This window comes from Struthio camelus, chromosome 8, assembly GCF_040807025.1.
Source record: "Struthio camelus isolate bStrCam1 chromosome 8, bStrCam1.hap1, whole genome shotgun sequence".
Lineage (NCBI taxonomy): Eukaryota > Metazoa > Chordata > Aves > Struthioniformes > Struthionidae > Struthio > Struthio camelus.
The window spans coordinates 19,234,810-19,378,988 of NC_090949.1; the positions used below are offsets into that span (position 1 = coordinate 19,234,810).

At 37.8% G+C, this 144,179-nt stretch overlaps 2 protein-coding genes across 13 annotated transcripts in view; both read left to right on the forward strand.

Moving 5' to 3' along the window:
• Positions 1 to 19,213: 19,213 nt before the first annotated feature.
• On the forward strand, positions 19,214 to 60,855 carry HFM1 (helicase for meiosis 1). Its single transcript, XM_068952526.1, has 38 exons — positions 19,214 to 19,299; positions 19,700 to 19,821; positions 21,364 to 21,685; positions 22,449 to 22,693; positions 24,418 to 24,465; positions 26,287 to 26,357; positions 28,609 to 28,741; positions 31,044 to 31,195; positions 31,548 to 31,625; positions 31,775 to 31,936; positions 32,381 to 32,581; positions 32,662 to 32,750; positions 33,718 to 33,761; positions 33,859 to 33,960; positions 35,837 to 35,982; positions 37,485 to 37,579; positions 39,278 to 39,411; positions 40,381 to 40,428; positions 43,304 to 43,384; positions 44,011 to 44,102; positions 44,963 to 45,069; positions 45,160 to 45,207; positions 45,428 to 45,525; positions 45,612 to 45,743; positions 47,054 to 47,139; positions 48,168 to 48,251; positions 49,393 to 49,550; positions 50,269 to 50,372; positions 51,929 to 52,084; positions 52,499 to 52,594; positions 52,987 to 53,105; positions 53,928 to 54,010; positions 54,165 to 54,271; positions 56,455 to 56,553; positions 57,002 to 57,062; positions 57,368 to 57,473; positions 57,894 to 58,048; positions 58,336 to 60,855. The coding sequence occupies exons 1-38, from the start codon at positions 19,229 to 19,231 to the stop codon at positions 58,400 to 58,402; spliced, it is 4,302 nt and encodes a 1,433-aa protein (XP_068808627.1). The 5' UTR covers positions 19,214 to 19,228; the 3' UTR covers positions 58,403 to 60,855.
• Positions 60,856 to 100,306: 39,451 nt separating this feature from the next.
• ZNF644 (zinc finger protein 644) overlaps positions 100,307 to 144,179 on the forward strand; it is a 54,207-nt gene continuing 10,334 nt past the window's right edge. For 2 of the 12 annotated variants that reach the window (XM_068952533.1, XM_068952540.1), the window contains exons 1-6: positions 100,665 to 100,803; positions 122,270 to 122,321; positions 137,366 to 137,436; positions 138,642 to 140,802; positions 141,244 to 141,799; positions 141,975 to 142,580. In XM_068952533.1, the coding sequence (XP_068808634.1) occupies positions 138,790 to 140,802; positions 141,244 to 141,799; positions 141,975 to 142,580 (3,175 nt within the window). In that variant the 5' untranslated portion in view covers positions 100,665 to 100,803; positions 122,270 to 122,321; positions 137,366 to 137,436; positions 138,642 to 138,789. Of the gene's footprint in view, positions 100,326 to 100,656; positions 100,804 to 100,912; positions 101,084 to 101,331; positions 101,449 to 122,269; positions 122,322 to 137,365; positions 137,437 to 138,641; positions 140,803 to 141,243; positions 141,800 to 141,974; positions 142,581 to 144,179 lie in introns of those variants that run through there. The other 10 variants (XM_068952528.1, XM_068952535.1, XM_068952532.1 and 7 more) reach the window with 7 other exon arrangements.

Here is a 144,179-nt window from a genome sequence, read left to right on the forward strand (position 1 = left end):
TGGCAGTACACTATATGGCAGTACAGCAGTAGGGAAATTAATGTAACAAAGTTCAGTCTTATGGAAGGAGAAGGTAATTTTATTGCACACAATCTCTGAGCAAATTAGTTTTACATACTCTCATACTCCTGTACTCACAAGCACCAGGATGTATGCGCTCCTAAGATCTGTCCAGGATCACTTGTCTGCCAGCTGTGAATTTCTCGCTCTGTTTCTTGGTTTCCTCTTGACTGGCAACAACAAAGTAGTTTGGGACAGGTCTTTCATATCCTTTAGGAGTCATCAACTGTTATGAGGTGGTCCCTTGTCTCTGCACTTCCTTACTTCCTCTTCCATAAATTTTAGGCTAAGTTGCTGCCCGTTGTCTGTTTTACCTTGTTTGGAATATGTGTTTGAAATATACGTCCTTGGTCTGTCCTTCTGGTAGGCTAATGGGAAAAGGAATGGTACATGTTATATGCTGCAATCTGATTGTCTTCATGCTGCTGTTAGGTGCAGGATCCTCTGCTGAGTTGTCCACGCTGTGGTCTAATCAGAGTGCCAGACTTCTAGTCTTGACATAACACATTCCTCACTTTTACTCCTGGGAACACTCTCCTGGGAACAGTGCCCTTCATTTTTCAATACAAGACTTTTTTTAATTCTATGTTCTAATGCTTCTGCTGTTTGCGTGCACACCCCCCGCCACACACACACTTCCATTCATATTTCATTCATACTAACCTGTATGGATGACTGAGCGCTGGAACACGTTGCCCAGATAGGTTGTGGAGTCTCCTTCCCTGGAGATGCTCAAAACCCACCTGGATGCGATCCTGAGCAATGTGCTCTAGATGACCCTGCTTGAGCAGGAGGGTTGGACTAGATGATCTCCAGAGGTTCCTTCCAACCTTGGCCATTCCGTGATTTTGTATTTCTGTTACAAGTGTCTATACAACGTGTCATCAGTCAGGATATATAAAAATGTAGGAATAGGCAGCATATGATTAGCAAAGAAGTTGTGTGAGTATAAAGCCCTCAGATCCCTTCAGCTCAATTTTTGTTTCAGTGGAGAAGCCTACAGGAAGGGGAAAAAATTTGGAATTTTTGTCAGGCAGCATAGTATCACTTCCTTACATTTTCCACTCAGGGTGGCAGGGCTTTTAACCTGCACTTAACAGTGACTGGAAATCAGGTGGATAAACCTCAGTTCAGTACTGTGGAGAGCTATCCTTTACCATCCTTTTTGTAACAGTACCTGCGCCACAAGGGTCTAACACGGAGTAAATACATACGGGGGCTTGCATGAGCTTCTGAGCTGGAAAAATGTGAAGTGATACATACCGCCTCCATACTGCTCTTCAAATTTCTCCTTGCTTTAACTCCCTGACAGATTGACCAGCAGACAAGTCTTCTCAAGACAGATCAAGAACAGTGCAAAGTAGCATATATGGACCTATCTAGAATAGAGATAGTCAATTAAAAATGAAAAATGAACTTTTCTGAGCCCTCAAATGCCATAAATCTCTTATGTTCCTCTATGCATAGAAACTCTTCTAGAAAACTTTATGTCATACTGCCTTGCCTATTTATGCTTGCAACTGCAAAAATGTGTTGCCTGCTTTCTGTAGTAGTTTATGTTTTTTCAGGGTAGAATGTAGTGCATTTGTTTTTCCAGCAGCCCTCCCACATTTCCTCAAGTCACAACCCCATTTTTGGAGTTTGTGGATCTCTCCTATCCTCTGTGAGGAAGCATTTTAGTGCTCTAGTTTGGTGTGGCCATGTTCCAAGCAGAGGGTTTGGCTTGCACATGAGCTTTCTAGGGCAGAATTTGGATGACTGTGTTCTGATTTTTATTTTTATTCCTCACTCGGTGGTATGCAAACCACAGGACCATGTGGCACAGCTACAGAGATATGTGAACATATTATGCAACTGCTTCCTATTATAGCTACAAAATATGGAAATGATGAGTTAAGTGGATCAAAAATAATGTCACTGTTCAAGAAAGTGGCAAGCCCCAGACACTTACCTGTGAACACTGAAATACAGTTGCCCGACAGACATTTCTAAGATACCTAATGTTAAGAAGACAACTGAACAGAAGTGAACTTTTTTCATGAGTAACACAAAGAAGTACTCTTAATTATTTTACCTAACTGGAAGTGGATTTCCTACTAGCTTCTCTGAAAGGGGAATGAATCAGGCAATGGGGGCTGTTCATACTTGGGCCCTGAGAGTTGCTGGCTACCTCGTGCAAGCACATACATTGCACAGAAGTGAGGTGTTGAGATGTTACCAGTTGTGGTACAAAAGCTGTAATAACCTGACATTTATGTGAGTCCATGGCACTCTTTAGATGTTGCTTCCTGTCATGGCAATCTCTTAATCTCTCTCTTGTCCCTGTGTTAACAGGAATTTGTGGCAAAATAAAAGGGACCAGTCAAAAGCAGGTATTGTCATACAAGGTCTGAAAACAAGTAGGAAACCAGTAGGATTGGATGGAAAGGTTGAAGAAAGCCTTTTGGGAGGCAGAAGCAGCTTAGGAACAGTTTCTTACCCAATGCTAGTAAACCTATAACAAAGGACAGAATTGAGTATAGTGCTAATCAAGGGCAAAAAGCACAGGAACACTATAGCATTAATTTGGAGTTGCTGGGGCAGAACTGAGAAGCCTTCATGTTTGCCCTAGCTACAAGGATCTCTAGGCTGTGGCAGAAGTAACTAACTTACGGTGTCTTCCTTCACAGATTTAGGAGAAAGGGAAGGAAATAATTCCTTTCCCCTATGGGAACTGCCTTTCATGCCAGAAAAAAAGGCTATGAGGTTACTCCATCACAATTCCTATTCAGTCTTCTTGTAGCCACAGGTCCTAGTCAGCTCCTCTCCACTTCAACAACCCAATTTCCTTTGTTTGTTTGTTTGTTTGTGTGTGTGTATGTGTGTGTTCGTTTTTCCAAAATAGACCCTTTGTCACAGTTGGGACATTCTGTGCTGTAGAGGCTCTGTTTATCCCTGGGCACTCTTGCAATGGAATGGCCAACGGGACCTCATTTTCCTCTGTGTTTAATTGCATTTGTATATATGCAATGCAAACCAATACCAAACTCGTGTATAACACACTCTTACTTGGTAGCATTTGGTACCCACACCGCCCTGATGAAAGATAGTTCCCAAGGAAAGGTGGAATGGAAAATCAAGCCCTCAGACGATAAGGAAAGATGGAGAAAATCCATGGAGAAAAATAAGAAGAGAAATTCTGAGCAGATCCTGAAATCAATGAAAAGCTGATAGGGTTAGCTGAGGATGAAAGTCGTCATATCTTTAAATTAAAATTGGGTTGAAGTTGATTAATTTTAAGGTTTCTGTTGTGTATTTATATCAAGAAGCATTAATGTCAAAATATAAGCATTTCAAATTAGGATAGCTTAAAATATCAGATTGCTTATTTCTTAGTGGGCGATTTCAGTGAGGATGAAATTATGAGAAATTACAGAAATAGATGGATAAAGCAATGGCCGTAGTAATATGCAGCCACAGGAGATAGAGGAAGAAGAAAGTCAGGATCAAGGAAGAAGTCAACATCACAGACCATGGTCGCCACTGTTAGCTTAGAATGGAGCAGAACAAAAGAAGAGAGCAGGCAGTACATGTATAATATATGTGATGGGAAGGGCCAAATTCTGTCCTACCTTGCATCAGTGCAACTTCACTGGCTGAGTCCTCTTAACACAACTTAACACAATGTCACTTTCAATATGGTCTAACAACATACATGCAGGTGTTTATTTAAATCAATGCACAGGGCTAAATTTTCCACTCTTATACTGTTTCTGGGCAATTGTAATTTCAACAGTGAAATTACAATTTGTTGTTCATTACAAATTGTTGTTACTATGACGGTCCTTTAGACACTGCTGATTTCTTTTTCTGTGTATCTTCTGTGAATAAACATTTACCTATTTCACATTTCTGCATTTTGCTTCAGTAAAAATATTACAATCTTCAAATTAAAGATCACTTTTGGAAAACATGTTACTGTGCACTATTGCTTTAACAGGGCACTATGTTATATATTTTTTTAAACTGTATGAATTCTGGGTACATTCTACCCATAAATGCTCATTTTAAAGTATTAAGATTTTTTACAGTGTTAGAATTCACGTTTTCCATATACTGGCTTCAGTGGTGTAAAAAGGAGGGATGATAGGGAGGATCAGCTCTCAGTATCAATAAGCAGGAAAAATGACTTTGCTTAAAACATTTGTCTTCTCAGATCTCCTGTACTTCTAGCAGTTATACTATTTTCTTAAGTTGTCACTGATGTGCAAATGTTTTTTTTTAATCTAACCTCTGGATTTGCAGACAAGTAAAACTGCCCACTTAGCTGCTATTGTAGTTATGCACATGTGCACGCACACATGGCTGTTCTACTTTAAAACTAGAGGAAACTGAGAATTTGTGTTTTAAATTTCTAATCATTTTCCCTTATTTGGCAGAAAAACCCTACAGATGATTTTATAAACGGGCAAAAAAGAAGAGCAAGCCTTTTAAACCCCACCCGTCCCATGTTACACTGATTGATGTTGTTTCAGTCTTTGACTCTCCTCATTACCCACAGGAAACTGCCTCTAACCTGTGCAGAGTTAATAAGTAGATAAATAGTATTCCTCTAAACCTGCCAACTCCCTTCCCCCAAACTGCAGGCTTATGGCTCCTCTTATTTATGTATATCTTACATTAGTTTAGCATTATTGGCAGCGCTGTTTGTACTCTTTATTTATATTAGTGTAATGGAAGTAGAATTAAATTCTCTGTTCGCTGATGAACGAAGAGTAACAACAGCATTATCTGTTGTTTTCAGTTCGTCTACCATACTTTCAATTCTGAAGTGCTACCAACAAAAGAACAAAGAATTGCAGTTCATAAGAACACTGTTTCATACCCCTATACAGAAGAACAAAGAAGTATATACAAAGAAAACTGTGCCGTACCCTCAACTCCAGCAGGCCTGACTGAGGTGTGCCGAAGTCCCAGCAGGCTGCGAGAAGTGGTTACGGAGCCCCCAGCAGAAAACCGTATTTGGGCCCTGAGACCAAAGCAGTCCATCAAAGATAGACATTTTATACTGAAAGGAAAGTAATACATATATCACTTAAGGCATCTAGCTTAAAATATTAAAAAGGAGGACAGAACTATGGAAAGGAGGGTTCTTTTAGAAAATTGCCTTTGGACTGTATTTTAATGTTCTGAAGCTGTTCCCTGAAGCTATTTTATACAATACCCAGTTTTCTCGAGTTTCAGAAGTACTAATGATTCAATGGATGCAGAATCACAGAAGGCTCCTGAACTCTGCTTAGGCTCCCCTCCACTGCATTGAAGTCCTATTTTGAGCCAGTATTTTAGAATTATATAGCATTGTAAAGGGGTAAAATCCCTCTGCAGTATTAACTGTTACCTTCTTTGAAAGGAATTCATTCAAACAAGAGTAATTGCATGCATATGATTGAAATATTTTTCCTAAGAATTGATGAATTATTAACCTAAAAGTTTGGCTTAATGCATCAACTGTAGTAATAAAATGCAATATCTCTTTTTATATTTAATATCATTTATTCCTCTCTTTTCAGATATTTCTTCTAGGTTTGGATGTTTAAAATAGCAGTTACTTAAAAAGTCATGAATATTGAATAGAAATGTGTTTGTTAGCAAGCCCCTCTCCCAGTTTAATATGGGGGTAGTGCTTTCTTAATCCTGTACGAAAACATGGACAACAGTTCTTGATATAATGTAAAAATGTAACATAAAAATAATGTCTCATGCAAATTTCAACTGTATATGATGTCAGATACATGCTGCATACTATCTAGCTATATAAATCATGGTGGTAAAGATGGTTTGTTTTTATGACAGCAGCAAATAACATTGCCAAGATTCCCATTATAAAAATAAAACTAGGAAAAATGTATGTAATGCAGAAATATAACTGAAATTAAAAAGAATTCTGCACTTGCAAAATCTCGTTTCAATGTCTTACTTTTTCCACAAGCCTGTTCTGTAGGAATTAGAAATTACTGAAATGTTGCTGAAACAAAGCCATTTTCTGCTGAAATTTCATCCTAATTAGACTATGCCATTTGGACGTATGACCTTTGCCCAAATTTTTTGATGGAAAATCTTGAAACAAATAAATTCCATATTATTTTCTTTTAGCATTGTTACAACGTATAGTTTTGAGGCAGTAAAAATAATTTCTTTAGACTTTGTGGTGCTGACATTTAATTATGACTTGTATGTTACAGGAGTCTCCATATTATGATATTCTAACTTTAACCACGTGTAACATTTTGATAGTTCAAAATGACTAATTTGCATTATATTTTAAAAGGGAAATAAACTGAAGTATTAGAATTTTACCAGGATGGAAACTTTATTTTTCAACCAGCTCCAGGTGGAAATGTCCCTCTAACTTTATTCCTTCATGTCACTGTTTAATTAGTGTGTCATGTCGATGTGATCTTGGTATTTCACTAATCTACTTATCCGTCCTCTGTCAGCAATGAAAGTCTTCCTCATGGGCTGGAGAATGGACCTGATTCAGTCCTACTCCACCACATCATCTGAAATGCTTTGCAGCAGGAAGATGTCAGTATTGACAAAGTAAATCACAACGTTATTAACGTTAAAATTCTCAAGCATCACCTTGTATCTGTACCAAAATGTCAAAATACAGAGGCAAAAGTGACAGAACAGCCTAGCATTAGGATCATATATTTTAAAATCTTGTACTTAGACTGTCCATAGTTCTTCTCCTCTGATTATGTCTGTGCACTTCCTAGGAAACAACAATGTGAACGGCTAGTTATAACAGTTAAAAATAAAGCTATATTTTACTACTAGAAAAGTAGAGTGCTGGTTATTAAGAAATGAATCAGAGTCCTTGACATTTCTTTTAATTCAGTGATACATTGTAAAACTGTTTAATTCAGCAGAAAAGGAATGGCTACATAGTGGTTAAGACAATTATTTCAAGCTGGACATGTGGTAGTCTCAAAGGGGTAGTTTTGCTGCTGTCTTGTTCCCCAAAATAATTGCTGCAGATTAGTTTTTGCTCTCCAAACTAGACATACTGATGTATGTGTTTGTTTATATTTCTAGGCTTCCTATATGTTTTGGTCTGCATTTACGGTTGGAGGCGTTTCATGCTTTCCGTGTTGGATAGAGACGACCAGGTAACACACATGCTCTATCTTCAACCCTTGAAATACAGAGAGGCAAATAAATACAAATACGTGGACATACGTGTGTACTAGCGCATGCATGCGCACACACACAAATATGCCGTGAGCTAATGACAAAAGTAGGGAGACCCTGTCAAAGACCATTGTGAATTCCCATCAGTCCTCATGAAACACATGACAAAAAGCAGTAGTAGTGACCTTGTCTTAGTAGCTTGGAATCCATCTGAGGAAATAAGAGTTGTGTCTGAAATATGAAATAGCTATGACTAAATGGAACCAGAATGTTCTTTGGGAATGGACCTATGCGGGTGCTATCACGATTCAGCAAGACAGTCCAGATATCCATTTTGGGGATCTTTCAGCCACTCGCAGCACCCTGCCCTACAGTTTTTGCTTTTTTTCTTTCTTCTGTTTAGAAAACCTCCTTCACTGAACTGATATCCAGTGTTTTATTGCATGGTTATTGCTGTGATGATAGATCTCAGGTTCATCATGATAACTGTTTTGTCTCTCTCTGCTCTCCTATGGCATCTGAAAAGCTGTAGTTAGACCTGAGTGGCAGAGTTGTCGGATGCAATGTACTAACTGGGAATGCTGTAAGTCCTCTAAAATTGCGTGACTTATGCTCAACACGTTAGTGGGGCTTATGGCTCAACACGTTAGTGCATTTCTCTTGCACACCGCGTTTTTTATTACTATTATTTCTAACGAATACTGTAAATTTGTCTAAGACAATTCTAAAGATCTATATGCTGTAGCTTATCCGCCACTGATTAAGAGTCTTCCCCGTATGTTTGCAGTAGCTGGGAGGAATGGTTGGCATTGTGATTTTTTCAAAGAGATTTATCCTAACACTTTGTTTTCCCTAGTACTCCTGCTGTTGCCACTTCTATTGCCCCAGGAAATGTTTCTGTCTCAAATCCTCCCACTTCCAAAGTCTCTGCACAGACTGTGAGTATAGGCCAAAGGTCACACTTTGGAGAAAACAGAGGAGGCTGGAGAGAAAAGGAAACACTACTGGTCTCAAAAAGGTGGTGACTTGGTGAAATTTAATGGGTTTTTACATGCAGGAGTTCATGCTGGAGACTTACAGCCTCCTCAGTCTTAGACTGTGTAGCTCTATAGAGGCAAAAGACAACAGAAAAACAAGAGGGAAAAAAGGAGGATAGGATTTAAGAAGGTATAAAATGGAATTGGCTGAACATATATACAAAAAAAGAGATCAATCTGAATATCAAGAGAATGTTAGCTATCAGCAGATTTCTCAAGAAACAAAACAAACGACACTTTCCTCCTCACAAAGAAATGAAGCAGGTTTTTTTTCAAACTGTATTTCATGGTCAGTTTAAGAAGGTCAAAGGTTAAAGTCACTTGCCTAGATGTTGCAATTCTAGCATGATTTACAGGTAAATATAAGGTGCTTAAATAAATATGAAGAAGTGGTGAATGCTGATGACCACTTTTGAAACCCACACTTTCTAACATTTAGCAATGCTGCAGCAATGTTCTAGTCAGATTGAGCTGACTATGTTTTTTTTTTTTAAGCTAATACCATTTGCAAAAGCATTCTATTAAGGTAGTGGTTCTTAATGTTTAGTTTATTTCGTGTTAAACATTTTTTACAGTTACATAAAATCCACTCCTGCAATTCTGAGTTATTCCAATGTAAAAAAATTACCTTTTCCAATTTTAAATATTGATTTGAGCCTTTGGTTCTCCTTGCAAATGTGATCTAAATCTCACTGATGTCACTAGAAATACTTGAGTTGATTGCATATTTGGTTGGGCTCCTTTGCATGAATTAAATAAGAGCCTGACTGTATTCTCTTGTAGCCTAGGGGAATGCAGTGAGTTGGTTGGGGGTCTCCCAACTCTCAGGTGATTTTCCGAAGCCATACAGTCATGTTTACATATCTCTAAATAATCTTAATTATTCCATACAATTTCAAATGGTTTTAACATGAAAGAGGTGAGGCAGGCCTGGCCTACAAAACTCAGTAACTGAGCACTTGGCATTTTCACTTCATACAAAAAGAAGAGATCTTGAGTGAATGCTGTAGCTACTGTGCTGTTTGGAAAATGGGAAGGGAGAACAATACCAGTTGCAGCAGTATGCTCTGAGAAAGCATCTAATACCAAGAAAACTTGCAGAAATTGTGACTCCTGCATGACAAGAGACCCTTCCCTAACACATATGCAAAGAAAGATATCTGAGGGAACAAGATTCATGTCTCATGTTTTCTGTTGACCATACTGAAGAATGACTTGCTCATTTCTTTAAGTGCCTAAGTCTCCCCTAGAATTATGTAGGAAGCCCAGGCTCTCAATTTTAGACAGTGCATTCCAGTAGAAAACAAGGATACATAAAAATATCAGCATAGAACATATGGCATCCTGAGTTCTTTTGTAGATAGAGCCTTCAGTCCATTGTCTTTCTTAATATATTTAAACCTACATGTCCTCTTCTGAATATCTTACAAATAATTAATCAATAAATCTATCTGGGCTGTATTAAGAAGTGAAATGGTTGATTAGTGAGTAGCTGGACTGAATATGCAAATTACAAAGTTTTCTTCATGCTTCATATGAGGAAATGTTTTAAAAACTTTATCAACGTCAATGTGTCAGCCTGCATTTGTCTGTGAAATCTTGAAACTGCTCTTTCATCTATGTTGTAAACACATCAACAAGTATGTAGAATGTCTCGACTTTGAAATGCTGTCACCTACTTTCTGTATGGTTGTCAGTAGTTAGCTTGTTATAAAAGTGTTTCGTTTCTAACTCTGCTTCTTCTGGTAGTGTGTCGACATTTTTCAACTGTGTTCCTTGCTGCCTTTTCCATTTTTATCAAAAATTTAGTGTGACAGAAGTTTTTCTCTTTCTTTGCAACATGTTGATATCTCAGGTTCTCCACTGTCACCAAAGCAGTTGTGCTACTTTGAGGATAAGTTGAGAGCATGTAAACTATCTTCAGTGTTTTGTGCCAAAGTACAGCAAGAATTTGAACTTAAATGCTTCTGTGATGGTGAGAAGCCCCTAAGCTTCAGTTGTTGCCTTTACTTTTTAGCCTGGAACTTTCCCAGAACATGTTCAATCTAACACAAAGCCTGTTCCTGATGTGCTCTGCAATATGCAGTCCATTGCTGGCTTGGAAACCGATATGAGGAAGGGCAGTTTCTTAAATGTGAGTGTACTCATGCTGTTTATTCTGCTGCTTTTCATGTAATTTTCTGTTTTCTTTAGCAGAAGATTACATGTCAGGAACTGGTGTAATGGCCTCAAGCGTCCCAACAAAAAGCTGAACATCTATACAAGTTATCGCATTGCAGAGTGTAAGACGCTGGCTACTTTCGAGTTTTGAATTATACTTGTTTCACGAGGATTTTCAATCCAAAAATATAATACAAAATTTACGAAGTTTGCATGGGTGTAAGTGTGGCTAAGTTGGAGGAAATATTCTGCTCAAATGCTTTCAAAACCTGACAGCAGAATTGCATAGATACGTAGATGAAGGTCAGTGCAACTCAGTAACTGTGATGATGTTGGGTGTATTGGACACCTATTAGATATTTGTATTATTCTTGTCTGTACCATAATGACAACATCTTGTTGTATCTAGAAGAGCAGAATTTTCTAGCACCTTTCAAAGGCCCACATCATAATAACGTCTTAAATCAGTATGGTCCAAGTGCTGTAAAACACATTCATTTTTCTGGCAGCTGATATGGACTCAGGAGGGTTGGCCAAACGATGTTGTTTCCTTCATCTCAAAGGATACATATTTCTTCACTTGTATTTCCTATTGCTTATTATTTGCTTTGGAATAGTATCCTAATGCTCTACTCAGAACTAGACTACACTGTGTTAATTGTATACCAGAGACACAGTTTTTCACTGAACCATTTTATGATGTAATTGTTAAATACTATTATATTAGCAAGCGTCAAATTATTTATTAAATTTAAAACCATATAAACCTCAAGACAATGTTCTTTGTGATCATGAGAGTTAAAATTGATAAATAGTGAATGAAATACAAACTTTAAGGAATCCTATGCTTTCTATTTTAGTCCAAGAAGAAGAAACTTCATTTCTGAGAAAACATCACTGCTCTTTTCCCCTATACCAGTATAGATTACATTCCTGATAACTAACATATCATAAAGAAATACCTTCTAGTTACAGTATGTTTCAAAACCAGGATGACATGAACCAGAGATCAAACGAAATCTGTATACACGGACCTACTTTGAAAAAGCTAAGGATCTGTAGGGTGTTCTGATCATATAGTCTGCAGAAATTTAATTGGCACATTGTTGCTGTTTAACTTAAAATGCACAGCATAGCTACATTACTGAAAATTATTAGAAATAACTGATAAGTAGACTGTTGTCCTAGGAAGGACGCTTAAAAATAGTCAAAATCTAAACATATCTAAAATACATGTGTCCTGGCCTGGTTACATCAAGCCTTTAATCATATTGGCTGGACTCAATTCACCTTACATGTGGAAAAAAACACAGTTTATATGGTTCAAGAGCTTTATTCTACTTTAATCAAAATAAGCTTCGTAATGGAATAAGATGAGGGAAGGAAAAAAGGAAGTGAGTAGGAAAAGCTTTTTTATTAATGATTGGATTGGTGTTTTCAGAAGAAAATGGAGCGTGGGTGAACATCTCAGAGACGACAGTAGCTAAGATAATTGCTTCTCTTTTTTTCCTAATGAGAATGGAGCGACCACAGAATTGAGAAAATAAATTCAGTGGGGAAAGAATCATACACATAGATGCTAAGTGTGGTGTAAAGAGTCCGCGTTCCCTATCTGTAGTCGTTCCAAAATAAAGAGCATTTCAGCAGACATAAAGTCTCTTGGTGCAAAAACCACTGTGTGTAAGACAAAATATATTCTAAAACTTTTTTAAATTTCAGACGTATGTTTTCAAACCTCACAAAATTTCTTCTGTCACTTGAATATGGAAAAATATCTCAGATTTCTATCAGCATTTCTAAGATTTCTACAGCAGCAGTTTTTCTGAGATCAGAAACCCGCCCTTTGCTGAAAATTACATTTCCTATCTTATTTTGTGGATGTCTTCTTTTCATCATGGCTTTTTTTAATGGTATAATGAGCAGTAGCAGGTTAGCAGGCTTTCACAAAGAATCCTTCCTCCAACACTCAGGGTCAATTAAACTGCAAACATTATTAAGGAATATTCACAGAAACAAGGATTTGAAGATGAGCACTTTGGACTTAATTGAAATTTCATATCTACCCACTGATGCAGAGTGAGCTATGAAGATAACTAAGAGTACATTTTTAAAAATTGCTGACACTGTAGACAAAATTAAATTAATAAACAGCGCTTACAATGTCAAAGCCTGGACAAAAAGGGGAGGGTATTTGTCTCCAGAGAATTAGTTTCATAAAATTATAAATAGGTTCACAGTGCAACAAGAAAACACTATGACTTTAGTTCCCTGCTCCTGCACATAGCTCACTGCAGAATTGGGAGCCTTCAAAACAAATTATTTTTTATTAGAACTGTTTGAGTTTTTTACAAGTGAGAAAATTATTGAAGAAAAAATCTGTAGATTTTATAATACACTTAGCTAAGAGAAGAAAAAAATCTATAAATGTTTTGCATTTCAGAGGTTTCTGAATTCAGAAGATTGTCTTCTGAATCTCCTGAATGATATTATTATAGTTTTCAATCCAAAACAAGAAATTATGCTGACAGGAAATCTTGTCAAAGTGAATGAACCATCAGAGGACCTGTCATCTAGATTTTAGCCATTACATACTAGTATATATCATTGATTCATAATAATTTAGAGCAAAGAACTAATAAAACAGAAGAGAGTTTTGGTACCTTGTGCTGTTGAGATCTGACTTCAGTAAAATCGCTCTAGTTAAAAAATGTCTGTTCCCTCCCTTCCTTCTGAAAAAAAGTGCATTGACAGAACAGTTATTGTTGTATTTTCCCAAAACAGTGATTACAGGTACAACTTATCAAGGTCATTCATCATATACACAAAAGCTGACTCCACAAACACTATCAAAGGGATATCCTTTCTATTTAAGGGAAGCAGCAATGACTTGCCTCTTAGGAGATATATTCCAAAGAAACAAATGCCACCACAGTTAACAGTCTCATTGGATTTCCTTCTACATATGTCTCATTTTATCAATTGAGCCTTTGATTTAAATATCCAAAAATTAGGAAGTATCAGCTGTGTGAGTTGTCAAAATCTATACTTAATATTGTCTCTTTTGTCTATGTGCAAAAATCCTAAGGTCTGTAAATACTAAGCGACATAAAATAATGTGTTTAGACATGCTGAATTGGTTAAGGGTGAAGTGGTGAACGTCGAATGTTCTTCTTTTGTTAATCTGAAGTAAGATAATAATATAATACATAGTGAAAGTGGTCCTTGGTGGTTAGTTTATGTTTGCAGGGTTCAGTAGGAGGAGTTTATATCTTATAGGAAAAAATGTATAGATGGGAAACTGAAAAAGGAATCAATGGTAAAGAAGTAAAGAAAAGAAAAACAATTTCTCTACCCCATCATGAAACAAATAGTATTAAATATATTTTAATTTAGCTGCATAAAAAACAGTTCAAGACCCAAACTTCCTGGGGAAGTGTCAGGCACAGCAGAAGCAGCCTGCTTGCTGGGCCCCTGGGGAAGAGTGCCTTGTATCACTGCTGGCTGACAGGCAGAGCCCTGCTACCAGCTTCCAGGGGGAGCTGTCTTTAGCTCTCTAAAGACCCAGTCTTGCAAACGCTTATGCACATGAGTAATTTCAACATCCATCAGTAAACTTATTCGTGTGTTTAAGTTTTTTGCAAGGGTGGTACAATATCAGGCCCAAATTTGTGATCACTAATCAACATGATAAAGTGAAAGAAATTTGCCTTTGCTTTTCCTCCCTCACCATGTCAAAATTTATAATCTGAGCATCTAGTTTATGCTATATTTTTATTTCCCAATTTTGACTTTTAAAAGTTATGACTGTACATATTTTTGAACTCCTTGAATCTATTGTAATTTTCTTTAAATAAATGAATCATTGCCACAATCTCAAGCATATGGTAAAGATAAAACAGTTTAAGGCTTGCCTGTGATTTTAAGACCTTCTAATAAATACTTCATAGTAATTTCTGTTATGAGGCATGGTACTTTTCAGAGGCCGGTATTTTTCTTGTCATGTCTGTAAAATTGTGGAGAAGGCCAAACAAAGGAAACTGAGAGAACACACTGTCATCCCACTTACGTCTTGATACTTTTCTGCATTTAATTTGTTTGCAGTGATTTGTTCAATTTGTAACTTCTGGAGAAAAAAGAAGCTTTTAACAGATTTGTATTTAGTAAGTATGAGTGTTACTCTGTTACCCTATGGATCACTGACCAATGACTGGTGTTGGTGATTTTCTAGCTGCACTGCTCCAGAACATGCAGGTTTATGATTTAGTATGTGATCTCTATGAGCTTGAAAGACACAAAACATATGGCAGATCAGATGTTAGGCTTGGGGGAAATCAAAAATTAAACTGTCTCAGAGCTGTTGAGGGACTGCTTTGCTATATATTTTATGTTATTTGTGTGTGTGTGTTGAGGGAGATGTCACCTAGGGAAGGGAATTGAAGAAAAAATAGCTTTAAAAAAATGAACTGTTTGTATTACTGCTTTAAACTTTAAAGTCTGGTCAGCTAAAAGCAGCTGTTGCAAACTAGGATGGAAACTTGCCTGAGGCCAGAATTGAAGAAGGCATTCTCTAATAGTAAGGAAAAAAAAATGCTTTCTGGTATCAGAATTTATTACATGGATAAAATGAGTTGTCCTCAAGTTTTTCCCCATTTTTATTCAAATTACTGGTTTAAGAATTTAATTTCAGACAATGGGTTCATTAGCAATCTTGATTGTATTCTAGGTTGTTTATGGTAACATCTTTTGTTATTCTGTGCTGGCCAAGATCCTGTCATGTTAGAAGTAGGAATGAAGTGCTTCTTGCCCTGGGCTGTCAGCCCAGTAATTAGATGGGGAGGTGGATTAAAGCATCTAAACGTGGTGTAAATGTTGGCATACTGTAATATGGCACAGTTTCGATGTGAGTCTTTTTAGGGTAAGAGGTGATAAAGGGAAAACTCATCTACACAGAACTGTGAAAATGAGCGTAACCTTTACTGTATGCTTTTAGTTGACCTGGACTTGCACAGTATTAAAGACTGTATTTACATTATATAAACATGCAATGTCTAAGAATCTGAAATGGAAAGTTAAAAATTAATCAGCATTTTCAAGAAAGAAGAACAAAAAAGTTGATTAAATAAAAATTATTTATGTTAAAATCAATCAATATTTGAGAAAATCTTATGTCTCTTTTTCATCTATTTATGTATGAGGAAATAACATATTTACAGTAGCTGCCTCTATAGTATTTGTTGAATGGCATAAAGCTTTGAACCAGCTTAAAATTTAGTCTTTCTGAGACAGTTCTGCAATTTATTTTGAATTTACTAGTTCAAAAGCTATGCTCTAATGGCAAGTCCAGAATTATAAACTGTAATATTTCTATGGGGAAAAAAATAGCAACCTACTTCTGCATTGTGCAAATACTTTATGCGGTACTGTTTCAATTCAGATGAATTGTTTGAGGTGGCTCTGTTGCTCTAGTTCAGCAGCAGCAGCCGCTCTAAGAAAGTCTATGAGTGATTTTCAGAAATCCACTAGAAAATAAACATCAATATATTAAGTATATTTATTTCTTCCTAGCCCATAGGAATCCGTTTGATAACACAGTCCTATGGTACAGAAATCACCTAATTTATACCAGGGTAAAAATGAGTAAGGGCTTCTCGACACACACAGTAATTCCAGCTAAATCCGTGCTTGGACAAGCCCTAAATCTGACACCAGTGGAGTCCCCTCCACACACATGCATTTTTTCGCCGTTTTAAGGCGAATTTAGCCCCCTCCTTTCCCACCCGTTTCACTGCTCGCACCATTTGTGAGTGCGGGCGTCGCGGCCGGGCCGAGCCTCCGAGGGCCGCTGCCCGCCGCCGCCGCCGCCGCCGCCGCCGCCGCCGGGGCGCTGCGCAGCCCCAACGCCAGCCCCGGCCGGAGCTGAGGCAGGGGCGGCCCCGGCGCAGGGCGCGGCGGGAAGTGCCCTTCGCGCCCCTCGAGGCGCGGCGGAGAAGGACGGTCGCTCGGGCCTGACGGGCTGAGGCGGCATCGGTCGCTCAGCGCTCCCGAGGTGACGTCGCACGTTCTGGGGCCCGCAGCTGCCGCCATCTTGCGCTGCGGTGGTCGAGGCGCCGTGAGGAGGTGGCAGCGACTCTGCCTGGCTTTCCTTTCGCAGGCGAGGGAGGGGGGGAGCTTGCCGGGGAGGCGGCGCGAAGCACTGAAGGGGAGGCTCCGCCGGGGCTGGCAGTCGCCGGGAAGGTGCGCTGTGAGGCGGGGACCCGCTGGCTCTGCCGCTGCCGGGCACCTGCGCCGCACGGGGCAGCGAGCGGTGCCGGCGCGGTCGGGTTGGCACCTCTCGTTTGCCACCTCCGGACAAGGCGCTGTGGAGAAACACAGAGGTCTGAGGACGGGTTTGGGTTTTCGGAGAAATGCGACGCCAAAGAGCTTCAAAACAGAACAAAAATTGTGCTGTGTGGTGCCCCTTGTCTGTAGTTTGCCGTTTTTTAAAGCAAATACATTGAGAGGTTTTTGTTTATAGTGATTGTGAACCACCTCTGTGTGAGTCAATATGCATAACCTAAATCCTGAATGAGGACCATGAACTGCAAAACAGCCTGAAGATACAAACTGACCTTCCGCTGTGAATGTTTGATGCCAGTGCTACAAACATCTACTGATGTTCCTAATTTTATCATCATGAATATAAATTTTCTGTGTACTATCAAAGAGCATTGGGCATATGGAAAAGACACTTTCATTCCTGTCTGTGTGGGGGACATCTTTCGCATTTTCTTAGCTTTTAAAAGTCTGAGAGACTTCTCACACTATTTCCTAGCTGTGGCCTTTACGGGGGGTTCCCAGTTGAGAGCCAGAGAGGGGAAGGCCTCGTGCAGAACTGCGGCGCGGTGGTAGGGTTTTCCAGTCTCTTAGGATGACCGTGACATCTGTCTGTTTCCATTGAGTTTCATTTTCGTAAGTCAATTGGATTTGATGGGGCTAGTCAGACGTACAGAGAGTGGGGGCCCCTGGGGCATGGGAGATAAAATAGTGTGAATAACAAAGGCTGCTGAAGGGTAGGAATCCTAAAACCAAATTATTTAAACAGGAGTTGCATAGTGATAGTTTGAAGATTTCCAGCTTGCAGTATGCACGCCATTTCACAGTGGTGTGCAGTGTTTGCGGCTTGTTAGAGCTGGTGGGGTGGTGGTTATTTGGTTGGTGGGACAAACACTTAACACAACGTTAATTCCTACTTCAATACTTACAACTTGATAATACTCCTGAAAGGTATTTTCTGCTGCCACTACCGATACCCGAGAACTCCTGCTTTACGTTACTGGCTGACATTAAAAGCATGCTATAGAATGGTGGCCAAATTAACCAGTTTTGTTAGATTTATTAGCGTGGTCTCAGTACTAGTTCTGGTGGAGCCCAGTTTGCCTGTAGAGTTGAAGAAAAGGTGGCAAAACCTGGGGAGGAGATGGCAGAAGTTGGCAGGAGTGGTGTTGCAGACTTACTCCAAAAGGAGTGTAAAGGGACATGGACAGGTTACTTGTTAAATTCTGAAATCCATCTTTTTTGCTATATTTACAGACAACTGATTATACACAGTATATTCAGCTTATATTATGAAATGTTTTCTGTTTTAAATTAAAAACATTTCTGTGGAATGTTTGAAGCCTTACAGTTCCTGTAGAAGAAAAAAAATTTTTAATTCTGATTCATTACTGACAATACACAGTAGTTAAGTAAACCTGAATCCACTTGGAAAACACTGTAATTTTTTTTTTTCATATGTTACTAATGAAATGCTGGAGTATAAGAAAAGAAAAATCTTCCTTAGTTTATTCCTCTAAGTAGAGAAGATAGGTTTGCTTTGTCATTTTATTACCAGATTTGGCTTTTACTGGGATTTATAAACTCTGTTGAAGTTAATTTGATACTTTACCATTTATTTCAGTGAACCTAAGATTTTGCCTAATAAATTCTTTTATGTGGTATTCTTCTATTGAGAACTTAGCTTCTCACATCTGTCCTTCAGCAAAGTTAAAGGCTGTCAAACTACTCAACACAGATTCATGAAGAAAACGTATGTCTGATGCCTGGTATAAGTGCTAAAGGAAAAATACTTTAATTAAGTATTGTATTTTTAAAACTAATGTATATGAAGAATAAATTAGAAATAATCTCTAGTTCTGATGTTTCAGACCGCAGGAGTTGACTTCAGGGTATTGGGCCCATAGTCCGTTTTCCAGCTAAGCAATTTGCATATAGGTTAAGAAAAAAGATTTCTTATTTCCTTATAAATTAGCATAGTTTTTTGTCAAATAATATAATTATTTATTCTGTAAAAGTGACAGACTCAGATCCTAGGAAAGAAGGTATTTTTCTGTCAAAATGAAAAAAGTAATCTGAGAAAAGAATGTCTATAGTCTGCAGTTGTCTAAAAACATCTTAACGTCATTTTTAGAAATAAAATAATTTAACATAAACTTTATCTGGATATTTGCTGTTACTTCCTTTTTCCTTCAAAAATGACATGTAATGATAATATAGGAACTTTTAAAGTGCTGTCCTACAGGATTTTTTGGTCATAAGTAATAGGATCCATATTTTATTAAGAAAGAGATTTTATTTCTGAAGCCGCATTAAGGATGTAGGTGAAAGGTCTAAAAGAGAAAATATTTTTAGAAATGAAATATTTGCACTTACGTAGTTAATAAACTTTGTATTCCTTATACAGGTTCAATTCTAGAAATTTCAGTTTCAAAACTCCTTGTGCTGCCTTTTAGAGATTGTGAGAATTCACATTTGATATAAAAATGTTCAACTCTGCAGACATGGCCTTTTCGTTGGATAATTTCTTTTATGAAAGACCAGATAAAAAACAAGGGTAAATCTTTATTGTTATATTGTTTCCAAAGTTTCTTCACACTATGACTCCTTTTACAGCAGAATTTTTTTGTTGTTGCTCTCTCCTCCGTCTACCAACAGAAGCTTGAGAGTAGAAACTTCCAGGTTCAGAACTCGCACTGTGTAATGTTTTTCAAAGTATATTGAGGTTTGAATGATACAGCTTGTAGCTGGACTGTTTTTGGAATACCTAAGAATATGGATTAGCAGATGTTTTGCCTCTTCCGTTTGCTGTGATTAAAAAAGCATACTAATAAAAGGATATATTTGGTGGTGGAGGAAACACTGAGTAGGTTGTTTATGGTGATTAATTTTGAGCTAGATGTTGTGCAAGGTACTTAAAAAATGCTTTTAGCTTCTATCTGTGTGTTTAAAAATAGATATCTAGAAAATGAAGAGCCAAAGATGTGGTATATTGCACCTGCTCCAGCTATTACTGAAATTCCAGCTGCAGAGGAGTTACAGAAGGAACTGGAAAAAAACACAGTCTACAGTCATATGGGTAAAATATTTGACATTCATTTTGAATTTAAAGTCAAATATCTTGACAGATAATTATTTTGACAGATAATTCCTCTTCTCATTTCATGCTGTGAGGTGTGAAGTATTTTAGGTAAGCAAATGTAGACAAATAGTGTATTTTGATTCAGAATGATGGTTTAAATATGTTCTGGTTATGGAAAAGAATTGGAATATTAGCGAAGCCTGTTTGCTGAACGTATACAGATTACAAGTCTATTATGCAGAAGTGAGCCAGGTATGAGAAGCATGATCACAATTTCTCATGCTCTATATTGTGTTTTGATGCTACATAGAGGAATAGGAAGCAGCTGTAAGAGCATAATGCAGCACATTGGCCTGAAGACCCGTCCTCCAACCAAGGACCAGAGAGTTTATATGAAACTAACTTTCTTCTTCCCATTTTGGGCTTTTTTCAAACTGCTCTTCAGGAGGCAAAATTTGGAGTCTGGCCAGTGATTGATGATAAGATTCTTTCCGTCTAGACGTTTGGTATCACCTTGAGAAAAATAACTTTTAGGGAATTCCTTTGCTTTATCACTGGCAAGTAGATTTCTACATTTTCTTGGCTACTGTGCTGATTTATGATATTCTCTATTTAGAAGTTATGGTGTTAAGAATCTTTTTTTTTATATCTTATGCAAGGACAATCCCGTTAAGGACTACTCATTCAGGTGAACTTTCTTGTGTTCATGGAACTGGAACTGTTAAGGATATGTCACACATTAGCCATTGTAATTTTTGGTTTTCCAAATACATACCACTGAAATTAGTAGAGAATGGTGACAAACTGCTATTTTTGTTCATGAATTTTATGCATACTCTAGGTTGCTAGGATGTGGTTAAATGATGAGCAAATCTAAGTGAAGGCTGCTGAACGGAGCTGTTTTGTCATTTTATTGCATCCAACTGCTTATTACTACTGTTACATATCTATTGCTGACTGTCATGCTTGTGTGGTCAGCCAGATCAGGACACTGATCCCGTTGAGAATAACCCTACAAAGCAATATAATTAGCTAAACTGATCAGGAAACCAGACCATCAATAACTTCGTTAGGAAATTTTGTCTTGTTAGAATTGCACGGTTTATCTCATGGCTGTTCTTAGTAGGAACTTCAAGCCTGCTCATTTTATCATTTTTTAGAACGCCTATCTTTATTCTGGGGGCGGGGAGAAGTGTTTCCATTTTACAGGTCTCTGGGATTAAAGTGAAGGATATGTCTAGGAGAGAGTAATATTCATGTACTTTTCAGCTTTAAGGAATAGTTTGGCTCCTCTGCTTTGTATAGCAAGCATAGAAAGCGACCCTATTTTTTTAAGTTTTAATTGACAGCATGTTGTATCACATTCATCAGCATAAGTCACAAAATGTACAGTAAAATTCTTGCAAATAAGATAAGAGTATCAGTTCATATAACATTTGTGAACTTGGTTTATTTCATGTGGAAGTTATTAAATAAAATGAGTATGAATAGGAGTGTGAGTGAATATTAATAGGAATAATAATTTTTGGTTTTTTGTAGGAGAGAGACAGCATCAGAAGTTTATACAGCCGTGCAAGAGAAATACTGAGGAAGTAAATGAGAAGTCACGAGCACCTGTTCATTTTGGGATAGCTTCTAAAAAAGAAGAGCTCCAGTTAGGTTTAGGAGAAAAGGATAAAACTAATTTTCAGTGTGAAAGTCTGAAAATGGTTTCATCATTTCTCTCATCTGACCAAGATAAATATAAAACAGGAATTGGGGCTTGTCAACAACCTGGTGCAAATATGTCACAAAACAAAATATTAATTAATCTTCCAGACAACAGTGATGATGAAAGTATCCATTCAACATTAAGAAAAAGGTATGTTTCTAGGCAATTATGATAATCTGTCTATTAGCCGAATCATATTATTGTTTCAGGTGTATTTGTCAAATGCAGAGATTTGGATTCTTAAATGAAAGTGCCTTAATAGGGCTACAGGCACTCATTTTTTTGAATGTAAGGAGAAAAAGAAATTCCTTCTGGCAGTCTTTTAGTACTGTAATTGTATGTGTCCTGAGCTCAACCTGCTTTACAAGGAAGGTAAGGAGGAGGTTGGTTTGATTAATTTTAAATAAGCTATCAGATAACAAGGGTTCTTTGAAATACTGTTTTTAGTTGTTCATCTACTTGGTAAAGAGCAAGAAAACTAAGGTCACTTCCTTTTCAGAGGAGGGTTCAGGTAGCCAAGAATACCTATGTTATTTCAGTGCTCTCCGGGAGGAGGAGTTTTACAGGTAAATTCAGCTTCTATGCCCAGCTCTTCTCAGTCCTCAAAAGCTGTACGCCTCTATTCTTTTTAGTTACGCAGAGACTGACAATTAATTTGCTATAGGGATTGAGACCCCATCTGGACAAGTCGTTTATTCTTTCAGCCCTGGAATGAAAGTAAAACTAAATTTATTGTGAAAGGAGTCTTCTTCAGGTAGAAAAATGTCAGTTGAAGCATATAAAATAAGATCCAAACTTATTCTATGACTATACCTTACTAGTTTTGCCTGCAATATAAACGTGCATCTTTTTCAAATGTTAGAGAAACTGCATAATGTATAATAAATTGATGAAGATCCTGTATCCTTTGCAGATTATTTAAAATATCTGAATTTGAAGATAGTTCCATTGATATGAAAGAAATTGGTACTTTTTTGAAAACGAGTGAAAACATGGAAGAGGTTAAAAAAGAAGACTTACAGAGACATAATCATCGTATTCCAATAATTAAAGACTCAGATTTTACCCTACATAGGGTAAATGATGGGGGCTTTGCTCCTAAAAATGGAATTAAGATAAAATTATTTTCTAATGCTTCAAAGATTCTGGATATGAAAGGTAATTAGTGTTACTCAATGTAATAACAATAGCCCACTGTCTTACTTTGGTATGTAGTAACAATGGATGTTCATGATCTGAGGTAAAGAACAGTTTCGGAGTTAGATAACTGGCTGCATTAGGCAGACAGTATTACAATTGTAAAGACCTTATTTTGTATTGTTGTTTAGTATGTGCTGGGTATTGGGTGAACAATTTATGAAGACAAAGTCACATTTTTTAAAGTGCCTTAGGAGTCAGTGGAAGTTGTGTTTTTAAGTCATGTGGGCCTTTTTGAAAATGTCACTCCAAATCGGTGTCCTTGAGAATTTGAAAAGTGACAGCCTGGTCCCTTGCTGTGAATAACCTCATCTTCAGTTGAAATCAGGAATTGAAAATTGAATGTGGGGCTCACACTCGTATCTTTTTGGAACTAGATTTTAGGCAGGAAAAATCTGGAAAATGGAGGAAAGTGATGAGAATTTTGTGGAAATAGTAAAGCACTTGTTTTAGAAATTATTTTTATTTTTATTAGTATTTAAATATACATGTTTCATTTATAGATTTTAAGCTTTTTGAGACAGGGACTCATTGCATCTATGGAGTGTGCCTAATGTATCAGGCTAAGTGCAACAGAAATACAGATTAGCAAAATATTGCTAGCAGAAAATTATAAGGCAAAGGTGTGGCTTAAGGAGAGGGATGTGGAGGCATAGCAGGCTTATCAGGAGTGGAAGAGGTGATTCCTGCCTGAGTGCCTTCTGTGTTAAAGTGACTAGATTTCTGGATGAGAGGAGAGCAGTGGATGTCATTTATGTTGACTTCAGCAAGGCTTTCAGCACTGTCTCCCACAAAATCCTTGCGTCCAACTTAGGACGTTAAGGTCTGGATTGGTGCACAACTACACCCTTACAAACTAGGTTAAAAAGCTGGTTGGTTGATGGGACTCCGAGGGTAGTGATTAATGGGTTGCACTCTGCCTGCATGCCTTTTGCAGGTGGCGTACCACAGGTGGAGTACTGCAGGAGCTGTCCTGTTTTAATGTCTCTGTCAGTGACCTGGAGGAAGTGACAGTGTGCACTCTCATCAAGTCTGCACATGTCACCAAGCTGGAGGGGAACAGTCAATACACTCAAGGGCTGGGTTGCCATTCAGAGACCTAGCCAGGCTGGAGGAAGGTGCTGACAGGAACCTCATGAAATTCAAAAGGAAAAATGTAAAATCCTCCCTCCGGGAAGGAGAACCCCTGGCTGAGCCTGACTGGTGGGGGCAGCTCTGTGGAAAAGCACCAGGGGACAGCAAGGAGAACACAAGCCCACAGTGTGCCTCAGCAGCAAAGGAGGCCAAGCCCACAGTGTGCCTCAGCAGCAAAGGAGGCCAACAGCATCCTAGGCTTTATCAACAGGAGCAAAGTCAGGAAATTGAGGGAAGTGATTATCCCCTCCTACTCAGCGTGTGTTAGACCATGTCTGGAGTACTGCATCAGGTTTGGGCCTCTGACGCAGGAAATATATCCCTAAACTGGAGTGAGTTCAGTGGAGGGTCACCAAGATGTTCCTTTTCAAATGATAGGCTTGTAACCTCCCTCTTCTCACCTTCCAGCTCCTCGGTATGACCTAAACCTTGTTACAGCCTTGCAGCTCCTCACAGGATGCATAGCTTGGAGTCAGGAAGGTATTTCTTATGGTTATTGGTTGAAAACAATGATTTCTGTTTTTATAAACTTACTACTTTTATTTCTTTAGGAACTACAGAAAGAAATTTGGAAGTTTTGAGGGCTGTTACAGAAATCCGTATCCTTTTATTTGCTATATCTGATTTACTGATTTCACTGTAACCCTTTACATTTACAAAATTCTGGCATTTAATATGTAGCCACAGGAATTCATGCATTTCACTGTAATAGTTTTGATTTGTAATGTAATGCTGGGAATTGAATCATAAATAGGTGTTTACCCTTGGGACCTCCGGAGTTAGAGTGGAAATAGGGCAGTTTATAATAGATCATTCATTGCCCAGCAATTTTTTTTTTATGTCAGCTATTCACATTTTATCCTCAAAACTATTAATTTTTAAAATATGACATTAAAATTTTTTAGTTTACCTAATATCTGTTTTAGGCCAAATTATATACACAGAGATACACATACATATATCACTATATACTTTAAATGAAGAAGAAGTGAATTAGTATTTAGGTTTATCAGGAGCGCTGAATGTTATTTTTTTCCCATATTCTGAAGAGAAAGTAAACTTCACATACTCCTTACTGATCAGTATTTATGTAGTAGTATGCAATATACAGTATATTCCCATTCTTTAACTCACTGTAAGCAGATTTTACAATGATTTTCCTTGTTCTTGCCCTTGCCTTGAACCATAATATAATTAGCTATCCAGCCAAACTTGTTTTTGCTTTTTTACCTTGTCTCTTTAATACTTTGTTTCTAGTAACCTGTCAAATGGTAGGTTAAATGTCATGAGGAGTAAATGTCTAAATTTAGGCAACTAAATTTATATGAATAGCTGAAGAAGTGACCTGATTTTCAAAACTAGTAAGTGCTCAGTTGTTCTGATGTTGCCAATTACAGATAATTGGTGTTCTGCACTTTCGAAAATGAATAATTTATTTAGAGGGGTAGTTTTAGAGAAAAAAATCTTTTAAAATCCATATTTTCCTGAACTTTTTGATAGTATTTGTGCTCTTTGCTCATTTTTATGTTTTTCTTTAACTACTTTAATTCCTGGTTTTAGTCCTTTTCCTTTTTATTGAATCTTTTCAAATGAATCTAACATCCATCTAAGGCCTCAGCAGCTCATTTTTCTTGCTGCTGTCGGTGTTATGTCTGACTGGGTTTGCATCCTCAGCTTGCTCAGATGGTTGCTGTTAGTGTGCTTGTTTGACTTTAGTGCAAGTCCGGACAAGGTTCGGACTCACTTATTTAGATTTATTATGAAACAAAACTCCTTTTCTTCTATTCATTTTTAGATATGAGTGGTTTTGTTTGGAAAGCAATAGTATTTTTAAAACCACTGTTAGTATTAAGAGATTGTAGGTGGACTTTAACCTCTCTGCCCTCTCTCTGCCCCTCTTGGGCATACAATGTAATGTTAATTTATTTGAGTTACATTACAAATATAGGGTGGCAGTAGAATGTTTAGATATATTAAAAGCAGTGCTGTGCTTACTCTCACGTCTGTTTTGTGGTGCAGAAGAAACCTTCGGTCCCTTACAATTTCACGTGCCGTGTCTATATTCCATTCCACGGAGTCTCTTATAAGAGGAGGTGCTCTCCATGTCAGTTCTTGGTATATCTTGAAACATCTCTTAATGCTATTGGAGGTGGTGGTTTTGTCATGTGGAATATATGGCACACCAAGAATTTAAATAACAATACTAAACCATTTAATAAGTTACTTTTTGCTAATTGTTCGGCAACTCTGTATCAGTTAATCATTGCATACATTTAAAAATTTCATTTAAATTACAGAAAGAATGCATTTCTTGTAACATAAGTGAATGCAATGTAAGTGAAAACTGTACCTTTTACACTTCTAAAAGAAATTTTAGAATTTTCACTCAGTTGTTTTCAGCTCCTTAATGTGCTCTCAAGCAACTCAATTTAGAAGTATTTTTAAGGAGTTTCCTTATTTTAACTACATACAGTCTAAAGCTTTGGATGATGTAAGTAAAAAAAGTTAGCTACAGCTGCAAGTAGTACTTTATAGATAAATGTATAGCATAAATTAAAGCATTTATTAATTAATTTAGGCATAAATTAAATTTAACTTAAAAGGGGTTAAAAAGCTATTATATTTGTAGAACCTCTTCTTGGAGTGGTTGAAAGGTGAGCAAGACTGTGTTTATCTGGGAGAAGAGACCAGAAGAACTTTTTTGAAATGTTTTTCTCAGTTTTAAATATATTTATGTGATATTGTTAATTATATGTATACTTACACATACAGATTAGTAATATATTTTTTAATGATTTTCCTAGGGAGGAAAATTAAGCAGAATTTTAGAGAAGGCCATCCTTTTAGAAAGTTGGAATTTGTTTGTTACCTCTTCTTAGAGGCCATGCTCTTTCTTCAAAACCCCAAACTTACTTTGAAAGCAGTCAATTTGAGGAAGATTGTATTACAGAGAGACAGAATTTACAGGTCTCAACAGAATTTTCAACAGAGCGTTTAAAATTTTTTCTTCAACTCATTTGTATTCACGTGGGAGAAATCCCATTGTCATTCATGAAAATATTTTAGTATGCATTTTAATATACATTGGTGGTGCAAAAAATTTTGTTTGAATTTCTTATCCACTGGCTAATGTTTTACACAGAAAAGATGTTAAGAATTGTGCTTACATGCGCAGAAAAATCTTATATTTAAACTATCTGAGGAGCTATACTCTTATATTTTTTCCTTATATCTATACTCTTTAGACATTTGTGGTATTTTTTCTTGCTTCCAAATGTGTGTTCATTTTCTGCCGTGAGTTATACATTTTATTGCCAGTAAATAACCTTTGTGATACTGCTATTGATAATTAATACCTGTAAAATAATCTCACGTGACCTTTTTCTTACAATTTTCATGAAAGTAAGCCTTACTTATAGCTATGTTTTTCCATTAGTCTAGAAAGAGAGTCGTCACTAAGAGCAGTAGTTTTGAAAAAAAATTATTTTGAGTGGCTCATGAATTAGTACTCCTAAATATAAACTTGTTTGTAGAGTATCAGGAAGGACAATGTTTGCTCATCACTCGTGTAAGAAATGTCATGTTAGAAAACTTAAGAGAGATCAGCATTTTAAAAAGATAATGGTCTTGTATATTTTAATTGTTTGAGTTTGCAGGATTCAACATAGTAGCATTCTCTGGTTGCAAGAAATATGTTGCAAGTATTCAGCTTGGTAGAATTTCTCTGGTTGATGCACAGTGAATGGTGCATACGATTATTTAACAAAAATCAGGAAAGATTCTGTAGTCATACTTTATTGATTTTGTGTGAGCATTGGAAAACTGGAAGTGGTAGATGAGGAACAAACATAAGTCCTGCTGTTGTTCAGCAGAACTGTCAGTGCCGCTCATGGCTACAATTACTTACAAATCAAGTACTAGGTGAGGGCTGCCATTCACTCTCTCCATTCTTGTAAACTCCTAGCAGCGGTAACAGTTTTAGAGCATTAACTCTAGAAGAGAAAGAAACAAAAAATAGAATAGTAGAATCCATGAGGAGCTGGGAGGGAAGGAAGCAAATGAAGCTGCACAGAGAGCCCGTTGCATGAAGGGAGAGCAGGTGAGTGCAACTGAGGAGGAAGGAGGAGTGTAGAGAGCTAACCAGGTGAGAGGAAAATGAGGGAATGTGGGAGAGGCATACCTGGCTTCTAAGATGAGGGAAGAAGGTATGTGAGGGAAGGAAGGAGGAAAGGTCGGTCATAGAAAAACTGCTTTCGTAATTATTTTAAAACTTAACCTTCTATTAAAATTAGTGTTTTCAGCAAAGTTGGAATTTTGGATGCAGATTTGATTACAGAAGGAAAACACTTAAATTGCACTTCAAGCACAACATTAATATCTCTTTCTAGTGAGCCTACATTTGGTTGTAGCTGGGTACTGTCAGTTATTCTGCATTAATGTCATCTCAGGGTAGGTATTGTTTTTTTGTGCTTGTCACAAAATGGTGGACTTTACTAGATAATAGCTTTAGATGAGCAGTATCTCTTTCATTTATGTTTCCATGGCAGATGCCCAGAAAAAGATATACTTTCTTTAGCTATTATTTAAAGTTTGCATCTAACACAAAGTACTTTAGGGAACTACATCTATCAATGTAATAAGCATTTTCTTTGTGTCTTTTTCCCCCAGACAATTCTTTTGGAATGTATGAGTAGATATAATGGATAGCTGCATTGTATTTACTACTTTGAATTCTTTTCTAGCTTCTTTATACAGATAGGAATTTTGTGATTTGTGCTCCGACTGGCTCTGGAAAAACTGTGATGTTTGAGCTAGCTATTACCAGATTACTTATGGAAGCCCCAATGCCGTGGTTAAATATTAAAATTGTTTACAGTAAGTATTATTCAGCTTTAAATGTTTTAGTGATAACAGTAGAAAATGGCATTCTCTAAGTGTTGAGATCAAGAGTGAATGCTTTAATAATCTTGATATGAACTATGTTGAGAAGTTGAGGCTTACTTCATTCTTAAAAGAAGATGTTTCTTTTAGGGTTTGTTTATTTTCATTACCATAGTAACTTAATATTTAACAGCATCGCGTGATTGTAGTCGCCAGTGTTGCCTATAAAAATAAAAAGAGAATTCTTCTTGTAAAGACTTTGTCCTCTAAGAAGGCAAGGTGAATACTAGCGGGGGAAGAGGGAAACAAAGGAAACTATACCAAATTCTCAGTGGCAGAGCCCGAAAGCAAGCAGTATCTTTTGTATGCCTGTCTGTTGCTCTGAGAAGAGGATCGAATTTTCCACCATCCCCTTACCTGGCAAGGTTTCACATCAACAGTTGCTTTCTTTCCACTAGTACAAAGGCAGCAGAGCTGTGGTCTTCATGGTTTTTTATTGATCTACATAAAAATTAACAAAAATGCTTGAAGATGGCCACAGCTGTGACTAGGCTTATGTCTTTCCTTTCTGGAGAATTAGGTTCAAATCACGCAATTCAGATGAGATTGGTGATTTTGTACCAGTTTCAATTAATTGATACAGCGTGATATGTTTGTCAGTCTTACTGTTAATGGTTAATCTTTACACTTAGAAAGGTTTCAGCCTTATTTGTATTTTTTTCAAATTATAATGAGTCAACATTCTTATGATAATGATAGTTTTGGTTTAGAGTTGGCTGTATATTGTAAATGCAGCTTTCATAAGCAGGCATGTATTATAGCTTCTCTCTCAACAGATGGAGGAGGAGCATTTCAGTGTAATATTGTAATACTTTTGATTGCCTTGGCAGAATTGGTGCAAAACGGCCTTATGCTGGTTAGAAATTTAAGTAGAGAAGCAGTAGCCGTCTGGTGGGATTAGGTTTGCTGGCTTTTCCAGGTTGGATAATGACGGAGAAGGGGACGTGTCAATTTTTCAGAGGTTGGGACAGGGATGTTAATCAGGTTGCGTACTGCAGGAGGGTTCTACAATGCCTGATTTATCAGTAGCACAGCATACGTGAATTAGCTTGCAGTAGTCGTATAAATTATAGTTGTTTCCCATTAGCTTTAACATATGTTAGGGATTTGGTGGCTGAAGTTTAGGGAACGAATAGTGGTTTCTTGCATTCCTGACCTCACTACTAGCCAAAGATGTTACTTTCACAATTTCACGTTTACTTCCTTGTAGCTGAATCAGTTTTCTGCAGTTAGTGATTTCCTCTGTTGTGCAGGCCACTGATAGGCTTATGAGGTTTATACTTCCTATTGAAGCAGAAAGTGGTTCTTCTCAGCTTCTTTGTCTTGGGGCTCCCTTGTCAGCTGATGTTTTGATTTTTTTCCAGTGGTCTCTAACTAGGCTAAAATGCAATCACAACAAGACCTATTTTATTGCTGTTGTTTTCTGGTCAGTGATGGATCACTTCTTCTTTCACTTGAATCACTGCATTTTCCATATAGATACCCATGCAGTTTAGACTTGTATGTCTTGGTAATATCAGTCCTTGTAGAGAGTTATTTCTGATTTCTAGAAATCAGCCTCCATCTGCAAAAGTATAGTATATGTCCCCTGTGTTTTCAGGTGGGAAAAAAAAACCCCACCTTACTTTAAGAGTCTGTTCATTAGCACCAGTATCAGAACTGCTACGTGTGGTGGTAGCTGCTCTGTATGACAGACTACACTTAACTGTACATGTAGTTTAAATACATTTTGATTTCCTCTAGGATCCTATTTCCTGCTTATAAGTGGTTTTTCATTTATAACCCCCTTTTCTCTCTGAGTGCAGAGTGCTCAAAGAAATTGTATTCTGAATTGGAGCGAGGTTGGAATTTGTATGATCTTTCATTAGAAAGGATGTCTTTCCTGTGGTTTCCTGTGTCTGTGAGAAAGCCCCTGCAGATTCTCATAGCCAAGTGATTGTTTTCATGTGGGATTTAGAAAAAAATCAGGATTATGAAGGGGCATAAATACCTTTAATTCAGGGGCTCTGTTTCCAGTCGCTGGTAAGGAAGAACTGCAATCCAGAGCTCAAAGCTGATCTTTGCACAAGGGATAGAGTAATAAGCCAATTGTGAATTTTATGGTTTTAGGAGCAAAGCTGAAAATCGAAGAGTTAAATTCAAGAAAATGTCTTCAAAATGTATGCTTTTAACATCTATAGCAATGTAGTTAAAATTTGCTTTTCTTGCTATAACTCTTATAATTTTGTATTTTTAGTGGCTCCAATAAAAGCGCTATGCAGTCAGCGTTTTGATGACTGGAGAGAAAAATTTGGACCCATAGGACTCAGCTGCAAGGAACTGACAGGAGATACAGAGATGGATGATCTGTTTGAAATACAGCATGCTCACATTATTATAACTACACCTGTAGGTTTTAATCCCAGTTCTTACAGAAATCGAGACTAAACAGACATAAGTAGTCTAGAAATTGCGTGCTACCAGGTCTGCCCCTTTTTCATCATGAGTAGTGAATTTCAAAGTAATTTTATGATCTTTGTTCTTGTCTGCAAACTCCTATGCCTACTTTAGTGCACATAAAAAACAATTAGCAATATAATAATGTGCCAGATAAACCATACATGGCATTAGCTTGAATTCATGTAATTGATTTTATTTAAAGAGGTTAGTCATGTGTAGGCGTGTCTCCTTGTACTCCTACTTTTGCTGTTTGTTGGCCTTTGTAAGCATCTTTCTCCTTTTGTCATTTTTTTTCTCCTAGGAAAAATGGGACAGCATGACTAGAAGGTGGAGAGACAACTCTATAGTCCAGCTTGTACGACTGTTTCTCATTGATGAAGTAAGAAAATTAATGATTTTTATGGGCTGTTTCTGTTCTTGAAGATGAAAGAAAACCTCTTAGATATATAGCGCATCAGATATATACTTAACAAACGCGTAGATTGTAACAGAAGAAATATTTTGCAAATGTTTTAAAATTCTCAATAGGTGCATGTTATAAAGGATGAAAACCGTGGCGCAACATTAGAAGTTGTAGTCAGTCGGATGAAGACTGTTCAGTCTTCTCTTTCGCGTCTTTCAGAGAATCATGTCACTGTTCCTTCCTTGAGATTTGTAGCTGTTTCTGCAACAATCCCAAATGCTGAAGATGTAAGTTAGATTTTAACTGTATTTCAATTATTGTAGTTAGGTTTTATAAAATTTACCTGGAGTTCTGAATTCAGATTGATAGATTACAAAGTTGTCATTTTGGAGCTCTCAGCTGATGTCAGCTGTGTGATTGATATTAGTATAACAAATGACCAGCAGTCGTACAGAACTCTCAGCCAAGTACAGACATTCTTCATTTTTAGATTTCTATATGTGACTTTTGTCTCTAAGTATAAATCTCAACAGACTGAGATTTCAATCTGAATTATATTGGTCCTGTAGAAAACAGAACTTCAGCTGTGATTTTAATGATGGAATCAGTGTCAAATGTGTTAATAGTTTGTATATGACAAAAATAAGTTAGTCATTATGTGAATAATGCAGTTAGAGCAGAACATACTTAAAAGCAGAAATTTATCATTTAAATTCTGTTCTTTTTTTAAGATCGCAGAATGGCTTTCAGATGGTAAGATGCCTGCTGTATGTCTAAAAATAGATGAGGATCACCGACCTGTGAAGCTACGCAAAGTTGTTCTTGGTTTTCCATGCAATGACAATCAGACAGAATTCAAATTTGACTTAACTCTTAACTACAAGATAACTGGTATTATACAAACATATGCTGAACAAAAACCAGCACTTGTGGTACAACAGCTTTTTTTATCACATTTAAATTTGTTTCTTTCTTAAAACGGTTGATTCAAAAAATATTTTCTTATTTATAGTTTTGTGCAACAAGAAAAGGAGTACAGCAGGCTGCTTCTGTTCTTGCAAAAGATGCTAAATTTCTATTGAGTATAGAACAGAAACAAAGGTATTTTATACTTGAGTTGTTGTTAAGTGTTTACCTGTTCTACTAAACTTGCTAGTACAGTTTCTAGCAGGGGAGTATCTGCAGCAAAATCATTATCACAGTTGGCATTCTTTTTGGTAAACTGACATTCTTGGGAAATCTTACTCGATTTTCATGGTACCTTTCGCAAACATGAAGTTGCTTTTAAAACCTTCTTCCTAAACAATAAAAATACTATCTTCCATTGACTTCATAAAGGCTTACACTGCAAAGATTAAGCATATAAATACGTCCATTGGATGTGGTCTTACTAGTGCATGAAATTAAGCTGATGAAAGGTCTTTGCAGTATCAAGTACCTCAATAAATATAGCCCTGGCCCATATTATTATCTACTTCAGGGTTGTCCAGTCATGGACAGAAGCACTTCCTGATTTTTGGACCCCAACCATGGTTCCCTTTGCCTTATATGAACAAAACATCTCCATTACTTTCCTAGTTCCCACTTACATTTCTGTCAGCAGTATCTCTATCTGCCTATCTACCTTCTGCATCTAACTGAGAGAGCTGAATTGTGTTTTGTGACTTGGAAAGATGACTGGGCTGGAAAGGCTGCAGCAGCTGCTTCAGAGAATCAGTTTGTTCCCTTTGGGAAGATGGGAGGGATGGCAGTTGGAATTATCCAAAGATGGTATATTTCAAAAGTTGTTTTAATATGATGTCCTTCCGATATTCTAACATGTAGTTATGAACTAAGTACATATTTAAAAGCACAAATGCAGTAGAACTACAGGAAAATACGGAAAAAAGAAATGTACACGTCAAGGAATACTTAGAATCTTTAGTCGGGTAATTGTGTATCTAGTTTCGTGAGAAGATTTATTTTTGCCTTTTGAAAACATACTAGCTTCTTTGTATGTTCTACTTATGTTAGTGAATTTGTTTTTTGATTTTAAAGATTTATTGTTGTTTTTTTTTCCGTTGTGTAGATTACAGAGATATGCAAATTCATTGAAAGATTCCAAACTGAGAGGTAAGTACAACCTACTACTTTTCAGCTCTGTGAATTCAGCTCTGTGTTTGCTTGAGTAAACTTAATAAAATAATGGATATAATTATTTCATTATCAGATCTTTTAACGTATGGTGTGGCTTATCACCATGCGGGTATGGAGATATCTGATAGAAAAATAGTTGAAGGAGCTTTTACTTCAGGAGATTTACCAGTACTCTGTAAGTAAATTTAACTTTGAAAGTCAAAATGCTGTTAATGCGACTTGAGAAGATGAATGTTTGGAAGCGGTAATGTTTCTGATTCTATTATTTATGATTAACCTTTGAAATTACTTTGTGAAATCCAGAATGATAAAAATGTTTTTATGGTTCACATGTACTTTTACACTGTGAATGTATATGTACCCTGCTACTAAAGACCAGAGCACTTTTCTTCTTTTCAGCATAGAGGTCACCCTCCCTCATATGTTCTTACAGGGCCAGCCATGTTCATTCCCTTTAGTATCACTCTGCCAGCATGTTGAAGTGGACTGCTCTGTTACTGCTGCTTTTCTCAGCTTTCACATAGTGTTTTCCTTGCTTGTGTCCTTTGCAGCTGTGGCTTCTCTGAAAGCAGTCTTTTACTTCTATGCTTCTTGCATGGGCAGGATTCCATCTTCAAGCTCCCACACAAAGTGTTTTGACGGAGACTCTCAATAAATGTTCCATCTGCTGTTAGCTAGAATGAGAAGTTATCTGCTTGAGGCATGAAGGTCTCATCTCAGATAGGCTTTCTCTTTTCATATACAAATTCAGACCTCTTGGAGAACCACCTGCATAGTTCATGTACAATGTTGAAAAATTCATGGATTTTTCATTTCTGTACAGTGATTGTCCTGAGTCAGTATGAATTTTAAGGTAGATCCCCTTACTATGATCATGGCATACCTTGCCAGAGTTGCAGTGTCCATGATGCCATATCCATATTTCTGCAACTAAGAGAAAAGTGAGGGGGCATTGTCATATTCTACCTAATCTGTCTATGAGCCAGAAGGGGGTGGGATTTGAATACAGGTCTTCTGCAGGTATTGCAAAGGGGAAAATTCTCTGATCTTGAAAAAGAGCATTTGTATACTCACAGTGGGAATATATGCATGGATTATATATCCCTAGGACCTGATTGTACTGGTAAGTAACCTTTCTCTGCGACTTTTTATATGGCTAGGTCATTTTACTTTGACAAATATTCCCAGTATATATTCCCAGTATATATTCCCAGTTATATTCCCAGTATATAATACTATCACAATAGGGGAAAAAAAAGTTCTCTTGAGATTATACAGTTATGCCTTTAATTTGGATTGGATTCTTCTTTCCTAATGTACCCATAACTCATTAATTTCAGTTTTAATTTCAAAAAATGAATTAGAATAGAGAAACAGTTATATCAGTTGACCTGTATAGCTGGCTTTCCGTTTTCGATGCCTACCACTCCATATATTCATTAGAGAAAGTGAATTAAAAAATGTGGGAGACAGAAGTTGTACGTGAACAAATCTGGCTGGTGTTTTCCTTGTGAGAGTGTGTATCGTGAAAGCATTACGATAGTAATGGTGATGATTCTGGTTTGGTGCTGTGGGTAAAAACAATGCTAATGATTAATGACTTGGGAAAAAAATCGTAAAGATACTGATCACTACAAAGCACAATAAGGTCATGGCTATATTCAAGTATCTATCCATGATGAAATATGTATAAATGTTCCTTCAGTATGTGTTTTATAGTGAAGATGAATTGGATTCTGGATTATCTGCAAATGTTAAGAAATACTTAAATAAAAATATCTGGGAAGTGTTTGATTTTCTTAAAAAATACTTGGTAAGAAGTATATAGTGATAATCAGCTATACTGAAATTGTTTTGCAAATGTATGTTTGTATTCTGCGTCTAATTCTATGTGGTGGAAAATGCCCTTAAGTCCTACTGACTTTGTTGGAAAACAAGAGCTCTTAGCAATGAAAATTAGCCACTTATTTGCTGCTTATTTAAAGTGTTGCTAATAGGCGGACATTTTAATGCTGTTCATCTTGAAATCAATATACTTTAATTTGATGTAGTTACTACTAGTACCTTAGCTATGGGAGTCAATCTACCTGCACACCTGGTGGTTATAAAATCCACAATGCACTATGTTGGAGGAATGTTCCAGGAGTATAGTGAAACTGATATTCTGCAAATGATTGGGAGAGCAGGGAGGCCTCAAGTAAGTTAATGCTCTTTTATGCTGATGCTATGTTAAGGTAGATCAGTAAGAACAGAAGAAAGAGCAATACCAGCCATTTTATTGCAGCGTGTGGTTTTTACAGTTTTGTTATTTAGAGTTAAATTAGTTGTAGGTAATGTTATGTTCAAGAAACAAATCTATTTACTTTTGCACTGTCATTTGAAAAGGACTGCTTCACCCTTCTGTGGAAAAAATCTGAAGATGATGTTTGGGTTGCTTAAGGAATGGGGATTGGAGAAAAAGTAGGAAGCTGGCACACAAACTATATAAATTGTGTGATAAAAGTTTCTGGAATATTGAATAGTATAGAGAGTGAGCAATGTACTTTTATTCTCATGAAATCAGAACAAGAAAACGTCTAATTAAATTAGAAGGAGGGGGTTCAGAACCACTGCCTTCACAAGCTGTAAATCCTTTGACCTCCACAAGAGGTTGTTTATGCCAAGAATTCTGTAAGATTTTAAAAGGGTTTAGACATTGGTTTGATTGTTTTAAAAAAAAAAAAAAAAGTGGACCACTTAATTATTATACTTCTTGAAAGTCTCAGAATCCTTTATGTTAAATTGTAGGCTTCCAAGATTTTATTTTTAGAAATCAGGATGAAGTCAAATATGGGGGACAGATTGCCCCACATCCCTCTCATGTGGCTGCTTATATTAGCCACTGTGGTGTTTTGGGTACAAAACAGGATTTAATCTGGACCCAAGATTTAAACTAGTGTGGAAATTCATATATTCCCAATTTTGTTAACTGAAATTCTTGCTAGAGAATGTAATTCAGCAAGATTCTTTAAGTTGTGACTCAGATTCTTAAGCCACTTTAAAAATGTGTATCAACTCCTTACGGAGTCAAGACCTGAAATATTTGCCAAGAACTGCCTTTCAGTGTCACATACACCAGTTTGATTTTAAAAAACACAAAACTTGGGAAACTTCTTGTACAAAAATCAACAAATCAGTCTTAACTATTTTTTCTGTTACAAAACAAAAATAGCATAAAGTTCAGGGAGCATGTTTCATGCAGGTGAAGTGGCTTAGAATGGATGATGAAGATTTTAAGAAACGAGTATAAAAGGCTTAACTGTTCATTCAGGCCTTTCTAATGTTTGGCGATTACTATGAGAATTCATTGTCAGTAAACTAGTTTTTGTGGTTATGGTTACAAATCCTTTCCTTAGCAGTGGTCCTCATAAGGAAGTCAATACAAGTTCAAATTTGTATTTTTTCTAGAAGTGTATTTTTTCTCTGGCATATGTGTGCATGAGCGCAAATAAGCTGGCGTGGTGAGTGGCTTGCCAGCAGTGGTTGGAATGCCTGAGTCCTGCTTTCTACCCACATCAGTTAGAAATTGCCTTTAAGTATTGGATGCTTTGGCATTGAACAACGGTTTAAACAAGCATTTTAAAAAAACAGTTTTAGTGGTTTCAATAGCTATGCAATACATGTTCAACTGGAAGTTCCTCACAGCTTTTTTTTTTTCAGTTTGACACTACAGCTACAGCAGTTATCATGACTCGTTTGAGTACGAGGGAGAAGTATATACAGATGTTAAGCGGTGCAGATATAATAGAGAGCAGGTAACGAAATAATGTTCCTAAGTACACTACATTGAAGACAGCAGTATTTCATAATTTCTGCAGAATGTGTTTTTGCGGGGAGGAGTTGCTCTATTTGGGAGAAATTTAAGACTCGAAGGAAAACCATATTAAGCTATTCAGAAGTGACAACTTCTGTTTTATCAGGTCAGAGACTATTAAATAAGAAAAGCAGAGAATATTTACATATCTATACATATTTACATGTCTCTCCGTATTTACGGTAATGGAGACACAGCCCTTTCCTTAAAAATTCATTTTTAAAGAACCAAATTTTACTTGATACATGAAAAGAACAGTAGAGAAAAAGAAGAGCTTATTCCTCTGTAGGACATGCACATAGCAGAAAAAGGAAAAGATTAATTGTAGCTGCAGATGTGGAGTTTTCAGCATACTTTGCTGTCTATATTTACAAACTGTATTTTTCCATATAAGATGTTTGGAACGGTAAACCTCTTAAGATGGATTTAGATTAGCAGCTCCAGTGGTGAGAGAGAGGAAGGGGAATGCATCTTAGAGGAGGCAAAATCTGGGAGCTGAGTGGGGAATATGACTGCATGTTGCCAGTGCAGTGATGGAAAAGGAAAGAAGCTTTATATGTGAGCAGTCACTGAAGATAAAAATGAAAGAGATTAAAGGAACCATATTAGTTTTGGGTGGATAAAGCAGTAGTAGATGGTAGTAGCCAACAATACCCTATCAACCAGTTCATTTACAGTATTTTGAGAAATAAAGTTGAGCTTTAGAACATTCCCATGATATTACATAAATATTCCGATTCAGTGAATAGGTGAGATGCTTCATATCTGCTTCAGTTCCTGAAAACTTAGTATTAGAGATGAACTTGAAACAGTTTTTCTTGTGTTTAAAAAATTTCATTTGTTTGGCTTTGCTTGTAAATGAGATGTTCATTCACTTTAAAGCTTTTCTTTTTCACTTTAGAATTTCTACCTGTAAATATGCAGGTCTTTAGAAAAATTAAACTACATTTTGACAGCAATATGATGATCAATCTCCAAGTCTAGAAACTCATTTATTAATATATATTTTACATCTTTCAGTCATGATGATACATATGTTCAGAGAAGATAAAAACATTTTTAGGTCATCTTAAACTTAGCAAAGAAAGTTAGCTGTAGATCCCTGCTGCAAAACTTAAACAGAAAAACTGCATACTGCAAAGACAAAAAAAAAAGCAAGAATTGAACCCAGATCATGACTTTGAATTGGTAGACAACAGAGTTTGTAAAATACCGGGCTGCAGAATTCTTTTAATATGAACAGAATGTCAAGAGAGTCAAATATATAGGAAGGTCAAGACATGAAAAAATAAAACGGGGAATTTCTCTTATGTAATCTAGTTAAGGCTTAATTTTTCATATGTATTCAACACTGTGCTGTAACCTGTAAATGTACATAGCTTTGTTTGCTAAATAATTATGAAAGTGCATAGTTGAAAAAACTGTTTTTGATTGCTGTACATTAAGCTATAACAACAAGTTACGTTTTGATTATTTATATGTTACTCTCTGTTTTCGATTGACCTCACTGATTAAAGTGAATGATTTACAATAAAATTTAAAAAATTATTGCTTTCAAAAATAGTTTTAGCACTTTTTCTACTACTAGTTGATAAATATACTTACAATTTGTTTGTTTGTTTGTTTGTTTTCTCGCTAGCTTGCACAGGCATCTTGTTGAGCATTTAAATGCAGAAATAGTGCTGCATACCATCACAGATGTCAATGTAGCTTTGGAATGGATACGGTCAACATTTTTATACATTAGAGCTTTAAAAAATCCAACTCATTATGGTTTGTTGCTTTTGAATTGATCTAAATTATGACATTAGGCTGTAGTCTGCTATGTTAGATCCACTTTATTTGTTTCTTTTGTTTTAATGGAGTATTATTTCTTTAGGGGTTGAAGACAAGATGTCTAATGTGACCTGTAACATTTTGAGGAAAAAGAATTCCAATTGCATTAATATAAGTATTAAGTGTTTCGGCATGGTAGAACATTAAAAACATGAAGAAGGCATTTACAACTTCATAATTATCCGTTTCTTTCCACGTTAATACACTGGACCGTGTATGAATGCAGTATCAAGTTGTAGTGTGATTTTCAGCACTGAATATATAATTACTGCTGAGAAATAGCTTTTATTTAGTACTGCATATTTTTGCTAAAATGAAGTTTTAATAATCTTAACACTGGGTTCTTCAACCCAGAACAGCATCTCAGTCCCTAATGCTGGTCATATCTTTATCGCTGGCCACTTGCCATACACCCGACTATGAAGTCATTAGTAACCTGCTGGAGAGTAGTTTTTCAGAGTTTTAAGCATGGGGCTGGGACATAACACAGCTAGTACTTGAACAAATTTTACACTTTAGGTAGTCCCCTACTATATTCTGAAATAGGGAAGTTTTACATAACATCTTACAATTTTTGTAATATTTACCTTTGGAAATAATGCAGATTTACCAACAAGTTTCTTATCAGCATTTCCACAACTCTTAGGAGTCTGATGTGTTATATAGGGGAGCATCTGCAGCTTTTATCATTGCATATCTGTTCTAACAGACACTTACTATGTGCTTATGTGCTTGCACTGTATGAGGCTCTGAATTTGTTCCCAGATTACTAAATATTTACAAATATTTCACTTCTGGATACCTCTCTAGCTCCTAAAATCAGCAAATCAGTTTTCATAGGTTATGGTACTGAGGATGAAGTACATAATTGTATTAGATTAAAAAGCCATTTGTCTCTTCCTGAAGGTTTTTCATCTGGATTAGATAAAATTGGAATTGAAGGAAAATTACAAGGTGAGTGACTTTTTGCGCTTTTTTAGTAAAATGTTACATTTTAGGCCAGATTCATTAATGCTTTTTCACATTATGTATCTCTGTTAATTTCAATTGATCTGTTCACAGAACAAATTTAGTCTACTATGTTGTGCTATTGTTTTCATTTAATTATTGCTCCATACTTTTGGAACAGTATCAATGTATTTTGATTGATATAAAAATATTTGTTATATAGAGGAAAAAATGCCTCTGACTACCTCATCTCCGTATGCATACTCAGAAATAAAACTTAGCACACAGATCACTTTCAATTTGAATTCTTGTCATTCTTGCTAATTGTCCTTCTATTGTTTTATCTCATTTGCTTTCATTAATTTCTGTTTACATGCTTGCAAAAAGTCCTGTTTCAGAAATTGTCATCTTTTCTCTGTCATAAATTTAACCTTGAAAACAAATGGTGTAAAACTTTAAACATTTTCAGCTTATTTGGAAGCACTTTAAAATTGCATGATTATAGCATGTTAGACAGCAATAATAAACACCAGGTGTAGAGAGAGAACATGCTGTTTTTAAGTAATGGATATTTTCACATCCATCATTCACAAATACATACATAGCATTGAAAAGGAATCTTAGAGAAGTCCAGGGTGTGGCAGATCTTGTCCAGTGATGGATTCAGTGAAATGGAGAATTGGAACAACTCTTAATTTATGTATTTTTGGTAAGTCGCAATACACATGTTGTATGGTTTCACTTTTCAGACATCTGGACTGCTATGATACGAGAATTCCACTCCCTCAAACAATGACATCTTCACTGGAGAAATACCTCTTAGTATATTGTTTGGTTGTTACCTGAAGTTTGGCACTTAAGCCTTGAAGAACTCGTTGTGTTTAGATGCGGGGAGAGAAGGCTTGCAGTCTTTTGAACGTTTCTGTGCATGAAGTGTTCTATATAATTTCTCAGATGTTATATCTCAGATGTACTGATTTAGTAGATTCTCTTAAGAATTATTTGCGATGTTAATCCAAATTTAGTTTTAAATGTTGCATGTGGATAGCAAATATATAACAGAATAACAAGGAAGTAAAAGGATGCAATGAGGTGATCAAAAGAGATTGTATCTGCTCTTCAGGTGAGTAGCAATGTGAAAATGAAGCATTCAACTTTACAGATAGAAAAAGACCAGCTATATTTATCCCTACCATGTTTTTTTCTGTTATACTGTAAAAATTACTGGAAGATTTTTTTGTTTTGTTTTGGCTGAGGCTTGAATAAAACACCGTCATTTAATTTAAAAAAATTTTTAATACTCTTTTTTAGTTAAATACAGTTCTATCAGAAAACATGCCTCTGACTAAATAGTTTGGGGATCAGTGCCTCTCATCTTCCAATATGAAAATACCATTGAACTCTTTTTTATCTAAGTTTTATAATAAATCCAAAATAAATTGTAATCCAAAACAGAACAGTACTTACTAAGATTTTAACTGGATTTCTGCAAATCTACAGATGCAGTTTTCTACCTTCAGCAAAAGTCCTTATGTCCATCCTGTTTCTGTACATTTGTATACTAGGACGTTTGGAACTGAAATATCTGAAGGGGACCTCATGCATGAAAGCATAGTATAGATTTTGGTATACTCTGAAATTTGTAGAGCCATCGCTTGGATTCCAGTTACGCATTTACTGAATTTTTACACAAAATTTATAACATTCTACAAAAAACGTAGAAGCATCTGTGCTTAGAAGCATGTGCTGTAGAAGCATCCGTAGGCTTAGGGGATGCTGGGCTTGGTGGAACTGTGCTGAGGTGGTTGTGCATAAGGGATACACGGACCCGCCTCCATATATCTCTGACTGTATACACTGCTGCTTGAAATCTCCAAATATAAAACACGTGGACTGTAACTTGCAGATAAAAAAACAGGGTTATTTATCAGTAAGCAAAGAAACATGGTTCATGCGCTCTTTCAGTTGTTTTCTTCATTTCTGTCTCCTTTAGATCAGGACATTTCTATTTTTGGAATGTGGGTTGAAAGGAATGGAGGGAGTGAAGCATGTTCTGACCTAAATAAGCTCATATGGGATAAGGCATGGAAGGCTTCACTTCCAAATTCCACTTTTAGGTGTGGACTGTATTACCGTGAAGTGCCCTGATTTTATAAGCAACCTCTTTCTGAAGTTCTTACAGAAACTGCAGCTCGCTTTCCCCTGCACACATCAAATATTGTGTAGTAATATATATTGTTAGTTATGTTTTCATGCATTGCATTTGTGATGTGAATGATTTCTGGTTGCTATGGGAACTATGAGTGCTTTGGCAACTTATGTTTAAATTCTCAACATTGTATTAATGTCACTTTTGCCTTTTAATTTCCTTGATTTTGAAAAAGATAAAACCAAACAAAACGCTTTGATTATTCTCATGCAGATAAGCAATACCAGCAGTTATATGGGTTTACTGAAGTAAACACAAATGCAATTGGCACAATGTGAAGATACTTGGTAAAGGATTTGTCAATACTTGTGGATATTTGAAATTTCGACTATTTAGGTGTTACAACTTTAGAAATCTTTTGTGTAAATACTGTGAGTTCTCAGGTCTATCATTCAGAATTTAAATTGGCAGCCTATGTTTCTTGCATCTAGTTTCTTTTGCTTTGCTACTTTTGCTTTTCTAAAAGAGTTGTCTTATATCAGATGTCTCTGAGGATATGCGCTTTCCCCAGAGAGAAGAAATTGTTCCCAACTTAAGTAGGAGCAGGATTGTATTCCACGACCTTTATTTGAGTTCAGTGGAATTACTCTGGTATATTTTTTTTGCAGTTAGATGATGTTGTTACTGGCTTGCATGTACTAAAAATACATATTTTTTTCAAATTGTGGACAGAATTGTGTTTGAAGAACTTAAATGATTTATCATCTTTTGATTTGATCAGGATGGATAAAGCAAATAATTTCAAACCAACAGGTAACTTTTTTTTTTTATAAACTAGTTTTCAGAAGTGGTGTTGAGATAGCAGTGAACTGCAAACGGCCACAGCTTTTCTGGTGAACCACTAATGGTAACACACAGGTGTAGGAGAGGGCAGAATCTGAACAACAGTGTGCCTAGAATAGACGATAAATTTAATTTAACAAAACATGGAATTTTTATTCTCTTAACCTTGATCGCTGTACAGATCTTATCTTTTAATGTTGCTGGAAATTTTGTTGCAGATTAGGAGAAATAGGATGTTATCACAGGATAAAAGGACTGTGACACAGTGCAAAGAAGGAGAGGTTTTATCAATACCAGCTCTTCTCTACAATCCTCTGCTAGAAGTGGTTGGCTTCTCAGCAACCACAGTTCACAGTCTGATTTATTAGTGTGAATTCATCTTCATTGGAGAAAACTGTAACTGGCACATATTTCTTTCTGCCACTCTGTGATGGGGTCAGTAATATCTATCAGACAGCTAGGGGCAGTAATATCTTGAGTCAATGGTGTTAAATCTTGTAGAGCCCTGTAATAAGAAAATGAATTCAGTTTTGTGACTTAAAATATACACTGAAAAGATATTTGGCATATTTATTTTTTATATTCTTCTTTTACAGAGACTGGAAGATTAATGGCATGGTATTATATTGCGTTTGATACAGTGAAACAGTTTTTCACAATTAAAGGAACAGAGACTTTAAATGAACTGGTAATTTAATTTAACTTTTTAAAGAAAATGTGTATATATAGCTAATTTTAAATGGAATCAAAGATACGGTTCAGAAGATTTTATTTATTTAAGAGCTCAGGCCTTGTTTGTGTGAAGTATAAGATTTTAAAAAATATACCTGAATGAATTACATAGAGTATTTTTGAGGCTTTGTACTCAGAGATCTTTAGATTTCCACCTTTTTTCTACATTACTAACCTTGCTTAGGAAGATACAATGATGCTGAAGCAGTTCTGCTTATGTATAAAGTACTCTTATTGTCTTGTGTTATTAATTCAATTATATTTTATTGCAAAAAACAGCTGCATGAAAAGCAGATTTTATTTTTGAAGGAACGTGATAGTTTTAAGTCATTTTTCTCTATTCCTTACATCACAGATTATTTTTGTAACTACTATGTCACAAAAGACATTTTGATGTCAAGCAAATACTGTGATAGAATAAATTGGCCATGAAGAAATGGAATGCCTATTCTCATACAGCTATCTTTCTTTGTTACTAAAGAATGATGAAAGCCAAGTTAAATATATAACAAACAACAAAAACTGTTGCTGTTTGAATTGCATGTCATAAAGTGTTAGCAGTGCAGTTGGTTTTGGATAAGTTCAAGCTGGTTAATCATCTAACAGTTTTATGAAAAATCTTTGCTTTTTATCGTTTAATGGCCTGCATAGGAAGATGAAAGAAAGTTAGTCAGTATTAGGAAGGACTGATTGACGAGGGCCATAGTGTTGAAACAAAAAAATTTTTTGATAATGATATTTAAAAAAAAGTTGGAAGAAATAGTGGAAAAATGGCAGAGAAGAAACTAAATTAAGAAGAAAGTTATGTTGTTACAGGTTACAATGATCTCCAGCTGCACAGAATTTCTGGATGTCAAGTTAAGAACAAATGAAAAGAAAATGCTGAACTCTCTGAATAAAGATAAGAACAAGATAACTATCAGGTATAAAAGTTAAATACATTGAAAAAAGAAGGTATATTTTTAGCGGTAATTACAATGAGTGGCAGAAATTGTGTATGTTTTCATATGTAGGTTTCCAATGGAAGGGAAGATAAAAACAAGAGAAATGAAAGTAAACTGGTAAGTACTATATTGTGTTGTTACATTTTATTCAAAAGCAGTCACTTTGTGGATGTTGAAGTCCCTGCTAAATTTTCTGTCATTGTATAGCGGATCAGATCTTATATTTCATTGTTTTTATTCTGAACTTTGTTTTGTTTTCCCATAGAAACTTTTATGATGTTATGCTTTGCTTAGGAGTACTGCTTATATTACCAAGAAATAAATATTTATTTTCCAGTCTTATTCAGGCTCAGCTGGGATGCATTCCTATTCAAGACTTCACTTTGACACAGGATACTGGCAAAATATTTAGAAATGGCATAAGAGTTACTAGATGTATGGTAAAATTTAAACCTTTTTTTGTACATTTAATAATAAATTATACTTGATTTGATTAATACAGGTCTGTTTTATTTTTGCAGGGTTAACTGATTTTCTGGCTTCACGTAAAAACAACTTTTCTGCATTATTAAACTCTCTGATTTTAGCTAAATGTTTCAGGTGCAAACTTTGGGAAAATTCACTGCATGTATCTAAACAGTTGGAAAAAATTGGTAGGTTCCAAAACCACTCAGAAGCTGTAAAGCTATAATCTGAAACAGGATCGAAACTCATAATTATTACAATTTTTAACTTTTGGGGTGCATGTTCCCATAATTAAATGAGACTCCCAAGTACTCATTTGCCAGAGTTTAGTACCGAGATTGCCAGAATAGTCTATCATGGTCTTCTAGGGTAAAAGTCATCTATTTAGTAATTTTTTTCAGGCTTTGAAGGTAATTCATACAGTGTTGTTCTTTTTTCTTAATGTTTATTTCAGTATTTTGGGCATACTCCAGAGCTGTATGATTGCCTGTCTCTGACCAGGCTATGACTTCTTTTATTTCTGAGTTCACCTTTCCAAGGAGCTGTCACTGTAGGTCCTGTTACTCATGTGCATGAAAGCCCTTTAATTTGCACTGGCGTGAATAGGGAACATGAAATGAATTTACTGTGCATGAGGTTCATAAGTACATGAGGATCACAAGTTCCTAATAACGTTTTTCCTGTGACTGTGTCTTATTGCTAGATGACCTTCTGGCTGAAGTAAAGAGTTGTCATAATTATTTGAAAAGGAATTCAGAAATTCTGGACCCTTCTATATTACAAAAAACACAGTTATACTTGTTTGAGGTAATAGATAGCCTCCCACCTTGATGAGTGGTCATATCATACCTTCATGCTTTTAGAATTCACTGGGGCATTCTCTGTGTTTCTTCTTTAAAGACATACCTTTTCTGTACAAAACAGTATAGTACAGAGATCTACGAATTGGTGAAGGCCTAAGCCAGAAAATCCATATAACACTACATTACAGACCTACTAGCTCAGGGGCAGAGTCTGTATTGCCTCATTTATGTGGTGCTGCGTTTACGCTAGGAGACAGGAGAAAGAGCTTGTTAGCTTCTGCACAGCATGGTACAGTCTGGTGAGAACCCATTTCAACTACTGGATCAGTGCTGACTTGCACCTAGCAAGAAGCATCTTAGGAGTTTGCCTCATGTTTAGCATCCCTAGGGGGCTAGAATGAGCGGAATCCACGCAGCACTTGCAGTGTTGACAAATCTCTCAGATACTGTCAGTACTGAAGTAGTGAATGTTTTCATACTTGATTGTATTACACTTGTTTTTACTATTGGGTAAGTGGAACTAAACATTAAAATACTGAAAAGAAATGTAATGACTTGCTGGGCAAAAAGCTAGGAATAAGCCTACCTGTAAAATGATTTATTCTTTCTTTTTACGTGCTATAATGCAGTTGTTGAGAATAATTTGAGATTAGTGGTTGTCATTTAACAGCATACAATTTTAAAATTTTCAACAGGTGTATCACTGTCAAATGCTATGGTTAATGCTGGGCTGACATCATTTAAAAAAATAGAAGACACAAATGCAAGAGAACTGGAATTGGTAATTATTATTTTGCAGAAAATCATAAGGGAAATACTGCATTTACTAGTGAGAGTGTTAATATTCAGTATGATTATGTATCTGTTATATGACTGTCCACAAATGCAGTGTTTTAAGTGGTGTATTTGTTTATACTACGAAATTAATGTGCAGCAGCTACTACTTTTTTCTTTAAAAAGTGTATATTGTTATGTTTTAGCAAATTTCATATGGCCAATTTCACTGACTTATCTGGTTCTGGAAGGCAATTGCTTAAATAGGTAGAATTTCATCATTAATATGTTTTGAAACAAAAGGTGATACACGCTTCCCTTTCTGGAGTGTTAGAAAAAAACATGGAAAGGAATGTATATTTACAGTTTCTATCAATGTCTGTTAATGAAAAAAATTGTGCATTTCCATTATTGCTAGTTTTATTTTTAAAAAGCCACAGAAAAACATTCTTAGAATAAAATTCTTCTGAATCATTTATAAAATACCTCTTGATTTTAGGGAACTTAGATTTTTCCACTGAATGGGAAAATAAAATTGAATTTTGCTAGAATCCTGCTGCACAGCTTTTTTGGCACTTTGCTTTTTTTTGAGGAAACTTTTTCCAGAGTCCTGAGAGATATTATGGACTTCTAAATGAAATGGACCTTACTGATATTTTTCTGCTTTGCCTTTTAGAATTGATTTGATATCTCTCTGTGCCCCTGTCACAGTTTTCCTGTAAAAACAGTTTTTCATTAAATCGTGGGCAATGTACAGGAATCATTTCTCATAAAACCTAAGTAGTTCTTCAAGGTCGTGGGCTAGTTGATTGGCTGTTATCTGAACAGAAGAGGTAGCAGTATGAAAAAGTATTGGAATTTGCTTGTCTTTTGGCTCAGTTTCTATTCTGGGCATCACCGACAGCAGAAAACTAGTAGTCCTAAGGGATTTTGTTTGTGTAATCGCTCCGGTGACTTTGATTTCTTGGACTCATGTTTCTGTTGGTATATCTGTTATCAGTTTATTGCATCAGAAATGAAACTAAATCTTTGCAGATTTTAAACAGACATCCTCCTTTTGGAAACCAGATAAAAGAATCTGTGTTGCACCTTCCAAAATATGAACTTGACATCGAACAGGTAAATGCTTTCGTATTTATGTTTTTATTCTGATGATATTTAAGTATTATGAAGTGATAGGGCAAGTACTGCCTTTAAGAAATCTTGAGCCTTCACTGACAGAAGATATGCAATGTTGTGGCTTCCTTCCACCTTAGCATGTGTAATGAAATTCTTAGATGTCAAAGGAGAGCTTTGAAATTGACACTCCCTATAAATACATCAGATTTTCTTTTTTGTTGTTATTGTTCCATATTCTTGTTGATAACATTTTATGTTAAAGAGAAGCAATCGTCCTAGTGTTACGTGTGAATTTGAGAGTTCTCTTCCGTATTAAATATAAAAAATCCTAAACCCAGAAAAGCATTAGTGTAAACTTACTAAACAAACATTAACTGATGCTTTTTTTTGTCACATGCAGGAATATAGATAAACAGTAGATGACTATATTAAACTAGCTGGCACCATTTCAAAGGAAAGATGTAATTTGATTCTTCAGCCACGTGCAATCAGGAGCTCTGGGTTCTGATACATATTCTCTCTTTGTCTTTGAGCAAGTCACATAGCTACTGTGCCTCAGTTTTTGAAATACAAAATCTGAAAAATAGCCTTCAAGCCTCTCATGAAGTTGATGCAAAATGAGGACACCTTTGAAGTTAAAAACTTTTTTAAAAAGCATTTGATATATCTGTGAAATACTATTATTGTTACAACAGTGATTTCTATTTTAGTTTGTCATTTGACATAATATGGAATGAATGACTCTAAAGTTATTCTCAGAAGAAAGATTTAATAATGAGCAATATTTAATAAAGAAATGTCGGAATGGCAAAACTTTTCTTCTCATACTTTGTCAAAAATACCTAGTTTTCTTTTTGCATGTTTCTCTTTGCGTTGAACAGAGGTTTTTTTTTTTTTTTTCTCCCGGAGGCTTGATGTAAATCTTTTATTCTTAACACTTAATCAAATTTAATAAACCAGCTATAATCAGCTGTTGGTGTACTATGTAATAGTATCAAAGCACAACAAATAAAAATTGCACCACAAATTGAGCAAATCGAGCTTTTGTGTTTCTATCAACAGTTAAAATTTATGAGAAGGCATAGGTATTACTTGGCACATTTTAGCAGTTATGTCTTCTGTGTCTTTTTTTTTTTTCCAGCTTGCAAAATACAGTGATATTTTGGCTGAAATTTTAGTAACCATCAAACTAACAAACTTTGAACAGCTACAGACAAAGAGGACTGCACCAGACTTTCACTATGTCACATTGGTCATAGGAGATGCTGACAATCAAGTCATCTTTAAACAGAAAATTATGTACGTATGATCAAGGGTTTTTTTGCTCACATCTTTAGAGACTGTTGGCTTTTAATCCTTTGTGTGTTTTGCACCTTTTACAATATTTTCTACTGATGCCAAGTGGTACAAAATTATTCATTATCCCATACCATTTTCTAGTCATTCTGTTGTCATCTAAAATGCCACACAAGATTCAGCATAAAAAAAATCATGCTGGTGTGCTTGTCAGTACAGTGAGCATGTATAAATACCTGTAAAACTCTGATGTCATGTTATGGAAGTCATAATAATCCAGTTTCCACGTAAATGCATAAGATGTAAAATATCTATTAAAATGATACATTCTCAGATCGTTACTTATGCTTATTAGCTGGATTTATTTAATCATATCATATTGTTGAGACTGTTTTTCAGTCGGATATGGAGTTAAATTCTCCAGATGGATAAGCTATGATTGGAACAAATGGGAAAAGAGAAACAAAATCTCTCCCAACTGCATGACCTTCTCCTGAGCTCTGGCCAAAGTCTGGCACTTTTGGCAGAACTGAAACTGAACCGCAGGATCCTGGCTCTCTTATGGCCACCAGTCATGTTTCATTAGAAGGTTATTCTTAGGCCACTTGTCAAGAAAAATCCAAGAAGGCTCCTTCACTAGCTTTTTTACACCACAGTTACCTAGTGTACAAACTTGTTTTTCATTGACGGCGTGTAATAGAAGTTTACTGATATATTACAGGGATTCTGTATTGCTGAAAACTGGAAATTGGACTAAGAAGATTGAAGTGAAAAGAGCTGTTAAGTCAGAGGACTTCAGTATAAATTTAATTAGTTCTGATTATGGTAGGTTAATTGATAGGCTTTTAATTTAAGAGCAACTGCATCAGAACTTCAAATAAATTATTCAAACAAAATATAATAAATATAATTAAATAATATAATAAATATAATAAAATTAACTGATCTGGAAACTAAATTCTATTCGTTGTTTTCATTGTGTTGAGTATTAGCTAACTGTCCTAACTACAAATCTATTTCATTTAGTAGCGGGTTAATAGATCAGGAAACATCAAAGCTGTTATTAGGAGATAGAATTTTGTTCTGTTGATGCAAGTTAGGATTCTCTTTTGCTCTTCATCTTCAAACTGAATTATCTTTCAGCAGGTATAACCTATCAGCTCTCAGGGTTACTTTTGTTGGGAAGAGCTGTCTTTATCAATGTCTAGACTCTGCATTGTGATATAAAAGTATTAAATATGGATCCATCTGTTTCAGTAGCAAGAGATTTCTACAGTGGAAAACTTTGTGCCTTCACTTGTGTGGATGTAATAGTTAGTCTCCTGAATATCAGTTTCTCTGGAATTGAAGCTACAGCAGCAGAGACAGACAGACAGACAGTGATGGCCTTGAAAAACAGACATGTGCAATACAATTAAAAAATGGACAGACTGTATTAAATTCTGTCATCATACCCCACTTGTAAAGAGGATTGCCGTATGCTAGATTAACTGAAGTGTATTTGCTATTTCCATGATGAACTTTAAAAATATTACAGTAATCTAGTCTTGGAGAAATACATGTACTCCTACAGCTAAACTGTGGCTCAGGGAGAAAGGAGTGTTTTCTTCTAACCGATTGGAAGTGAAGAAAAGAATTTCCTTTTTCCACTACTTGGCCATCTACAAGCTGTACTGAGTTCAGAAAAACTCAGTAGAACTGTTACTTTCTCTCAAATTGTCCCATTTATAACTTAAGTTATTTTAAAAGCAGGACTTCCTAGCCTCCGCTTAGTTTAAAGTCTGCTTCTGTTTCAGATGTGAAGGAAATGCTCTCATTTTTGAAAGCCTGTCTGGTTTTCCAACAATGTTACTTGCCTAATGAAAGATACTCTTCCTACAAATAGTGTCTCTCATAGTCTCATTTGAATCTTGATTTAGTTATCTAATATTAGAAACATCAGCATTCAACTTCAAAAGCGCTATCAACATCTTCATTTTATTCCTTTGAAAATGCAGAGCTACAAATACTCTGATAAAGTGGGTTGTAGTACAATTCTAAAGTGAAAACTGGATCAGCAGTTCAAAGCCAGAGATAATCCTAATTTGAAAACTATACAGAAAAATTCTGTTAAAGGAAATAGTATACACTGTGTAGTATAGCTAAATTACTCATGTAGGAACTATGGCTTTAATTTCTGAAAATGTGTGTTTTTTAAATCTCACATTTTAAAGAACCCATTTGTATAATAGCTTGCTTTTAATGGTACATTATCTTAACAAATTTCTATGGTCTTTTAATAAACATGTATACGCTTTCTTAAACCCTTTACAAAAATGAATGTAATGAGTAGTTTAGCAACATTTCACAGCCATTTTAAATATTTTTGGCTTTTTTCAAAGTTGGCCTTGATGTACAGCAAGCATATACAGCCTTTTACTTAGGACCGAAAACGCTGGGAAGTAAAGTGATTATAAATCAAAAACTGAAAGCTGATTCTTCACTTGATACGTATCATGGCTCACCGCAAAGACTGCCAGCAGCAAAAATAGATACAGGTAAACAATGAGATCACAACATTCAGCTAGTCCTAAAGTCAAAAGAAAATTGAATTTTTCGGTGGAGAGCTAGCTGTTTATCCCTACTGGTTCTTTCTCAAGTATAGCAAGAATGTAATGCTGCTGCTTCAGCTTGTCAAGCACTGCAGTGCATTGCTTTGATGAATTTGAGTGTAAGAAAAAAACGTGTCTAGTATCTCATACTTCTTCAATTTGAGTGTGGTGGGAGTGCCTCTGTTTTTCAGTACGATTGGTTAATTTCTTGCCAATTTTATTGTCTGAGCAACCGGAACATCGTTGAAGGCAACAAGCTTTCAGCACCTAGATTACTTTTGCCCTTTTTGTACTGAATGAAGTACTTTACACAGTAAATGTGAAATTAAAAATGAGCATTTCTGCATTATATTAATCTAGGAGGCAGATCTAAACAAGAGATTACCTACACAAAATATGGGAACAGAGAATGCAGCCATCACTGTAAAAATAAAGATGTGTGTGGACATGACTGCTGTGAGTTTCATTAAACCTATGGTTTCTGACACTTTTAGATGAGTATAATTGGGAATAGTCCATTCATACCAATATCTACATTAACAGAAGGTGTACAAGCAGGCTTGTTAAGCTTAAGTTGTTGCTATGATGCAGACATAAAAGTAACAATAAAACATTTTATTACACTTTCATAAGGATTACAAAGATTAATAATATTTTTCAGAACATTTAGCATATGATTTAAGAGTATTGGCAAGGTTGTCACATTTTTGTATAAACACGAGTGCATTAAATATTTAGCTTTCAATAAAAGATGCTAAGCTTAGTGGCAAAGTATCCATTGATTTGAAAAGAGTTAGGATTTATCCCTCCTCAAATACTCTGAAGATTTTTTTAATTCCTTTTCTCAGGTAAAACTGGAGTGCCTTCAAAGTCAGAGATGAAGGGAGATTCAAAGTTTTCTTCGTACCTAGCTGATTTAAGGAGCAGGAACTCAATTTCCTCTGTACCCCCAGTAAAACGATTAAAGGTTCATTTGAATAGAGTCAGCCATTGAATAGATTTATTTTAATATTTTATGTATTTGTATGTATTTATTGCTGGAGAGTGTTTCATAACTAAAGTATGGACATGCAAATGTCTCTTCTATGTGGAATATGAACAGCGAAGAAGCACAAAGGTGCTACAGGCCCAGTAATGTGCAAAAGGTTCAGCTGCTAGTTGAAATGCTTCCCGTAATATGCTTCTCTGCAAGTACTCTGTGTTTTTATTTCATGGGATTTGATCGATTGTGGTGAGTGAGCTACAGAGGCATAGCCGGAAGGTACTGTACTGTAACCTTATTTTGGCAAAATATGATCTGAAATGAAAACAAGTTGTGGTATCTGTGAGAATAATGTTACTAAGAGACCTTTCTGCATTGACACCAGTATCTGTGTGTTTATGGAAAAAAAGCAACAGTTTTGGTTTTTACACTCTGAAAGATTTCAAAGCAATGTAGTGTTAAACTAGTCCTTTCTGCAGCAAGAGTGGTATTTGAGATTTTGGAGTGTTTTATTTCCTCCTCACAAGGTTTTTTGCAGTAGAGAGTGATTTAGCCTATAGCTGATAGAGAAGAAACAGTTAGTGATAGCCAGTCTGACCTTGCCAGGGTGCTTGGATAACTCTAACAAAACATGTAATTCAAGTCTTTTAACTTATCCCATCAGATAACTAAACAGCAGAAAGAGTTAATGTATGATCTTTTAAAATATGCTAGTTTGATGCAACGTTAATGATGTTATTCAGTTCATTTAAAAAAACACTTTTCAGCGTGTGTATGTCCTGTGACTTACAGAACTGTCTTCTTTAGATGCAGATGTTAAATCAATCTCAAAACGTGGATCTCAAAAAATTTGTTTTTAAACCCAAATCTTTGATGCCAGCATTGCCAAGGTATTATAAATTAAAAAAAAAGTCTTGTTTTAGACAATATACAATATGTTAAGTTTTAACAAATTAAAACTGTGATCTGAATCAACTTAGTTTCTATTGCAACTTTCTTTAACTGTTTTACTGATGTGTCATTGATTTTTTTTTTTTTTTAAAGGTCTGACAATAAACTCTCTTCTTCATCACCTTCAGTGGATCAAGAAGATAGTGTTAATATGTTAAGATCTTCGAAGCTACTGCAATCCTGGAATTATGGAAAGAGTAGTAAGTTATTGCTAATGTTTAAAATTGCAATTTTCACTGTTTGGATTTGCATGTATTTTGTAAACTCACACTTGCTGAAATCACTGCAACAACCAGCATAGCATTATAGAACAGCGAATATACAGGGAAATAACAGTGCCCTTAGTTGGCTTTCCTGTTAATATCAGTGGAATTTGCAAATGCAGATCTAAACCTGTAAGTGTTCCTTTAAAAAAGAGTAATGATGAATTCTGATACATTAGAGTCCAAATCTATAAATACTTCTTGTTAGGTATGACTGTAATGCATATCTACTGAAGCCAGTTATAATACATGAGGTATTTTGCCCCTATATCTGTTCCTTTTCTTCTCGCTTTTACTGGAAAAAGTGAAATGTGAGCAATTTTTTTTTGGTAGTTAACAAAAGGTGATCATTCTGTAAGTAAATAATTATTTAATACAACATCTCTGTCTGGAGAAACATTTCCTCCTTCTGTTTCTCTTATACTGGAAAGGACATAAAATTTTTTATGTTTGCGGTTAAAACTATCAATGTTCATCACTATGCAGCCATAATATGCTGCCTTACTGCATCCCTTTTGCCGTTGTATTTAGTGACTGTAGATAGATCAGTCAGACTCCTTTCTGGTTTTGGTGATCTTTGGTGAAATAGGTAGTAGCTCCAATGTTTACATCATACTCAGACATGAGAAACACTGCCTTGAGATAAATTGATGCATTGTTTAGTTATTTCATGCTGCCTTAAGCTTTAGCAGCTATACTGTATCATTTCATTTTTACTTCATATTCTGGGGAGAGGATTGCAATCCTATTCCTTTAAATTAGGACTTCAGATTTTCTTTCCATACTTGTTTTCCTGCAATATTTGTTATGTAGCCTTAAGATGGAAGACTGTTGCATAGCCGTATCATCAGTTCCTGTGTGGGAACCAGTTAGTGTATGAATAGATTACATATAAGAATAAATTCACAGGAAGATAGATGGATATATTCCAATAGAGCTATAGACCATACTCCTTAAGGTAAATCATATAACACCAATGGAATATAGTAGATACTATGACTAAACACCATCTCTGTTGGACAGAAACAGAAAAGACAAACTCAGCCATATCTGAGTAGACTAGCTACATTTTAAAAAAATGTACCAAAAATGGTTGTAATTAAGTGACACATCCATTTTTATAAGATTAAGTGCACCTGTAATATGGTATCTTTCTATTCCGTATGAAAAAATGCAAAGGATGAAGAATATGCTGTGAAACTGTAGTAACGTAAACCTGTAGTTTATTTTAAAGTGCGTGTTTGTCTGTGCAGTAATGCACCGTGCTGACTCTGCATGCCTAAAATGAAAATAGCAGGGCCCTCCTGGTATTGCCAATGTCTGTGGAATGGGATCTTTGATTTGGGCCTGTCCTACTCTCTCTGGTGAAAGGGAGATGTAGATCAGAGTTTCTCAGGCAGATTAGGTCCTGGGCAACAGAATGAAGATTGCAGCACTGTCTGTTGCTGGAGGAGAGCATGGCAGAAGAGAAAGGAGAAAAATAAGTAGAGAGAATTGGACTGGTGATAAAGAATACAACCAGCTGAAGGGAAAGAGAGTAGGTGAGGAAACAGGAAAATCATCTTTGCACCAGAAAAAAAAAAAAAATTGCCACTTCTTAATTTAGAATTTTAACAATAATGTTTGAATATGTGTTTGTCATGGCCAGTTTTTAGGCACTGGATTGTATGAGAGGAAGAAAATGAATTAACATTCAGAATGATTTTCCAAATCAGAATGATTTGGAAAACACTGTGAAGAGGAGAAAGGACTAAATTAAAATATTAAGCTTAGATTCAAACAATATTCTGACAAAAAAAGGAAATTGCAGTGATTGAAATAATGATTTATATAAGACTCATTTACTACGCTCCACAATGAAGATAAGTATTTTCTTAAAATAATGCTGAGGAAAAAGTGCATGCATGGCAATCCTTTTAATAGCTTGAGCAAGTGGTCTTAAAAACACAGTACAGTTTTTGTTTTACTTGTACATTCTAAATATATTACAGATTTGTCTTGGAAGCATTCAGTGTCTGTGAGTCAGAAAAGCCAAGAGACAATGACATCAAAAAAAAATTGTAAAGAATCTTTACGGCATAACTTGACTGATATAGATAAAAGTCGATCTTGGTTTTCAGAGGCTTTGAATGTGAACTTTGAATTGGGAAACGATATTTGGGAAGATTTTGATGATGAGAAATTAGTATTTGCTAGCAACTTTTCCAGTAGAGATTTAGGTAAGTTTATTTTGACAAAACAATTTTTTTTCTACTTATAAATTCTTTTCCAACCTCTTCTTGAGAGTAATTTATCATAGGATAAGATGATTAGAATTACCTGAAAATCTTTGGTTAATTGAATTGACTGCCAGTTTTATTATTGTGCTTTGAACCTCACCTATATTGAGACAAATTAATATGGAAAGGAGAATTGAGAAAGGCATAATTTAAAATTTTTCAGATGGCCTGTGACTGCCTAACTTATATGACTGCTTATCTCTGCATTAAAAATTAGCCTGAAACCCAGAGAAGAAATATTTCAAGTGTTAAATATTTGAATAATTTTCAGACTGTTATTTATGGAATTACATAAAATACTTGCAAGGATTTGTAGCTGTTTTGTGATTGAATTTTTGAAACTTTCATTTTTATATGGTACATGGAACTGTTCACCTTCAAATTACAGATGAATGTGAACCACTTTGCCAGTATACAAGAAGCAAAACCACAAGTGACATTTCAAAAGAGTAAGAAACATATGTAATTTATTATGATTTAAGTTTAAAATACCATCTATAGTTGATATATATCTGTATAAGTAGATGTATAGAAGGTTGTTCCTGAAATTTTAAGGATTTGGGGAATGGAGGAATTGGAATGTAACCTGTAAAAGTGAGTGAAATTTCAACTTTAAAAAGATGTGAATTACTAAATGATTTGAACTGAATTTTTAGTTAAGTGTGGATGGATATAAATCAAGAATCCTGAACTGAAAGTAAACCACTTTGCACATCTGTAAAAATACTTACATTATTCAGCTTGATATTTTCAGTTCTTGCACATTACAAGATGAGACCAATACCCAGAATTCAGTTGTTTCTGCGTTTAATGGACAGTCAAAAGGGAAATTGTCTGTACAGAGTGAAAATATAGATATGGTGAGTGAAAACTATATATAACAGGTTTTCCTGTAATAAAATTAGATAACTTCATTATCTCATATTTACCATATCTGATTCATGAATCAGTTTAGACATGCCGACTTTCTGAACCTCACTGAGCTTTCCGGATAATGAACAACCATACGTTTTGAGTTCAGAGTGACAATCATGATAAAGAGAAACAGGACTTGAATTCTTTTCATATGGAATCTTTCACTTCAATTCACTTTCATATAGAACAATTTCAAAACTACTTACTCAGTTTGGTTGTGATTCTGCAAATCATGCATGTGCTTAGGCGGTGTCAACTACCATAATCCCAATATAAATATCTATACTACCTAGTACAACAATTTGGCAGTTTCTCTTTCAGTGAGTTATTTTAACTATACGCACTTTGTAACATTTACATTACAGTTCAGTTTTCAAGAAAAAAAGCATTCAAATCCGGCACAGTTCAAAAACATACAATATTCTTCAAGCTCAGAAATAATCTCGGAGTCTTCTAAATTCTCTAGGAAAGAGGATTTTTTTATTTGCACCAAAGAACAAGAAAAAGAAATGGATCACAGGTAATAAAAAACAATTTATATATGTTTTAATGTTGCCTCAGTGTTCAAATGCTTAGTTCTTTGTGGGACTTGGGCCTTTAGGCAATGTGTTAGTTTACAGCAAATTAATTTTAAAAGGATTAGTTCTCATAGTAATAGTAGCAATTATTTTTTCTTAGGAAGGAAGGGAGTTAAAATTATTTTGCTTGTCTTGGTATCTCTTGGCTATACGTTATGTAATGTTTCTGATTCCTTAGGTTTTGCTGTACGATATATATATATTTTTTTATTTGCTTAATTTTCATTAGATATCTTCTTGATGATGAAACAAATGACATCAAGCCCTTTCTTGGAATATTTGATGACATTTTCTGAAACATAAACAAAATATATCGTAAGTGCTAAAAAAAAAAAAAAAAGTCATTTTTCCAAAGTGAAGCCTTCAAATACAGTTAAGAAAATTTGTTTTCTGTTGTATGACTATTTATGAGTGGGTAGTTTGCTGCACAGAGTAGATAATAATAAAAATTGATGTCTCATATATGGAATTCTAATTAGATGATCTCATTTTGTATTTAAAAGTATTTAAATCTTTGTTTGTTGACTTCTCTGTTTTCAGGATTACAAAGAAAAATATTAGAATGTGCCAATAAAGCAGAATAGTTCTCAAACTAAGGGGCTTTTTATAAATAAAGTAAAATCACATAAGAGAAAATAAGCTGTTTGTTACATGCCTCAGCTTATTTTTAAATGAATGAAATGCTTTCCTCACAAATTTCTTAAGCTTTTTGTTTTTATTATGTATGTCAGTTCTTCTGATACTGAGTTTTTCCTAATACAGATTTTATGCAAAATAATTAGATTTACAAGTGAAAAAAATAGAATGGTAAGTTGTCCTAGGCTGTATTTCTTTTGACAGTGTTTTCAGCTTATTAATTCTGAAGTTGTGCTTAGCTAGTTCATCTTGACACCTGAGGTCATTGAATGGTCATTTACGCATCCCGGTACAGATTGAGGCAACCAAGTACTGGATTTGGATATCTTTTTGCAGCCCTGGTGTTTCAGCAGTAGACCTTGCAAGTCAATGAGTAGAAAAATACATAATGTTGCCTAAAATCCATAAGAAGAGAATGTTCGATTTCACTGTTAATTATTCAAAATGTGTGGCATTAAAAAGTCAGAAATCACACATGGAGTTTTAGCTGTCTGTCCTTTCAGCGTTGTTTGTGGTGCAATCAAATGCAACCATGTTTTGCTGTACTACATGGTTATATATTTCTCAGTTAATAATATTTTACACTAGTGTTTCTTTATACTTTTTATTTACGTTCTGAAGCAGCTCTTTTCCAGATGGTGCAAGAGTGGCCTAGCACAAGCAGCCTCAACACTAGACCAGTCCATAATCTTTTGCCTGTGTGTATTCCAGCAGGCCCAAGTTTATAACTTATTTTGCTGTACCTCAAATGTTTTATTACATATAGAAGTTAGCATGACAGAGCTCTTCTTGTCTCATCCCTCCTTCCCTTGACCGATTAGTTCTGATGGGCTATATCTAGACTGTGAAACTGAGAGCAGCCTGATACCAGCGTAAGATATGGCGCACACTAGTCTTCCCCTGCATCTTGATAGCCACGGAAAGAGACCCATGTAGACATGTCAGACAGAAACCATTACATAGTCAACAGGTGTCCAGTCTGGTTGATTTGGGAAGCAGGACCTGAGGACCTGAAACCCTTGTTTCCTTTCAGCATCCGTGATATCATAGATTGTAGTGGCACTGAAAGTGGCTCATTGTGGTGTCTAGATAGCATTGAAAAGATTTTAAACCCTGCATGTACACTTGAGTGCATATGGTGCTTTGCTTAGAGTTCTGCATTAAGTTAATTAAATTTATAGCAGTTCAGCTGCCTCTGGACAGGTGCATTTGCTGGCTCCCAGGATCAATTCTGATATTCAGTTCCTCTTCCGGTTTGAAAAACAGGCAGTCAATAACGGGAGCTACTGCCTGCTTTTCATTTTAGAGTTGCCTCTCTCATTCCTTGATTTCATTTTTTTGCAGATATCCTTTCTGCTAGAACAGAAGAGAGCAAAGTTAGCATCTTGTCTCCTCCCAGATAAAAACAGCACAAATATCTGTGATCGACCAGACCAGGAGCCACCCCCTAATTAGCTTCTAGGGTCAATTCTGGTGTCCATTTCTCCCATCAAGTAAATCCACATTGCATGAAACAAAGGGCTATTTAGTAGTGTTGTCTATAATAAAAAATGTGTACTTCCCTTGACTGAAGAGGCAACACACTGTCAAATACAAAATACTCCTTTTCAGGGTGTTACCGGAACTGTGAAATTTGGCAATGAGCAGCCATGTAGTTGATGCAGATTTATCTCGGTCTCAGCCAAACTTGCCATCTTCCATAATTCTGCCTGTGAGTGAAAAAGGCCCTTACACAGTCCTAGGAAAGTCAGCTTTGTCTCTATGAAGGATACAGGAGTTGGATACTTTCTGTGTTTCTCTTGTTTCTGTGTTTCTCTTGGAAGCTTCTGTTCTCTGTGGAAACCACCTGTAGGCAAACTATCCAAATGGGCTACTGCTTGCAGAGCTGGCCCTTACTAAGCAGTGTCCTCTGGGCTTCAAGAAATGGAAGGGTAAGGGTATCACAGCCTGCTCTCTTCGGGGCATTTCTGGCCCTGGATTGTGTGCATATGAGAAAAAAAATTTTGAAAGACATTTCTTCTCCAGGAACAGACATGACTCTAGTTCCAGCCCTGGATGGACTCAACTAATAATTCCTCTCTGTTTTCATCCACTGTATCAGTGTCCACCTATTAATAAAACATCTTTATACAGACAACAAGTTTCTGAGGAGTGATTCAACTACCTAGATAAAGGTGACAAATGGCATTTTAGATGCCTCATAGAATTCTTCCTCATCTCCATCTGCCTTCCCAGAAGACCACGCATCACCTACAAGGAGATTTTCCAGGTACCCTAGGGCATCTAAAATGGCACTTGATGCCAGTGTTTAAGCACCTGACTCACTCCCTAGTGCCTGAATGCATACACAAAAGTTTTTCCAATCCATAGTTCATATTACATAGCATTTAATTGCTTCTGTATCCTGCCTTTCTGTGGGGTTTTAGCTTGCATCAACTAATTGAGCTGTTCCTCAGTATCTCCAAATTTGACAAAGGGTTTTTACACAGCAGCACAAAGCTGAGCTTCAGACATGGAGAATAAGAGGGGGAAGGGAAAGAAACAATTTATATAATCTCAACTTGAGCTGAAACTCCTGACTTTTCAAAACCTCAATCATCTGCCAGTTATTCAGACATCACCTGCAACCCAACAGGCATCAACCATTGCACTTTCTACTGCATGAAGCATCTTCCTTTGTGGTTAAAGGTTCTGAAATGAGAGATACTGACTGTAGTGGAAGTGAATCATGCTTAGGGCTTCATAAAAATGAATAAGGAAAGTTTCTGTTTCTCTATACTAAGTAAGTATATTTTCAGTCTGGAGTTGTTTTTGACCCTATTTCTACACTTAAAATTTATTTCTATTTTTCTGTCAAATATTTTTGTAACGTATATGATGTCCAGAACATGGTTGATGTTATTGCCTCTTTTGCTTGAATTTTTAGTATAATCTAAATATAACTAGTTATTTCTGGTCAGTTCACAGTAGGTTTATATTTAGACTGTTACCTCAAATAAAAATATCCTAAAGTTATTTTATTTTCCTCTTAAAGTTTTCCCCAGTGCAGGCATTTAGTAATCATTATTAGGTTTCTTCAAGGTTCAGGCTGATTACTTTTCTGATACTGTGTTCAAGCTCTTTCTTATGTTTTCTTTCCTCTTCAAATATACTTTCTTTTCCATCTCCTGTTCATCAATGGCATATCCCCCATTCTTTGGGTAGTATCCTGGATTTCTGTTTGCAATACATTGACATTTATTTTGCTTTTAAAAGGCTTTAATTTCCAATTTGTTCCATAGAACATCTGATAGTAAATGCGTTTCAGTCCTTTCAAGACTATTTGGAATACTTTCGAGCTAGTTTATTAGATCACTTCCTGACTGTTTTTCACAAGAAATCAGCATCCTATATCATACTTGGAAAATAACAGCAAACACTGACAACATTTTACAGATTTCAAAAGATTCATCTTTTTAATGCTGTTGTGTCCTTATAGTGATGTTAAACCTCTAGTACCAAAACATATTTTTCTAGAGAAAAGAGCTTTATTTGACATTGTTGCTTTACTTCATATTAGTTCTATGGCTCTTTAACACCTAAATCCCTTTCAGAAAACCAATTTGGAAATATTTATATATGCTAAAGTGTTCTCTATTTCAAGAGAAGGAAAGATTTTTCATGTGGTACATTCATTTTCTTATTGTTCAATTTTTTGAGTTATAATAGTTGAAAGATCAAAAGTGATAACCATAATATGTCTCCATGACAATAACTAATTGCAGCTACATAATGACTATACTTCAAAACTAGTACAGGCAGAAAGGACAAATTGATTGCAGTAATAGAAAAAATAGTCAAATCTAAATTTTTTTATAGTTAAATTTCCAAAGTTAGGTAACTCACGCTTACTGTACTACCGCTGTGTTTAGCCCAGCACTCCTGATCTGCCAGGACTAAACAGACATCCTTGTCATGTTGCAGTTCCATGTCGGGGTGAGGTTTAAGTGTGCAGAGTTTATGTCCCCCCCACCAGCATCTTCTGATTTGCATGGGCCCTAGGCAGGAGCCATGGGTGTCCCTCCACAGATGCTTGATCTGAATGACTAGGGGACCAAAATCCCAGGTCATGCAATGGCATGTCCTAAAAGGTAAGTGCAGCATAGCTATTAAGAGCTGTCTAGCTTTAGTCATTTAACTGAATCATCTTAAGTGATAAACCTAGCTTGCCTGGACAGGCACTGTCAGAAGGTGTTTTAGATTGTAAGTGGGCTGAATTGCTCTCTGGTGGAATTAATCAAATTACGTATGATAAAAGCAACCCCATACAGTTAGTGTGGAGAAGCTGGTATGCTGTAAACTCATAGCCAGGCTCTCTGAATATTACTTTTCTTGTGCACATGAGATGTCAGCATTCTTATATCCCCATAAGGATCCTCCTTTTCTTTGTAAATTGGACGGTTGTATTTCTTTCCAGCAAAAGATGGCTGTGGTCCACTAGCTTCCTTTCAGATGCTGCCCAGATGATAAAATATGCTAATTATATTCAACAGGATAACATAAGGCAATTTCAGTAAGCCACTCCCAACAGATAAAATACAGATTAAAGTATGTAAAATATTGAAGTTCAAATGTGTCTCCCTGTGTTTTAATTTTGCATAGAGTTATTAAATGAGTGGCTGAGTTTGGATCAGTGGGATTGAATAAGTAATTCTGGGGATACAGCAGAATGCCACGGTCATTACTCTGGGGAAGTTTCTATATCATTTACGTTATAACAATACTGTTTCCCATAATGGCGTAGTGAAAGAAAATTCAATGTGACAAGGAGGTCTGATTTCACCATCTTACTCATCTGATTCTCTGTAATAAAATACATGCTCATACCTGCTTTTAATTTAACTTCAACTTTCTTATATGCTTCCTTGTCCTATCACATATACTAGTTTCAGAATATAAACTGAGGTCAACTGTATCTGTGCCTGAAGAAAATGCAATATGCACTCAAAAACCATAATCTTCAGAATTGTTAGTAGAAAAATATGTATAGTGTTTAAACATGTTGCCAGTCAGACATGTTTGTGAATAAGGTACATTTGTAGCATATAGAATACTGTAAATGTATTGTGATATAATTTTAATTTTACGCAGCATGTCTCGCACTCATTTTTAATTATGTCGCCTTCATTCATGTAATTGAAACTTAATGGGTTAAACATTACAGTACAAGAAGTTTGGGTGTATTTTTACTTATCTATACCTTTATAGAGTAGTTACTTGATTAGCTGAGATATAATAATTGGTGCTTTTAAAGGTAGTCAGCATGATGATAAAGAGTGAACAGAAGTCAATCTATTGAATATGCATCCAAAAAAGAATAGTTACAACTGGCCATTTTGTACAATACGAATGTTACCACTCTAAGGCACCATTATTACAGAATCAGTGGTATCTCTTTTAAAAGAACGGGATATCTTTACCTCTTTACTTCAGCCCCTTCTGCTTTTTATGTAGGAGCAAGAGAACAGTACCATGTCAGTTGGTCTAGTGACTGAATATGTAAACGATATCCGTGAAATGAGATCCATGAATGCCTGGTTTTCTTCTAGATCCTTTGCTTAACAAGGAAATAGAAATGGCGGGACTACTCAGTAAGAGTGAAATTCATTTCCTGCAGATGACTAACAAAACATAGAATGTATTGAGGGCTTACGCAGCAAAACAATGCACACGTTTTGTGCTGATAGTTTGCAGTGATGAAATTCAGAATGACTGAAAAAATCTGATAGAAAAAGGCCAGTGGGTGTGCTGGCTACCATTGTACAGCTGAGGTTATACTTGCTGAACTGTGTTGCTGTATTTATTCTTTAAACCTATATGAGAGAAAGTTGCTGTCTCCCTCCAAGCTCTCTCCTCTGATCTCCATGTGGTTTTTGACAAGTAGTTCAGATGGTCAGGTCTGGGGACAAGGACTGTCCTCATAAGTAACAGGGGTCCTTGCAGAAAGGAAGTGTTTGTCTCCTTATCTTTCTGTAAGTAGTGCTGGTCACTGTTCCTCTTTGCTGTGGCTGTGAAGTAATGGATAAGCTGTGCTACCGTGAACTTGCACTGCGTGTCCCATTCTCAGTGAGCGGTCCTAGTGAGTTAGGGAGAGCCGCTTCCCGCGTACCACCCAAGCTGAAAAGCCACCTTCATTCTAGCCTGGTGGGATGTGCTTTGGTTGGAGAGTTACTGAGCCTTTCCGCCTGCTGCGCTTAAAGGGGTTGTTTGCATGCACCAGCAGTTGTGGGGAGAACCATCTGACTGGTGGTGTGTGGAACTGCTACACATTTTACAGAAATGCAGTCAATCGATTGGCATTATGCTGGGTGGATATACTTTGTGTAAACTGAGTATCTGTTCTTTCAGATGTCATAAAGTGTCCAAGTATGCTAGCCAGGAATTTCTTCCTATATTTAACATATGCTACATGGAGCTAGCATGTAATGATTATACAGACAGTCCTTTTGGTTCATGTTACATGGCAATTTCTACATTTTAGAGAGCTTAGCATGGGGAAAAAATGCAAAACAGATTTTGTTCTGGAGGTTGGAAGTGTGTTTTGTTTGCATAAATAAAACAATGTTTCTTTTGCAACTGTGAAACTTCCTATTAACAGATGCATATAACTTTCAAAATAAAAAGATGCTTGTAACTGTAAATGGCTATGATATATTTGCTGCTCCCCCACCCATTTAAAGGCAGAACCTATTTATGAGGCCTTATTAAGTGCAAATAATTCCTATGGCTTCAGCAGAAAAGAAACAGCTGCAGAATATAGTCTGATTTGCATTTAAATGACATGATTTCAGCTCAGAGAAGGATATTGAAGAAATACATGTTTCTGCAGTGAAAACCTGATAGTCACACATATTAAGGTCAGCTTGTGTAACTTAATTTTTAAGCTGCTGCCTGTTGATATCTGATCGCACTTCCAGCTAGATTCAGGCTCTATCAGTTTTACCCACTATGAAATTGTGAATTTTTGCATGTGAGCTAAATAAATCATTTTTAGAAATAGATTCCAAAACATTTCTCTCAGCAATTTAAGCATTTATTGAATGCTCAGAATATTTACTAATACGAGTGTCCAACTGCAAACTCTACACCCTTCCTTACCTTTCAGTATTGTGAATCTGTGGTGTGAGGGAAGCGCTGTTGTTTGGGTAAGACAAAAAAATCTGCTAATCATGTCTACTCGCTTTAATAAATGGTAAGATAGAGTTGAAGCAGAGAGGTATTAATTTTAGTGTCCCAAATATTGTCCTCAGTTTATCTTCTCTATTAAAGATAAGTTTATGCTTCTAAAATTTCTCTCAAAGGTAGGCACCACCGTCCAACTGAGATGCTGGGCCAAAGCGAAAATTCAGTGTTTCGAAGCTAAACCTAGACATGCCATTTTATCCCAGTTCTTTCATCTCACCACACAAATTTTCTGAAAGATGGTATTTATTTCAGTCTGAAGTACAATTCGAGGTGATTTTAATAACGAACTGCCTTCAGTGTAGTTATTATCTAACTGCTGAACAGCTACAATACAGATATGCTACTATTCAGCATGGCTTCAGCACCAGTACTCCTGCAGGGCTTAGACACCAAGCAAAGCCAGGCTCTGTGCAAAGGACCCTGTCTCTCTCAAACAAGCCGTGCTGATTTCCACAGATCCTTGGGGAATCCACAGATCCTTGCCTTTGGGAAGTCAGAGTGAGAGAAAGCAACCACCGCACTACAGGCAACATCTAGCTGCTTCCTGAAAGGGTATGGCTGCAACTTTGTGATGGAGTGCTCAATTATTAGTGGGTTCCTGTTGTTTCTGTGATATATTCTAGAATAACAGAAAGATGTCAGAGAGCCAGGCAGTAGAGCATTTGGAAGAGAAGGATTTGTCTCACTAAGGCGCCCAAACCTTGGTTTTCAAATTCCTGTCTGGTGAAGGCTTCACTGAGCTGAATGCCATTGCCAGAAGCCATAGGGCTCCCACTCGCAGAGGGGCTGACTGGTCACAGTGAATTGGAATTGGTCTGAATGCGTCTTGAAGAGGCCTGGTACCATTCAGGAAAGAACAAGTTAAAGGAATGCTTTAATGCTAGAGACTTGGATATGGAGGTTAGAAGACTAGTGAACTTCCTTCTTAGCAATTTGTTTTCGTTTGTAAAGGCTGTTGCTTTATTTGAATGGAAATGAGGCTGCAGGATTTTTTTTCTCATTGTGACATAATATTTTAGCTGTTGAAGTCCAGACTTCTTAGGTGCAGGAAATAAAAGTTCTTTTATCCCATGGCACCGTTCTTGTGTCTTAGATGTTACACCTAGAAGAGGCTTTTCTGCCTAGCTTGGGAATTTCTACTCAGGGAGTAATCACCCAGCAGCCGGATCGTTGGATCGTTGGTAAGATTTTCAGTATCTCCTCAATTTAAAAGATTTTAGGCTCTAAGGTCAGTTGGGTAGTTTTTGAAAATTGTACTGAAAGAGGCAAAGGCAGCTTTCAGCAAAGCATCAACACATATTATCAGAATAATCTTACTTCAGAAGAATGGCAGTAGAAATGCTGGAGAAACTGTGGGCGATGAGATGGATCTGCTTGACTTGTTTTACAGGGATGCATTTGAGAGACTGAAGGCTTGCGCAGAGAGGAAAATAGCCTATATTAGGAAGATAAGAGGTACAAGTCGATCGCTCTTTCTCTCTTGGGTGTGATTGTCTCAGACAACCATATTAGCAGAAGGTTAGACGCATTCTTAGTTTCTGGAGTAGATTTACTGAAATAACAGTGCATACTGAGGATGGTGGTGATAAAATGGACATTGTTCTGGAGGAAGATAAAGTTGGCAGCTTGTAATGGTGGAAAACAGTTTCAGGTAAGCATGTGGTTCAATTGAAATTAGTCTCTGTCCATAGAGTTTATAGCAGCGAATTGCAAATGCTCTTTCAGTTCAAGCAGTTAATAATATCTCAGCTCTGTAGCTTAAGGGATACAATTTTCAAAATTATTGTAGTGTGGGACCGATAAATTTCAGCACAAAGAAGGCAGTACTCTATATAATTTATTTTAGATTTCCATCTAGGGTATGTTCTGACACTCCACATGAAAGTCAAATTGTCCATGTAAAATGGTTTTCAGGTGATAAGTTGAGCCCTGGGGTTTTAGTAAAATAATAGATTCAGAATTCTATCTGACTCTCCAATCTATAAAAACTAGTTATCAGCTGCTTGAAGGATTTGATAAGAAGGAGCAAAAAAAAAGCTTTCATATAGTGACATTTTTCTCATTAATGGAGACAATGTTAGAATCACAAACTCCATCTGGATTTGGTAGTAAATACTCTGCTGACATACCTTTTGGGAGGTGGTGGTTCTGCATGAGGAGTGTATGTGTCTAACCCTGTATGTGCTGTAACATGCATTTGGAACAAGGGATATTTCTGATAAGCATGTAGAGCCCTTTAAAAGACAGGTATTTACTGTGCCACCATCTGGCCATCTCTTTTAAACCCGTTCTATCAGCAGAGCTAGCCTCTGCAGTTTTGCTGGGGAAGGACTGTCCTATGGTGCCTGGAGAAACACCAGCAGAATAACAACATCACCACCTTTTCCTGCTAGCACACAACAAAAAATAGAAAATGTTGCAACATTCTTTAATGTGTAAATGTACTGTAAAGCAAATGGTAACCTGAAAGGAAATGAAGTGTTGTTGTAAGTTCATGTCTGAAAATTCCTGTAGCACCTGCAGTAAATTTTCTTATATTTTTAGAATTTTATTTAAATTTAATTGTATTTTCTTGAGAATGCCTATAGGTAGTTCCTAGTGTGTTGTGTAGCTTCATGATCAGTTTAAGCAGATATGAGGCTAGGTAGAGGCTTTATTGCATTGTTTTAGTAGATGGGTGTATCTGAACACACATATGTGTGAAACAGCGCACCAGAGAACAACAGAAAGAAAATTAAGGAGACAGTAAGATGGCACCAGTCATAGTGACAGCAGAAGTAGTCTGCCTAAAAAAATTCTAAGAGCATGTTTGAATTTAGTCCTGGCTGAATGTCACTTTGAATTTTGTGCAAAGAAAAAAACCTCCTGCCTTTTAATAACTACTGTTCATTTATTTGTTTATTTTAAGCTTTACAGATAAAATTGGATGCTGGTTTTTCCAGGGGACAGGCTGTAACAGATGTGGGACACAGCTGTTCGCTCACCTGAGCGAACTCACGTGAGCTGGCGTCTGAGCTCTTTGGGAGGGTGCTCAAAAGCAAAGTGTCTGTCAGGTTCCCAAAGTGCTTTTCCTTTGGAAGAGCAGATCTGAGGACCAGAGGCGCTTATAAGTAACTCTGACTTTTGCTATTGACCGGATTTACTCTGCATGAATACTTTCCAAAGCAGCTGTATATTCCCCTTTGGGTTATTTGTTTGTCTCAAGCTGATTTTAAAATTTGACCACCATTTTTAAGGTTTCAGGTGTTATCATTGAAGCATTTAGCTATTCACTGAGGTAATTATCAAAATGTTTGCACCTGTGGCCCCAGTTACTCCAGGCTCATACTTTTCATTTACTTGAAGTCCTGTGGGGAAGTGTTTCCTGTTCTAGTGTGTAATGACGCATGGAAGAGATTAAGGTACTTTGCCTGTATTGCTCCATCTCCTTTTTATGTTCTGGAAATGCCAGGCTGCTGCAGCGCCAGGTGGTTTGCTGTAGTTACCTAAATATTCACTGGAAAACCTGTGCCTGCAGCCATAGCTATTGTCTCTGTTGGATGTGGACACGTCTTGATGTGGGGCTGCACGGTGAGTCCGAGGTCCCAGATCAAGGCAAGCACATGGAGCAGCCACGAGGCTGGGGCCAGCCCCCTCGGAGCAGCTCACCCCAGACAGAGGACCCCGGCCCATCCCTCAAAAGGGGCAGGCAGGGTAAGGCTGCTGCGGGAGCTCTGGGAGTTGTGTTTTATGAAGATGCCCCTCTTGTAACTCTTAATGTGGAAGAGGAATGTCTGGCCCAAGACTTTGAATTCAGTTCATCTGATAACTAAAAAAGCTTTTGTTTTATGCATGTGGCAAACGGACTACGCAGCACATTAATTAAATAGAGATCCTGAATGCTGCTTGCAATTGCCGTGGGCAGCTATTAATGTCTTTTCAATGTTATTTTTACTGAAGCGTAGGGAGAGCTCACCAAGATGTAGTCCTGTCTGTTAGCTTCACAGAAGGCAGAGAGTACTTGGGATATTCCAAGATTTCATCCCAGCTTCACAGCTCTCCATGTTGCCTTGAAACTGTGCTGGGTTTTGTGTTTCCAGTGAAAGAGCTGAAAAAAGGGCAGCATTAAATTTACATTTCCAGTTGCTATGCAGATGGAATGGGAAATGAGCTCTCTGCCACCAAGCAGAATCAGTAATATCATTTCAAGTACTGGCTAACATCTGTAAACATCTGTGCCTGCCCGCAGACCCGGCCAGACATTTCAGAACATACTTCTTTAAAAAGGTCATTGAGGAATACAGCCCCCAGGATGCACTGCACGCACTGCACACTAAGCGTTTTCATGTGCCTCTCGCAGAGGCCTCGTATTGGACATTCCCCCTTCTTAATTATGCTAACAATCTCCAGCCTGAGGCACACTGAGGAATCATCCATCTGCCTCAGAGAAAAAGTGTACGCAGAAAGGGCTTGCTTTTGTTTTTCTCTCTCTCCTTAGTGCTGCTGCACGCTTCCCTCTCCGCACGCGCAGGGCCGCGAGCAGGCCCTGCCCGAGCTGCCGCGGTGGCGGGGGGCGGCAAAGCTGAGCCCTTGGGCCCGGGACGAGCCCGCTGCCGCTCCGGGCCGCTGGCGGCGGGTGCTGCTGCATCCTGTCACCACAGGGCCGGGCAGGGGGGCGGGCCGGGCTCACGGTTGAGGCTGGGCGGCAGCCGGGGGTGCCCAGCAGCCGGGCCGGGAGCAGCTCCCTCCGCGGCGAGGGCTGGCGCTGCCTGCGCAGGGAAGCAGCAGCCGCTTCCCTGCCACGCCAGGCACCACCTGCGTGAGGGGTAGTGGGGCCTCAGCCTGAAGCCATGACCGCGGGGTTGCGCCCACTGCCTCCCGCAGGCCCTCCCGGCTTGCCCTGGGTGTTCTGTCCCCAGATTTCGATTACAGACGTATCCCTAAATCTATAAAACTCTTGTCTGACACCGTCCCATCACCTCGGCTACAGAAGTCTGAGGCGTGGGCCGGGAGTCGGTTCATGTCATCTGGCGATGGTTTCTGGGCGATGGTTGTTGCCTTGCTGCCCCAGGCTCACTCGCACAGAAGCGTGACTTAAAAGCAAAGGTGTTGGTTGCCTTGCGTAGTGCTGTGAAGGGCTGTCATTTTGCATAGAGGAAAGCCTAAATAGCAAGAGGGCCACTTACTGTGGCCTTGAAATGTATTTTGACAAAAAGCACTAAATCAGTAAACGAGGGAGTGACTTGCCACAGTGGGAATATCAACGTATTATGCTCTAAGGGCTTTTCCCCACGCAGGAGTCGCGGGGCCAAGTCCAGACTGGAGTTTCCTGCTGGCTGTTCTGCTTTGTCGTCCAGACTGCGCAGGTGCCAACCAAACCAGCCACCGGGGAGGGCCGGGCCACCATTTTGTGTCACCACCCTTTCAGGCCACCATTTTGTGTCACCTCCCTTTCCAGCCGCCATGTTAGGCTCAGCGCTGCTGCATAGAGCGTGCAGTTCCTCTGCACAGAGTGCCTCTGCGTGTGACCGCCTGCCCCCGCCAGCTAACCCGTCCTTTGTCCGGGGGAAAAACTGAGAAGGGAGGGTGCCTTTTTCTTAATGCAGAAACAGGTTATGGGATTTTTCTCTCAGAATTTATGACCTCTCAAGAAGGAAGCTGCCTGCCCTGAGCAGCTGTTGAGCTAACCTCTCTGCCCGAAACATGTTGCGGCGGGAAGGGAGAAGTTGTGGGGCTTTGCTGTGCCCTGTCCTGCCGTGACCTGGCCCCTCGTGCAGCTGAGGCCAGGCAGCTGGTGGGGCCGGGCGGCCTGGGGAAGGTCCCGGCGCAGCCGCAGCGGTGGTGGCTGCCCCGACCCCCCGCTCCCGGAGAGCGGTGCTGGCGCATGGACTGGTATCCGTCTTCACACTCCCTTTCAGGGTTTGTAAGACGTTAACTTTTGAAAGGGAGGTCCCCCTTGTGTATTTATGTCAGTGATTTTGGGTTTTAAACTATTCATGCATGAAAAATGACTGTAGGAATTGTATACTCCCATGTGTGAGTAATGACTACATGGGAACACAGATTAGAGCAGTTCTGCACTGAGACTGCTGCAGTTTGCATGTGCTCTTTGGGAACATTATGAAATGTTTTTAAATGCTGGTGCATGTTAATGCATTGATTTCAACCAGTCTTTTATTTTTTTGTCCCTTTTGGATTTGTTCAGCTTAACAGCCAGAGTGTCTCATGTTTGCTCTAAGATATGCCCAGCAAATTAGGCAAATTAAAAAAATACATGCAAAAAATATAGTGCTGTGCACATGTATCAGGTTTGTTATTTATTAATAGACTCCAATTTCTATATGATAGCCTATATATTTTTAATTTTGGCTCAACAGATAGTTTTTGCCAATTACATGTAGTCAAACAGCTTTGAAATCTGTTTTTGCTTTTCTTATGCATAAAGGCATGGATTCTGTTTCAGGTTGTAATTAAACCCTACACTTGATTTTAAAGATTCTATTGTCCTTTCCATTTAAATAGGATTTTTGTTAGATCTTTAACAAGACCTCAGTGGGGTAATAAATCTAAGCAACTGTCCTTATTAGGAGCAGATTATCCTCATGAGATGGTAAGTCACAGAACTAACTGAAACCATTTGTAGAGACTGAACTAAGGCTTTTTCTCCCTAAACATTAAACAGACTTCCAAATGACTTGCTTGGGTGCTCAAATTAAATTAAATGATATTTTGTTTATTTTTCACATTTTCAGTGTAGGCTATTTGCATTTACCTAAACTTTAAGCGTTTTATTCGGCAAAATTCACTCCAGGGTAAAAATCCTTATTTCCAGTAAACAAGCTTTGTAGCCATAAATGAAACCCAAGAAGTCTTATAATGTCTTTTGTTAGTAACCCTTGGAACACTTTTAATTTATAGACCCCACTGACCTAGTGAGTATATTCTTACTTTATCATGTGTTCCACAGCATACGAGTCTTGGCTGAAGTCTTGCGTTTGTCGCACAGCCTGGCTGACGAGAGCTGCAGAGTACATAGCAGCATGCAGCTTGACCAAAGATCTCCTCAGGTGCCGGACCAAAACATGGTTTTTAATCAGAGAGAACTTAGCACAAAACCAGCAGAAGTTGTGGCTAAGCTTGGCGTGCAGGAGTTTGTGTACTGCCAGGAGGTGAAAGGGGATTTGACTCTATAGGTTCTTTTTGTTTCTGTTAGGAATTAAAGTGATTTGTTTCATTTGAGGGCGTTTTCCATTCTGGAGCTACTTGTGTTATTTCATTCCTGCTTTTAATCATCAGTTGGTTTCTGATGGGACAGGGCTTCCTTCACACACATTCAAATTATGAATTTCTGCTGTATGTTTAATTCCTAACTTTGCTGTACACATTATAGTGCAAATTTTTTAAAATTATGCAATTATTTTGAAGCTCTATTCTGTGGTGCCTCGTTCAAAACGCTGATGTCTAGGACTTAATTCTACCCAGAAACCAACAGGCAAAGGCAGAGAGCACAGGGACATGCTCACAGCAAGACATGTCGCCTGACAGTCTGTTGTGTTTTTTTTTTCCCCCCGCCCCTTTACTGGCTTCAGTTTCTGAGCTGACTTCAGCTGCTGCCCTCTGCAGAGCACGTTGCAGGAAGCCAGACTCCAGGGACAAAGCCACACGTGACACGACCCACGTCCGCCTCCACCGGGAGCGATCCTGCAGCCCTGCTCAGACGCAGATGAAGACAAACCCTTCTTGGTTGCTGCAGCTGCACCAGCTCTCAGCCACCAGGTATTTAATGTCCTGAAGTTCTCCTGTTCCTGGGCTATTCTGTTCCTGTTTTGCAGCCCAGCAGCTCTATAAAGCCAAATATTGCAAGTCTGCAATCTCTTCTGCCCCCCACATGGTGCTCTGCTATGTTTCTTCATTAAGAGACTTCTACTTGACCGTTTTTTGTCCTCTAAGTGACACTGTATAGATATTTTGGGGCGATACAAATTATAGGAGAGGAATATAGTCCAAAGGCATTAATTTCTACTTAGACTTCTGCTGCGTATCCTGGGCAAAATTGCAGATTTTGATCAGCCTTCATCTCCTGCTCTTCCAATGGCAAAGGTTTTGGCAGGGCAGGTCATAAGGGAGGTGGAAAATCTGGTGCAAAATGAGGTTCTGTAGTTCTTCAGCATCATGGCTCCTCTGTGCTCAGATAGGAAACTTAGAAAACGGAAGGTGCTGACTGCAGATGAGTTGCTTGTCTGCTGCTCTGCTTGTGGCATAAAGCCTAGGGAAAGTGTGGGGAAATGCACATCCTGGCTCCTAAGCTTGGACTGCAGCTCTTCCTTCCCCCCCAATATACAGTGGTTAACCTAGGCTGAGTATGGTGCTGATTTAACTTCCAGTGTGACCCACAGCACAGGAACATGAAGTGGCTGACAGTGCTCAGTCTTTAGAACAGATTTTGTGGCAAGTATGAGCTGTACTGTGTGGTGATTAGACCTCCAGATTTAGCCAGGGTATCTTTAAAAAATGGCAGTGCAGAATCTCAGACAAAGTCTGTGGGCCGTACTCCTGCTCGGGATTCTTGTCAGGATGTGTTTTTTTGTTGTTGGGTTTTTTATTTGTTTTTTGTTTTCCCCTCCCTCCTTATATCCCCAACAGCAGGCCCCGGAACTAACCTGTTCTCAGTACTGCAAGATGAGACTGAGAGACAGGACCCAGTTCTGCACTTGCCGAGAGATATGCCCCTTCTCCTCCTTCTTCCCCCCGTTCCTGCTTTCTGGGAGGTGGGCTGTAGTCATAGGCAAGCGCTGGGGCTCTGTGTCCGCCATATGAAGGTGATATGTGCATACAGGAACCGCAGGGCCAGCTAAATAGACTTCCACTGCCTGCTGATGTGAATGATCTGACAATTAAAATCGTCCCTTCTTACGTTACACTCTGTGAAGGAGCATGTGCAGCTTTCTAATGCTTAGCGTACACTACAGCATCACATGTGGCTCCTAGATGCGCTTTGCTAATGTCTTTGCACGTTGGACAGCCTTCAGTGTTATCCCGTTTGCAACAACCTGCCCTGAGAAGGCAGAGGGGTGCCTCTGTGAAATTGGCAGGGAAAGCTCCCCTCTTTCTGCCCTGAGATGGGAGATGGGAACCTGTTTTTACTCTCTGTGGGGCAGAGCTGAAAAGCTGGTGTCCAACAGTGGACTGTATCCCTGAGTATCTGCAAGATGAGGGTGACGTGTGGGTTCAAGAACTCCAGTTTTCTTTTCAACATGGATAGATGAGGTTTAGGTGGGAAAGTAATGGAAATGCTAAATGATTACTGCTAACACTTACTAAGGTGACAGCAAATCTCCTCTATATTAATGTTCAGCTTCTGAGACTAGATTGAATCTTACTTTAATAAAGAAGGTAGGAAGCCTAGAAGTAGCTCTTTAATCTTCCACTGGAAAATACAATTTTGAAACCCATTATCTTAGGAGTGCAATAATCAAACGGAGTAATAACTGATGTTAAACTGACTTTGAATATTATTTAAAGTATTTCCCAAATGGAAATAAAAGTTGGTAGGATGGTGTCACTTGGACATCTGCTGTGTTTATGCTGTTGCACACGTTAGGAAGAGAGGTTGATTGACATGTATTTTCAGCCTGTGTGATTGTTTGGGAACTGGCAAAGGCTAAAAAGTCATTATGTGATTCATAAATACTTCCATTTGCTATTTTCTCCTTTTGGCTGGTGGCATTCTATCAGCAGTGTTTTACAAGCACAGCTCTGCCTGTGGGAAGTTCACCATGCTGAATACCTGGAGTCCTGCGTCGTTGGGGATCTTCAAAGTTAGAGAGAGAAAAGGTCCCATTAGGCAGTCTCTCCCTCTGCTAGCGCTAAACTGTTCCTTTCAGCACGTTTTAAGAGTATTTTGTCCAACCTACCTTTAAAAGTCCTAGATGAGGAGCTTTTTGGCAGTACTTCATTCATGTTGGTGTCAACAGTTTCTTGTGATGTTCAAAGTGAAGTTTCCCTTCCTGTTACTCGTTCCATTGTGCCTACTTGCAGTTCCTGAGGTGGATCCAGCCCCAGCCTGCATGGGGGGTCACGTTGCTGTGAAAGTATTCGGTGGCACAGGACTGCAGATGTTACACCTGCCAGATTCCCTGGTGAACCTGTGCCTAGTATCGTGTATACATCTTTCCTTTTGTTTCACAAAATATAATGCTCTCCATTTTTCCCAAATGAAACCACATTTACTTTCCCCTCCCCATGTTTTTCACCTTTCTTTGCCTATTTGTATAATGTCTCTGCTCCCTCTGTTGTTTTCAGTTTCTCCTAATTTAATACCACTGATGAATTTCTCACTCTCTGTGCAGATTGCTTAAAAAAACAAAACAAAACAAAACAAATACCCTGCATTCCCAAGATAGCTCCCTTGGCGTAGCACACTGGTGTGCATCAATACTCTTTGTTTAGAGACTTTGAGCTTTCTTTAATTTTTTAATAGAGGCAAAATGATCTCTGGATTTTAACCTGTTTGGCACTTCACTGTCAGAATACAAGAAACACAGAGAAATCAAAAGTTGCAGGACTTGAGAGGACATGTGCAGCCCTAGGGAAAAGGCAGTTTGCCATGTAAGCAAAATGAAAAAACAAATTAACAAAATCCCAGCCCAGCCACAAAACCAGTCTGTCCCCAGCCTGTGGGCAGGTGAGGGAAGCCCTTTACTCCCCCTCTCTACACAGGCCTGTGCCAGCCTGCTGTCCTGCTCAGTGGCTGGAGAGTTGGAGGAGTATGTATATATACCTGAAATGTCATTGTCTTGTCTGAGGCCAAGCTAGCGTTGAAAGGAGTTCAGCTCTTTGTTGCTGTTTTGGTACTGCTCCTGCAAGAAGTCAGGGTTTTTGTGATCACTTTAATCTGGCATAGATCTTTGTGGCTGCTGCTGCCAAAAGGAGCAGTTGTGTGCTGTGGTTGGTGGCAGAGGGTTGGACTAAAAGCTCACTGGTTTCCTCATCGGGTTGGCCTGAATGCGGTCCTGGCGCAAAGGAGGGAGACGTCGGGGCGGGACCGGGAAGATGGGTTCGCACAGGCTGAACAGTGCCACCACAGGCTCAGTAGGGAAGTGAGGCTGTTGGTGTGTTAGTCCTCCTGGGTGCCTGGTTTTAGGACTTACAGGACACTGCTCTGCCTGCAAGAGCTGTACATGGCAGTGATGGGCAGCTCCTGGGACCCCAGGAAAACTGTGCCCCGAAGGGGCTGAGGCTCCTTTGGGCTGACAGCCCCATCCTTTCATTTTGCTGTGCTCGTAGCTGGAAGTTTTCACTGCGGAAGTGCTCCTTCTTAGCTCTTTGTTAGGCTGGCAGCAACGGCCTCATAGTTGGGCCTCTGAGAAAATGAGAGGAGAGTCTTGGGTTGCAGGCAGACTTGTGGCAGCGCCCCATGAGAGTCTACTAAGGAGTCCTCCAGGCACAACCCCTGCCTCCTCCTGTGAGCTCCCCTCACAGCAAGACAGGCTGGCAGTCTCAACTCTTCATTACCTAAAATTCGGATAGCGTCTGGCAATAGAGATAAATACACTAGTGGCCCCTTCGTGCAGAGTCACATCTTTCACATTGCCCTTGCTACTAGGGTTAATAATATTGTATGTAACTCTCTGAGCACAGACTGAGAATCAGAGTGTAAGGTCTGCGTTCAGGGGCTGGTAGCAATGGTGATTGTTTGGGGCTTGGTAACGTCCAGTGGAGCTGGATGAACTTGCTGTCAGGTAACTCTGCATAGATAATGTTTAGATTGGGTCAAGAACAGTACTATAAACTGAAATAAATAGCTTAGTTCTGATTACTTTTTCTGGATGGGGCGATGCAGAAGAAAATTGAATTAAAGCTTAGCTTTGAAATCAGCTAAAGACTTTTTACATACCACTTAAAACTTTAGGACATCTGATATTAACAAAGGAGTCTATTTAAAATAATGGTAAACTGCCATCTTCTGGTAAAGAAAAGTAAAGCACAGAATGAAAGACTTTGAGGTGATAAACAATTCTTTTGTATTTGACATGCTACGGTCAAATGCACACATGATATGGAAGCTGCATATATTTATTTGACTGTTTTCATCTCCATTTGCATTTTCGTATAGAATATGCTAAACAGATGCCTACAACATAACTAACTTTAACGACAAGCGCAGAAAACCAAAGACAATAAGAATAAAGAATGAGGACTAATAAAAGCAGATGAGCTATCAGGGTGGTGACAGCCTCCAAATGTGTCCTATTTACATTGCTAATAAAGAATCACATGTACTTCCTTTTTGATCCCCCCATAGACCCTCTGGTATGACCAGAATTCTGGCACTGAAACATTTCCCAGCTTCTTCAGTTTGATTTTCATGTGTGGTTCCTTAGTCAAGCTTGTAAATAGGAAGTGGATCTTTAATTGTTCCTGATTTAAGTAGGTCATCTTCTCCAATACACAAATCTCCCATCTTCTTATAAGCCAGATCAGCTATTGAAACGGTATAGAAAACACTTATTACACAGATATGACCAGAGAAAATAGTTGAACAAAGGACCACTCCCAAAGTACATGCGTGAGTTACACAACCAGTCTCCATAAATCACAAGTATGAGTGCACTTCAGAGGAGGGACTATCAGATTTCATATTTGTACAGTGCCTAACAAGTAGGTGTGCTGAGTGTGGCTGGGTCCCTAAGGTGCTACTGCACTATAAATAGTCGTATTAGTGTGAACTACCTCCAAAGCAAACATCAGGCTGCTTGACTTTTTCATATGCATGCCGTTTTCTTTTATGATTTTGGTTACTCCAAACATATCCCATTGTTTTAGCATACTGATCTTGTTATAGGAAACGTGTAAAATGGTCAAAATTAAAAATAGGTCAATTCTTCCTTTGAAATCAGAGGGGAGTGTGCATTTGTTGTATTTTCCAGGTTTACTTCCTTGGAGCAGGTTTGGCAGGTATGAGAGGAAGTTAAAGATTTATTTTTGGTGCTATGTACCAGATGTCATACCTGCTCTTCTGAGACAGTTGCTTTTATCTCCAGCAGTACCTGCTCTAGTAGCAATGAAAGAAGTGACTTGAGTCCCTTTTAAAGCACGTAGCATGCAGTGTTTGCATGCCACTAAAGGAAAGGAAAAGCTTATTTGGGAGACTCCAGACGGAGTCTCTGTGCGTCATCATAAAGGAAACATGTTTGCATCCCTCTCAGCAGTATTGTTGCTTCTGTGAAGAAGTAGTGAATTAAAGGTGCCCAAGCCCAGGGCTTGCGACCTCAGCATAAGCCAAAGTTTTGCAAAGACGTTTGAAGCCCTGTTGTATTTATGGGAACTCCACGTGTGGATCATTTTGTAGAGTCCAGGTTGCTGTCTGTAAAGGACCGTTTCTGGAGAATCTGGTGCTTAGTGGACCCGTTGACAATGATCTTAATCAAGCCTAGTGCTCCTCCGTGCCTTGCCTGATGAGAGCATCAGATGAGGTCCATGAGGACTGTTCAGAACAGAGGGCCAAATCCTCGGCTCGGGGAAACAGCACAGCATTGTTGTCTGCTGAGACCTGTGCTGGTTTTAATCTGTGGAGGATCTAGTCTGTGATGCATCATCACAGGGGAAATGCTCCAATAGCAACAAAAAATTATCAGAGGGAAACAGGGCCAGGGGAACAACGGTGCCCATGGATACCTGTTAACAGCCAGGAGCTGAAGCGCACAGCTGCCATCAGAGACACTGTCTGCTGCTTTGCCCCATGCCACTTCAGTCTCCCTGCCAGTGGGACTCTGCCTTTCAGCTGAAGCATGACTGACAGTTGAAATAACAGTCCCAGTTTATTCCAGGTATGCCACTGACCCGCATGACCTGTAGGAAGGATAAAGTAAAGACAATCAAAGCAGCACCCTCCTGTAGCCACTAAGGGCTATAAAAATGGAAACATGGGAAACAAGCTGTTAGAATATGCGAAGGGAAGAAATGAGGATGGGGGTTCACCCTTCCCAGCTAATAGGCCAAATCTGGAGCCCAGTGGGGCTGAGATTTGACCCAGCAAGAGAAAGGAGATGAATAAGAAATGGTCAAGAAATAGAGCTGAGAGAATTTTACTACTTCTTATGCTAGAATCAATCTATTCAAAAAGTCTCCCGAATCTTGGAGGCTGGGGTGGCAAGAATGAATAGGTGGGTTATGGTGATGGGGGAAGTATTAGTGTTACGTAAATTGGAGCAGCTCAGGTCTGTTTAACTGTTTAATGCCATATACCATTTGTCTTTTCTGACCTTAGTCTGTTGTGGGATGGGGGAAATTGCTGATGGCACAAATGGCTCTTTGGCTGTTTTTTTTCCTCTGTGTTTCCAGAGAATTAAGTACTGTGTCCTGTCTGTGCTATGTTCAGGGTTTGGCAAAGGGCCTTTGATGGGTCTGTCATCCTGTTGGCCTACAGTTAATCCTGTTTCTGTCTCTTACTGCCCCTCCTGTACAAAATGGAGTAGATGGGCTAAGTAACAATAAAGCTACTAGCAGTTTATGAAGGAGCCTGAATACCATGAGTCAGTGAGCAGTTTCTAGCAAAGCAGGGTTCTCAGTATGTGGAGATCATTTTGCAAGGATTACAGCATGGCAGACTTGGAAGTGATATGTAGCAGTTTAGTGGTAACACATTCTCTTTAAAAATAAAGAGGCACGAAATAGATACGATTTCACTGGCACAGAGAAGAGGGGAACGCAAAGAGAATCATGTAATGGCTACGCAATTGTCAGTTTTATGAATACAGTAACATTTGGAGACCTCTGGTATTCATTTGAAGTAAACAGCGCAATAGGGCCCATATGCTACATGCTTGTCAAAGCCGGGTGTAGTGATCCGCTAACATGCTTATCAGGCAGACAGTGTATTCAGAGCTACTCTGCTTTCACCCTGTCTACTGATTGGAATTAGGCCCATGATGAAGCCAGGTGATTAATCTGCAGGGGTTTATTTTTTCTGAACTGTTAACATCCTCTGTTTCAGAGCAACAGCCCATGGCTCATTAAGCAGGGAAGATTTGAATGCAAGTGTGAAGGGCAGCATGAAAAGATTCTCCACGCATGTCTTGTTTGAGCCTTGGAGGTTAGAAAAATAAAGTAAATAAAGTATTAGCGAAAGTTTGTCCTATGCTGAGGCTGAACGAGCACTTTTTAAAAAGTGATAGTACTGTTAGAAAGTATTTCTGTATTTTAGTCAACGGGGATAAAATCTAAAGCCACAAGGCTCTCATAAGGCCATGGTGGACGCTTGGTACTAGCCCAGAAATGCACAGCTGCCACTTCAGCTTACCTACTGTGAGATTCATGCTCTTTTTAAGTCTGTTGCTCCATTTCTTTGGTGATTACATCTCTCTCTTGCTGTGCTCTTTCCACCCGTACTGCTTGTGTACTCTGGCATCAGATGCTGAGAAAGCAAATGGGGTTGCTGAGTCCAACTGCCTCGACAGAAATGGAGCAGGGAAAGTAAATAGTTACTCTTAAAGGTTTTGCAATATTAGGTTAATTTTAAGGGGATCATCTTAAGGTTACCAGCCTCCATTTATATCCTCTCTCATACCTGTTTGTAAAATTTATTTAACTCTTCAACTGAAATATTTGAAAATGCATGGATTCAGGGGAAAGATTTTTCTGACAATATGGTGTTACACAAACATTAATTAATTAGTTAACCCCCCAAACTTTGAGAAACAGAGAAGTATTTCAAGCTATTTTTTTAATCTTTTTTTAAGAGATAGGGAAATTGAGGTTTAGATGTGTAGATTTAGATGTACATAGTCCCATGTCTGTGGTCTAGATGCTTGGCCTTCTCACTTTCAGCTACCGCATTGTTTTTCTTAAAGTGTCAGGAAATTCCTTCTGCTGCTCTTTCACTCAGGTCTTTCCCTTATGTGAATTCCTGGTCACTGAGCAGCAAGCATCTCACGCTTTTCCTGGCATCTCTCTGGTTTCATCCTGTGAGTGAGTCAGTGAGGGGAGCTGTGAAGGGGAGAGGAAGGCAAATAAATGGCTATATTGCATCCGGCTGTATGGGACATGAGAAAGCATCCCCAGTAGCTCAAGGAAGATGTTAGGCTGAGCCCCAGCTCAGCTATGGGAAGCCAAACGAGATGCTCTGCGAGTCTGTTCCACCCAGTCAAATCTCACAACAAAGACAATATGCCAATATTTGGAAGACGGAGTAGAGCCACCAAAATCGTGGGCCCATTCTAGTGTTTTATTGAGTCCAGAGGAGGTTTGGGCTGCCCTAAATGGATTTAAATTGTTAGATACTTGCCCATGATCTGCACTCCTAGTGGGTTGGTGACACCTCACAGTGTCAGCGGGGAATGACTGAGGATACTTGTGAAAAGGGAAAGCAAGCAGATTTCAAGGATTTCCTGTCGTTGCTCTCTGCTGAACTTCTCCTGGCTTTTTCTTTCTTTCTTTTTCTCTCCTATTATTCTTGAAAGTTCTACTATAAACAATTAGAGGAAATTTAGAAATAATATTGTCTGTGGAGACTAGGAATACATTTTGCATCAACACTTCCCTTTGTTTGTCTTTTTTATCTTGTTTGTCTTTGATCAGCTGCAGATGAAATAACTAGCTAACTGATTTCATATACAGGGCTGCCACTCAGACTCTTCTGACACCAGAGTATGCTCTGTAGCAGTACCCATTTCTTATTCCAATGCACTGACAGGTCACTCAGGGAGACTAAAAACTCTATTCCGAAGTAGAAAAGGAAGTGCAATTTCAATTTTGTTTTGATTTGAAAATTTTCAGCTACCTATCAAGACCAAATCCTTGAACTATTTACTTAGAATAACTGAAATACCCCTATTTGAAATAGTGGATATGCAAGATTTAGCCATTAAAGAGTTGGGGTAAAATTAAAATCCCCTTCAATAATAACTAAAGTCAGAGAAAATCTTTCAAGAAAATTAAACACTTGATCAAAAAGAGAGAAGGGTTATTGTCGAGAGCATAAAGATTAAACAGGAGAGTTGTCTCGGAGAATAACCATCAATGATAAGTAGCAGGCAGTTAATAATATCCCCTCAGGGATCTTCTTTACTCCTGTAGGTTTTTGGACAAATACAATATTATATTTCTTGTAGTTAAAGCATGAGAGAGCTTCGTGTCATTCCAGAGTAGCAATAAAACTTCAATGGAATAAGGCCAACCAACTAGGTGAGGAAGGGGGTGACCCAGGAGCTGAAACAGTGGGGAGGCAGTGACAGTTCTCTCCAAATAACTCTCCTTTTTAAAGCCCAAATCAGAGACCTATTCTCAGTCTCCTTACCATGCCCCTTTTTTCACCTGTGCAGGACTGTACCAGCTCTGAGATTTTATATAGTATTGCCCCTTATTATAGAGCAGCTGAAGACGAATGAGAGACCAGATAGATGAAGGGTGTGACTCCCTGTTGTAACTAAGAGCTGCTTTAGAGCATGAACATGCAAATGGTTGAACTGGCACAGTAAAAGGGATGGTAATCTGCAGGCAGAGGAAGGCACACAGGGCACAGAGAATGGGGGCAGGAGGGTTCGGGGAACCTCCCAAGCCAGCTCTGCAGCTGGAGACGCTGTTAACATGAAACGACTCCCTTGATCCCTCATTTTTCCTCCTTCCTCCATTCTTCCTTCCCTCCATTCTCCCTCCTATGTAATTACAATAATAAATCTTTTTGTTCCTTAACCATCTTGTGGCCATTGCAAACTTTTAAGAATTAATGCAGTTCTCACACATGATGCACGTGTTCTGCATGTCCCCTTGTGTTCCTCCATTTATTCATTTATCATGTACACACAGAATTCCCATAAAACATTAATCTGAAATACAAATCTCTCTTTGCATCATGGGAGTATTTGCATACAGTAATGTTAACAAGATTATTAATTCTGCATGCACAGTTTGTGAACTGCACACACAGGGCCAAATCTCTCCCTGATGCAGCTATGCTGAAGTCACTGTCAATCTTGGAAACATTTTTTTGTATCAAGAAAAGATGAGTGGAAAGTGATGGTTTTCTAGAACTGGAGTATTGTCCTTAAAATGCAAACAAGAGAATGGGAATGTTAGTTTTCAATTTTCCTTCTAAGAAAGGAAAATTGAAAACTAAAAGTTAAAAAAAAAAAAGAAACAAAATTTCTCTATAAAAGGAATTTTATACTTTTATGTTTGTGTCCAGTGATTCCTAATACATCAGAACAGGCTGGCAATAAAGTTTTTTGTTTTTTTTTAACACTACTGTAGTTCATGAGGATTCTGAAAGTTTCTTTTGTTGTTCTTCCTTATTGTGAACATCAGGAGCAGCTAAACTTCTGCTAGGCCGGTTGAGGCTAGGGTGCACCGGAGAGGGCAGATTGTGTCATTGCAGCTGAACCAAAAATAATTCTGGTGCCCGTGTGAGGCTGGAGAGAGCTTCGTTTTCTCAGGAGTAACAAGGAGCACAAAATGCCAGAGCAGACCTCAGTGTGGCAGGGTCCCCAGAGGGTCCCCCTGCCGTGGAGATGCTCCCTGCCTCTCACCTGGCTCCGAGCATGGTGAAGGGCAGCTCTGCCCCATGGTGGGAGGCCTGGGCAGACTGGAGGGTGCTGGAGGGTGGCTCTGGGGCAATGCCATCATGGCCCAAGCTTTACTCTGGAAGGAGGAAAAGGAGAAGGGGAACAGTTTTTCCAAGTCTGATGGTGTGCACAGGTCTGCGTGGATCCTTCACCTTCCAAGGAAAGATTAAGGCAAAAAGCAGTAACTCAAATGAAAGATGTGTTCTTTGGACTGCACCCAAATCCTGCCAGACACACATAGGTATGGGGACGTTACACCCTTCCCAGCTCCAGTTCCCTTCAGCAAGTCGTTTTCCTCTCATTGGTGAACCAGGAAAGGGTCACATTTCAGTCGGTGAAACCTGAGTCAGTGGAGACTTCCTAAAGGTTTCTGCTGGAAAAGGCCCCTTCGCAGAGCTGGACCTTTCCCTCTGCTGGGACAGAGATAGGTGAGGCCTCTGCAGGTGCCAAGGGGCCTCTCCTGCCAGCAGCTGTGTCCCAGGGGCAGCGGGCGCTCTGTGCGGAGCAGAGCCCTGCAGCCCCCCTGTAGCATGCAGTGGGTCGCTACTTGCCTCTTTGGGGCCTGACAATGTTCTGCCTGTGCTGCAGTCGAATCAAAACACTTCTGGCTTCAAGAAACAATGAATTTGCAATTTGACTTTATTTCTGTTCTGGTATCAAATTTCAATTTGGTATGAATTGTTCAGATGTCAAATTTAGATATCTGTTGTTTATGGAACAGTCAGCGCTTTACTATTTACAGGACCAATGCTGTTGATCCTTCCACCCTCAGCTCCTAACTCTAAAGTATCCATTTGGCTATACACCACAGCTGCAGTTAAGCACTTACATGTGCTTGCTGAATCAGGGACCAAGTCATTAGAAAGATCTTTTAGGACAAACTGGAGATCCATAAGAAATTGTCTTGACTTAACCAAGCCATCATATTTCTCTTAATCATTACTACTACATCATCTTTTTTCTTTCACTTCCTTCTTATTCATGCTTAAATAAGAAACATCTGCTTCCATTTTTCACATTGTTCTGTTATGTGAGTAATGATATCAAACATCTTTTTTCTGCACTGTGAAAGAATAAATTAGTGTTAAGTTTTGTGGAGTGCTTTTAAAAAGCTAAAGCAAAACATCTGTTTCAGCTGCAGGTCATTAAGATGAAAAATCCTAGTCTGTAGCCAGTGCAAAACTGCCCCAAAATTTATCAGCCCAAGAACATTTCCTCACCTGTCTTTTACTATAACAACCGAAGATGGTGAAGGTACAGTAAATCTTGTCTTCAGGGAGGGAGCATTTGAAAGTGCTCAGTACCGTAATCCACAGCAGTACCTCCCAGTAATGAATCCTGGTCTGCTCTGGAGACACCCTGAGGTTGCCCCAGTGTCGCAGACCTTCAAGCTGAGTCTCCTTGACCTCTGCGTCTTTCAGGGAGGCACAGCATTGCGCAGGCAGGTTGCCTAATCCCCAGTAGATATTTGTTTTACTGAGCTTCAGCTGAAAAGTCATTCCTCCCCCTAATCATTAAAGATTTAAAGACCGTCTCCAAGGCAGATGGCTAGAATAAAGCTCAACTGGCAAATCCACTTTACAGGTGAGCCAAGATGCTCTTTATGTGCCAAAGCCCAAATGTAGATGTCCGTGTTCCTTTGTTGATAATGATCGCCTTTGTAAAGCACTTTGACTTTTGAGAGATGAAACACCAACACCAAACACCTGAGAGCTTAACTATTAATAAATAGAATAATTAATATTAACCACAATGAGCCCATTGACTGAATTCTGTAGGAAATAACCAAGTCTTTTGGGCAGGTCCTGGCAGGCAGGTAATAGCTTACTCCTACAAGGGGCTGGGTCCACCCTAGTTTCCCTGTGCCTTTAATTAAAAGGTCCAGATCATTACTAAGTGTAAAGGAAGTGCCTGGCATCTGGCAGTAATGGCTCCAAAACTGGATGGGGCTTTTCTAGCATTTGAAGGGAAATATGTGATTGTTCTTCTAATATGCTAAAGCAGCAGCCTATGAGGTGCTGAGCAATCCTGCTGCTCTGTGCTCACGCCCTCCTTGAAGCCTGTGAGTGTGATGGCTCCGGGTCTCTCTCACAGCCCTGTGTACTTTTTGTAAAAGTACTCTGGCTCCCATTTCCCTTAAACCGTGTGTTTTTTGAGACAGAAGATTGTACATATGTTGCTGCACTGAATCTGTTCACCTGCAGCTTTCCCTGCCCCCAGCTTTTGAGCATGATTTCCTTTTATGCACTGCTCTTTCACAACTTGGCAAGTTTCCCAAGACAATCCATACCAGAAAGGAGAATATGACTGCTGCACAGCGTAGACAGGAGAGAGGCCTTATATAACAGATTCATTTAAATACTATGAAATGTTGAGACATGTGAGACATAACTGAAAGCAAAAAGCAGCCCTTAATCTCAAGCATCAGTTCTTCTGCTTGCCCTCTCCATCATCAGCATCTAATAGCCACTGACTATCTCCACACGCGTCTCCATCTTTTTCAAGAAACTGCCTGCGGCAGAATATGCAAGCAGCTTGACAATCGGTTTTAGGGGCAGCTTTTTAATTTATTTTTTTTTCTCCTAATATCTCTTGATCCTCAGGAGCGTTTCCCCACTAATATGCCTGTGGCATCATTAGGTGTTTAATGAGAGTGACGTTGCCTGAATATTACTGTTTTTATAGCTCATTTTGTTTTGACATGTCTTTGGTTTTGTGACAGTTTATAGCATGCAGACTTTTCCTTCCTGTATCTGACTTTTAGAATTTGTAGAAGTATTTATCACAGAGATAGTGTCATAAAACCTGAAATAATGAATTTAAAACATTTGTTATCTTTAACTACAGTATATGTTCAACACCACAGTAGTTTAATGACATCAATTCATTATTTTAATTTATTTATTTTATGTAACTGAAACACCAGGAGTAGTTCAATAATGGCCACATCTCCGATAGCAGTTTCGGTGCTACTCTGCAGAAGAACAATCCTGTTCTTTTGGCTTCCCTTAGAAGCTCACTGAAAGGCTAGTATGGCCTCCAGTGAGCTTTGGATCACAGTCTTGCTCCTCCTCTTCCTCACTTCGAGAGTCTTGATCATTACATGTCACCTTCAGAGGATATGAATGGCAACATTGTACCTGCAGAAAACAAGGCCGCTAAAATCACAAATCTTGAATAGATACATACAATATCATTTTACCCACTGTGTTTTGTCTACCTTTTGGCTTGTGCAGCATCCATTTCTTTACTGATTTAGTTAAATGGATGCAGTTTTTGTGCACAGATAAGTTCATAATTCTTACTTAAGAATATGCCACCTTCATTTGCTATGTCATATGGATAATCAGTGTTGAGTAATGCATTTATTTAACAGCTGTATCTATGCAAGGAAAATGGTGATATTTTTAATAGAGCAAGGAAATACAGGAAATATTTTTAATACAGCTAAGGAAAACGGTGATATTTTTAACACACTAACTGATGCCCATTAAGATCTCATTTTTATATTATTTTCCAAGTGATTTTATCTGGTTTAGGACAGCAGTGTGTGTTATCTTATTGCCACTGCAGCAGAATAGATTCAGTCTGTTCTTTTCCTGCCTAAGAGCTTTCAAAACAACTCACTGCTATTGGTATGTAGCTTGCTTGCCTTGACTATGATGAGGTGAGTTTACTGGGGTGAAGGACAGACACTGGCGGTACTCTTGCTCCTTCCTTGTGTGACGTGTACTCTGCATCACAGTCCTGGGCAACAAGTTGCACCTCTCTGCTGTCCCTTTCCTCCTCCCTCTACGCTGCAGCACTACTGAGAACCTTTTTTCTTGGAATTCCTTGTTGTTTGGGTAAATGCTATCAGCCACAGAGGTCTACGCTTCTGTTCCCAGCACTGTCACAGTCAGTAAGCTGCACGCCCCGGTAGTGGGAGACGGTAACAAAACTGTGATTGTATACATAGCTACTGTTTCAAATGTTCTTATCCTGGCTCCCAACATCTCTATTTTTATGTCCTTGTTTATATTTAATAGCAGTTATAGTAGTTAACTGGCTTTACTTTGGAAACCTTGACATTTCTCTTGCCAGTACTGAAGCTGTGAAGATCTGAAACAAAGACATACCTTTTTACTCTGTTTCTTCTGATAGGTTTTGTCATTTGGCAACTGTTGTTCTATTAGTCTTTACAGAATTTGGACAGGATTCTAATTTCCTACAAAGTGACACGCATACTTATTAGAATGCAGGAGCAGGTTTGGGGCCTTTTTTATGATACACCATGCTGGGTGCCATGCATGAGAAATTAGAGTCTGTCTGTTATTACGTGACCAAACAGCTGCAGTAACTTCTAGTGCTTTTATGCATTCATGCATTCGTGCAATGCACTAGTGCTTCTAGTGCATTTTAAATACTAGTAAAATGAAAATCAAAATAATATTCCCACAAAGCAGAATGGAAAGGGATGTTGAATGATAGCCCAGGCTCTCTTTCTACCAGCCTGCCAGGCTTCAGAAGAGAATGATCAAATCTGGACCAAGCCAGCCCTCTTACACAGATAGTTCCACTGAAGTAAAATGAAAAATAATGAGAAAATTTAGATTCTTTCTGCAAGCTCTTCTGTGATAGTTTACACGTCTGTTAGTCTCTTCTCATACCCTGCTTAGTGTAAATTTTGACCAGAAAGCCAAGTAAGTTATCATTTACAACTTAAAGGAAACACAGGACTTGTGAGATTTTTTCATTCACTGCCTCAAAGGCATATTTTTGAAACTCGAATAACCTTTGGAAGAAAGGATCCCATGTCTAAGATGGCATTGCAAGTTAGGTGTCAGTTGACACTGGTACATACTACATTTTACAGTAGGCTAGTTTTCCTCTTTGATGCACAGATCATCACGCACATGACTTATTTCCAAAGAAGCAATAGGAAACTCTCCAAGCCATTTCGTTTGCCTGCTCCTAGTGGAAAATGGGCTTTGTTCAGCCAAGAAGCTGCAAATGAAATGTCCTCGTTCCACTCAGAATGTAAAAACTACTAAATCTGAAGAGGCCAGCTAGCTAGCTATGTCTTTCTGTCCAGTAAACGTGCTCCTGTGCTACTACTAGGGCTATGCTGTCTGGCCTTCATATACCCTCTGGGGCTCCCCTGGGAGTGCCCCAGCCAGGATGCTGAGAGGAAGTTCCTCAGAAACCTGCTGTATCCCCCCACCTGGAGTCTGGACCATCTCTACTCCTCAGTGCCTTTGCCTGGAGGACCTCCATACCTATCCCACAAAGCCATATGGCTTGGCCCTTATGCTACGCTCAGGACCTGTACATGTGCCATACCTGCCTAGACCTGTTTGGCGCCATCTGGCCATGCAGCTCTCGTTGTTACAGGGATACGTCCTCAGTGCCTGAGAGACATACCGTGGAGATGCTGGATATCCAAGGGAGGGTGAAGCAGACACAAGGGATGTGGCCTTGATCCAAACTGCATGCTGCTGTTCTTATCCCTCCTCAACTCAGCATGCCTATACAACATGTCCTCAGACATGTCAGATGCCGCCTGTATGCAAACCTAGGCAAATCCTATGCGCCCAGCGAGTGTCTGAGTGGGAGCCCAGCTCACCCAGCCAGCAACCAGCCTGGGTTCACCATTTCCCCCTCTCCAGAACGGCCTGGAACTTCCTGCTCCTGCTCTTGCCCTGTCCCATGCTTGGGACTGCCTTCCAGGTCAGTGCTGGGCTGAGAAGAGTCCTTGGAAATACTTGATGTTCCTGTAGCCCCTCAGTTGGAAGTGACACCTGTCCTGTCCCACCAGATGCTTGTGATGTGTGCCTAGAGTCAAATGTGATTTCAGTGAGGGCAGCCCATAGCCGTGCAGGCATGTATGAGGGAGCAGCAGCTGAGACGTGCCTGGTGCTGTTGCTGGGCATGGGGTTTATCTCACGTTGCACGGTATCGTGGTGCTGGCTGCCATCCCTTTGGGGCAGCTGCCTTACATCTCTCCCTGTCTGTGGCTTTGCAGAGCCTGCTGCTCTCTTCCCTGGCCTTCCCCAGCCTTGTGCGTGGCAGCTTGTCACAACATGTTGCTGCAGCAAGATCAGAAGGGTGGTGATTGGTGAGGCTTTGTACATAAAGGTAGGGGTGTGTAGGTTGTGGGTTGTATGTGGTACAAATGAGTTGTCACATGAGTACTACACAGTATTCTGCTAGTGCTGTGGGACTGATGTGCCTCATTTGCTGTGCTGTGCAGAGCACAGCCTCATTTGCGCCTCATTTGCTGTGCCTGGGAGACCTGGAGACACCCTAGGAACTTGATCAGACTCAGACAAGTGCTCAGGACTAACCTTACACAGCAGTGTGGGGACACCTCTGTGCAGCCGCCTTGATTGCTGGCTTGTCGTCCAAGGATTCTCTCACTGTTTCCCTCCAGCTCTACTTCAGAGTAATCCTCCAGCACATAGGAGGAACGTAGAAGGGCCAACATGAACATATACATAGGACTAGAAACAGTGGCTCCCTGTCCTGCAGGGTCACCATCGTTTGCAGCCCTACCCTCTTGCTAGCATCACATGTCACCTCCATGGTACTGTGAAGTACCATTGTCTTCTCTTGGTAGGTCCTATGCAGCAAAAGTAGCGTGTTCTCTCACATGGCATTTTCAGCCGCTCTCCTCTAAGTGTGCTGGGGAGCCAATCGATCAATACGAACTTCAGCAGTTAGGCATCGCTAATTTTCCGTAGTCTATTACTTGAAGCTCCTGGCAGGAAGAGCTACCACTGTTCCTCGTAACTCTTTGCTGGCCAGAACTGCTCCCTGCACTGTCTGCTGGCAGAGCTGGAGTGCTGCAGGCCTTGTGCAACTGCTCTGCTTCCTGGGCCCATAATTCAAATTCTGTCAGCTCCTGTTGGCCACTGTCCAAGAATAAAATGAACTCTCAATATATACTTGTTTCTGTAAAAGGGATTAGATAAAAGATAAGGCATTGATATTGGAAGTGATTGTATAGAGCTCATGTTCAGTGAGTACCTACTGTCTTAAATTAATCCTAGCATTGTTTTCCCCAGTATGTGCCATTTTAACAGTCCGTGTGGAAAGCTGTGTGTCCTGTCCCAAATGTGATGACATCCTCCTTCTCCAGAAAGCATAATTGATAAAATGTACTCATGTGACAAAGGTATTGTCATTGCTTGTTCAGAAATAGGACACTTTTAAAAGTACACTCAGTCTTACAGTGATTGGGTTAAATGACTTGCTGATTAAGAGGTCTACATGAAATATTAAACCACCATTACCTCATTCGCTCCTGTTACGTTTCAAAATCAGGATTCTTTTTTTTGAGTAAAGTAAAAACTGTTTCACTGTTTTATTTTAAAGCAGAATATAAACATTGTTAACTCAAAGCCCAAGGTATGACAATTCACACATATCTTCTTACAAAGAAATTTTGATATGCTTGGGATTGAATTAGAGAGACAAATCTGACATTTTGGTAGGTAGATTTGGGGACTGCCTGTAAGTATTCACACATACATTCTTTTGATGAAATTTCCAAATGGAACTACTCCACTATTTCTGCTTTTACAGATACCCCATTTTTACTCAAAGAATTATCTGCATGGCCTAACTAAAAATACATTTCTAAAGCCTTACCTGAGTCCATTTCCACACTGACCTATGAACACACTGTTGGAAACCAAAGCCTCCTGGAGCGATGCGAAACTGGGACAAAATTTAACAGGAAACATGACAATTCCTTTAAGTTTCTTCATTCTTTCTTTTACCTGAGAAACTGCCACACAGCATGCATTCCAGGATACTGAAATAAGTATTTTACAGCTATTTTAAATATGCAGATTTGTATTACTAGGAAAATAAGTGCTAGAATATTCTTTCTTTGAGCCTGATTAAGAGCTCATTAAAGGCAATGGCAATCTTTGCAGCTATTTCACTGAACTTGCAGTGAGACATTTTATGTCGCTATGAGTTTCGCACTGAAAGCAATAGTATTATAATACAAGATCTCCCTATAAATCTCAAAGACAATATTTTTTGAATGGGAAAATGGCAAATGAACTGCAGCACAAAGAATGTATCTGAGAGTATAGACAGGATGTGATCTGGAAACACTGGATGAACAAGAGAGAAGCCAAAGGTTTAATATAGCTTTGATCATTGTACTGAAGATACTCTTTTGGCAGATGAGTGGTAAAGGATGTGACCAAGCTAAGGAACTAGAGATGCTTCCCCTTTATTTGCATAGAGAGGGACTGGTTGGAAAGAAAAAGTTACTGGGTGATAAAACTCCCTTTGTAATAATCCTAAGTTTTAACTCGCTCTGTTCATTTTTGTCATTATTTATATTCTGCAGGAGAAAACTTTACATTCCAGTGACAAAACTGAAATATGAAATACACTAATCTACCATGCCATATACTGCTTCTGTGCAATCACAAAATCTGATAAGTTTTCAAAGTTGCACGTTAACTCTAAGAGTGTCTAAAACAATCTCAGTTTTATATATCTTTTTTCTCCTTCCTAAGATTCAATTACAAAGGTGTCTGTTTTCATGCCCTGAAGATACATACTTATGTATACAGTAGAATATACTCTAAAAAAGCTTTTGTAGTTTTTCTAAGCTTTATCTCTGATGTTAGAAAACTCAGCTATATTCATAATTAATTGTCTTGATCAAAACCAAACTTCTTACAATTAAGAAACAAACAGAAGGTAGGGCATATCAAACAGACTTTCTGCTGCTGTGATCTTACCTAAATACAAAATAAGCTCCTCAGAACTTCCATATTAATAGTAATAAAGTACTTTTTTGCTTTCTTTACTTGTTCTTTAAGTATCGTTATTGTCTTCCCATACACAAACCTCTGGAGCTTTATAAGGAGACAGTAATAAAGATCTACTTAATTGTTTGTTTCTAGAGAATAGACAAGAGGGTGTATGTGCATCTGACTTAAGGAAAGGAATCACAAGTGCTGATACAGGAGCTACAGGGCAGAACAGTAGGAAATCATGAGCAAAAGAAGGCAGTTTGAGTTTTTGTCTGGTATGTAGTTATACTACTACACTGGCAATGACGATGACAACTGAAAAACACTGTTCATTTTTCAAGTGATGCTAAAACACATGGCACTTGCTTCTAAAGGCAAAAGTTTCTGGAGAAAACATCTTCATTTGGACCTTGGTCCTGACTTCAGTATGGCCAGGTGACTTTGAAGTACAGAAAAGGAGGAAATTGGCTGCCAAAATCTTGTCCCTTTTGGTGGAGTGTTTGAACGGTGCTTAGCTGAGAGAGGTAGCTTTCCCCATGCTGTGCTAGCTGTGTCTCTCACTGCTACATATAGGGCAGACTTGGGGACATGTGGAAGTCACAAGTACAAATTTGGAGATGGAGAGTGTCTAAAAGGATTATTGTCACTAATTCCCCACATTAAAATTGCTCAGGTCTTTAATGTACAGTCTAGACACAGGTGTGACCCTAATGCTAGTTAGAGAGGTGGATGTCAGAAGAAGTGGGGTGTGACACAACTAGGGGGAAGACCAGAACCCTGCAGGCCTTGTGCAGTCGCCCTCTATCAGTTAACACCTCACCAGCCCGCCCTTCCTGGCACTGGACTGTCTTGGCGAAGGTCAGCCATGAGATCAACAGTGGTAGGAGCTGGACTCCTTTATGCCCTGTCCTTTGCAGGAATCCATTAAGGTTACCAGTGTGACACCTGCAACAAGGAACTTGAAATTACTATCTCTGTCTTCTCTCTGTGTCTGATTTCAGCACTATAATGTGAACTGAAAATCATCAGACTGGTTTCAGTGGAGCTATGACAGTTTATAGCTATTATATTATCTAGGTCTTTTCTATCACCTAGTGAAGGCCAGTTTATTGCTGTGGCTTTTTTCCTTTCCCACTAAATTACAATTCATGAACAGACTCAGGAAGAAATTTCTTATGGTTTTGTTGCTCATAGCATGTTTTCATATATTAATACTTCCTGTGCATGATGCAAATGGCAACCCTCCAAGGCAATACATTGTTGTTTTTAAGAAGGTCAGGGCGATAATATATGGTGGTATTTTCCTACTCTACCCTGCTTTCTTATGATCTTTGAATTCTGTGAGACTTGAGCTCAGTAACTCCGACGTGAGAAGAGAGAGATGACTGATCCTTCTGAAGGGAACAAAGAGAGGATGAGCTATCACCTTTTTAACGTAGGATGAATTAGAATAAGGCAAGATAAAATAAGTGTAAAGACTAAGGTTAATTAATTGTTATTGATAATTAATCCAGGATCTGTTAATTAATAATGTTTATTATGATGGTACCTAAGGAGCAACTACAAATGGAGCCTGGTGTGCCAGGCAGACCATGCTGCCCCAGCAGCTGCTCTTCTTTGATCAATGGCCTATGACAATAACACTCCTTAGTGGTGAGACTGAAAACACCACACAACAGTGGGAGGCTGGATACATATTTAGTGTGCTTGTGACAAAAGCTGTTTTGTAATGGCTAGAGTAGGTTTAGCCAATGGGAGAAGATTTAAGAAACAGTTAATGTGTTTTTATACTAGCACTTACGGACAAAATCCTAGAAACGGGAAAACAAAGTGGCAGTTGTCTTTGTTATGTGATATGAGAAATCTTTTTTATTCCTAGATCAGAGATTAAAAAAAACCTGTAACAGGAGGACAGTCCTAAAAGCAGTCCACAGTGGCAAGCAGAAATATTTCCCTAGACAGAATTTCTAAATATCCTCGCATTATGTAATATTTTATTTCAGGACTAACCTTACCCTGGCATTACTGTTAAGACAGACATAGGTTTTAATGGCATATAATTTTACCTATAAATTCTTACTGCCCTCTTATTGTTTTACTGGCAATTCTGAAAGACTTAAGTTTAATTGGTACTGGCAAAGATGCCTAAAATATCTTGATTTAAAGCAGAGACTAAATTTATATTATGAAAATACATTTTTTGTGTTGTCTGAAAAATAGAAAAGACTAGACAATCCTCTTTAATTAACGTTGACAACTGTATTTCAAAAGAGCGTGTGAAACAAGCGAGCCAACAAAACATGAATCAACAGCTCAAAAAAGTGTTAGGAAAAGTCACTTTTTTCTCTTTAAATTTTTGTAGTGTTGAAATAAATCAAACTGTTCCAATTCATTCTGATGTTAGTCCTTCTAAAATGTCAGTAGAAATACTTTAATTGCTGTTTGTGGAAACAGCCAGTATATACAGATCCTGAATTTGTTGATACTAGTGAAATGAATACTATATTGTTGTAAGAAGAACAAGAAACTGGAGACACTGCTGTAGGATAAAAAGAAAATCTCTGTGGCAAACTGAGCAATAACACACAGATATCTTTCATATCAAATATCTTTCAGATATTTGTGGGGCTTTGTTTTTATAGTTGTGAGGGTTTAAGGACAAAGACAAGCCAAACTTTGCAGGTAGAGGTAAGACACTTTATTAAAACAACTGTTATAGCTGAAAAAAGCATTAGGTCTTGCATGCTCAGCAGCTTGTCTACTTTTTCCAGTTATAGTAGTGGATTTAATAAAAGATAATACTTTTCCCTATAAGCCCCATTTTTGTCTTAAGAAATTCAGACATCAAGTATCGTTTCAATTGTGGAAATGTTATGGAAGACAAAATTTTTTACTGTCACCAAAGGCTACAGTATAAAGATGAGATCAATATAGTAAACGGAGAGGGAAAATGGATGGGGTTAATGCAATGTACCCATTATATGAGTGCATTACCATTTTGAAAATCATACAGGTTTAAATTGTTCTTCATCTTGCAACCATATAATTTAATCTTTTCTCTCTTTTTTGTTTGGTTGCTATATATGGGATGAACCAAAACATTTTGTTATTGAAAGAAATGTGTTAACTGAAAATGAAATTTTCAAAGAATGATGCATATAGTGGCTGTATTTCCATGGTGAAGCTTTTTGCATAGAGTTAATGAAGTGCTTGGGGTCCTAGGGAATAAAAGGTGCTATATAAATGTAAAAAAATTATCATTAAAAAGTTTCTCCCTCCAGGCATTGGGGATTTTGCTGTGTGTGTTACAAGGAGGCATTTGCAATCTTCTTTCATGCAAAATGCTTCAGCTTAGACCTGCCCCAACTCTCCCTCTGCAGATTCATCTATAAAAATGTCCATATGAAGAAACAAGTTTCTAAATTGGTTTCAGTTGATTGTATTTTGCTGCTAACATTAATGAGCCTGCTTTGGTTTAAGCTTTTTAGAAGCATTTTGAAGACCAAGAGGAACTAGGTAGCAACCTACTCTCATTAGGTTTTCAAATGCTGTTTTAACTATTATTAGGCCTTATCTGCACTAGTGGAGAAATAATATAGGATTACAGCTACAATTCATGGAAACAGAAACTACCAGTGTAATACCTAATTTTCAAGTGTCAGACTGGTCCTTTACTGGCAAGCACACATTCTTTCACTAATCCAGAACACCTCATTGGAGGTTGGTTCTGAAATTTCTACTCTATGCACACATGCAATCCCACTTTTGTGTCATTGAAATTGGACTCAAATGTTCTGTTCTTAATATCTGTGTGTGTTTCTCAACCCTTCTTAACCCATCAGGCAACCTTTAAGATAAGCTACCACCTTTCACATAGTCTACACACAAATGGCAGAGTCACTGTTGGCCGAATTAGAAATCAGAGCTAGAGTTCTGACGTGACTGGCCAATGTCTTAATCATGTGGATTTTGCTTTCTCCACAGTGGACGGATCATAAGCATTTTTATATGGCATTCACTATTGCTTATGGAATTGGGCCTTTTAGCTCAAGTAGAAGTTTGGATGTTTGATAAAATGCTAAATAGCTTAAACCTCTTATTAAAATTGTGAGAGCTGGCAGCATTAGAACTAAAATTCAGATAGCCTTATGCTACCAACTTTACTTGTTCACGAATAAATGTGAAATATAGTAAAACATATTACATCTTCTATAGGTTAATACTTTTATAGAATTTGGTATTTTCCTTCCACTGTTAATTACAGAATTGAAGCAGGAGCTGGTGTTAGTTAAAAATAACTGCTAGGGGACAAAGGATAATTAAGCTAATGTGATGACCTTAAAATAATTGTGTACAATAAAATATATTGTATTTAGCAATAAGTATAGAGGTAGTATTAATATTTGCTTTTTCATGTTTTTATTGTTTGCATTTCGGTGAGCATGGAGCAAATAGTACCAAGTCTTAGAAGTCTGAGGGTTGCATGGGATAATAATGTTTCTTGTGTTTAAGAACAGTGGAAAACTGTCCATACATGTTCTGAAATACCAAAACTTGACTTTATAAATGTATCTTTTCAGAAAACAAGCTTAATTCTCAGAAGCATAACATTAGCACTCATTAGGGGACTGAATGCTTCAGGGTACTGCTAATGAAATTCATAGCTTTTTGCCTGTGGGCTAACAGTTTGAATTCAGTCTAATGCAGTAGAGATTAAAAATTGTCCTATTTAATGGCCTTTTAAAAATCTCTAATGAGATGAGTTTGGTGGGTCTCAGTCCCATATAATAAACCATTCACTGCTTTCTCCTGAACTGGCAAGCTCAAGAGATACCCAAAATTTAATGGATTCTGGGGAAAGATTCTGCTGTTACCATGAAAAAAAAAAACAAACCTGAAGCAAAGCAAAAACCTCTATTCACACTAGTTACATGAGCATCAAACAAAAGCATTGCTTTTAAACATTATGTACTTATGAACTTTATGTAAAGTCTGTAAATTAGCAAAGTAGCTGAGCACGTGACATATGTTGCCATACATGGACCTATGCAAATTTCACATGACAGAGACTCACAAAGGGGTATCTACACCTGTTCGTAAGATTATACCAACATATTAAATGTTTAAATATCTGTGGGATTCGTTTCTATCAGAAAAAAATAGGGTCAGAAGGGATATCTGCATTTATAGAAAAAAATGCTGAAAAAATGTTGATCACCTAGTGTGCCTCCATTAGTTCACAGCAGAATCAAATGCTTTAATCTTTTCTTACAATATTTATTTAGCTTAGTCTTAAAAAACTACATTAATGCAGTTTCCGGAGTGCTCTAGACAATATATGTCAGTTTTATTTACCCATACCATAGCTAAACTTGTCCTAATGTCTAAACGAAATTTATTTCAATGCAATTTGAAATCATTACTTTTTGTCCTCTCCTCAGTGAATTTAGTGAATAATGTATTTTTCTTGCCATAGTCTTCTCCTCTCTAGACTAAGAAATCTCAATCATTCCTATTTTCAATTTGGGTCATGTTTTTCAAAATTCTGATTTTTTTGGCCCTTCTCTGAACTCCTTTCTGTTTGACTTTTTTGAAAGACACGTTTGTTTTGAAATGCAGAGCCCAAAACTGGACACAGTATTCCAGCTGAGGCTTTACCAATGTTGAATTTGAGCAGAATTTCTTTGTATGTCCTAGATATGACAGTTCTGTTTACACATCTCTCTGTACTGCAGCTTTCTTCACAGCAGTGTGACGTCGTTAACCCAAGTTCGCTTTGTGATCTACTCTGATCCCAACCCCTTTTCTGAAGACCTGGTGTTTATTCATTTGTTCCCAGTCTTGTATTTGTACAATTGTTATTTTCCTACTTAAATGTAGAAGTTGGCACTTTAAGTTATTAAATTGCATCCTATTTCTGCAACCAGCTTGTCAAGAGCATTCTGAATTCTATTCTTGGCCTGCAGTATGCTTCCATCTCTGCCAATTTAGTATTGTCTGCAAATCTAGTAAGTGTAAACTCTACTGTATCATTCACATAATTGGAGACTCTGGTATCAGACACAGGACATATCCACCTCCAAGGAACCACATTTTCTATACTATTTTTCACAGTGAAGCATTGCTGATTATTTTTTTGGTAGTCTTGCACCACTGCAGAGTAATTTCATTATGATTATATTTCTTTTGCTTGCTCAATTAGTAAAGTTGACACAATGTCAAAAGTCTTATTTAAGTCAAGCCAAAACAGATCTACTGCTATTCCCATCCCAGGTCTTGTTACACTGTCATAGAATGGAATGAGTTTGGTTTGATATGATTTTCTTGGCAAATCTACGTTGGCTGTTACCTTATCACTTCATTAGCTATCATGTATTTAAACGTGTGTGATTATTTGCTCCAGTAGTTTTCCAGGAATACAGGTTGGAGTGACTGACAGTAGGAACACTGCCTATTCTATCTTTCTGAATTATAGGTGCTATGTTCTTCCTTTTCTTCTCTTCTGAAATCTCAGCTGTCTTCACGAGCGCTCAGTGATGATGACTTACACCTCTAAAGTTGCTTTAGTCTTAAGGCTCTAATGTGAACTCCTTTTGGCCTAGCCAACTTGAAGGAAAAAAATCAAACTTATCAGAATAGTCTCCAATTTATCCATTTGCTGTTATCTCCCGAATCCCTGCCCTTTTGTATCAGGGTTAGCCATCAGAAACCTTAATCTGAAGCAAAAATGGCACTGTATGCTTCTATTTGCTTGATGACATCTCATACCTTTCCCTTCCTGTTGAATAACAGACCAACAATCCCTTGGTTTTCTTCCCTCTCCTTATGTTGTTTGTTTGCTCTCATGTTTCTTGTTGCTCTCTCACATTGCCCTGTCATATCTTTTGCCAATCATAGCTTTTCACAGGAGTCAGCCTTTTGCACTGGCACAGCAAATTCTTTTGTACAGCTCCTTCAGCATTTGACCTAGTTTTCCACTTTCTGCGGGAAAGGCACTGATAAGCAGCTGACACTCCGACTTCCCATTTCCGAGCCTGGTGTGGAGCTTGGCACAGGTGAGAGGAGGCCACACTGGGGGTGAGGGGCAGGTGCCTTTGGCAGTTTGCCTGTTGAAGAACGGTCTTTCTGCACAATTGTGTCTCGCAGAGAATTGCCTCCCGCCTGCGAGAGACGGTTCCTACTTGTCCTCCGAGCCTTGCCGGGAGCGACCCTCTGGAGCCGACCTCCGGGGCTGCCGCCCGCACTGTGGGAGCCGCGCGCGCCGTTAACGGTCGCACACCTGGCTGGGCGGAGGGGGCGCGCACCTCCCTCCCTGCCGGCGCGAGTGCCTGCGGGAGGGGGCTGGGGTGCGCCAGCGCGGGAAGCCGCGCGCATGCGCGCTCCGCCCCCCCCCCGGGACGCGTGTGCGGCTGTGTATGTGTGTATGTGTGAGTGTGTAACCGCGCGCGGAGGCGGGGTGGGAAGCTTGCGGGATGACGTAATGACGCCGCGCGCAGGACGTAACCCCGGTGTGACGCACAGCTTGGCGAGCCCGTGAGTTTCCCTTTATGGTGTTTTTTTTTTTTTTAATGCCCTTCCCCCCCACCCCCCGCCCCGCGCTGACAGGGGGGAGGGGGCGCGCGCGCGCGGCGCGGCTCGGCGCAGAGCGGGGCGCGCGCGGGGGGCGGGCTGAGGCGGGCGCGCGGGGGCGAGCCGGCCGCCCTGGCGGCGGTTGGCGGGGCGGGCGGCTGTCCCCGCCATCCTGCCGCATCGGGGAACATGGCGGCCGCCTCCGACCTGGTGCGGCACTGCGACTCGGCCGCGGCCGCTCGCGGTGAGTGGCCGGCGGCGGAAGTGGCGCGGCGCGGCGGGCGGGCGGGCGGGCGCGGGAGCCCTCCCCTAGGCCTCCTCTCGGTCAGCCTCCCCCGGCGCCGCGGCCCCGCGCCCCTCCCGTGAACCGGCGAGCGGCCTGCCCGGTGCCCCGGCCGGGCCGGACACAAAGGGCTGTGCTGAGGAGGGTTTTGTGCGGTCACATGAAGCGGCGCAGCCAGTGAGCGCGGAGCGGGGAGGGGGGAGCGGGCCGCCGCCATTGCCAGGCGCGGAGGAGCTGGGCAGCCCGGTGTCGCCTCGGCGGGCCCAGCGGCGCGGAAGAGCCGCCCGGGGCCGGGCCGCCCGCAGCGCGGGGCCGCGGGGAGCCAGGTAATGCCCCGCGCGGCGCTGCCGGGCCGCCCGCGCCGTCGCTCGCAGGGGCGGCCGCCGCGGGGCCGGGCCGGGAGGATGCCGTCGCTCGGGGTAGCCGGGGTCACCCTGGGGGGCTCCGGCAGGCGTGGGTGGCCTCCCGTCGCCCGCCCCGGCGTGCCAGGGCAGCGCGGCGGGTGCTGCCGGGCGGGCTCGCCTCCTGCTTGTCCCCCTTCCGTGCCGCCCGTGCCCGCTCTCATGCGGGTCGCCGCACCCGCTGCCCGCCCGGCGCGCGGCCGTCCCGGGAAGGGCTGCTGCTGCCGCCGCCTGCGGAGCGGGGTGACGCCCGACGCCCGCCCTCCCCCTCCCCCCCCCCTTCGTTTCCTTCCTTCTCGGCGTGAAGCGAGGTGGTCTCTGAAATGTGTGTCCTTACAAAGGGCTGGCGGGTTCCCGGCCCGCTGTGGGACTGACTGACCGGTGTGCCCTGCGCAGGGGACACTGCCGCTGTGCGGGACGCCCGGGCCGGGGTGATTAACAGTGGCGAGGGAAAAGTTAACAGTTCAGGTGTCAGAGTTGCGTCTTGGGGCTCCTGTCTGCTTCAGGGTCTGGTGATTTCTCTGACAAAGTTTGTATTACAGCAGGCTGCACTAATGAGCATCCTCTTGACCAGGGCAAGTTCTTGCTTAAAATCTGAAAAGTTTTCTTTCTTCAGATGGCTTATATGTAACCTTTAGTCTGTTGAGAATACTTGTGGTAGTATGGGCTATAAACTGACAAGTCGTGATGGTAACGAAAAACAAATACGCTGTACCAAAACACGTTTCCATCGGTGTTGTATGGGTCTGGCCTTTTAAGCCAAATCTCATTTGCAATGATATTCTGACATTTTGATATCCCTCCTCTAGCACATAATTTAATTAAGAAGGTTGTGTCATGGAACTAAGCTTTGAAACGCATATGGGAATGAATGTGCGCCAAATTCAGAGTAAGAAGCCATTTCATGTTGTATAGATTAATAAATTAACACATGGGACAAACACTCTAAGAGGTTGAGAAGCATCTCTGGAATTCCACCATGGAATTTTATGTTTGACTGAGAAGTCTGTACAATACATTATATCTCTGTAAAAGCTGCAAAATAACTTTTAATTCAGATTGTAAAACAAATTTCTGAACAGAAGATTCTTCACAGTTAAAAGAAGTTAGAGAATTTTGGCAAATTAATATGATTCTTCTGTGTAAACTTCTTCACTACCTGACTTGTTCAGGGCAGGTAAATTTGGACTGATTTCACAGTGAAAACTAGATTTTGAGAAGCTTTTAATGGGTCACTTTGATGCAGAGAAAATGTAGCAATTGCCTTATTGGAGAGGAGTGTAAGTAGACCGCATGGAGGAGCGGTGCAGTGTGAAAATCCTATTACACTGACTTATCAAAGCTGATGTTGCAAACCTGTCTAATAAGACTGCAGAGGGATGTGGTGCAGAGTTATACATGAGTTATAACCAGCTTTGAAAGAAACAATACTCAAAATACTATCTTAAGATGTTTCTTCCAACATCTAGCATTCAATCAAATTGACTGTTTCCTATTTAAAAAAAAAAGTTATCGAAGGAACAGGAGTCATGTGAGGGGTGGGGGGAAAAGTTACTAATTTCTCCAAAGAAACTTTTATTCATTTTCCCTAATATGTGATTTTTTTTATGTTAAAAAGGTGGCATCATCATTGTACCGAAATCAGAGGAAAGGAGTATTCCTTTGTGTATTTTTTTTTGAAATCTCACCAAGTCCAACAACTGTTTTATATTGTGTAGCACTAGAAGGTGTACGCCTAAGAAAGCACCTGAAAGTTCTTGAGTGAATGCTAAAAGAGAATTCTACCGTCTTGAAATCTCAATAGGTGACCTGGCTAGTCTGAAGAAAAGGCACTGATGACTTGGAGCATCCTTGGAAGCTTATTTAGTAGAGCAACAATTGATTGAAACAGGAGCATCAGCAATTGAATAAACAGGATGTTAAACAATAGTGGCAATGCTTTCCGCTTTAAAATAACAGAGTAGGCTGAATTTCAATATGGATACTGAATTAAAGGGTTGTCGGTTGAATTTCTTATGGAATAGTTTGTGCTTATGCTTGTGCATGGGTTGTCAGTGGAATTTCTTATGGAGTAGTTTGTGCTTAAAGCATAAGTACATATTAGCAGAACCTATTAGGTCATATGCTTTTTCTCCCCCTGCTCCAAGCCATTTAAAGTCACTTCTGAAGAAAACAGAACTGAAGAGAGAATGTTCACTTTCAGACTTTTTAACAACTTGCAATAGATTAGAGAATTTAAAATTGAGAAAAAATGTAATGTAGTTGTGTGACTTCTTTTTGCAGTTTCATGTGAAGTTGGTTTGAATGAAAGTTCTTTGAACAGTTACTGACTGGCCATGTTTCTTTGGGTAGTCTGGAACTCACTTTTATTGTGTTTTTTTACATTTTAAAACAATGTATCTTCAACAGTGTTCAAGTAATGCAGTTGTTAGAGGACTGTTTTAAGGGTTTTTTTTTTTTTTTAATTTCCATCTTTCCTTTTTCTACCTAGGGGGCTATTCTAATATTATGGTTATTTTTAAGCCAGGATGAATTGGTCTCCTCTGTGCTCCTAAGTTTAATATACTGCTCTGTGCACTCAGAAATCATGGGAAACAGTCATTTAGTAAAAATAGGTTATATCTGAACAAAGCTGCACTTGCTTAAATTGACTTTTAAACTGATTTAAGTTGACATAGCCTTCAGAGCATGATTCCTTCAACTGAAACTAGTGTCCACGCTTCAGAGTGTAAAGAAATTCCTGATAAAGTAAAACAAGTCTTTCTTCTCTGAAGATACGTTCATAAATCTTTCTGAGCGCTCTAAATATAAGCAGTTTTTTGATAGCAAACAGTTTTTCTTTTCATACTTCTTTTTTAATATTGATACAAGCTTCATATAGCTACTGGAGGAAGAATTTAAATTACCCATGGAAGTTGTGGATATTGGTCATTTTGGCTCCGATTCATAAAGATGCTACTAGACTACTAAAGCATTCCATGTCACTTGTGGTATCAAGAAAGAATACCCTTTTCATACTTAACTTAAACAAACAAACAAACAAACACTTTTATGCTTGAATACCTAAATCAAACTTGTGTTGGTTATAGCAGCCATTCACACAAGCAGTGATGGAAGAACAGTCATGCCCGTGTCACTTGCGGAACTGTAGGAAGGCTTCTCTTTCTTTGATATATGAGGATGTGAAATAGTCACTGTGATTTTGATTATTTAAAAATTGTGAGAAACAGACCCAAAACTACAATAATAATGTTTCTGCAAGATTTAATGTGCTGCTCAAATCACAGCTGTCTGTCAAGAAAGATTATTTAATTAATGACTTTGTTTAGACTTCTAATGTGTTTTTTTAATTGAAAAGAATATTATAATCATAGGATTAATCATGTTACCTAGTATGCAATGTAATGTAGAATTTTGTCTTGATAAGAATTCTGTCCAGAACTCAGTAGTGTTTACCCTTAAATGGTGTTAGTTCATTGCAGGAGAGAGAGCTTTTTTTAATGTTAGAAGTAAGCATAAAAGTCCAAAAACAAATGAGGATCTAGTTGTGCTACCCTTCTTTCACTGTTCAACTGTGTACAGCAGCTGTTACGGTGATAAAATGTTGCAGCAATGCCCTTATGTTGCCAATGAGGTTAAAGGGGGGAAAGACAGTGGCTTAGCAATGAGTATGCATTTTTGTATTTGTTACACTAAATATTAACTGACTGAATTAATATTTCTTTGCAAACTTGGTAACAGAGAACTCGCACTCAAGTTGGTGCAACTCTAGTACTGTTGGTATGGGAATTCCTGTTTTTAGGAGTGACTAAATCCAGCAAATGGAAATGGTAGAGCTTGTTGACAGTTATTAATTGGTACTGAGTGCTTAATCTTACATATAATGGACTAGTTGAAGGATAGTGGGGTATTTAGTAATTCAGTATTTCTTGAAACTTAATCCAGAGGATGCGAAGTTCATACTTAAGTTAGAATAAAGGTCAGACTGCTGAACTTAAGAATATTTCAGGCCTAGTGAGAGTGTGTGGTAACTGTTTTCGGTATGCCTAACACAGCAAGTTAGATACTTATCATACTTTAAGAAAATTTGTGAAGTTGCCATCTTATTAAATTGAAGCCTTTTTTTATAAAGGGTCATTATTTTATGAACTATTTGCATGATTCTATATATATATGTGTGTGTGTATATATATATTTTTTGGCCTGAAACCTTTACTTTATAATATTACGGTCTTCAAAATGCAACTGGGGGCAGGGGGGGGAAAGGATGCTTACTGGAAAACAGGTTGAAAAGACAGGTGCTTTTATTGGTTTGTCCAATTGTAGCTGAAGACAGGAATCGAGATCACCATAATTTTCCCAGTTTTCTGGGCTAAATGCTAACTTTACCTTGTAAAAACACTTTCCGCAACTAAAGTGACTGAACATAAGCCAAACAGTATGCAAGTTGTACATCTTGCATAATTTACCTTTAAAAATGTAGTTTAAAAGTTTTTACCTGAGTTGTGTGGTGTGTGTGTGTTTTAAGAGTGGAAGAAACAATGACTTTCTTAACAAAAGTGATCATTGTAATGTTAAAGTAGTAGTGAATCCCTCTTTCCTGCTGATTCACGACCTATTCTTTTGGTGCCTTAATAGTATGAATTGTGCTTTACCCTGCTACCTTCCCAGTCCAGCCTCTTCATAGGGGCAGTGATGGGGATTTTCACTCAGGATTTCTTTTCAGCAAGGGAGTATAACTGGGGCTGGAGGACTGCTTTTGGGAAGGTCTGTTACTTATGTCTGCTTCTAAAGCATGGTGGTTCTGAAACTGCTCTTTGCTGCTGCTGGTAGGAAGTGGTGGTATCTGTTTCTTGTCTGGATGCAGTCAGTGAGGGTGATGGGTGGGTGGCTTTTTTTTTTCCCCTCCTCCCCTTTCTGCTCTTCCTAGAGTATTCTGGCTGGAAGGTTGCGTGTTTGGATTTTTTGTTGTTGTTGACTTTTTTGTTTTTCTTCAGGATACGTCTGCTAGAGTAGCTGTCCTCTGAATATTTTTGCTATTTTCTACTGATTCCACCAGGCTTTTGTAGTAGCATTATCAATCTGAAATAACTCTTGAGGAGTAACTTTCTGAAAATGCTTGCAGTGTTTATTGATCATAGCTTTTTTTTAATCCTCAAATGTAGGAATGAACAGAAGCTTTGTGGCTGTGTAAAGTTTCAGAAGCTATCTCTAATACTAACTTTATTTTCCAGATGTATATTTTTCCAGTTGTAAGAAGTGTAAACTTCACAACAGTTATATCCTAAAAATATACCCTCACTGCTAAAATGGTGATTGTTGGTTATTTGAATGTTTGTGATTACTTTGTTTACGAAAAGCATGTATTGTTATGTATGCTCTTAGGAACCTTCAGCAAAAACTCTGGCTCCTGTGTTACCCCTGTACTGTTTTTTCTCAGAGTTTTTTGTATTGTTACAATAAGTTGACTTTGCATTAGAGAAAAAAACTTACATTACTTTATATCTTTTTATATATATATATATATATTTTTTTTTTTTTTAACAGAGGCCAGCCTTTGCCAGAGAAGCTCCAATATAAATAACTTTGTTTTTTCACACACGAGTTCTGCTTTTTGTTGTTTTAATACCAGAGCTGTAATGAGTGTGTCTTCTGTGAGAAAGTCTTGATTGTATCCCTGTGTGTATGTGCTATCACTGTGAGTGGGAAGTGATAGTTTTACAGCTGGCTTCTCCCAGGTCTCTCCCACAGTGAAGTGGGTACTTTGTCCTCTTCCGCTTAGTTCCTGGTTCTTCCCCCCCCTCCGCCATCAGTGAAATCATTCAGTCTTCTGTTCTCGAGCAGCCCTTTGAAAACTGAGAACCTGTTGCTTTAATAAAAATTGCATTGTATAAAAATTATAATAAAAATAACCTCAGAGTTCTAATTTACATTTAAGTGTTTAATCTTTTGTGAAATTGAAAACAAAATACCAATTAGATAGTGCCCCCTACTTAGGTATCCATTAATAGAGAAAAAATATTATGGTATGACAGTTTCCTTTTGGGGCAGGGAAAAGTGGGAAAGATAAGCTTGGGGGCATACGATGGTGAATTACCCCAGATTAGATGTGAAGAAAAAGGATGTGGGCTTTGGAGCAGTCACAGAATGGGAGGAGATAGAGTTGCATGTTTAAAAATACAAACTGAACTGAAATGCTGACCAAACTGAGGTGGAAAGGTTGTGGTGGTGCCTAAAACAAAGATGACTGTGGATACAGCTTTGACAACTTAGTGTGTTTTGTATGTTGTTTTTCCATCTTTACTTTGGAGAAACCTCCAAAGGTTTGTTTTGTCTGACTTGTTAGCTTGCAAGTGCCTTGGGATAGTGGTTGTCTCTTTTTCTGTGTCCTTATAAAGCCTTGAATGTATTCAGCAACAGAGCAACAGATGTGATGAAAAGTGGTAGGCTTGTTGAACTACTTCAGCAGTTATTCTTGCAGACCTTTCCTTTTGTTAGATTTTTTTGAAATAAGGTACGTCACTGGTGTTCAGTGCTGTGTTTCTGTGAACCATAGGCCCCTGCTCTGTTCAGACTTTTTAGATGATGAGACTTATGGCTAAATTCACTGTGATTCTCACTGCTATACCTATGGCAGAAAGCTGTAGTGGGTACTTGTCGGATCAGAGGTCCATTTCCTTTGCTGGCATGTACCAGTATCGAAGGATTGCAGTGGAAGAGGAACAGCTCGTCCAGAAAAACTCTTTTCCTGCGCTACCACTCTGCTGTGATTGAAAGCTACTGTTGCTTTTTACCATTGTACCAGCAGTAATGGGCATTAACAGGCATAACTTATTTCTGCACGAGGGGGAGAACCAAAAATGGAACTCAAACCATTTGAGTTCCTATATAACTAAAGTGTCATACTATTTTCAAAAATACCGTGCAGATACTTCAATAAATCATTTAAAAAAATCTTCAGAAGAAGAAAACCTTGTCCATTTTGATCTTCCAAGAGAAAAAAAGTGACTGCAACCTCCTAGAAAGAGACTGTCTTTGAACACAGATGATACTTTACATGTCCAGCTGGGGTAGCAGAGGTTGCAACGTTTCCCTTTTCTGTGTTCTGCACCTCTGCTTTTGATGTAGAATTCTGTAAAGTTTGTTTGGCTTGAGATAAATGGATTTGGAAGTTTAGTTATTAAAAATGAAAGAATAGTTGAGGTTGGAAGGGACCTCTAGAGATAATCTAGTCCAACCCCCCAAAAAGCAACTTGAGAGTTTGGCTTGCGTTTTTCAGTCCGGAGAAATTTCTGCACGGTTAAGCAGAGGAAAAGATATCCAAGAAGTAATCTAGTAAGGCTTTATGACCCCCGACCCACCCAAAAAAAAAAAAAACAAAACAGAGAAGTTAGTTCGTAATTGTGGGAGTTGTGTGTGGTGTACATGTGTCTCCCTTTACTTATCTATTTGGATAGATCTTTAAAGACATTTATGGAGAAAGAAACAATTTAAATTTGTTTATTTTCCAGTGTAAGAGTATTGGGTTATGGAGCAAGATATGCAGTTATAAATTAATACATTACTGTTGATACAGCCTTTTAGTAAAATCAAGACATCCTGGTTCTATAGTCCATTCAGAAATCCAACAGTATCAGGAAATTAGAGGGATGAGTTTACGCTTTTGCATAAAAAGTAATAGTGTCTCAGCTGAATATTTTTTTAATGCAGTTTGGTGAGTGTTAATTGTGATTTTTGTTTTTTTTTTGTCTGTTAAGCCACAGAGAAAAATTTTTTTTTTTGTTTGGCTTCTACCAGGTCATTATTTTGATACTTAGAATGCTGGATGTTCTTTTAAATGAAATTCTAATTTATATATTTCAAATTAACTTGGCTTTAGGTCCATTTTTATAAGCTGCTCCTGAAGCATGACGAGGCATATTTTCAAGGGATGTAAATATCTAGGAGGGAGAATTACAAAAATAATCTTTGGTGTGTTTTTTTGTGAACTTGGTAAAGCAAAATCTTTTCCCAACTTAGTAATGTTAATACTAGGGCCCTGGGTGACTTTGTTCAAAATTGTCTCCTTGTGACTTCACTTTCCCCAAAACAGAGTTATCTTAACTTTTTTTTTTTTTTTTTTAGGTTATGAAAGGAAATGCACCTTTTAAGTCACCTCCTGGAACACTACTTTCAGGTGGCTTCTACCGAAGTCAGCAGGAAAAAATTTGTTACGTGTTTCAGGCTGTCCTTCTCTTCATGTTTTTCTGTTGCTATTGATTCTTTAGCTTTTGTTAGTGATCTTAAAGGAGATTTTTAGCATCCAGAAGCTAGAACAAAAGCTGTGTGATGTTAAAATCAACAGCTTGTTTGAAAAGCTTTAAAAATACATAATTTTTAAAATGCTACTATAAAGCACGAACTCTTGTCACCAATGCTTTTATATTCAAATTTCTCACGTGTCTCTAGTAGGGTATCCGCCTTAGTAAAAAAGGCCCATCACTTTTTCTTATGGTCTTGTCCTCAATACAAATTTGAGTGTTTTATGACAGCCTGTGCCTCATAAAGAATTAAAAAGACACAAATATTAAATTGTTTTCCTCTAAATATAATAAATTCCTAATAACTTTTTGATGGTTTTAAATATATTCAAAACACAGCGTTTGTTAGAGTATTCTTAAGTCAAACTTTAGAGAACTTGGCCTGTTCTTTGCTGTCACTCCCTTGGTTTTCTGTTTTGTTTGTTCTTTGACTTTTCCTTAGTCCTGTTAACCTACAGGTAAAGACAGGTTCTTTTTTAAATGAAATTTGTAGTAATACCTTATGTATTTCCATTCTTTAAGCAGAATTCAGGAGAGCAGTTTTTGGTTTGTATTTTCTGTGAAGCTTTTAAAAATTGAATAAATAGGAAGTGAGTCAATTCTGAATGTGTTTTGTCAGAATTACTTTGATAAGTATGCTCCTATATGTTGTCCATAAACTTCAGGAAAAGTTTCTCCCTCTCCTTTAATCCATTTAAACCAGAATCACTCATTTTCTGAGATATTTTGTAAGTATTCAGCATTGATTATCATTTTTTTTCAGTGTTCTGGTTGAAAACAAAGATGAAATACCAGAGAATTTCAACTTGTATGATTTCAGAATTCCAAACAATGATCTGAGATAGTAGTTTTGGGCCAGTCAACAATAAAATAATCAACCCTATTTATGGGCCGGTGGATATGCACAGAACCTGTGTTAACTTTGACTTTGTTTTGTTTTCTCTCTTAACTCTGAGTGGTCAAGACCTATGACAAAGTTTCTTTAGTCTTGAGGGCTCACTTTCATTAGTTTCAAGAACATTCAAAGTTCAGACCACTTAGCACAAATAAGATAAACCATTTACTTGCCAGAAGAAAGTATTTCTTAGTGTCGTGTGCTTTTTTTTTATGTGTAAGGGAGGGTGGGAAACAAACATTTCTTTGCCTCAGTTGAAAACCTTTCTTTCATGTCTATATTCTGAAATTGAGTTATTATAGGAACAACTTGTATCGAATGATCTTTATTTCCTACTCTTGATTTTATACAACCTTAGCTAATGTAGATTCAGTTCTTTTGTGCCCTCTCCATAATCCAATATAGTGCATATTAAATATGCTTAGGGTCTACGTCTGTTTATTAAGTTATTTTTGAAGTTTTTGGTTGGGAAATCTCTTCTGGGTCAGGAAAACTGAACTTACAAGATCAAATGCTAAAGTACTGACAAACAAGCATATGTTACTAAGCTCCCCGCTGGATTAGGTGCCTAACCTACAGCCTGTGGGCTGGATGCATACAGATGAGAACAACTAATGTGGCTTTTTTCTCTCTGCTGTCTTTTCTGAAAGTTTTCCGACTTCTCTGTGGGGGTGTCAGAGGATGTTCTTTGTAACCAGAACCAGTGTCATTCAGTGCCATAATTCACCCTATGATGGAGGCATCAGTATTTTTATCATAAGATCAATATTTCTGAAGAGTAGCAGTGTATGTCACATGACCAAAGTGGAATGTATAGGAAGGTGGAGATCAGGTGATCAGACACTCACTACGTAACAGAAAAGACATCCCATTACATGACGTGGCAGGTATGTTATGACCCTTGAATATATTTGTTAGAACATGTTTTATTGCTCTGTTTTATTGGTTACATATCATTATACATAGCTAGTGGAAACTGGGCCAGAAGATGCGTATTTGCATATATGACAAGGCAGCAGAAAAAGTATAGTTTACTGTATGTATGCAAATGAAGGGAGATAAGTCTGTATGGTACGCTGCATGCTTACACCTGAAATGCTATGTTCGGTTCTGGATATTTCAGTACTAAAACATACCTGCAAATTGGAAGGAGTCATTTTATCCATTGCCTCTCATGCGTTTGGAAGAATTAATTTAAATAGTAAGTAAAAGAACCAAAGATATAAGGCTTTTACTGAAATGACGACTAAGCAAAAGGAAATGAATAGCAGAACAGAGTCCACAAATATTTAGAAAATGCAAATGGTAAGAGAGGAGGATTACTGAAACCCTAATCTTGCAGTGATGCCTGCCTAGGACTGCTGTACTTTCTAGTAATCCAATGTAGAGACCCCACAGAAGTTTAATAAGCATATTGTAGGAAATAGACCTCAAGGTACTGCAAAACTTAGCTAGAGAGACCTTGCAATAGATGTTGGGAATATCTACTTCATAGCGAAATGTTTTCCATGGAATAATTTTTGAGTAAAAGCATAGTAGTGTTACAAATCACTAGGAAATTATACTATAGGAAACAGGCATGTATGAGGATGAATTAAATGAAAGTGTTAATAGCGCTTCTGAACAGTGAACACAAGGACGGTGAATAGGAGCTTACTAATTAAACATGGATGTTAAATTAGAGTTGATCTACAGCTCTGGTGCTGGACAAGCGTGGCTGGTATGGTAGGGCTTTAAAAATGGTAACTAGTCGTTTCTGATTACACTGCAGATATTTGGAGACACTTGTCCTGGTTTGCTTGCACAGGTGTGATAGTATAACCTGGGTTATGAAGTGTGAGTTGTTTTTATAAAAGAAAAAAAAACTTAATGCAGCTCTCTAGCATAAAGATAGATAAACTCAATTGATATAATGTTGCATTGCTACAGCTTAATAAAGTAGGCAATATTTTATACCTATCTGCATAGGCAACAGGCAATGTTGGAAGCTTAAAGTACCACCAAACCAAGAATGAATGTTAAGGAGCTCATTGAGGAATAGATTTTTGCTTTTTTTTTTTTTTTTAATTTTCAGCATGTGTTAAGGTGACAGAGCTGACAGTGTATTTTAACTTTCCCCCATCATCAGAAAGCAATCCTCTATCACAAAAAAGTGGCCTCCTGCAAAATGAAAAATAGGTTTACGTTACTAGTATGTACGTTTGAGTCCCCAAAGTGATTTTTTCATACATTGTAAGGAATAACATTTATACAAACCCAATTGGATTTGGAGGAAAGCAAAGAATTTCATAGCTCCTCTTCAAATCTGATAAGCAGTAGTTGAGTCCTATTGTAAAAAGGAAAAAAAATATATATATATATATATTTCATTTGAACAAAACTTGCAGCAAGTAATACTGTTGTTTATTTATTAGTTTATAATTTTAGATGGTTGTTTTTTTCATACTGAAATATTCATTATTACAACAGCTTACTCTTCTGATATGCAGGCTCTTTTGCAGTTAGCTGTGGTGTTCAAAGATGCTAATGCCCCAGAATGTCTATCCTGTCTTCTGCCAGAGGTTACCATCTTAGGGATAAAACATCTCTCAGCCATTCCAATTCACAGTTCAGCATTCACAGTTCAGCATAAACCTACTTTCGTTTTAAGCTTAAAGTAACTGTCCTTCAATTTGGAATGTTTACTAGCTGTGATAGTTTATAAGTGTGTGTTTTGAAATATTTCTGTAAAACTTCTAAGTGTGTGTGAAGTCTCCAGAAAATTTTTACTGGATTTTACATTTTCACACACATAGAAAATACACTTCCTTTGAGGCTATAGACATGAGATTCCCTTTCCTGTCATGGTCTAAGGGAAGTGTCAAAAATGCTGTCTAGACAGATGACAGCAGGCACTAGAGCTCGTGATCCTAGCATAGCTAACTGTTCAACTAGAACAAACTTGTGAGGAACTGAATTTGGACTTAGGATCCTGTTTTGTAGGGATTATTATATGCTAAAGTCTTGTTGATAACTTGCAGAAATGACAGTTTAATCTTTTCTTGCATTGTTTTTATGAAAGTATTATATATTTCACTTTCTTGTTAGTGTCCCTCCTCCCCCTCCCATTGTTTTCTCTCAAATTGCCCTAATTCAAGAAAGGGAGAATTTTTTCAGAGAAAAAAAAGTGAAAATAGTGCCACTTACCACCAATTTTGAGCTGCAGGATTTTAGGCTCACCATTTTCTAAAAACTGCACTGCAGTCTTAGGAAAGCCAGGAAAGCGTTTAAATCAGTGTCACTTTTAAGATTACAAAAAACTGCAGAAGAGTTAAACTGTGTGTGTGTGTTTTTTTAATCATGTTTCTAAATACAGAAAATGCAGAGATGTGAATCTAGTAAGAAATTGCTTTTGGCTACAGCACTGCTTTGACTTTGTAAGCTCTGGTCTGAGATGAGGTATTCTGTGGATGCTTTCTTAATGTAATGACCAGAGATGTAAGCCTGCTATGTAGGTAATATTGTATTGGACTGTGCTCTTACAGGCTGTAAGTTAAAATAATTCCTGCACTGCTGTACTTCTAGTCCAGTGTACTGCAAGCAGCTTATTCTCCTAAATGTAAGTTAAGAAGTGAACTGCAGTTCATTTGTGTAAAGTGAGAGCCAAGAGAGTACAGCATTGGAGGACACTATTAGGTAAGTACATTTGACTAAAGAAAACGGTGTAGAAGGAGCTGTGTTAGAGTATGTAGCTAGAGAGAAATCTATTGAACAGTTTGCCGCCTTTGGGTTTAAACGGAGATTGCAGTAAGAACTGTTGGAACAGTGTTAAAGCTGAAAAGAAAATGGCTACCAGAAATCATTGTTGCTACAGTAACAACATGGCTTGATTCTTAATGTGGTGTTTTCATCTACTGTTAGAAATGTGTGAGATATGTTCCTGTTAATTTCTCTAACATCAAGAGACTTAAATACATTTAGATGTTAATGGATCTCAGGAGACTTTTTGTTTTAGAATATTAATCTATAAAAATTTCAAATAACTATTTAAAAACATCTAGTTACTGCTTTCCTGCAAAACAGAATAATTCAGATTTAGTGGTTTTGAAGTGTATTATCAAACTTTGTCCTTATAAAATGACATGCAGAAACGGCAATTCTAAAGATAGCTCTTTGTGAATGTTTAAAAAAAAAAAAAAAACTGAGACTATTTCTGGAAGTATTTGATATCTATTAAGCTTATTCTAGTTTTAAAAAATTAAGCCCAACTTTTTTTTTTTTGTTTAAAGAACAAAAGCTTTGTTATGTTAAAGAAATTGTTATATCTTGAACTGAAATTTTTAAAAAAACAACAGCCCTAAATCTTGTTTCAGGATTTAAAAATAAAGCTCAGATTCTAGACTGGAATCTGTGCAACTATCTGCATAACTGTATTTCCTTTCATGATAAGGGCATAAATATATACATTGCAGCATAAACTTTTTGGAGGCTTTTTGTATGGATTTCTTTAGGAAGAGTGCAGTTATGCTGAAGAATTTCAGAAGTATCGCAATGAAGTGGTAAGTCAGGAAAGGGGTATGTGAAGCGTGATTAATGTGTGCAGTTTAATTGATGCATTTGTGTGTATGTCAGTATTACACAGGTGACAGACTTGATTACAGGTGTAGACTGAGAGAATACTGTGTCCGCTCTTCATCGGCGTCCCAGATGGGGGACTGATGTGGTGTGTACTTACCGCAGATGCTGTTTTTCCTGCTTTCCTTTTGGTTTCTTACGAAGTTTGCTGTAGATTTCCTGACTGAAAAGGCACCTTACTTATTCAGTAGAGATGGAGCTGATGTGCTGTTCTTTGTTCAAGGGACTTAACGTAAGGTAATTCTTACCAATGGCTACTGAGTAAAGAAGGCCTTTATTTGATACAAAAAAAGCTAAATGTGCAGCTGCCTAAAACTTGAAATGTAGTTATCCATACTTAAAACAGGTGATATTTCTTAAGTACCACACGTACTTTATTTTAAATGTGTAAGTGTACTTATTTTTATTGTACAGCCTTATTTCACATCCTTCTTCAGAACATCTTGTATGAAACTCTTCTGATCGATTTCAGTGAAATCTTGCCTGATTTACTGTGTCTTATAGATGTGTGCTAAATATAAAATGCAGCTTTTGAGACTGTGGAAAAAGGTACAGCATAAAAAACCATTTGGACTGTATAATGATGTTGCTTTGTGATACTCGGAAGGGGATGAATTACTTCACTGTACACAATGTTAACTTGAACGTTTTTTGTTATGCTTAGCTTTGTGGAAGGGAGTGGAAGCTGCTAGCTCAGATCTTTCTAAAACTTATTTAAAAAAAAAAAAAAAGACACAAAATGCATGTTTTCAAGCTAAGGTAGTTCATTCCTTAGAAAAGCACTTCAGTGAAGAAGCTTTCTGATCTGGATCTCTGACTGCTTAGTTTCAGCTGTATAACAGAATATGCAAACTTGAACTAGAAATGCCTAGGGAACCATAACCAACTTTTTTGAAGTGGGCATGATCTCTTTTAGCTGTGCACTTGTCTTTTAAAGTAGAGTGCTTGTAGTGGTCAGGGTGGTTGCCTGAATTTTCGTGTGCTGCATGTAAAGTTTATATGATGATATTGTAAAGGAATATACAGTAATTCAGACTGGATGAGAGGGGAATTCCATAGCAGGCGTTGAGGCAGTATTGCACAGATAATGTATTGAAGATATTTTGCTGACAGCATAGTGAAAGGAGTACTGCTCAATGTCAAGGATGATGCCAAGGTTATGTACAGTGGCATTGGTTAATTTGGATTGAAATGGATAGATGATGTCATGTTGTGTGTTAGCAAGCTTTTCCTGTTTGAGGAAAGCTGTTATCTTTAAGGAGCTAGTTCATGTGGCCAAGATAAACAGGTTGAAGGGTGACTGAAAACTGTACAGGTACGTGTTTGTGCAAGCGGTATGTTGACCTATAATTTAAAACCGGAATGATATAGAAAGAGGGCAAATTCTTTCTTTGCAGTTTATTGCTTTTTTATGATAATTCTTACTGTAGTGTATGCCATTTTATTTTGTCAGATATTGATGGACTGTAAACTTATTAAATAAATATCGGCAGTATATGCAATATTACAGCACATCTTAGTTTGGGGAGAAATGCATTGATAACAACCTTCAAAAACAATGCATTAATACATTCTGCTAAGTTTTGAAAACAGATGGAACTTCAAATCCTCCATCTTTCAATTGATACTTCAATTTCAGCTTTTTATGATGCCTTCATTGGTATGCTTATTATATATTTGTTTATTGGGCAGTACACGCTCAAAGCAAATGACTCTTAAATATTTTTAATTTATATTTATTTCCCCCTTATTCTTTGCAGGAGCTGCTTACACCTCTACCTGCTTAGAGGTGGAAAGGAAAGTAACCTTTTTAATAAATGTTATGTTAGTCCAGACCCCCCCCAGAATATTTTTCATCTGGTGGGTCTATTTTTTTCATTCGCGTTATATAGATTTTGAAATAATTAAATCAGTCATTTGACTTAATTGACAGTAAAATATAAGCTCTTTATTTTCTGCTCAAATTAGTTACTCTGACTACTTTTTTCCCCCCACTGACATACTCCTGTTAATGTTGCGTGCGTGAACTTGTAGTCATCTTGTTTGGACTGAAACAGCTTCACAGTCCAGTTATGATCAGTTCTGTTCATTTCCTAGACTGTTATATGTTTCCTTGAAGTTCCTCATCACCCAATACGGGGTATTGTCAAAAAGCAAAACTTTCTGAGTAGAAAAATTAGATGTTGAAACACTTCCACACAAAAATGCTGTGACAGCTTTGGGAACTGTGCATGTGCTTTTTACCTTGACGTGTAGATAAGGGAAGAACTATAATTTCTTTGAGCCATTTTTTTCATGTTACTCAAAAATCCAGCAGGAGATTCAAAATGCAGGAGGGTTTTGGTTTGGGTTTTTTTTCCCCCGTTTCCCTTTTTCACACTTGCATGCTCTTTTGCATGTGCTTTTTTGTGCTTGCACTCATTTTCACTCATTGAAGTTTCTTTGAAGTCAGAATCATTTCCAAGAAAAACACTTAAGCTTTATTTCTTTATATTGTCAAGCATTATGCATTTGCCTAATTTGATTTTTTGGACATTTCTGATTTCGGTAGGATACCTGTGCTTAAATACCATTTTGCAATAACTGTTATAAGAAAGTTAGCTTTATTGAGATTAAATTTGCCACACAAAAAAAAATTTGATTGTGTCATATATTAATCAGTTGACTTAAACTAAAGCTGCTATAGTACAGATTGAGCTAAGTTTTACAAATTATTAAACAATTAAATTTGCGATTTAAATAAAATTTCTTGTTTAAATTTGAGTTATTTAAATTGATCTTCGCTGAATCTTAGCTCTGGATATTTGTGGGTACTGAATGTAGATTAAGTTATTTTTAGACTTTTTTAAAGAGGAATCAGAGCATCAAAGTTCCTTGTGCAAACAGAGCAGGAACTTGTACATTTTGTACAGAGTTAGTCATTGTTGACTACTTGTTGGGAAAATGGCAATCTGGGTTTGCATTCAAAGAGCTATTCAGCTCTATCAACTTATTCAGAGGAGACTAGTCTCAGCCGAGTTTTCTGCCTTTTCAGCCTTCTTCGAGAATTACGTTATCCTTTGTAAAGTTGTGGGTACAGTTTAGCTGGGACTTCTGAACTTCTAACTTTTTAGAGTAGTCTCTGCTTTCTACTAGCTGTTTTTCTGCTTTGATTTTTAGAGTTATTAGATTTCTCTGAGATTACGGAAGGGTTCCAGAGCTGCGTCAGATATTGGGAAGATGTGTTTCTGTCTTCCTCCCCCCCCCCCCCCCCACCCGCCCTAAATTTAGCAGATAGTGGAGTGTTTAGCCATGGCTTATACCAGCAAAACCAGTTCTTCTAGAATAGCTTATTCTAGCCTTTGTTTCTTCCTCTTCCTCACTTTCCCTGTAAGCAAAATCATCTATAGTGGCAAAAACTAATTTTATGTTACCTTATACTTGTTATCTATGCCAAAACTATTCTCTATGCAAAAACTCCCTGAATTATATTCCTGACTGCAACTTTTCCAGGAGCAGGTGGTGGTTAGAGATAGTTAAGTGTCTTTTCACAAATAGGTGTAGAAATTTCAGTTGTTATAGGAAAGAATTTCTCTGTATTACAAATAAGGACTAAATACTAGATAGATCCATCAAAACTGTTATCAAAATTAGTGAAAGTTTTATCTAATCAGTTTACGCCTTTACATTGTAATGTTTTTAAACTTCTTTTACAGAGAGGACCATGCTTTAGTACATATTTATGAAGTAAATTTGAGAAATATTTGATTATGGTGAAGAAGGCACTAATATGTCAAATGGCAGAAGGTGGAAAAAAGTAAATCAGTCATAAGATGCAGCTCTAATGACCACAAGTCTTGCCAGAGGAATAGTTAGCCAAGTTGTGTGGGATATAACTCATATTTGGTCTCAATTATTTTTATAATTATTGTATAATGAATGGTTATGAGCTTGCTGCAGGAGTCATGGATAAAATGTTTTCTGTTGTATTTACAAATGTCAACGTAGTTATCTTAATTGTTCCAAGTTAGCTGCTACATCCAGACCTCAGGGTCATAAAGAAATGTAGCATCTGTGTTTCTTTATTATCCATGGAGGTATGTGTGCGATGTTACCTGTCTCTATCTTTGCTGTTTTCTTCCTACCTCCTGTTGTCTGCCCTTGTGAGAACAGGCTAGTTGCTTATCAGTGATCAGGAACCTAACATCTTTGCAGGAGTCCCTTACCTTCTGTGGGCCACTTTTTGCTCTGTGAAGGGTGAGGCCTCAAGGTGAATGTTCTGTAACTGTTTCTTATTTGCTTTGGGGTCTCCTTGGTGCTTGTTTTTTTTACTTGATGAGGGAGAGTCACTTTTATATTCATTTCCTTTCCTAATAATGAGAATTAAGGCAGGAAAAATTACAGCCAAAGCATTTGTGATTGTCGAAATCTTTGCCTTTCCCTAAAGAGTCTTGGAGAACTTGCCTCTCTTGGATCTGCTGATAAAGAAGTTCAAGTGCTCAGTTATTCCAAAGGTCAGCACTGCTGGAATGAATGGTAGGTGTTAAGGCTTGATTGTTCATGCTGGTAGGAGAAGAATCCTCCTTGACAGCTGAAACACCTTTGAGAGGGGACTGCTGGTAAAATAGCATAGGTTTGGTCACTTCAAGCAATGTGAGCTTCAGTAGTATTGCAGTCTGGGCCAAAATCTGATGTCTCAATGTGGATTGCGTTGTCTGCATTGAGATGTTTGTATGCCACGGCAGAAACTGTCTCCCACTGGGTGGAGTTTTGAATGCAGACTGTTTTGAAATTCTGAGCTCGGGGAGTTAAGCTGTTTCTAACCTCAAAGGGCTCTGCAGAATTGTAACACGGTGCTTAGGGCTGTGGTGGGCCAGCCCCAAAGGGCTATCTGCTGCTACTTTCTTTATAGAAGTATTCTTTTTGCCATTACTTCAGCCAGGAAACTGGACAATATCTAAATGATAATGGTCTATCTTCTCTTTCCCATCTCTTTCCCTTTGTGCCAGATATAGGTAGAGCATAGCCTCAAATTTATCCCCAAAGTAGTCTCTGAGCTCCATGTGAACCAAAGAGTACTTTCTTTCAAGTTTTCTCCAAAGAGCACACTCAATGAGTACAAGAGTATCTCTAGATAGGCAGTGTAGGGTAAGACTTTCCATTTTATGTCAAGGGACCAAATCTCATGGGTGATCCTTGAGGCTTTAGCCTCTGTCTTGGTTGGTCTGAAGTTGTGTGTAATCTTCAGTTATATGAGCTCAGTCTGCTGATGAAAAGAGTCTATCTGAACTTGAATCCAAAATCTTGAAATCTGTTAAGAATAGTTACTGCTAGTGTTTAGCTAACTGTAATGTTCAGAAGATGTGAGAATTGTTAGAGTGATGCGGCGAGATCATTTTATAAGAAGGCAGAGTCACTAATGTCATTCTTATTTGCAGTGAGAGAAATGTTAGGTTGGGATTGACTCTGACTCTGTGTAGCCAAAGTGCACAAATTTAGTAAAGCATCTATTTTAATGCTGATCTTAATGTTTGGTAACAGAAAGCCTAAGCAGACCTTCTTTCACCATTTTTGGAGGGTGTTTTGGCTCTTCATACATGCAGAGTATCTTGTTGTGGGTTTTGGAAACTGTTGCTTGACACCTTCTGTTGCATGTGGTAAGGGTCCATTACTATTTGTAAATAGTTTGTAAATAACTTTTTGTCTCTAGCTCTAGGCACATAAATATCTCTTTAAAATGTGACTAAAGCTTTTTTTTTTTGGTAGTCTCATTTGGGAAATGAGCATACCTTTTGTTTGTGTAATGTTAAGGTATAGAGGCTACAGTTTAATGTGGTATTTAGGAAACGATCCTGGAGCTAGGGGAAGACGGTTGGAAACTCGTCTTTTGCAGCTTCCTATTGCCTGACAAGATCTTTCAGAAAGCCCTATCTTTCCTTTACTTTCTACCTTTGAAATTTAGGCAGGTGGCTTTGAGCCATTGGCAAACTGATTAGGAAACTCCGAGTCAAATGATTGCTGTGTGCCCACAAGTTGGAGGGGGGAAATTTTAGGCTGTATGCGAGGACAGGTTTCTCTTTCAGAGTTAATTTTGGTGATGGATACGTGAATTTAGTCTAGACATGAATAGCTTACTCTGTAAAGTTATATCCTAGTTGTTGTGTTTTCACCAGAACTAGGTAAGTTCTGTAGAGATAATGTACCCAAACTCATTCCTGTTTTCCTGCAACTTCAGTGGCTTTCAGAGTCTCTTCCAAACGTTACGTGGTCTGATACCTCCAGTTAGGAATTGCAGAATCTCTCTATACAGTTTGAGTCCTTTTAAAGATCCATGAGCAAAATTGCAAACAAATCATTTAATACAATGTTAATCAGCCTTCATGACAGCAAAGTAAGTTATGGTCTTAAATAGGATAGCTAGCTTTAGAAATGTTAATTAACATATTTTTTTTTTCCTAGGAAAGGTGAGGAATTAGTGAGGCCCAGGATTAAAACCCTCCAAAACTTAATCTCACACATGTTGATTCTTTTTGCTAGAACAATTTAGAAAAATGCTTTCCCTTGTTACAGTTTCCTTTCTGTGCTTCATTTCACATTCAAGGAACATAGGTTAACAAACTTTGAAGGCTTTGGCAGAAAATGCAGCAGAAATTTTCTTGCCACATAACTCTTTCTTTGTCCTACTCACTTTGATATGGTTTGTGTTGGTACTTGTGTTTGGTTGTGTGGGGGTTTTTTTATTATTATTAAAACAGCAGCCTCTATGTTATTAGAAAACTACATCTGTATTTCAGGGAAACATTAGGATTTTGGTATTCCAACTTGAGATAAAATTGTTGGAATACATCTTATAGGTATGGATTTCTCACGTTTGTGCTTTGCTTTTCTCGTCAAATATTCTAGTGGACAAGCAGAAAGCTATGATAATTGTACAGTAAGTTCTTGTTCTGTTTTGCAGATTTGTGTTAATGTGGAAGTGGATCTCGCAGCTTAATGCAGGTAAAACTAAGGTGAGTAAAAATGTTTTTGCCAGATTCCATGGATCCAATAGCACATACTGCTCAGTGCTCAGAAAAGTGATCAGTGGAGGCGGGGGAAAAAAGTTAATGAAACTTGTATCTTGATTACTGTTGTTTGTGGACATAGGAAAACGTACTAAAAGAAAAGACCAAACAACCCCCCAAAATATATTTAAATACATTTAAAATAATGGTGACAAGTATATTTTTCCTCTGTAAATTGTTATAGTCAATAAGTTATCATGGCCTTCTGTTAGCTGTTGAGAAGCCAAGTTATGAAGACTTCAAATGAACTTCTTTTTTCTCTGCATATAATCAGTCTGGTTTGAAAATGAAGTTTGTTGCATTGTCAAAGTAGTATGTTAAACTTGTACTTTATTCTATTACAAAATAGGTGTATGTGAAATTTGACTAGCTACCAGAATAACATTTCATTTTTTTTAATAATGAAGTTGTACTCTTTTTCCTTTCCTGTCCTGTCCTCAGGAACTCTTTTGGGAAGTATATGGAGGTTTACTCTTAGTACTGATGGGCTATAGAAGCTGGGTGTCCAATTGTAATGGTAAAGTGCCAGTTTAGGAAAAAATTTCTGCAACTTTGGCATTATGTGCCTCCTTCCTTGCGTGCCCTCCCTCTCCACCCCCAAATTGCAGTAACTAGTTTGAGATAAAAAAAAAAAAAAAACTTAGCTCAGCCCAGGTTTTGTTTCTCTTCAGGTTGCTTGAAGTTCTACTTCAGGGAGATTTTGAACTATAAAATGAATGTCCATTAATTAATATTCCATTAAATCATGTGAAACAAATTTAACAACAATTTACTTTAACTAAACTATTTTAAAATAGATTGATTCTTTCATGAATATCTTTAAGGCCCCAAAGTTCAATAATTTTCTTTACTGTGGAGACAGGTTGTGATGTTATAATGTGTACACAAGTTTCCTTACCAAATAAAAGCTATATTATCAGTAAGTTTTCGGCTTACTGTGTAACTAACATGCCATCTCTGAATACAGCTGCTTTTGGCAACTTGCTAATTTGAAGAGGTGAGAGGAAGATTGCATATACTCAAATGATCTTGTTCTTCCTTTCTAATCTCTGATTAATATGTAGACTTAAAATACTTAATGGAGCTTTTAGACATATAGTATGTACATTTTAAAATAGGTCTGACCTGTGTTGTTTGTGTCTTCTGTTTTGCTAAGACTTTTGAAGAGCTACTGCTCTCAACTTTAACATATTACAGCAGAACACTTTGTGAGGAAATGGAAAATAGCTCTTCTTTTCAGTGTGGTTCCTTTGTATAATGTATAACCGATTCAGGGTTTAGATTATGACTTGTTTTCTGTACTATGAACAATTAAAAGGCAAGTTAAACTGCTTATGTTTGTGTATGCTTATGTGTACAGAAATATTTAATGTCTTAGCCTGACTTCAGAAGTTTCTAGAATGTGTTACTTTGAAAAGAAGAATAAATGCAACTCTGTAAAAAGAAGTATTTTTCTTGATCTGAGCTTGAGTTCAAAACAAAAGAATCATGGCTAGGGAGATAGAACAATCTAAACCTTACTGCAAATTCTGGCTCTGTGGCTTCTAATGCTTTTAAGTACTTAGTTTATGTTCTGTCTCTTCTGATTTATCTGGTCTAGTTACTGGTTTAAATACAGACATTTAGAAAATTAATTGAAAGTCTAATTTAGAAATAAATGTGTTCATTTCTTAAGCATGACATCTTCTGAATGAAACTCCGAAGTCCTTTCATCTTAATGGTCATTGGCTATGTATAATAGAAAAAACGTGGTCTCTGAGGAGAAAGCCTGTATTCTTGCATGCATAAGGGAACTGAAAAATGTGTGAAAGAATACATGGAAGGAGTATATTAATGTTTGATCAGTATTATTATTGCTTGGATAGGATTGTCAGAACCTCAAGATGCTGTGAAAATGACAGCTGAATAGTAAATCAGCTAGAAGGCATTAGGCATTATCATGAAAAAATAGAGGGGAAAAAAACAGAAAATGGGCATCTGGCTATATACATTTATGGTGTGCCATAGATGCATTGTATTGCAGTGTGTATTGCCTGTTGAGTGCTGATGTAGTCCTGTGACTGAAAAACAATATAGCAGAACTGGAGAAGGTTTGGAGAAGAGCAGCAGGGATAACTAAAGGTATGGAAAGATGCACAAGAACTTGCTAAGTAGGCTGGGATTTCTCAGCATAAAAAGCTCATAACTGAACCAAAGATACGAAAGCTTTATAAAATCATGGTAATTAGGACAGGTTGTTCACTCTCTCCTTAAATAAAAGTATTGGGAGACATCAAATGAAACTAGCACATTGAGATTCAAAAGAAGAAAGGCAATGCTCTTCACATGATGTGTGGTTAAACGATAAATTTTTTTTGCCGATATAAGTTTTCAGAGTTTCTCATCAAGTTTTGTGAATTGCTCCACAAAGTTCACGGATGAGAAATCCATTGAAGATGACTTAATAGATTCCACCTCTTGCACAGGAATTTCTTAAGCTGAGAATTGTTGGAAGCTGGGAGAGTATTTTGAGATAATGTCACTGTATTCTTTCTTTGTTTTTACGAGGCATCTGCTTAGCTGGTGTTGGAAATAAGATTGTGGGCTAGAGAGGCATGTTGTGTCATAACCATGGACCTGTTCTTACGATCTGTGAGAGTGAAAACAAATTGTTTTCTTTTCGTGAGACGTTGGCTGGAGAGTTGGTGAAGAATTTCAGGAAAATGATGATAATGTCAAGTGGTCTAGCAAAATGACCTGCAGCGTTCTTCTAGACATAAATTAAAAAGTGGAACCTCAGAAGGAGCCTTCTACATTTAGATGTAGCTTCGAACTGAGGACTTGGGAGAGCTGGGATTTATAAAATGATACCCAACTGTGAATCTGAGTGATTGGTTTGATGAGTAAAACTCAATATTATGCCAAGCATTGAAATAGCTGTTATTAGGAGAAATATGACTGGAAATGTATTTGGTGTTAAATTTAGCATAAGAGAGACTAACTTCTGATTAACTTAATGGGTTTAAAACAGGGTGTTTATCCCTGAAATGGCTAAAACTCTCCTACGTGTTCCAGAAGAGTAAGCTGTAATTAGGCTTGTTGCAATACAGTTTCTCCACTGTATTAAATTACATGCTTAATGCTTGGTATCATACTCTTATATACTGAAAGTGAATCTGTATTGAACAAGCTGCACCTCTCAGCTGCCTTTAGAACTTGCTCTGTTTCCTCTCAGGCATTGTGACTGGAGCATCTTGTAAACTTTTGTCCCATGCGTAGCTCAGCATGGACTCCTTTGATGTAAGCTTATGTTGCTTAAGCAATAGCTGAAACTACAATTTAATGATGTATTCAAACATGTTACTTATGCTCTTGACAAGAATGTATTTACTAATGACTCTGGAAATGTGCTTTTTATGCAAGTATTCTTTATGTGAGTAATGAATTTGGATTTTTTTTGCTTTCCTAGTTTCAAATGAAAATGGTGTGATATCCTGATATCAGAGAATCAAAAAATCTATTGCTAGTTAAAAATATGTATGTTTAAAATACTACTTAAAATCAATGAATGGGCTTTATTGGGTAGCTGTAGTCTTCATTCTTAGTTGTGTTTTTTTTGTTGTATGTGTTTTTTTTCCCTTCTGTACTGAATCTTCTGAGCTGTATAGGAGAACCTATCTTTGATGTATGAGGAAAGTTAGGAAAAATAATCTTCATCTCAATGTGTTAGTCACACTTTCTTATATGTAATGAGAAAGGTTACAAAAGTAGTGCTGAATTTTCCTATAACAGTATGTGGAATGAAGTCAAATTTTTTTTTTTTTTTTTTTTTTTTTAAGTATTTGAGTGATTAGGCAAAAACAGAATTACTTCCAGAAACTATCTCACATATATTCAGTATTACTGTATCTAAAAACAGAAAACATAGCAAATGAATAATAAGACCACAGAAGTTGAAGTAGCAAGGATGATAACTATGGGCATGTCTGATTGTGTCTAATTGTGTTTCTTTGGCTTGGACAGGCATTTATTTATTTATTTATTTATTTATTTATTTTAAACGGTGGGAGTGACTATCTTATGATCTGGAGTATGAGTTTTGTCTGTATGTCTGGCCATTCATAGAGTTTTAAAGCTACGAGTCTTCTATGAAGTGCAACTTTTATGTTCCATCAGTAAGGATTTATACTTGAAAAGATAACTTTCTCCAAATTGTCAGAATTTTTTGTCCTTAAACTAAAAGGGTACAAGATAGCAAATAACACTGTTAAGAAAAGCTAAAAACTGTCTTGCAAGCTTTTTAGCCGCTGATCATTGAAAGTGTGTATCTGTGATAAAGGATGATGAGAGCCAGTCTGCTGATAAGGAGCAGTGAACATCAATCACTATATATTATTCACTATAATAAGGCTCTGAAGTAAATGAGTAAAATCAGAGTGTTCATTTCAGGGAGTTTTTATCCAAAGACATTTATAATTGGGAAGTATAGCATGCTTTAAGGGTCAAGAAGTCTTTACGCCAATAGGAGGTGCAATCTTAAAATTTATTATACTATTAAAATGTGTTTAGGAAGTGGTTATCAATCAAAAAAGCAAACACCATCAACAATTACTTGATGTGTTTCAGGTGGTACTGGAGAAAAGAATAACTACTTTTTTAAAAGGTTTTTTTAATTAAGGTCAAAATTTTTCTGAAGTTGAAAGATATATCTTGTTCTAAGATATATTTCAATAAGATTGAGTTGAACTGTTTTTGATGTCTTTAAGCAAATTGCACCGTAAATCTATTACGTTGCATCATGTTGTTGTCATGCAGGCTCTCTTCCTCTATGATCTTTGATACTGACACTTCAGGGCTAACTCATGCAGATAATGAACAGTATAGTTTGATGTATTTGAGAAATACTCTTGTCAAAACAGTTAGATGAGCCTGATTTCTGAAAATCCTTCCCAGTCTGGTTGTGATCTTTACATGCTAGCACAGTGTAAACGTGAACAACTTGCGTACTATTCAAATGAAAAGCTGGATGTTTGTAACTTTGAAAGTTTTTTTTCCGGTTACTGAATTCATCTTTCTCTTAAGTTTGTGGTGGTTACTGTGAGGAAAAGACTCGGGTGGTCACCTAGTTGCAGTAGTTGGTGAACTTGCATAGGAGTGAGGGAAGATAACTAATTATTAGAATGAGTTTACTCCAGTATACATACTAGGCATGATGTTGGAAGAAAGTGTTCTTTACCTACTGCTCCCGAAAGGTGTCTGTGAACAAGACGACTATATTGTTGGAAAAATCGCTGTTTTAAATTGAAAGGCAGTTTCAGATACTCATACGAAAGTTCAGCAGTTTCGCTTGGATTGACTAGTTTTATATATTTGTCTTAGTACACCGTGACTCTGTCCTACTCATCTGTAGGAGGGGGGAATACTGTCAGCTTTACAGGTAGGAAAAAATCAGGTTTGCATGGAGAAAGTCACCACCACTTGGTGGCAGTACTTGGCTTCAAAAGGACTTATTTCAGGGTAGATAAACTGGCTTTAATCCTTTAAAAGTATAGGTTAAGGGGGGAGTAGCTTTGTTCTAAAATTTTTTGAAAGTTACTGATGTATTTTAGAAATGAAAAATACTTTTTTCTGAGCTACTGGAAAGAGTAACGTTTGTGTATGTCTATGGAAAAATCTAGCTACTGTGTCTAATGAGTAATTTCAGATAATTCCTTGTATTAAAAGTGTTCTCAGATGTATTTAATGTTTTCCAGTTTGAATTATTTTAGCATTTACTTCTAGCATTTTATTTCTATTGAATAATGTACTTCAGGTAATTTTAGAACATTAAATTTGTTTCATGATAGTGCTGCTCTTCGTAATTTTATCTTTTGCAGGTAAACAGAAGACTGACAGAACTACCCTTTTTTGCCTCTGAAACTTTCCCTGCTGCCTCAATTTTTCTTATATATTGAAATAACATTTTAGGAAAAGATTCCACGTTCAATTTTTCTGTCAATGAAGCTAGTAAAAGTTTGTGCCTTACTCTTAGTTTATTACCTCTCAGCTGTGCTGGTGCAGCAGTGTCTAGGTCAAATTGTTGATAAGCTGTGAGGAAGGAATGTGGAGGAGGAGAAGAAGGGAGGAGTCATTTATACTGGCTTTGCTGCAAAGGAAAGTACAACTCCAGTGTATAGCACAATAATTTGACAGGTACGGCTCCATGTTGAGACTGCTTTCTCTTCTCTGCAAGCCAAAATGTCCTACAATGACAGCAATAAGGACTGCAGTGGTGGGACTGGAGCCTTCAGAGATGTTGGTACTTTCCTAAACATACTCCCTTTGTGAAATTTCTCACTCACTGTGGTTAGAGTTGTTAATATATTTGGGAGTAATAGCAGTAATAGTGAGAGAACCCTGGAAAGCAGGAACACCGAAAGGGAAGTAGAGGGGAAGAGGGGTAACGAATAACAGGGTTGCTGTGAATATATTAAGTTGAACTTGGGTTAGAGAAAACTCTGTTTTGTTGTATACCTAAACTTTCATTGAAAGTTTTTTCAAAACTGTCAAAATGATGAATCAGAAAGAGTAGTTGGGAACTTTTTTGATAAAATACTCTTGTGCCTATATTGCTGATGTTTTGAAATGAGAGAAGTAGTGAAGTGGATAAAGTCTGAGCTGAGCACGTGGAGCATTGCTACTAGTTAATACAATGAAATATATTGTGTCAAGGTAAAGCAATTGTTGGTACCTTACATTAGGCATCAGAATACATATAACCAAAAAAAGCAGGTAATGATGTTGAAAGAAATGAAGTGTTTTATCGAGTTTAGTTTTTTTTTTTTTTTAAGAGGAAAATTATGCAAGCATGCAAGATTGATAGGAAGAAAAAGAATTTATCAACATATGTAACCCATGCATGTATTCCAGAGAAATATTATGCATTAGTATCACAGAGCATTAGGTTGAGAGACTCTTTAACCTTCTGGCAAATATTCCTTATTAATGAGGCTTAATGACCTCTAGGCACTTAAGTGTCTTAAGCAAGTGTTAGAAATTTTGTAATCACTTTAATTGAGGAAGAGTTCTGATACTAAACAGTTCTAGCAACAAAGGTGTAGCAAGATTTATCAACTTAAAATTGAAGTTGTTGGGGAGCAGAAATAAAATAGAAAGAGATGCGCATTTAATTCCAGTGAGTTGCTATTGGAATAGGTTAAGAGATACAATACTTTCCAAGAGAGAGAATATTTAACATTGTCTTTGTAGAAGGTGTATTTCAGTTCAGTTATAAGTTATTCACCTCAGTACTGTAATCTTGGATAACTCCTTTATATTTTAGTACAATCCTCAACTTAATATCCTCTTGCGTGTAAAGTCTATGACTACAAGAAGTAGGCAGTCAGTGAAGAAATCCAAATTGAGAAAGATGTCATCATAGGGAGGCAGTAGTACTTGTCATGTGACTGTAGGTTTGTTTCTAGACTTAAATGTTCTCATTTGACAACAGAGCGGAGGTGAGAGTGATTTTGTAATGCAGTGATGGAAAAAGGAGAAGAAGCTGACCATCTCAGGCCCACCAGAACATGGGAGTTAGGATGCTGAAGAATGCCTGCTATAGAGTATCACAACATTATAGTTTGTCTAACCATGTATAAGGGAGTTTGATACTTGAATATGTAACAGTAGCAGTGATTTACATGATCATGGAATTTCAGAACCAAAAAAAAACCCATAATAAAATTTGGTATTCTTTCCAGCTCTAGCATTCTCTCAGGTAAATCATCACTAGGCTTAAGTAAAGGCAGTGATTCTACAGTGGACAGTGATTCTGTCTGGACTGGTCTAGTTCTTGAGGGATCAAGCAAATCTGGACCTGACGTGTCTTAACAGCCCTTTGCCTTAGCGGTGGGGTTAGGAGGTCCTACCTCTTCTGTACGTTTTTAGTCACGAAGGTATATTCCCATAACTATTCCCATAACTGTTGTATGATACATGGTATGATATGGCTGTCTACTACCTTCAGAATCCAGTAACACTTGATGAAAATACCTCCTAGAATTGCTGTCATAAGGCTATATTTTCATAAGAGAATTCAAAATGATAGTGTACTACACAGCTTGAGTATGACAAAGATCTAACTCCACAATCTTTTTAATAAAACTGCTATTGGATACAAATACCGCAAATACTGTTAGCAAGTTATATTACTGATATGAGTGGTTACTGAAATTCATACTTGTCTCTTGAACTGCAAAAAAAAATTCTAATGTGATGTTTAGTGTAAAGAGAATGAATTGTCATTAGAGTTTTATAAAACACAGTTTTGCTTTGGATCTTGTAGAAGCAAATTGAAGCTATGTGTACCTTTTGTCAAAAAGTAATTTCTTTGCCTTTGTTTAGGGCTTTAGATCAGAAGCATTTTTTCCTGTGCTTCATCTGAAGTGGCTACTGCTTGTAGCCTAAAATTGTCAATGTTATGAATTCAAGAATAGGCTTCTTTAAAGTTTGTGTCATTGGGTCTTTTTAAAAATCAAGAAACTTATTGAGGTAATTCTGATAAAATCTAGTCTGGGCAGCATTGCTTCTTTCTCTGCTTACAGAAACAGAAAATTTTGTTTAAACTGTTTAAAATCTTGTTAAACTCAAATATTGTTTAAACACAGCAATATGAACTATATTTTTCTAACTTTTATCTATCTTATTGGAATGTTGTTCCTGATTTGCATGTACATCTTGGAAGATATAATAACTTGATTGTAATTCCTCTCATCCTTAGCAAAAATTATTGACATGCCACTTCAAACTTGATTATACTACCAAAAATGCAAACTAGATACAGATCTGCATAAATGTAGAGACTGTGAAGTAGTCGATTACCCTTTATGTACAGAGGTATGGAATATGGTGGGGAGTTGTGGAAACCTTGAGTTTCCACTCAAGCTGTAACTGTTCTGAGGTTACTGGATCCAAAATCTTGTTTTGGTATTGGCTGGGCATCTTTTAGAAATATCTAATTCACTTAAATAATTTTTGTCAATGTAACCATCTTAAAATGCTACGTTAGCACTTAAAACTAGGCAAAATTTTAAAAGTCCTATATCTCGTTCTTTTCACGCTTAGATTGTATTGTAATTTATTTTATTGACTTCAGTATTGGGTTTTAACATGATGCACCCTATAGTAAGTCACAAATTGATTTATTTTCCCAAGTAAATCAATAATGGATAAATAAGATTAAGAGTGGTTGGTGGCAATAATGGAACTGTGTCATTGGAAACAAAGTTTCAGGTAAATACAACTTCTGAAAAAAACTTTCTTGAAGTTTGACGTTTCCGAGTATAATTTTACTGAAAAGATCAGCCTCTTTTGTAGATTGATGGATTAGTAGAATATAATCCTACTTTTCCTGAAAGAACTGAACTTGAGATAGTACATTTCATCATGGAGAAGCTTCTTGCAACTTGGCTTGCACTCTAATTATTTTAAACGTTTGCTGACTAAATGTCTTTATATTGTTTAGAGAATTCTCAATCCTAGGAACTAGCAAATAAATTTCTTGTCGAATACTAATTTTCTTTTTCCTCTATTCTGTATTGCAAATGCTTTTTTTTTTTGTTTGAAATATAGGAAAAATTTTATTTCAGTTTTTCAGATGATGTCTTGAAAAAATGTTTTTGTTTGAAATTCCTGTCAGACTTTGTACTAGGATTGAATGTGTGTGTTGTACAGTTAGTTAGAAATAGCTTAGAAATCTGAAGCCATAATATAATCAGAAAATGAATAGTTAGCTGAATTGGGTTTTTTAGTCATATATGCTCTAAATTGAGTCTGTACTTGAAACACTGATCCCGAGAGGTGTGTTTGAGATTGGCGTAAAGTGACCTATATATGCTCTCGGAGGCAGTAGGAGACATAAATGGTACTTACGCTATCAAGGCTTGACGTGTTTTAGCAGGAATTAGAATTAACAGTTACGTCTCTTATCAGGGGTGATTGCACAGATAGCAGCAGTTTGAGTTTTAGTAGTGGTCCATGCAAGACACCTTCCTTTTGTGATAAAGCTGTCCAGCTGATAGAAGCTGAATTGGAAAGTTTTCCAGTTTCTAAGCGGTGAGAGTTCTTTCTTTTTTCCCAATTGTGTTGATCTTCTGTGTGCTCCTGGAGAACAGGCAGTGTGATTACTGTAGTACTTGTCCGTGGTGAACTTCTCCTGCAGAAATCTGACAACTGGGAAAAATCTTTTCCACTTTGGTTTAGTTTCTTGTTACACTCTTTTTAAGGATTTGGTGAGAATCCTCATGAGGGGAAAAAATATCACTTGCACAGAGGTGATTGTTCTGCGGTTACTATGGGCAGTATAACTATTATTTCTTTACTTAGCAGTAATGTAACTTCTCCATGTTGTGTCAGTGTTTTTTCTCACTGCTTTAAAAATCAATCCTGATGTGGGAGTCTTAGCAATGAGAGTTTTCCAGTATTTGGGTTTTCACATTAACAGCTATGTATCAGAATTTAAGGTGTATTTGCTTTTCAATAGAATTCTGTAGCCTAGAGCTATAATAATAACTGCATGCTTGCATGTAAAGTGAATGTCAGAGGGGAGTGTTCTTAGTATTGTGGTGTGCAAGCTCTGTTCACCGCACAAGTTAAAGAATTCTAGAAATGTTCAGATTAATTTGTATGTTTTAAAGATAAGTAGGGCAGTCTACAAATAATTTGTGTCTATACTATGTGGAAGGGAATGTATTTTAAGCCATTTAATTTGCAAACACACATAGAAAACCAGAGGAGGGCAGAGTGAGTCAGTGACTTGTCTTTTGATTGTAAGGCTTTGTAGTTCCGTTTTCAACTGAAGAAACGGGTCAGGATAGCTTTTAAGAAGAACTAAAGAACAAATCCTGTAACGAGTATTTTTCTAATGATCAAAAAAGTGTCCTAATTTATTGACTTTGGGTATTCATCTTGCTAGAAAACACTCAAAACTCAGTAAGTGTAAAGTATGCATTGCTGTGTGGAAGAGAAAAATATCATCCAAATATCTAAATAAGATGGTTTTTCTGAAAATGTGGCTGGTTTATGCTAATATATTTGGTACTTTAGGAGGCAGTCTCTGTCCGTCTGTCTCCTCCCGCATTTGACTCCTATAAAACTTGTATTAGTTCCTCTTTCTCCATTAGGGTCATTCATTTTTCCAAAGGTTCTTAAATTTTTTCACTAAGTTTGCCATAACTAACATAAGACAGGAATAGACTCTGTACTGTGACAGAAATGAAAGGAGCCTCTGCTTTACTCCTATGCCATGACAAATTTGAGCTCCCTCTGGTCTGCTCTTTGTTGCATAAAAATCTGTGACTTTGATTCCATCATCTCTCATATCTCAGCTTTAGTGCAGAAATGCTTGTGGGTAAAATGATGGATTTTATTAGGTTTTTAAATATATTTACATAACACAGTCCTGAAGAACTAACAAATCTAAATGAAAGTCAGTGGGAACCTGAAACACCTTTCCTATTCCTTGAATATCTGAATCATCTCTTGAGTGACCTGGTTATTCCTGTGTCTGCTTAATGAACTTGACTTAATGGGGAATTACTTAGCACAGGACAAGTGTGTTGTGTGTGTGGTTTGCTTATTTATTTTGCCTTCGTTACAGCACTGTTGAAATAATTTATATTTTTCAGCTTCTGTAACTAGGCTGTAAATTTGATCCATTTAGAAAATGACTTCTAAGTTTTTGTGCTGCTGAACAGTCACTGTATATGCTTTTAGCTCACTAGATTATGCTTATAAATGTAAAGAGAAACTTAGTATTTAACCACAGGAAAGCACTTTGTGTGTTTCATAAACTCGGCCGTGTTGCTCCGTCCAAATTTTTCGACTCCAGTGTGTTTTCAGATCCTAAAACCCTTCCAAAATAAAATGGACCTCCCCCTCCCCCCACCCAATCTAACTGAAAACTGCCAGGAGGCAAGAGCATACTACCTTTAGCTCCAGAGTGTGGTTTTAATGAACTAGCATTGTATGAAGGCGTTACTCTTACTTTGGTGTGTGACCCTATTACATAGCAAAGGTTGTCATTATGAAATGAGAACTTGGAAGCGTTGTAAACCTACTTGTAATAAATACAATTAATAATGTACATAGAAGAATGGAATTAAGTATATTTTCTATCAAAAAGAATTATTAATGAACAGAAAGTGGACAGCATAGATCTGATGACAGGAAGGTTGCATCTAATCTGAATTACTGAGTGACCTAGGAAGCTTGCTCAGAGGGATTACCGAATAATTATGTTAATATGCAATTATCACCTCATTTCTTCTGTAGTAACCTCAAGATGTAGTGTAGTATGGGTGTTATAGCAAGTGCTGATAGTTTGCAAAAATACTGATGTTCAAGATTTTTGAGACAATAAGATTAGCTTAAGTCATTTAAATGATGATCTGTCAGCTTGAAGACAGACCTGACCTTACACTTTTTTTAATGCTTACATTGGCAACGGCGGCCTTATCTACAAAACTCGTTATGATTTTCTAAAACTGATGTTTTATGAAAAAATAAATAGATCAAAAACTGTTTAAGAAATTAACATGTAAATTCACGAGTGTTTCATAGCTAAATTGGGGTGGAGTAGAATGTGGGCTAGCTAAATCTTTGATTGTTTTCTACTTGTTTGTGCTTGTATCAGCTTTTGAAGCATTATAATTTTGTCTTTATACAACATCTCAACAATATATTGCAATAGCACTTGCAAACATGTCATGGAAGGTTTTAGTCGGCGCTTGCTCTGTGCCTAAATAAAAAATTAGCTCAACTGCATAGTGCTTGCCTTGGCAGGGGATCTGTTAAGCGTTATTTGCAACATTACATTTAGTGTCTCAATGTTTAGCTTTTCAAGTACAGTAAATACGGGTTAATTACTATATATTCTGACATAATTGATACTGTGTGTGTTTCTGGTATGGTGGAGAGAATGATGCTTTTAAAACCGTATGGTGGAAATATGCTAAGAATATTGTATAGTCTTGGTTGACTCTTACTTGCTACAGTGGTTGTTGGGGTTTTTTTTTTTGCTTGCTTGTTTTTCTTCCCCTCTACCCGGAGTGCTCGGGGTTAGGTAGTGTTTCAGTTGGAGTATTGTGCTTCCTGAGTGGTACAGCGTAAACAGTAACTTCTTCCCCAAAGCAGTGGTAGAGTGTAGAATGTTTTATTGCATTTATCTAGTTACATACATTTTAGTTATTGCATAAGTTCCTACATATTGGCGGAGATAATTTTACTGTAAACAAAGTATTGAATTTTGGCTCTGTTATAACAAGACTCTAAATTCCTGTAATTTAAAAAGATGTATATTTGCTTTGATAGCGCTGTCCTAAATCTGTTAACATAATTTTTGTTGCCCTATACATAAAATAGGGAATTGCACCACCTAGATAGGTGGAAAAAATGTGATAATTAGCAGAAAATGATTAAAATGTTACAGTGATATTACTAATATAGTAAGCATTTTGGGCTTGATCCAAAGACTGAATTCTGTAGAGACAACTATATTAGCATAGAAGTCTCTTAATCTGATCCATATGGAATAGTTCATGATCTCTATACCTATACAATATGGGAAGGAGTCTATTTAAAGAAATTGCGCGATGTAAGTTTTAGCCATTGTTTATGATAGCTTCTGAGGGAATCTTGGTTTATAGGTGGTTGTATGGTGCCCTTGCCATTTTTTTTAACTTAAGCTTTAACACTAATATTGAGAGTGTTCATGTAAAGCTTTGTTTGTAGAGCAACATGGTTTTGTCTTCATCATGTAAACCTGTGACAAGTTTTTGGGAGTCATTCTGATAATGAGGACTGCGGTCTCCAAGCAGGCACAATATTCTCGGTTTGCCACCCTGCTGTTTGGGGGTACCAATGAAGTTGCCTTAAATGGGAAGCGTCTGTTCTTTCTCTGAGCCCCTAACACCAGAACAGATGGGTGGAACTTGGAACATGGAAGGTTTTACCTCTGAGGTGGTAACAGTGAAGCCACTCATTAACACTGAATTTACCACTTCGTTAGCAATGTTGCTTCCTGTTGAGAAAAGCTAATATGGGCTCTCAAATTGACTGAGCATACGTTTGTCTACGTCTGTGATAGTAAAATGGGGAAAATACAAATTTTGTGGCATAACTAACTTAGTAAATTTCTTATAAACTTTTTGCGTACATTTTTGAACTCTGCTGCCTAGTTTATCACTAAATAATATAAACCTAATAGAAAATTATTGCAGGTGCAGTGGTGCATGCTTGGAGCTGTCGCTTCCTTTAACTGACTTTTGCAGTACTGATTTTTAGTGCGTGTTTGTGCTGCCCATTTCTAACTTGTCTATGTGATGTAAAGACTCCTGCTGGGTGGTGCATTATCACCGTTTTAGGGTGAAAGCATTGAAAATGATCTTATAGGGAGTATGTTTTTTATTATGGTAGAAACTGAATCGTCTCAAAACAGCAGAGAAATTCAGAGATTTAAGAAATGGGACAATGAAAAGCTAATTGTTTTGTCCAGTAGTATGCTTGCAAAAGGGCATGTCAATAGATAATATAATTGTGTTTATGTATTTTAAGCATTTTTTACTGAACTGACGTATGTTGTGGTAGTGTTTCTGTATTGGGTATTTCGGTTATTGTGTAGCAAAGGCAACTTTTTAACTTCTTGCATTGAGAATTTTTTTCATTATATTTGGACTTAAAATATAGTTTATTTTGCCTTTAAAATGATGAGAAAATCATATTATGCTGGAGAGGGTGGGTTTTCTTTTCTTGTTTTATTTTTTTTTAAAACACGCTAAATGCTTGTTTCATTCTTTTTCTGATCTGAAGCAAGCACAATATGGCTGAATTTCTGTGAGGCCATAGATAGCACCTTGGATTGCTCAGATAAGTTTGTATGTAATAACTGAAAAATCAGTAGCAATTCTGAGCATTTTAGTCTGTCATATAAAGATGATAGTGGTGCCCTTTAAGCATGTTGTTTTTCCTGTCCTTAGGAAAAGGATGTTAGACGTGGTCTTCCTTGGCTTCGATGAAGGACCACTGCGAGGAGCCTTGGACGTTTGTTGTGAGTTATAAAATATTCATTAAAGGAGTCTCCTTTTAAGAGAACTTTTTATTCAAAATTTTAATTGGTAACTAAAGTTAAATATGTGATGATAGGAGCCAGATCTCCCAAAAGATTTTAAGTGAGTACTCCTTAAGGATAAAATACGTGGTGGTATGTTTTGTGGTGTTCCTCTTGCCAAATATTGATAGATGCTTCCAGCTCCTAGGTGGATGTTTTAATAGCTTATTCTTACCGTATTCTTCGGGTCCACACAAGTGATAAATGGTGAATAGCCTTAAATTCACGCTCTAGTTTACTGCACATTGAATTCCATGTGTAGGCAAGCCCCTAGTGCTCACCAAGTGTCAGATAGATGATTTTGCATGCAAATAAAAACCACTTTTAGAAAAACATACTCTAGGCACACAAAATGTCCCAGAGGGAATTAATATGTAGTAGCTCTCTATACTAGTAGGCACTACTGTTGTCATGCTCTGGATTCAGCATGGTGATTAGCTAAGGTAGATGCATCTTAGTTGCTTAATTTTTCCACCTTTTCGGTAATGCTATTTTACTTGCTTTACCGTTTAACATGGCCATATAGCATGAACAGGATCTGATTTTAAAGGAGAGTTCTTTTGTAAAATGGGAATGGCAAGAAATTGTTTTCTTCAGTGAGCTTTATGAACCTTTGCTATGTTTCCATCACTAATCATACATGTTAGAAATTGGATTGGTTTTGTATTGTCTGTATTGGTACCAAAACAGACGCTTTTGTAAGCTTTTGCGTTATATCAGTCAGTTGTGTACAAGTACTTCAAACAAAGTGATACTTTCAGATATGTAAAGATTATTTTAGCTTAACAGGTGCTAAAGGCAAGTATAGTTTAAAAGTTTACTGAAATGAGTCTTACAGATGTCTGCAAAGCTTTTATTCATAATGTATTTTATGCCCAGAGAAATACTGAAGATAAACTGTGTACGTGTTGAGGTACGCACAAAATGTATTTGCACTGTTTTTGTCAGTAGTGTTTTCCTCGTTTTGCTTGCATGTAGGTGTTTGAATATCTTAAACCAAGACAGTAGGCAGTCACTAGTTTGCTGTATGCTTATTAATATAGCCCATAAACTGATGCAATTTTTATTTTTTTATTGATTAATTTAAAAAATGTCTTGGCTATCTTAAAAATGTTTTTTAACCAATTCAAAAATTATCTTTTCAGGTTACGGTGTGAAAAAGGGTGGTCCTGGAGAAAATTGTAATTTAAAACTGCCATTGTTATTTATTTCTGCAAGTGCCTGATTCATTTTTTGTTGTATTTTTTTTTTTAATTTTTTAGTATAAATGTACTTAATGGACAGACCAGCAATATGGATAATTTGGAAATAAATCCTGAAGTCACTGGTGCTAAAGAAGAAATCCTATGCGATGATGATTTCACATCTGAGGAAGACAGTGGCATTCCTAAACCACAAGAGTGTGACACATCATTTCAGAAGAACGATACATTGACTCTGTCTGAGGAGCTATCAAGGGACAGATCTGAAAAAGCCTTAAGTGGAGGCCAGACTTCTTTATTTATACACACTGGTGCTCCTACTGTTTCTAGTGAAAACTTTATCTTGTCTAGAGGAACTGCTGTTAATGGACCAGTTTCACACTCCACCTCAACCAAGACTTCCATTATGAATAAAGGCAGTGTTTCATTAACCACTGGACAGTCTGTAGGTCATCATACAGATTCCTGCTCAACTTTGACAGTGGTTCATGATCTTCAGCTGCCTGCAAAGAGTACAACACAGACATCAAGTCAGCACCAAGTTTTATTTTTGTTACCTGATGTAGCACATGCTAAGAATCTGACTCATTCCATTAAAAATCTACCTACCTCTGCTTCAATTGGTTGTGATTCACCAAAATCAGTAGGAAATAGTGTAGATAGCACTTTAGTAGGCGAAGTAGAAGTTTGTGAGGATGATAAAAATTTAGTAGTAAAAGATGATTGTGTTGACACCTTAACAGGCATTTCCTCAGGTACAAGTGGTTTCAGATCAGGATGTGATCCCAGCTGGGATCCTCAGAAAGAGTTTATACAGTTTCTTATGACAAATGAAGAAACAATAGAGAAATCGCCGGTTCACTGTAAAGTAGGTCTAGAGAAAAAGAGAAAAAGAAAAATGGATGTTAGCAAAATAACACGCTATACTGAAGACTGCTTTAGTGATACCGGTTATATTCCCAGTAAATCCAAATTACTAAATGTTGACTTCTTAGAGCAGAATGAGGAGCTACAATTAGTAGAACCACAGAGATATTCATTGAGCAAAGTAAAACCTGAATCCATAGATGAAGAGTTGGAAGCTGTTGATGCTATCCAACAACTGATTTATAGTCCTGCTAGTAACTGTGCGGAAGATACTTCTCCTGTTCACACTAGCACTTTTCTTTCCAATACTTTAAAAAATAAATGTGAACAGAATGATTCTGAATCACCATCTACTTTCAGTACTGATGAACCATCGTTTTATCCCTGTACAAAGTGCAATGTGAATTTTAGGGAGAAGAAACATCTGCATAGGCATATGATGTACCACTTAGATGGGAATAGTCATTTCAGACATCTCAATGTCCCCAGGCCCTATGCATGTAGGGAATGTGGACGGACATTTCGAGATCGTAATTCGCTTCTTAAGCATATGATAATTCACCAAGAAAGAAGGCAGAAACTGATGGAAGAAATCCGTGAGCTGAAAGAACTTCAGGATGAGGGTAGGAGTGCACGGTTACAGTGCCCACAGTGTGTATTTGGTACCAATTGTCCCAAAACATTTGTGCAGCATGCAAAAACCCATGAAAAAGATAAAAGATATTATTGCTGTGAGGAATGCAATTTCATGGCTGTGACAGAAAATGAACTGGAATGCCATCGAGGGATTGCTCATGGAGCAGTAGTCAAATGTTCAATTATTGGTAGTGACATGTCGCAGAGGAAAACACAGAAAAAGGCATCCATGAAAGATCCGTATTTAGGATCCTCAAAAAAGTCATCCACGTATATGTGTAAGATGTGTCCATTTACTACATCAGCCAGAAGCATTTTAAAAAAACACATGGAATATTTGCATCCAACATCATGCATTGATCCCTTTGGTAGCCATCTTAGATTAGAAAAAAGAAAAGGCAACATAATTGAAGAATCTTTAGATTTTGGTAGCAGGACAAAACAGTTGATCAAACAATCTTCTACTTTTCCAAAGAACTCTGTTTTAAAACAGGATGTAAAAAGATCATTTGGCTCTACTTCACAGTCCAGTAACTTCACAAAACTTCACAAGAGACCCTACAGGATACAGAAGGCTCGGAAGAGCGTTTCGCAGTCATCTGTAAGTGTGTGCAATCTAAATTCTACAAACAAGACCTTTTTGATTAGAAATAGCATTGACCAGAAACCTAAATATTTTCATCAAGCAGCAAAGCAGAAAGCTAGTGTCAAAACAAGCAGTAATTATTTGTATAGAAACAAATATGAAAACTACAGAATGATTAAAAAATCTAGTGACTCTTATCCTTTACGTTTAAAAAAGGAAGAGTCCAGCTCTGTCAGTTCTTTGCATTTGTTTTCTTCATCAAGTAGTCCCCATAATAATTGTTTTGTCATGGATTCAAGTAATCTTGATTGCAAAAGGGCAGAAGGCTATAAAGATCGTAGGCATGTAGCTGTAAAAAGAGTGGTTAAAGAATCCAAGAGGGAAGGCTCTGTTGCAGGAGATGATTTGGATTGCTATCCAGATTTTCTGCATAAAATGACTGTTGTTGTTTTACAGAAACTTAACTCTGCTGAAAAAAAAGACAGCTATGAAACGGAGGATGAAAGTTCATGGGATAATGTTGAACTATGTGATTACACTACACAATCTGTGGAGGATGAATCTTACAGTGATATTAATCAGGAGCATGTAAACCTATTCCCCATATTCAAAGGTAAAATGGAAGATCATGAAGCTGGTGATAAATCTTCACTTAGTTATGAGCAGAATGATGGCTTTTATTTTGAGTATTATGAAGATGCTGAGGGTAGTAACTTCCTGCATGATTTGCATGATCCTCAGAATTTAGAAAATGTAGGATCAGCATTGCCAAAGCATAATTCAGTTTTCCATTGGACTGATTTGTCGCTTGAAAAGAAGTCCTGCCCATACTGTCCAGCAACGTTTGAAACAGGTGTTGGCCTATCTAATCATGTCCGAGGACATCTTCACAGAGCTGGATTAAGCTATGAAGCCCGTCATGTTGTTTCACCAGAACAGATAGCAACAAGTGACAAATTGCAACATTTTAAAAGAACTGGAACAGGAACTCCTGTTAAACGTGTTAGAAAAGGTAAGTTTCCTTAAATTTGAATATGCAGTGAAGGGGACAAAGGGACTTATTGATCATTAAACAAGACTTGCTTTATCTTGTTGTAAAGCCTCTTATCCTTGTAGTTTGCTATTCTGATGTTAAACTGTGTGTAATTAAGTGTCAAAATACTTGAAAAAGATTATTTTCTTTGTAGCAATTGAGAAATCTGAAACTTCCTCTGAGCATACATGTCAGCTCTGCGGAGGCTGGTTCGATACTAAAATTGGATTGTCTAATCATGTGCGAGGACACCTGAAGAGGCTTGGCAAAACCAAGTGGGACGCACACAAGTCTCCAATCTGTGTTCTGAATGAGATGATGCAAAATGAAGAGAAGTATGAAAAAATCCTAAAGGCTTTGAACAGTCGCCGCATTATTCCCAGACCGTTTGTTGCTCAGAAACTTGCATCAAATGATGACTTTTTATCTCAGAATGTTATACCTCTTGAAGCATACCATAATGGCCTAAAGACTGAAGATACATCTGTGTCTGCATCGGAGGAAGAAGGGCTGAGTTTCCTAAACGAATGTGATGAAACAAAAGCAGTACTACATGATGAAAAAAAAAATCAGTCGCTTACACTGATAGAACTCCTGAAAAATAAAAGGTTAGGAGACGAAAGGAATCCCGATATTTCTCCTCAAAAGATTCATAATCAAACTGCAAGAAAGAGGTTTGTTCAGAAATGTGTTCTTCCATTAAATGAAGACAGTCCATTGATGTATCAGCCGCAAAAAATGGACTTGACTATGCAGTCAGGTAAGATGATGTTTCTAGCTGTCTTAACTACATTTCCAAAGAATCTTTTCATTCGTAGAAAGTGTATGAGTGTAGAGTATTTTATTTGGAGTTCTGTTCATTTAATTCATGTTTTGTTTTCAGTGGACACTGACTGCAAGAAGTAGCACTGCAAACTTGTATACGTGTTTTTTCCTAAAGCGAATATTCAGAAGCACTAGGTTCTTTTGCATGGAATGTACTTCCTATTCTGCATATGGTTGGGCATGCAAAATCAGAGTGGATACAAAATGAGCCTCAGTACGGAAGAAAATGCATCCTGCAATAACAATAAGTTGTACTGTCCACGTGCATTTGGTAGACTAACAGTTCTCAGACATTTGGGCTGTAACCCTGTTTCTGGGCTTGAAGACTCTTGGTTTTGGAACTGCTCTATTTAAATCGTTGAGGCTTGTGCAAAGTAGCATTTGCTCAAATTGACAGAACTGCCGACACCCTTATGAGAGTATAATATTCCAAAATGATGAATTTCTATTGCCTAATGTTGACATTTTAGACAAACGTACTCTTTCAACATAAATTAATTCTTATTTGTTGTAAAATTATGGCTGCTGTAGGAAACTGATGCTTGCTTTTAGGGCCTGTCCATCCTGAATGAAGAACTGTGCTAGTTCCAGCTTTGTTTTAATACAGTTGTTGCCAGCAGGGTTCTAATACTCGACCCCTGACTGATATGGACAGAGATTTCCCCTCCTCTGAGAATTGTGCTAACAAAACAATTCCATAATTAGCTTTCTAGGTACTCTCTATTAATAGAACAGTTTTTAGAATGATGTTTTTAACCTACTTCTCACATAAGAGCTGTTTCTAGTCTTGGACGATTCTTAGAGCATCCTTTTTAGTGTGTATCTGGAGCTTGGCATTCTTACTTGGGCACTACCTGATAAAGCTGCAGGATTCTTTAGACTGATGAGCAGGATCTTATTTTTATACCCATGACTTTTTGGTTCTTTTGATTTTTCTTGTTATTACTGAGCGCAGGTTAGAAAACTGCCAGTGCCTAGTACTTTTTCACCTATACTCTTGTCTTCCTTTAAATAAATAAAAGCAAACAACAGCAGAAAATCTGATGTGCTCGGAAGTTCTGTTAGGGGACTACACAAAGTGTGGCAATCAGTTTCTTAACAAAGGTGGCTTTCTAAAGGGAGATGGAGGTGGAACAGAATTGCACTGAATGTTGTCTTGATGTCTGTGGTTGTCCTTTAAGACAGGAGATTGCTTAATAAGGGAAGAGTATCTCTGACAGGATTAATTATTTGAAAAACAGCATCGAAGGAGTAGCTTGCCAAACCTGACACTGTATTGCTTTCTGTTTAATGTTTACTGCTGAATATTAGGTAGCACCTGTTTGGTTGTGTTGAACAGCCAAACAGAAGTAAACATGCTTGCATAATACTAACATTTATGAATGGGGCCCTGTAATTATTTGTGGCTGAGGTAACAGAATTTGACAACTAATGCACTGTGCCAGTTGAGTTAATAAGAAAATCTTTAATATCAAGTTGAAACAGTTGAATCTTACTTAAAAAGGCAAATATTTCTAAATCTGTTTTTAGTTTT

Bases quoted from the DNA above. Each gene is read 5' to 3' on its own strand.
- HFM1 (XM_068952526.1), top strand. From the start codon at position 19,229: ATGTTCAACTCTGCAGACATGGCCTTTTCGTTGGATAATTTCTTTTAT. The intron at 48,252-49,392 runs GTAAATGCTTTC...TTTTTTTTCCAG, and splicing joins ATGAACTTGACATCGAACAG to CTTGCAAAATACAGTGATAT. The intron at 56,554-57,001 runs GTAAGTTTATTT...TTCAAATTACAG, and splicing joins CTTTTCCAGTAGAGATTTAG to ATGAATGTGAACCACTTTGC.